Genomic DNA, 144,179 nt, shown 5'->3' with positions numbered 1-144,179 from the left:
GGTGGAGAGGTAGGAGAGGAAGAGGAGGGATGGGCTGGGAAGAAAGGGTGGAGAGGTAGGAGAGGAAGAGGAGGGATGGGCTGGGAAGAAAGGGTGGAGAGGTAGGAGAGGAAGAAGAGGGATGGGCTGGGAAGAAAGGGTGGAGAGGTAGGAGAGGAAGAGGAGGGATGGGCTGGGAAGAAAGGGTGGAGAGGTAGGAGAGGAAGAGGAGGGATGGGCTGGGAAGAAAGGGTGGAGAGGTAGGAGAGGAAGAGGAGGGATGGGCTGGGAAGAAAGGGTGGAGAGGTAGGAGAGGAAGAAGAGGGATGGGCTGGGAAGAAAGGGTGGAGAGGTAGGAGAGGAAGAGGAGGGATGGGCTGGGAAGAAAGGGTGGAGAGGTAGGAGAGGGAGAGGAGGAGAGGAGGGATGGGCTGGGAAGAAAGGGTGGAGAGGTAGGAGAGGAAGAGGAGGGAGTGGGGAGGGGGGCTGTTTTTAAAATATCACCACAATAACAGATCCAGACATGGATCGGGGTGTGGCAGACTGCTGCTGGTTTGATGACTCAGAAAGCTGACGTGCGTGTGTGCAGATTTGTGCACTTGAGAGCATATATATGTGTGTGTGAGTGTGTGTGTGTGTGTGTGTGTGTGTGTGTGTGTGTGTGTGTGTGTGTGTGTGTGTGTGTGTGTGTGTGTGTGTGTGTGTGTATTCATCTGTCTGTCCATTTCTGTCTGATTTCATGTGTGTAAGTTTTCCTCTTTCCTGGTGTGTTGTCACATGTGCATGCAGACACACACACACACACACACACACACACACACACACACACACACACACACACACACACACACAATCACAGCTACACACACACATACACACAATCACTGCTACACACATACAGCTACACACACACAGGCAGGTGTCCATAGTCTAATGAGCTCTATATTCAGTATGGTCTAACCCTGGCATTTTCAACACTATCACATTTCTGACCATCGTTGACTCTGCTCCAGAACAACGCCTCCACAACCTCACACTGTGTTAAAGGAGAGAGGGAGAGATGGAGAGATGGGGGATGGAGAGAGGGAGAGATGGGGGGATGGGGGATGGAGATATGGAGAGAGGGAGAGATGGGGGATGGAGAGAGGGAGAGATGGGGGGAATGGAGAGAGGGAGATATGGGGGGATGGAGAGAGGGAGAGATGGAGAGAGAGAGAGAGATGGTGAACTGTAAAGAACAAAGCACCTCCCACAGTGTGCTGTGATCTCTGCGTACCGAGGCCATTAGTCAGGCAGAAACTTTAACCCATGAATATCATTACAGAGCGAAACGGGTAGAATACACTGAACTGTATGTCCTAAGATGTGTAAAAATACACACTTTTGCTTGTTATCCAAAGTCTGAGATGTTATCAACCGTATGTATGCGTAACCTAAGTCTGACAGTTCTGACCAAGTGAACCAAGTGCCCTTTAATAACTAATATATTAGGAGTCTTTATCTAGAATGCTATTAAGCAACAGTATTTGATAGAACAACACACCTCAAAGTTTAGGGAGATGTTCCTAGCCACCGTGCTTCTACATCTGTATTGCTGTTTAGGGTTTCTGAATATGCACTTTGTGACATCTGCTGATGTAAAAAAGAAGGGCTTTATAGATACACTACCGGTCAATAGTTTTAGAACACCTACTCATTCAAGGGTTTTTATTTATTTCTACATTGTAGAATAATAGTGAAGACATCAAAACTATGAAATAACACATGTAGTAACCAAAAAAGTGTTAAACAAATCAAAACATATTTTATATTGGAGATTCTTCAAGGTAGCCTCCCTTTGCCTTGATGACAGCATTGCACACTCTTGGCATTTTCTCAACCAGCTTCACCTGGAATGTTTTTCCAACGGTCTTGAAGGAGTTCCCACATATGCTGAGCACTTGTTGGCTGCTTTTCCTTCACTCTGTGATCTGACTCATCCCAAACCATCTCAATTTGGTTGAGGTCGGGGGATTGTGGAGACCAAGTCATAAATCAATCAAATGTATTTATAAAGCCCTTCTACATGAGCTGATGTCACAAAGTGCTGTACAGAAACCCAGCAAAAAAAACAAATAGCAAGCAATGCAGGTGTAGGAGCACGGTGGCTTGGAAAAACTCCCTAGAAAGGCATGAACCTAGGAAGAAACCTAGAGAGGAACCAGGCAATGAAGGGTGGCCAGTCCTCTTCTGGCTGTGCCGGGTGGAGATTATAACAGAACATGGCCAAGATGTTCAAATGTTCATAGATAACCAGCAGGGTCAAATAATAATAATCACAGTGGTTTTAGAGGGTACAACAGGTCAGCACCTCAGGAGTAAATGTCAGTTGGCTTTTCATAGCCGATCATTAACAGTATCTCTACCACTCCTGCTGTCTCTAGAGAGTTGAAAACAGCAGGTCTGGGACAGGTAGCACGTCCGGTGAACAGGTCGGGGTTCCATAGCCGCAGGCAGAGCCACAGTCATCTGATGCAGCACACCATCACTCTCCTTCTTGGTCAAATAGCCCTTACACAGCCTGGATGTGTTGGGTCATTGTCCTGTTGAAAAACAAATGATAGTCCCATTAAGCCAAAACCAGATGGGATGGCTTATCGCTGCAGAATTCTGTGGTAGCCATGCTGGTTAAATGAGCCTTGAATTCTAAATAAATAACAGACAGTGTCACCAGCAAAGCACCGTCACACGTCCTCCTACATGCTTTACGGTTGGAACCACACATGCAGAGATCATCCGTTCACCTACTCTGCGTCTCACAAAGACACAGCGGTTGGAACCAAAAATGTCAAATTTGGACTCCAGACCAAAGGACAGATTTCCACCGGTCTAATGTCCATTGCTCGTGTTTCTTGGCCCAAGCAAATCTCTTCTTATTATTGGTGTCCTTTAGTAGTGGTTTCTTTGCAGCAAATCGACCCTGAAGGCCTGATTCACGTAGTCTCATCTGAACAGTTGATGTTGAAATGTGTCTGTTACTTGAACTCTGTGAAGCATTTATTTGGGCTGCAATTTCTGAGGCTGTTAACTCTAATGAACTTATCCTCTGCAGCAGAGGTAACTCTGGGTCTTCCTTTCCTGTGGCGGTCCCCATGAGAGCCAGTTTCATCATAGCGCTTGATGGTTTTTGCGACTGCACTTGAAGAAACTTTTAAAGTTCTTGAAATGTTCCGCATTGACTGAACTTCATGTCTTAAAGTAATGATGGACTGTTGTTTCTCTTTGTTTCTCTTTGCTGATTTTAGCTGTTCTTGCCATAATATGGACTTGGTATTTTACCATATTGGGCTAACTTCTGTACACCACCTGTACCTTGTCACAACACAACTGATTAAGAGGGAAAGAAATTCTACACATTAACTTTTAAGAAGGCACACCTGTTAATTGAAATGCATTCCATTCATGAAACTGGTTGAGAGAATGCCAAGAGTGTGCAAAGCTGTCATCAAGGCAAAGGGTGGCTACTTTGAAGAATCACAAACATAAAATACATTTTGATTTGTTTAACACTTTTTTGGTTACTACATGATTCCATATGTGTTATTTCATAGTTTTGATGTCTTCACTATTATTCTACAATGTAGAAAATAGTAAAAATAAAGAAAAAACTTTGAATGAGTAGGTGTTCTAAAACCTTTGACCGGTAGTGTACATTTGATAGACTGAATAGATACACAACAATGGACTTCACTTATAGATACAGAACAATGGACTTCACTTATAGATACAGAACAATGGACTTCACTTACAGATACAGAACAATGGACTTCACTTATAGATACAGAACAATGGACTTCACTTACAGATACAGAACAATGGACTTCACTTACAGATACAGAACAATGGACTTCACTTATAGATACAGAACAATGGACTTCACTTATAGATACAGAACAATGGACTTCACTTATAGATACAGAACAATGAACTTCACTTATAGATACAGAACAATGGACTTCACTTATAGATACAGAACAATGGACTTCACTTACAGATACAGAACAATGGACTTCACTTATAGATACAGAACAATGGACTTCACTTACAGATACAGAACAATGGACTTCACTTATAGATACAGAACAATGGACTTCACTTACAGATACAGAACAATGGACTTCACTTACAGATACAGAACAATGGACTTCACTTATAGATACAGAACAATGGACTTCACTTATAGATACAGAACAATGGACTTCACTTACAGATACAGAACAATGGACTTCACTTACAGATACAGAACAATGGACTTCACTTATAGATACAGAACAATGGACTTCACTTACAGATACAGAACAATGGACTTCACTTACAGATACAGAACAATGGACTTCACTTATAGATACAGAACAATGGACTTCACTTACAGATACAGAACAATGGACTTCACTTATCGATACAGAACAATGGACTTCACTTATAGATACAGAACAATGGACTTCACTTATAGATACAGAACAATGGACTTCACTTATAGATACAGAACAATGGACTTCACTTATAGATACAGAACAATGGACTTCACTTATAGATACAGAACAATGGACTTCACTTATAGATACAGAACAATGGACTTTACTTATAGATACAGAACAATGGACTTCACTTATAGATACAGAACAATGGACTTCACTTATAGATACAGAACAATGGACTTCACTTATAGATACAGAACAATGGACTTCACTTATAGATACAGAACAATGGACTTAACTTATAGATACAGAACAATGGACTTCACTTATAGATACAGAACAATGGACTTCACTTATAGATACAGAACAATGGACTTCAAACCCCTGAGGTGCCTTATTGATATTATAAACTGGGCCCCACAAACCCCCGAGGTGCCTTGTTGATATGATAAACTGGGCCCCACAAACCCCTGAGGTGCCTTGTTGATATGATAAACTGATTACCAACGTCATTAGAGCAGTAAAACGTTTTTCTTTTGTCATACCCGTGGTATACGGTCTGTTACAAACTGGGTGGTTAGAGCCCTGAATGCTGATTGGCTGACACCTGTGGTATATCAGACCATGTACCAGGGGTATGACAAAACAGTTATTTTTACTGCTCCAACTACGTTGGTAACCAGTTTATAATAGCAATAAGGCACCTCGGGGGTTTGTGGTATATGGTCAGTATACCACGGCTAAGGTCTGTATCCAGGCACTCCGCGTTGTGTCGTGCGGAAGAACAGCCCTTAGCCGTGTTATATTGGCCATATACCACACCCCCCTCAGGCTTTATTGCTTAAATATACCACGGCTTTCAGCCAATCAGCATTCAGGGCTGAAACCACTCGGTTTATATATATATATATTTTATTAGGGTCCCCTATGAAGGGAGAAGTTGAACATCTTTTTTGTTATAGCACCCTTTCTTTTAGAAATGATGAGAGGCGTTCCTTTCCCCCAGACAATCGGTCTCTATTAGGAGGTCTTCTTCATTCCTTTAAGTGGTGAAACAGTCTCTAAAGCTCAGCTCGATGCCTCCCCCTCTCACTACCCCTACGTCAGAGACTGCGTCACACTGCGTCCCTCACATACACACACACACACACACACACACACAAAGCCCACTGTCGTACACACGCAGCACCTCTAACAGCGATGAGTCAGAGAGAGCCAAGGTGACACACACTCAAACACTCACACACACACACACATACAGAGAGGGAGAGGTGGGGGGGGCGGACAGGAGGAGAGAAAGATAAACAGAGAGAGACAGACAGAGAGAGGGAGGTAAAGGGGGGATGTATAGAAGGGATAGACAGGTGGAGAGGTATAGAGGTAGAGACAGGTGGAGAGGTAGACAGGTAGAGAGGTAGAGACAGGTAGAGAGGTAGAGACAGGTGGAAAGGTAGACAGGTAAAGAGGTAGAGACAGTTAGAGAGGTATAGACAGGTAGACAGGTAGAGACAGTTAGAGAGGTAGAGACAGGTGGAGTGGTAGAGACAGGTAGAGACAGGTGGAGAGGTAGAGAGGTAGAGACAGGTGGAGAGGTAGAGACAGTTAGAGAGGTAGAGACAGGTAGAGAGGTAGAGACAGGTAGAGAGGTAGAGACAGGTGGAGAAGTAGAGAGGTAGAGACAGGTGGAGAGGTAGAGACAGGTGGAGAGGTAGAGAGGTAGAGAGGTAGATACAGGTAGAGAGGTAGACAGGTAAAGATGTAGAGACAGTTAGAGAAGTAGAGACAGGTAGAGAGGTAGAGACAGGTAGAGAGGTAGAGACAGGTGGAGTGGTAGAGACAGGTAGAGACAGGTGGAGAGGTAGAGAGGTAGAGACAGGTGGAGAGGTAGAGACAGTTAGAGAGGTAGAGACAGGTAGAGAGGTAGAGACAGGTAGAGAGGTTGAGACAGGTGGAGAAGTAGAGAGGTAGAGACAGGTGGAGAGGTAGAGACAGGTGGAGAGGTAGAGAGGTAGAGAGGTAGATACAGGTAGAGAGGTAGACAGGTAAAGAGGTAGAGACAGTTAGAGAGGTATAGACAGGTAGACAGGTAGACAGGTAGACAGGTAGAGACAGTTAGAGAGGTAGAGACAGGTAGAGGTAGAGACAGGTAGAGAGGTAGAGACAGGTGGAGCGGTAGAGACAGGTAGAGAGGTAGAGAGGTAGAGACAGGTGGAGAGTTAGAGAGGTAGAGACAGGTGGAGAGGTAGAGACAGATGGAGAGGTAGAGAGGTAGAGATGTATAGACAGGTAGAGAGGTAGAGACAGAAACAAAGAGATCTTCTGTTGAATCTGACAATTCATCTTAATGGTTGTACAGTCGTCTCAAATAAAACTGTGAAGGACCTCGGCGTTACTCTGGACCCTGATCTCTCTTTTGAAGAACATATCAAGACCATTCCAAGGACAGCTTTTTTCCATCTACGTAACATTGCAAAAATCAGAAACTTTCTGTCCAAAAATTATGCAGAAAAATTAATCCATGCTTTTGTCACTTCTAGGTTAGACTACTGCAATGCTCTACTTTCCGGCTACCCGGATAAAGCACTAAATAAACTTCAGTTAGTGCTAAATACGGCTGCTAGAATCCTGACTAGAACCAAAACATTTGATCATATTACTCCAGTGCTAGCCTCTCTACACTGGCTTCCTGTCAAAGCAAGGGCTGATTTCAAGGTTTTACTGCTAACCTACAAAGCATTACATGGACTTGCTCCTACCTATCTCTCTGATTTGGTCCTGCCGTACATACCTACACGTACGCTATGGTCACAAGACGCAGGCCTCCTAATTGTCCCTAGAATTTCTAAGCAAACAGCTGGAGGCAGGGCTTTCTCCTATAGAGCTCCATTTTTATGGAACGGTCTGCCTACCCATGTCAGAGACGCAATCTCGGTCTCAACCTTTAAGTCTTTACTGAAGACTCATCTCTTCAGTGGGTCATATGATTGAGTGTAGTCTGGCCCAGGAGTGGGAAGATGAACGGAAAGGCTCTGGAGCAACGAACCGCCCTTGCTGTCTCTGCCTGGCCGGTTCCCATCTTTCCACTGGGATTCTCTGCCTCTAACCCTATTACAGGGGCTGAGTCACTGGCTTACAGGGGCTCTCTCATGCCGTCCCTGGAGGGGGTGCATCACCTGAGTGGGTTGATTCACTGTTGTGGTCATCCTGTCTGGGTTGGCGACCCCCCCCCCCCCCTTGGGTTGTGCCGTGGCGGAGGTCTTTGTGGGCTATACTCAGCCTTGTCTCAGGATGGTAAGTTGGTGGTTGAAGATATCCCTCTAGTGGTGTGGGGGCTGTGCTTTGGCAAAGTGGGTGGGGTTATATCCTTCCTGTTTGGCCCTGTCCGGGGGTGTCCTCGGATGGGGCCACAGTGTCTCCTGACCCCTCCTGTCTCAGCCTCCAGTATTTATGCTGCAGTAGTTTATGTGTCGGGGGGCTAGGGTCAGTTTGTTATATCTGGAGTACTTCTCCTGTCCTATTCGGTGTCCTGTGTGAATCTAAGTGTGCGTTCTCTAATTCTCTCCTTCTCTCTTTCTTTCTCTCTCTCGGAGGACCTGAGCCCTAGCACCATGCCCCAGGACTACCTGACATGATGACTCCTTGCTGTCCCCAGTCCACCTGGCCGTGCTGCTGCTCCAGTTTCAACTGACCTGAGCCCTAGGACCATGCCCCAGGACTACCTGACATGATGACTCCTTGCTGTCCCCAGTCCACCTGGCCGTGCTGCTGCTCCAGTTTCAACTGTTCTGCCTTATTATTATTCGACCATGCTGGTCATTTATGAACATTTGAACATCTTGGCCATGTTCTGTTATAATCTCCACCCGGCACAGCCAGAGGAGGACTAGCCACCCCACATAGCCTTGTTCCTCTCTAGGTTTCTTCCTACGTTTTGGCCTTTCTAGGGAGTTTTTCCTAGCCACCGTGCTTCTACACCTGCGTTGCTTGCTGTTTGGGGTTTTAGGCTGGGTTTCTGTACAGCAGTTTGAGATATCAGCTGATGTACGAAGGGCTATATAAATACATTTGAATTGATTTGATTTGATTTGATGGAGAGGTAGAGACAGGTGGAGAGGTAGAGACAGGTGGAGAGGTAGAGACAGGTAGAGAGGTAGAGACAGACCGAGAGGTAGAGAGGTATAGACAGGTGGAGAGGTGGAGAGGTAGAGAAGTAGAGACAGGTGGAGAGGTAGAGAGGCATAGACAGGTAGAGAGGTAGAGACAGATGGAGAGGTAGAGACAGGTGGAGAGGTAGAGACAGGTAGAGAGGTAGAGACAGGTAGAGAGGTAGAGAGGTAGAGAAGTAGAGACAGGTGGAGAGGTAGAGACAGGTAGAGAGGTAGAGACAGGTAGAGAGGTTGAGACAGGTAGAGAGGTAGAGAAAGGTAGAGAGGTAGAGACAGGTAGAGAGGTAGAGACAGGTAGAGAGGTTGAGACAGGTAGAGAGGTATAGACAGGTAGAGAGGTAGAGACAAGTAGAGAAGTAGAGACAGGTAGAGACAGGTGGAGAGGTAGAGAGGTAGAGAAAGGTAGAGAGGTAGAGACAGGTAGAGAGGTAGAGACAGGTGGAGAGGTAGAGAGGTAGAGAGGTAGAGACAGGTAGAGAGGTTGAGACAGGTAGAGAGGTATAGACAGGTAGAGCGGTAGAGACAGGTGGAGAATTAGAGACAGGTAGAGACAGGTGGAGAGGTAGAGAGGTAGAGAAAGGTAAAGACGTAGAGACAGGTGGAGAGGTAGAGAGGTAGAGACAGGTTAGAGGTAGATACAGGTGGAGAGGTAGAGACAGGTAGAGAGGTAGAGACAGGTAGAGAGGTAGAGACAGGTAGAGAGGTAGAGACAGGTGGAGAGGTAGAGAGGTAGAGAGGTAGAGACAGGTAGAGAGGTTGAGACAGGTAGAGAGGTAGAGACAGGTTAGAGGTAGATACAGGTGGAGAGGTAGAGACAGGTAGAGAGGTAGAGACAGGTAGAGAGGTAGAGACAGGTAGAGAGTTAGAGACAGGCAGAGAGGTAGAGACAGGTGTAGAGGTAGAGACAGGTCGACAGGTAGAAACAGGTGGAGAGGTAGAGACAGGTGGAGAGGTAGAGAGGTAGAGAAAGGTAGAGAGGTAGAGACAGGTAGAGAGGTAGAGACAGGTGGAGAGGTAGAGAGGTAGAGAGGTAGAGACAGGTAGAGAGGTTGAGACAGGTAGAGAGGTATAGACAGGTAGAGAGGTAGAGACAGGTGGAGAATTAGAGACAGGTAGAGACAGGTGGAGAGGTAGAGAGGTAGAGAAAGGTAGAGAGGTAGAGACAGGTGGAGAGGTAGAGAGGTAGAGACAGGTTAGAGGTAGATACAGGTGGAGAGGTAGAGACAGGTAGAGAGGTAGAGACAGGTAGAGAGGTAGAGACAGGCAGAGAGGTAGAGACAGGTGGAGAGGTGGAGACAGGTGGAGAGGTAGAGACAGGTCGACAGGTAGAAACAGGTGGAGAGGTAGAGACAGATGGAGAGGTAGAGACAGGTAGAGAGGTAGAGGCAGGTGGAGAGGTAGAGGCAGGTAGAGAGGTAGAGACCGGTAGAGAGGTAGAGACAGGTAGAGAGGTTGAGACAGGTAGAGAGGTAGAGACAGGTGGAGAGGTAGAGACAGGTAGAGAGGTAGAGATAGGTAGAGAGGTTGAAACTGGTAGAGACAGGTGGAGAGGTAGAGACAGGTAGAGAGGTAGAGACAGGTAGAGCGGTAGAGAAAGGTAGAGGTAGAGACAGGTAGAGAGGTAGAGACAGGTAGAGAGGTTGAGACAGGTAGAGAGATATAGACAGGTAGAGAGGTAGAGACAGGTGGAGAAGCAGAGACAGGTAGAGAGGTAGAGACAGGTAGAGAGGTAGAGACAGATGGACAGGTAGAGAGGTAGAGACAGGTAGAGGCAGGTAGAGACAGGTGGAGAGGTAGAGAAAGGTAGAGAGGTAGAGAGGTAGAGAGGTAGAGAGGTAGAGACAGTTAGAGAGGTAGAGACAGGTAGAGGAGTAGAGACAGTTAGAGAGGTAGAGACAGGTAGAGAGGTAGAGACAGGTAGAGACAGTTAGAGAGGTAGAGACAGGTAGAGAGGTAGAGACAGGTAGAGAGGTATAGACAGGTAGAGAGGTAGAGACAGATGGACAGGTAGAGAGGTAGAGACAGGTAGAGAGGTAGAGACAGATAGAGGCAGGTAGAGACAGGTGGAGAGGTAGAGAAAGGTAGAGAGGTAGAGACAGGTGGAGAAGTAGAGAGGTAGAGACAGGTGGAGAGGTAGAGACAGGTAGAGAGGTAGAGACAGACCGAGCGGTAGAGAGGTATAGACAGGTGGAGAGGTGGAGAGGTAGAGAAGTAGAGACAGGTGGAGAGGTAGAGAGGCATAGACAGGTAGAGAGGTAGAGACAGATGGAGAGGTAGAGACAGGTGGAGAGGTAGAGACAGGTAGAGAGGTAGAGACAGGTAAAGAGGTAGAGAGGTAGAGAAGTAGAGACAGGTGGAGAGGTAGAGACAGGTAGAGAGGTAGAGACAGGTAGAGAGGTTGAGACAGGTAGAGAGGTAGAGAAAGGTAGAGAGGTAGAGACAGGTAGAGAGGTAGAGACAGGTAGAGAGGTTGAGACAGGTAGAGAGGTATAGACAGGTAGAGAGGTAGAGACAAGTAGAGAAGTAGAGACAGGTAGAGACAGGTGGAGAGGTAGAGAGGTAGAGAAAGGTAGAGAGGTAGAGACAGGTAGAGAGGTAGAGACAGGTGGAGAGGTAGAGAGGTAGAGAGGTAGAGACAGGTAGAGAGGTTGAGACAGGTAGAGAGGTATAGACAGGTAGAGCGGTAGAGACAGGTGGAGAATTAGAGACAGGTAGAGACAGGTGGAGAGGTAGAGAGGTAGAGAAAGGTAAAGACGTAGAGACAGGTGGAGAGGTAGAGAGGTAGAGACAGGTTAGAGGTAGATACAGGTGGAGAGGTAGAGACAGGTAGAGAGGTAGAGACAGGTAGAGAGGTAGAGACAGGTAGAGAGGTAGAGACAGGTGGAGAGGTAGAGAGGTAGAGAGGTAGAGACAGGTAGAGAGGTTGAGACAGGTAGAGAGGTAGAGACAGGTTAGAGGTAGATACAGGTGGAGAGGTAGAGACAGGTAGAGAGGTAGAGACAGGTAGAGAGGTAGAGACAGGTAGAGAGTTAGAGACAGGCAGAGAGGTAGAGACAGGTGTAGAGGTAGAGACAGGTCGACAGGTAGAAACAGGTGGAGAGGTAGAGACAGGTAGAGAGGTAGAGATAGGTAGAGAGGTTGAAACTGGTAGAGACAGGTGGAGAGGTAGAGACAGGTAGAGAGGTAGAGACAGGTAGAGCGGTAGAGAAAGGTAGAGGTAGAGACAGGTAGAGAGGTAGAGACAGGTAGAGAGGTTGAGACAGGTAGAGAGATATAGACAGGTAGAGAGGTAGAGACAGGTGGAGAAGCAGAGACAGGTAGAGAGGTAGAGACAGGTAGAGAGGTAGAGACAGATGGACAGGTAGAGAGGTAGAGACAGGTAGAGGCAGGTAGAGACAGGTGGAGAGGTAGAGAAAGGTAGAGAGGTAGAGAGGTAGAGAGGTAGAGAGGTAGAGACAGTTAGAGAGGTAGAGACAGGTAGAGGAGTAGAGACAGTTAGAGAGGTAGAGACAGGTAGAGAGGTAGAGACAGGTAGAGACAGTTAGAGAGGTAGAGACAGGTAGAGAGGTAGAGACAGGTAGAGAGGTATAGACAGGTAGAGAGGTAGAGACAGATGGACAGGTAGAGAGGTAGAGACAGGTAGAGAGGTAGAGACAGATAGAGGCAGGTAGAGACAGGTGGAGAGGTAGAGAAAGGTAGAGAGGTAGAGACAGGTGGAGAAGTAGAGAGGTAGAGACAGGTGGAGAGGTAGAGACAGGTAGAGAGGTAGAGACAGACCGAGAGGTAGAGAGGTATAGACAGGTGGAGAGGTGGAGAGGTAGAGAAGTAGAGACAGGTGGAGAGGTAGAGAGGCATAGACAGGTAGAGAGGTAGAGACAGATGGAGAGGTAGAGACAGGTGGAGAGGTAGAGACAGGTAGAGAGGTAGAGACAGGTAAAGAGGTAGAGAGGTAGAGAGGTAGAGACAGGTGGAGAGGTAGAGACAGGTAGAGAGGTAGAGACAGGTAGAGAGGTTGAGACAGGTAGAGAGGTAGAGAAAGGTAGAGAGGTAGAGACAGGTAGAGAGGTAGAGACAGGTAGAGAGGTTGAGACAGGTAGAGAGGTATAGACAGGTAGAGAGGTAGAGACAAGTAGAGAAGTAGAGACAGGTAGAGACAGGTGGAGAGGTAGAGAGGTAGAGAAAGGTAGAGAGGTAGAGACAGGTAGAGAGGTAGAGACAGGTGGAGAGGTAGAGAGGTAGAGAGGTAGAGACAGGTAGAGAGGTTGAGACAGGTAGAGAGGTATAGACAGGTAGAGCGGTAGAGACAGGTGGAGAATTAGAGACAGGTAGAGACAGGTGGAGAGGTAGAGAGGTAGAGAAAGGTAAAGACGTAGAGACAGGTGGAGAGGTAGAGAGGTAGAGACAGGTTAGAGGTAGATACAGGTGGAGAGGTAGAGACAGGTAGAGAGGTAGAGACAGGTAGAGAGGTAGAGACAGGTAGAGAGGTAGAGACAGGTGGAGAGGTAGAGAGGTAGAGAGGTAGAGACAGGTAGAGAGGTTGAGACAGGTAGAGAGGTAGAGACAGGTTAGAGGTAGATACAGGTGGAGAGGTAGAGACAGGTAGAGAGGTAGAGACAGGTAGAGAGGTAGAGACAGGTAGAGAGTTAGAGACAGGCAGAGAGGTAGAGACAGGTGTAGAGGTAGAGACAGGTCGACAGGTAGAAACAGGTGGAGAGGTAGAGACAGGTGGAGAGGTAGAGAGGTAGAGAAAGGTAGAGAGGTAGAGACAGGTAGAGAGGTAGAGACAGGTGGAGAGGTAGAGAGGTAGAGAGGTAGAGACAGGTAGAGAGGTTGAGACAGGTAGAGAGGTATAGACAGGTAGAGAGGTAGAGACAGGTGGAGAATTAGAGACAGGTAGAGACAGGTGGAGAGGTAGAGAGGTAGAGAAAGGTAGAGAGGTAGAGACAGGTGGAGAGGTAGAGAGGTAGAGACAGGTAGAGAGGTAGAGACAGGCAGAGAGGTAGAGACAGGTGGAGAGGTGGAGACAGGTGGAGAGGTAGAGACAGGTCGACAGGTAGAAACAGGTGGAGAGGTAGAGACAGATGGAGAGGTAGAGACAGGTAGAGAGGTAGAGGCAGGTGGAGAGGTAGAGGCAGGTAGAGAGGTAGAGACCGGTAGAGAGGTAGAGACAGGCAGAGAGGTAGAGACAGGTGGAGAATTAGAGACAGGTAGAGACAGGTGGAGAGGTAGAGAGGTAGAGAAAGGTAGAGAGGTAGAGACAGGTGGAGAGGTAGAGAGGTAGAGACAGGTCGACAGGTAGAAACAGGTGGAGAGGTAGAGACAGGTGGAGAGGTAGAGAGGTAGAGAAAGGTAGAGAGGTAGAGACAGGTAGAGAGGTAGAGACAGGTGGAGAGGTAGAGAGGTAGAGAGGTAGAGACAGGTAGAGAGGTTGAGACAGGTAGAGAGGTATAGACAGGTAGAGAGGTAGAGACAGGTGGAGAATTAGAGACAGGTAGAGACAGGTGGAGAGGTAGAGAGGTAGAGAAAGGTAGAGAGGTAGAGACAGGTGGAGAGGTAGAGAGGTAGAGACAGGTAGAGAGGTAGAGACAGGCAGAGAGGTAGAGACAGGTGGAGAGGTGGAGACAGGTGGAGAGGTAGAGACAGGTCGACAGGTAGAAACAGGTGGAGAGGTAGAGACAGATGGAGAGGTAGAGACAGGTAGAGAGGTAGAGGCAGGTGGAGAGGTAGAGGCAGGTAGAGAGGTAGAGACCGGTAGAGAGGTAGAGACAGGCAGAGAGGTAGAGACAGGTGGAGAGGTGGAGACAGGTGGAGAGGTAGAGACAGGTCGACAGGTAGAAACAGGTGGAGAGGTAGAGACAGATGGAGAGGTAGAGACAGGTAGAGAGGTAGAGGCAGGTGGAGAGGTAGAGGCAGGTAGAGAGGTAGAGACCGGTAGAGAGGTAGAGACAGGTAGAGAGGTTGAGACAGGTAGAGAGGTAGAGACAGGTGGAGAGGTAGAGACAGGTAGAGAGGTAGAGATAGGTAGAGAGGTTGAAACTGGTAGAGACAGGTGGAGAGGTAGAGACAGGTAGAGAGGTAGAGACAGGTAGAGCGGTAGAGAAAGGTAGAGGTAGAGACAGGTAGAGAGGTAGAGACAGGTAGAGAGGTTGAGACAGGTAGAGAGATATAGACAGGTAGAGAGGTAGAGACAGGTGGAGAAGCAGAGACAGGTAGAGAGGTAGAGACAGGTAGAGAGGTAGAGACAGATGGACAGGTAGAGAGGTAGAGACAGGTAGAGGCAGGTAGAGACAGGTGGAGAGGTAGAGAAAGGTAGAGAGGTAGAGAGGTAGAGAGGTAGAGAGGTAGAGACAGTTAGAGAGGTAGAGACAGGTAGAGGAGTAGAGACAGTTAGAGAGGTAGAGACAGGTAGAGAGGTAGAGACAGGTAGAGACAGGTAGAGAGGTAGAGACAGGTAGAGAGGTATAGACAGGTAGAGAGGTAGAGACAGATGGACAGGTAGAGAGGTAGAGACAGGTAGAGAGGTAGAGACAGATAGAGGCAGGTAGAGACAGGTGGAGAGGTAGAGAAAGGTAGAGAGGTAGAGAGTAGAGAGGTAGAGACAGTTAGAGAGGTAGAGACAGGTAGAGGAGTAGAGACAGTTAGAGAGGTAGAGACAGGTAGAGAGGTAGAGACAGGTAGAGACAGTTAGAGAGGTGGAGACAGGTAGAGAGGTAGAGACAGGTAGAAAGGTAGAGACAGGTGGAGAGGTAGAGAGGTAGAGAGGTTAGAGGTAGATACAGGTGGAGAGGTAGAGACAGGTAGAGAGGTAGAGACAGGTAGAGAGGTAGAGACAGGCAGAGAGGTAGAGACAGGTGGAGAGGTAGAGACAGGTCGACAGGTAGAAACAGGTGGAGAGGTAGAGACAGGTGGAGAGGTAGAGACAGGTCGACAGGTAGAAACAGGTGGAGAGGTAGAGACAGATGGAGAGGTAGAGACAGGTAGAGAGGTAGAGACAGTTGGAGAAGTAGAGACAGGTGGAGAGGTAGAGACAGGTGGAGAGGTAGAGGCAGGTAGAGAGGTAGAGACCGGTAGAGAGGTAGAGACAGGTAGAGAGGTTGAGACAGTTAGAGAGGTAGAGACAGGTGGAGAGGTAGAGACAGGTAGAGAGGTAGAGACAGGTGGAGAGGTAGAGACAGGTAGAGAGGTAGAGACAGGTGGAGAGGTAGAGACAGGTAGAGAGGTAGAGACAGGTAGAGAGGTAGACAGGTAGAGAGGTAGAGACAGATGGAAATGTAGAGAGGTAGAGACAGGTAGAGAGGTAGACAGGTAGAGAGGTAGAGACAGGTAGAGAGGTAGAGACAGGTAGAGAGGTAGAGACACATGGACAGGTAGAGAGGTAGAGACAGGTAGAGAGGTAGAGACAGGTAGAGAGGTAGAGACAGGTAGAGAGGTAGAGACAGATGGACAGGTAGAGAGGTAGAGACAGGTAGAGAGGTAGACAGGTAGAGAGGTAGAGACCGGTATAGACAGGTAGAGAGGAATAGCCTGAAGCACACTGTGGAATGAGTGAATGTGATAAAGTTATGTGGAGGAGGAGAGGAGGAGGAGAGTAGAGGTGGAGGAGAGGAGAGGAGGGGTGGAGGAGGAGTAGGGAGGAGAGGAGAGGAGAGGAGAGGAGAGGAGAGGAGACTTGGATGAATAGACGAGGAATAGATAGGATTATTAAGAACACATAGAGACTGTCTGGAGACTGCACAGACGAACAGATAACACGAAAAGGGCAGCATCATATGGACATGGTCAACAAGGAGAGAAAAAACAGGGTTTCCATTATAATTGACATCATAACGCTCACTGACTGGAAAGATAAGGGGAATATATAGGAAATCTATTCCCAGATCTGCCATAGCATTTTGCAGGCATTAAACCAGCTGGGATGTTCTTTAGTGAAAGGGTAAGTGTGCATAGGTGACTCACTGCAGGTAATGAGGTACAGAATGAGCATGTCTGTGTGGCACTGTGAAAAGACATCAAGTCAGTCGACTGAAACACACCCCTCATCTCCTCCTCCCATCAAACAGCACATGAAAAGTTCTCTCCCCTCCCCTGCTCCCTCTCCTCTCCTTCCCCTCTGTAGTGGTGTGTCTTTACCATAGCCACTGCCCAAGCCTGAAGCGGGGTTGTTTGGTACACACACAGTCCAAACGACCAAACATTCAATGACATCCAGGGATATGGGGCAACAAAAATGTTTATTCTTCTTATATCTAACAAATAAATGAAGAATAGAATACTTGATATGGAAAATACATAATATGACATGTCTGTATGTATGTCTGTATGTCTGTCTGGTCAAAAAACTACACCGCTCCCGCATCTAGCAAGGACCCCCCCCCCCCCCCCCCCCCCCGAAGGCCCAACTTCCTGCCTTTATCACTAACAACAAACAAATATCTCTCAATCAGGTAAATACATCATAAAGGTACGTACCTAATATTTCATCATTTACATTAATATTTAATATATTTACACAAATATACATGGAGCTCCGTATGTTCAGTCTTTTATACAAATATGTCCAAATCGGTTCTAACACCCTCCCTTCTCCTCTTATATCCTTTTTATTTCTCCCCCTTTCCTCTTCTTTCGTTCCTTCTACTCTCCTTTCCTTTCCTTTCCTCCTCCTCTCCTTTCCCTTCTCGTCTCCCCCCTCTTCTCATTTCCTCTCCTCTCTTATCCTCTCTCTCCTCTCCTCTCTTCTCTCCCTGCTCTCTCCTCCTTTCCCCTCCGCTCTCCTCCCCTTGCCTTTCCTCCTCCTCTCCTTTCCTCTACATCTTTCTTTTCTCTCCTCTCTCCCCTCTTCTCATTCTCTGTCCTCTCATCTTATCCTCTCCACTTTTCTCTCCCCTCTCCCCTCTTCTCATTCTCTGTCCTCTCATCTTATCCTCTCCACTTTTCTCTCCTCTCTCCCCTCTTCTCATTCTCTGTCCTCTCATCTTATCCTCTCCATTTTTCTCTCCTCTCTCCCCTCTTCTCATTCTCTGTCCTCTCATCTTATCCTCTCCACTTTTCTCTCCTCTCTCCCCTCTTCTCATTCTCTGTCCTCTCATCTTATCCTCTCCACTTTTCTCTCCTCTCTCCCCTCTTCTCATTCTCTGTCCTCTCATCTTATCCTCTCCACTTTTCTCTCCTCTCTCCCCTCTTCTCATTCTCTGTCCTCCCATCTTATCCTCTCCACTTTTCTCTCCTCTTCAGCATGTTTCTGTGCTAATCACCTCATCAATGCAGCTCGTTAGGAACCACCTGCAACATAACAGACAGGAACACCTTTTCACCACGGAATGAGAGGCCGAAGAGGGGGAGGAAGATGAGGATGAGAGAGGGAGGAGGAGGAGAGAGAGAGAGGAGGGGCCGGAGAGTATGAGGAAGATGTGAGAGGGAGGAAGAGGAGGAGAGGGGGTGGTCAGGAGGATACAGGGCAATTAAGAGAAAAATAATATACGTGAAAGAAAGGGACGAATGATGTAGATATAGAGAGGATATAGGGAGAGGATGAAGATACAGAGAGGATATAGGGAGAGGATGAAGATATAGAGAGGATATAGGGAGAGGATGAAGATATAGAGAGGATATAGGGAGAGGATGAAGATATAGAGAGGATATAGGGAGAGGATGAAGATACAGAGAGGATATAGGGAGAGGATGAAGATATAGAGAGGATATAGAGAGAGGATGAAGATATAGAGAGGATATAGGGAGAGGATGAAGATATAGAGAGGATATAGGGAGAGGATGAAGATACAGAGAGGATATAGGGAGAGGATGAATATATAGAGAGGATATAGGGAGAGGATGAAGATATAGAGAGGATATAGGGAGAGGATGAAGATAAAGAGAGGATATAAGGAGAGGATGAAGATATAGAGAGGATATAGAGAGAGGATGAAGATATAGAGAGGATATAGGGAGAGGATGAAGATATAGAGAGGATATAGGGAGAGGATGAAGATACAGAGAGGATATAGGGAGAGGATGAAGATATAGAGAGGATATAGGGAGAGGATGAAGATATAGAGAGGATATAGGGAGAGGATGAAAATAAAGAGAGGATATAGAGAGAGGATGAAGATATAGAGAGGATATAGGGAGAGGATGAAGATATAGAGAGGATATAGGGAGAGGATGAAGATATAGAGAGGATATAGGGAGAGGATGAAGATATAGAGAGGATATAGGGAGAGGATGAAGATACAGAGAGGATATAGGGAGAGGATGAATATATAGAGAGGATATAGGGAGAGGATGAAGATATAGAGAGGATATAGGGAGAGGATGAAGATAAAGAGAGGATATAAGGAGAGGATGAAGATATAGAGAGGATATAGAGAGAGGATGAAGATATAGAGAGGATATAGGGAGAGGATGAAGATATAGAGAGGATATAGGGAGAGGATGAAGATACAGAGAGGATATAGGGAGAGGATGAAGATATAGAGAGGATATAGGGAGAGGATGAAGATATAGAGAGGATATAGGGAGAGGATGAAAATAAAGAGAGGATATAGAGAGAGGATGAAGATATAGAGAGGATATAGGGAGAGGATGAAGATATAGAGAGGATATAGGGAGAGGATGAAGATACAGAGAGGATATAGGGAGAGGATGAAGATATAGAGAGGATATAGGGAGAGGATGAAGATATAGAGAGGATATAGGGAGAGGATGAAGATACAGAGAGAATATAGGGAGAGGATGAAGATATAGAGAGGATATAGGGAGAGGATGAAGATACAGAGAGAATATAGGGAGAGGATGAAGATACAGAGAGAATATAGGGAGAGGATGAAGATATAGAGAGGATATAGGGAGAGGATGAAGATACAGAGAGAATATAGGGAGAGGATGAAGATATAGAGAGGATATAGGGAGAGGATGAAGATATAGAGAGGATATAGGGAGAGGATGAAGATACAGAGAGAATATAGGGAGAGGATGAAGATATAGAGAGAATATAGGGAGAGGATGAAGATATAGAGAGGATATAGGGAGAGGATGAAGATATAGAGAGGATATAGGGAGAGGATGAAGATATAGAGAGAATATGGGGAGAGGATGAAGATATAGAGAGGATATAGGGAGAGGATGTAGATATAGAGAGGATATAGGGAGAGGATGTAGGTATAGAGAGGATATAGGGAGAGGATGAAGATATAGAGAGAATATAGGGAGAGGATGAAGATATAGAGAGGATATAGGGAGAGGATGTAGATATAGAGAGGATATAGGGAGAGGATGAAGATATAGAGAGAATATAGGGAGAGGATGAAGATATAGAGAGGATATAGGGAGAGGATGAAGATATAGAGAGGATATAGGGAGAGGATGAAGATATAGAGAGGATATAGGGAGAGGATGAAGATACAGAGAGGATATAGGGAGAGGATGAAGAAATAGAGAGAGGATGAAGATATAGAGAGGATATAGGGAGAGGATGAAGATACAGAGAGGATATAGGGAGAGGATGAAGATATAGAGAGGATATAGGGAGAGGATGAAGATATAGAGAGGATATAGGGAGAGGATGAAGAAATAGAGAGAGGATGAAGATATAGAGAGGATATAGGGAGAAGATGAAGATACAGAGAGGATATAGGGAGAGGATGAAGATATAGAGAGGATATAGGGAGAGGATGAAGATACAGAGATGATATAGGGAGAGGATGAAAATATAGAGAGGATATAGGGAGAGGGTGAAGAAATAGAGAGAGGATGAATATATAGAGAGAGGATGAAGAAATAGAGAGAGGATGAAGATATAGAGAGAGGATATATTATGAGAGGATGAAGAAATAGAGAGGATGAAGATATAGAGAGAGGATGAAGATATAGAGAAAAATAGTCAAGAGAGAGGTGTTGCAAGAAGGAATCACCATGGATACCTTTGTTTAAAGGAAGGTGAACCATGACAACTGTGTGCCATTCCTCCCCCCTTAGTTGCTGGGCCCCCGTGCCTCAGTGGCTATAGAAGGTTGTTGGGGGGGTGGGTGTGTGTGTGTGGGGGGGGGGGGGGGGGGGGGGGGATTAGACACGTGAGCAAAGCCACAACAATCCTCCATCAACTTGTGTACTTTCATCTATCTCTCACCTTTCTATATGTCTACCATATGTCTCTCTCTCTCCTCAATTCAAAGGGCTTCATTATCATGGGAAACATATGTTAACATTGCTAAAGCAAGTGAAATAAACAAAAGTGAAATAACTATAAAAATTTACAGTAAACATTACACTCACAGAAATTCTAAAAGAATAAAGACATTTCAAATGTCATATTATGTATATATACAGTGTTGTAATGATGTGCAAATAGTTATAGTACCAAAGGGAAAATAAATATGGGTTGTATTTACAATGATGTTTGTTCTTCACTGGTGTCCCTATTCTTGTGGCAACAGGTCACAAATCTTGCTGCTGTGATGGCACACTGTGGTATTTCACTCATCTCTCTCTCTCTCATTCTCTCTCTCTCTCTCTCTCTCTCTCTCTCTCTGTCTCTCTCTCTCTCTCTGCATGCTGGGAGTGTTTGTGTGTTGTGTAGAGTTAGATATTCACAACTTTCTTTCGGTTTTCTATTTCTTGGTGGCATTTTTTTGTTTTCTTCTGTGCATGATTTTAAAATCAAGTATGACAAGTATGACAATAGATTGTATATGGCTCATGCTAGTACGGGTAGTCAACGGTGTTTTGAGTGTGGGGATGTTGGTCATAAGCGACATGTTTGCCCGAAAAGGGAGAAAGCCGAGAGAGGGGCGCAGGTGGTCCTCTTAACGCCTGGGCCCACTGATGTAGGGAGAGGTGGGCCGACAGCGGTAGAGCAGCCACAAGCACCTGGTGCTGAGGAACAAGTTATCCGTGTTGAGGGCACGGGGTTGCAACTTGTATTAGAGGGAAATGTTATGCAGCAGAAAAGTATTGTTGTAGAAGGTAAGGATGTATCTGAAGAGCCAGTTCCTCAGACTGGTGAGCAGGTGCCCAGTACGAGTGCTGGGGTACAGGATGTGGAGCTAGGCTCCCAGGTAGTGGAGGAGGTGCCCAGTACGAGTGCTGGGGTAAAGGAGGGGCTTCATGTGGAGTTAGGCTCCCAGGTAGTGGAGGAGGTGCCCAGGACGAGTGCTGGGGTGAAGGAGGGGCTTCATGTGGAGTTAGGCTCCCAGGTAGTGGAGGAGGTGCCCAGTATGAGTGCTGGGGTACAGGAGGGGGTTCATGTGGAGCTAGGCTCCCAGGTAGTGGAGGAGGTGCCCAGTACGAGTAATGGGGTATAGGAGGGGGTTCATGTGGAGCTAGGCTCCCAGGTAGTGGAGGAGGTGCCCAGTACGAGTAATGGGGTACAGGAGGGGGTTCATGTGGAGCTAGGCTCCCAGGGAGTGGAGGAGATGCCCACTACGAATAATGGGGTACAGGAGGGGGTTCATGTGGAGCTAGGCTCCCAGGTAGTGGAGGAGATGCCCACTATGAGTAATGAGGTTCAGGTGGGGTTAGTCTCCCAGGTAGTGGAGGAGATGCCCACTACGTGTAATGAGGTTCAGGTGGGTTTAGTCTCCCAGGTAGTGGAGGAGATGCCCACTACGAGTAATGGGGTTCAGGTGGGGTTAGTCTCCCAGGTAGTGGAGGAGATGCCCACTACGAGTAATGGGGTTCAGGTAGGGTTAGTCTCCCAGGTAGTGGAGGAGATGCCCACTACGAGTAATGAGGTTCAGGTGGGGTTAGTCTCCCGGGTAGTGGAGGAGATGCCCACTACGAGTAGTGGGGTTCAGGTGGGGTTAGTCTCCCAGGTAGTGGAGGAGATGCCTGGTACGAGTGATGAGGTGCAAGTGGGGAGTGTTGAAAGGGATGTGGTAGAGGGGAGTCAGGGGTCTGTGGTCTCAGTTGAGGATCAGGAGAAGGATATGGATACCTCTTTTGATATGACAGCAGCTGGTGACGACTCAATTTACAATCTACAGGAGGTAAATGGATTTCTGGATCAGACCTTTGGGAAATCTTTCAAATTGTCAGATTATTTTGATGTTGATAAATTTGTGAGGTCAGCTGTGATGTTACAGAAGACGGTGGGGTTAGACCAGCTGAGATGTTACAGAAGACGGTGGGGTTAGACCAGCTGTGATGTTACAGAAGACGGTGGGGTTAGACCAGCTGTGATGTTACAGAAGACGGTGGGGTTAGACCAGCTGTGATGTTACAGAAGACGGTGGGGTTAGACCAGCTGTGATGTTACAGAAGACGGTGGGGTTAGACCAGCTGTGATGTTACAGAAGACGGTGGGGTTAGACCAGCTGTGATGTTACAGAAGACGGTGGGGTTAGACCAGCTGTGATGTTACAGAAGACGGTGGGGTTAGACCAGCTGTGATGTTACAGAAGACGGTGGGGTTAGACCAGCTGTGATGTTACAGAAGACGGTGGGGTTAGACCAGCTGTGATGTTACAGAAGACGGTGGGGTTAGACCAGCTGTGATGTTACAGAAGACGGTGGGGTTAGACCAGCTGTGATGTTACAGAAGACGGTGGGGTTAGACCAGCTGTGATGTTACAGAAGACGGTGGGGTTAGACCAGCTGTGATGTTACAGAAGACGGTGGGGTTAGACCAGCTGAGATGTTACAGAAGACGGTGGGGTTAGACCAGCTGTGATGTTACAGAAGACGGTGGGGTTAGACCAGCTGAGATGTTACAGAAGACGGTGGGGTTAGACCAGCTGTGATGTTACAGAAGACGGTGGGGTTAGACCAGCTGTGATGTTACAGAAGACCGTGGGGTTAGACCAGCTGTGATGTTACAGAAGACGGTGGGGTTAGACCAGCTGTGATGTTACAGAAGACGGTGGGGTTAGACCAGCTGTGATGTTACAGAAGACGGTGGGGTTAGACCAGCTGTGATGTTACAGAAGACGGTGGGGTTAGACCAGCTGTGATGTTACAGAAGACGGTGGGGTTAGACCAGCTGTGATGTTACAGAAGACGGTGGGGTTAGACCAGCTGTGATGTTACAGAAGACGGTGGGGTTAGACCAGCTGTGATGTTACAGAAGACGGTGGGGTTAGACCAGCTGAGATGTTACAGAAGACGGTGGGGTTAGACCAGCTGTGATGTTACAGAAGACGGTGGGGTTAGACCAGCTGTGATGTTACAGAAGACGGTGGGGTTAGACCAGCTGTGATGTTACAGAAGACGGTGGGGTTAGACCAGCTGAGATGTTACAGAAGACGGTGGGGTTAGACCAGCTGTGATGTTACAGAAGACGGTGGGGTTAGACCAGCTGTGATGTTACAGAAGACCGTGGGGTTAGACCAGCTGTGATGTTACAGAAGACGGTGGGGTTAGACCAGCTGTGATGTTACAGAAGACGGTGGGGTTAGACCAGCTGTGATGTTACAGAAGACGGTGGGGTTAGACCAGCTGAGATGTTACAGAAGACGGTGGGGTTAGACCAGCTGTGATGTTACAGAAGACGGTGGGGTTAGACCAGCTGAGTGAGAAGAAGCGGTTTTGTTCGAGGAAATGTATTACTGCTGTTTCAGCAGCAAAAGGTGGTGGGAAACGTAGTCAGGTTAAGAGAAGATTAAAATAATGATGATGATCATGCTACATAGGATGTATTTTTTCTCCTTGGTTTCTCTGTGGTTTCTTCTGCTTTTCTTTTCTCTTTTCTATATGGAGGTACTAAGGGTAGGTTCTCTCAATATTAATGGGGGAAGGGACAGGAATAAGAGGGCTTGGGTATTAGAAGTAATAAAACAGAAAAGGCTGAATGTAGTTTTCCTACAGGAGACACATAGTGATGAGGAAAATGAGGTTGACTTCTACAGGAGACACATAGTGATGAGGCTATTGAGGTTGACTGGGGTATGTGGTGGGAGGGGCAGCATATACTCAGTCATGATACTAATTTCAGTGCTGGGGTGGCAATCCTGTTTTCCTCAGGCTTAGGGGTGACTGTGGTATCTACAACAGAGATTGTCAAGGGTTGGGTTTTATTGGTCAAGGTGGATGTTATGTTTTTATTTTTTTTATTTGTTATGTTTCTGCTCCTAATGAGGATACAGAACGTGTTGCTGTATTTGATCAAATAAAGGAAACCTTAAGACAGTGTGACCAAGAGGGGTGTATGGTTTTAGGGGGGGACTGGAACTGTACAGTGGATTTTACTGTTGATCGCAGCGCTGAAGAACCTCACCTGCGGTCAGCCACTTGCCTGTCTGGCCTATTAACTGAGTTTGAGCTTTCTGATGTGTGGAGAGGAAGGAATGCAAAAGATAGGCAACACACATGGCTAAAAGTTAATGAAGGTCTTGTCAGTGCAGCAGGTTGTATGTATCTGAGCAATACTGTAGTAGGGTTGGAAAGTGTGCCATTACTCCTGTGGGTTTCTCTGATCATCATATTGTTACTGTTGATATTCACTTGTCCTGTCCACGAAGGTCATCACCTTACTGGTATTTTAATGTTAAATTGTTACATGTTTTGTGACAGGTTTTTGTTGTTTTGGGAAAAATGGAGGGTTACAAAAGGTAATTTTGAGTCCTTGAGACAATGGTGGGAGGTTGGGAAGACCCAAATACGATTATTTTGTCAACAGTATAGTGCTCTGTCTCATATTGAAGTTAAAGAGACTATCAAGGCTCTTGAACAAAACATCAAGTCTGTTGAATTGAAGCTGCTCACTCAGAACGACCCTGGACTAGTCATGAACTTACAGGACAAGAGACACGAACTGAGGTCGTTTCTGCATGAAAGAGTGAAGGGTGCCTTGATTAAGTCTCGTTTCGCTTCCCTCAAGGATATGGATGCTCCTAGCACTTAAAAAGAAAACCTAGGACAGTTGACATTGCAACATAAACAGATGGTCTGCCTTCGTCTCCCTGATGGGAAGGTGACCACGGATGACAGTGAAATGCGTCAACATGCCGTGGATTTTTACTCGGCCCTCTATAAGGCGGAGGAATGTGACTCTCTGTGTACTGAACAGTTGTTACACGGTCTTCCTCAATTGGGACCTGAGCAGAGAGTCGCATTGGACTCTGACATTACACTGCAAGAGCTGTCCACAGCAGATATGCAGCTCTCAACAGGCCGAGCCCCTGGCATCAATGGTTTACCATCTGAGTTTTATAAGCACTTTTGGGGGTCTTTTGGGAGGATTTTTATGAAGTGGTTTGTGAATCCTTTCATGAGGGTTCTCTTCCTGTATCCTGTCAACGTGCGGTGCTTTCACTGTTGCCAAAAAATGGGGGATTTGGCTCTCGTAAAAAAATGGAGACCTGTTGCTTTGCTGTGCGCTGAATACAAAATTGTTTCTAAATGTCTCTCAAACAGGTTGAAAGAGTATCTGGGATTGTTGGTGCACAAAGTCCTACTGTGTACCTGATCGCTCTATTGTTGATAACTTGTTTCTAATAAGAGATGTTTTGGACATTGTAAACTGTCTGATGTAAATGTGGGTTTACTTTCTTTGGATCAGGAGAAGGCTTTTGATCGTGTGGACCACCAGTACTTGTTTAAATGAAAGCCTTTGGGTTTGGGGATGTTTTTATTCTCTTGGATGAATTTACTGTATGCTGGGGCCTCATGTATGGTGAAGGTGGGGGGTGGTTTGAGTTGCCCCATCCCTGTCCAAAGGGGCATCAGGCAGGGATGCCCAATTTCAGGGCAGTTATATAGTCTGGCGATTGAACCAATGCGTTGTTTTTTAAGAGCGAAGCTTACTGGTTTCTCTGTGCCAGGTGTAATGAAGGGTCCGACGATAGCACTGTCTGCATATGCAGATGACCTGACCGTTTTTATTACAGGAGGTGAGGATGTTAAGGTTCTCTCCAACACTCTAAAGGTGTATGAGGGGGCCTCCTCGGCTAGAGTCAATTGGGGAAAGAGTGAAGCGCTGTGGGCAGGTCAGCTTCAGATGGGGTCCGTTCCACGGTTACCAGGGGGGCTTCAGATGGGGTCCTCTCCACGGTTACCAGGGGGGCTTCAGATGGGGTCCTCTCCACGGTTACCAGGGGGGCTTCAGATGGGGTCCTCTCCACTGTTACCAGGGGGGCTTCAGATGGGGTCCTCTCCACAGTTACCAGGGGGCTTCAGATGGGGTCCTCTCCACGGTTACCAGGGGGGCTTCAGATGGGGTCCTCTCCATTGTTACCAGGGGGGCTTCAGATGGGGTCCTCTCCACGGTTACCAGGGGGCTTCAGATGGGGTCCTCTCCACGGTTACCAGGGGGGCTTCAGATGGGGTCCTCTCCACTGTTACCAGGGGGGCTTCAGATGGGGTCCTCTCCACGGATACCAGGGGGGCTTCAGATGGGGTCATCTCCACGGTTACCAGGGGGGCTTCAGATGGGGTCCTCTCCACTGTTACCAGGGGGGTTTCAGATGGGGTCCTCTCCACGGTTACCAGGGGGGCTTCAGATGGGGTCCGCTCAACTGTTACCAGGGGGGCTTCAGATGGGGTCCTCTCCACTGTTACCAGGGGGGTTTCAGATGGGGTCCTCTCCACTGTTACCAGGGGGGCTTCAGATGGGGTCTGCTCCATGGTTACCAGGGGGGCTTCAGATGGGGTCCTCTCCACTGTTACCAGGGGGGTTTCAGATGGGGTCCTCTCCACTGTTACCAGGGGGGTTTCAGATGGGGTCTGCTCCATGGTTACCAAGGGGGCTTCAGATGGGGTCCTCTCCACGGTTACCAGGGGGGCTTCAGATGGGGTCCTCTCCACTGTTACCAGGGGGGCTTCAGATGGGGTCCTCTCCACGGTTACCAGGGGGGCTTCAGATGGGGTCCTCTCCACTGTTACCAGGGGGGCTTCAGATGGGGTCCTCTCCACGGTTACCAGGGGGGCTTCAGATGGGGTCCTCTCCACTGTTACCAGGGGGGCTTCAGATGGGGTCCTCTCCACGGTTACCAGGGGGGCTTCAGATGGGGTCCTCTCCACGGTTACCAGGGGGGCTTCAGATGGGGTCCTCTCCACTGTTACCAGGGGGGCTTCAGATGGGGACCACTCCACGGTTACCAGGGGGGCTTCAGATGGGGTCCGTTCCACGGTTACCAGGGGGGCTTCAGATGGGGTCCGCTCCACGGATACCAGGGGGGCTTCAGATGGGGTCCTCTCCACTGTTACCAGGGGGGCTTCAGATGGGGTCCTCTCCACGGATACCAGGGGGGCTTCAGATGGGGTCCTCTCCACGGATACCAGGGGGGCTTCAGATGGGGTCCTCTCCACTCTTACCAGGGGGGCTTCAGATGGGGTCCTCTCCACGGATACCAGGGGGGCTTCAGATGGGGTCCTCTCCACGGTTACCAGGGGGGCTTCAGATGGGGTCCTCTCCACGGTTACCAGGGGGGCTTCAGATGGGGTCCTCTCCACTGTTACCAGGGGGGCTTCAGATGGGGTCCGCTCCACGGTTACCAGGGGGCTTCAGATGGGGACCACTCCACGGTTACCAGGGGGGCTTCAGATGGGGTCCTCTCCACTGTTACCAGGGGGGCTTCAGATGGGGTCCTCTCCACGGTTACCAGGGGGGCTTCAGATGGGGTCCGCTCCACGGTTACCAGGGGGGCTTCAGATGGGGTCCTCTCCACGGTTACCAGGGGGGCTTCAGATGGGGTCCTCTCCACTGTTACCAGGGGGGCTTCAGATGGGGTCCTCTCCACGGTTACCAGGGGGGCTTCAGATGGGGTCTTCTCCACGGTTACCAGGGGGGCTTCAGATGGGGTCCTCTCCACGGTTACCAAGGGGGCTTCAGATGGGGTCCGCTCCACGGTTACCAGGGGGGCTTCAGGTGGGGTCCGCTCCACGGTTACCAGGGGGGCTTCAGATGGGGACCACTCCACGGTTACCAGGGGGGCTTCAGATGGGGTCCGCTCCACGGTTACCAGGGCGAATTCAGATGGGGACCTCTCCACGGTTACCAGGGGGCTTCAGTGGGGCAGAGATGGGATGAATACTTTTTTTTTTCTTTCTAGGCTCCGATGTCTTTCATAAAAAGAACTGGGAGGGTGTAGTGGAGAAAGCGTGTGCCAGACTGTCAAGATGGAAATGGGTGCTGCCCCAGCTGTCTTATACGGGTAGGGTCCTGGTAGCTAATAATCTTGCTGCCTCTACCCTGTGGCACAGACTAATGATTTTGCAGCCACCAAAGGGTCTGATACAAGAGCTTCAGAGGACCCTTGTCAATTTCTTCTGGTCTGGACAACACTGGATTAAAGCTGCAGCCCTGTACCTGCCACTGCACGAGGGTGGGCAAGGCCTGGTGGACATTTCCTCTAGAATCATGGCTTTCCGGCTCCAAGCAGCCCAGAGATTGTTGTACAGAGAAGGCCAAAACCTATATTCACATCTTCTCCCTTGTGGTTTTAGTGGGCTCTGCTCCCTTGTGGTTTTAGTGGGCTCTTCTCCCTTGTGGTTTTACTAGGCTCTTCTCCCTTGTGGTTTTACTAGGCTCTGCTCCCTTGTGGTTTTACTAGGCTCTTCTCCCTTGCGGTTTTACTAGGCTCTTCTCCCTTGCGGTTTTACTAGGCTCTGCTCCCTTGTGGTTTTACTAGGCTCTTCTCCCTTGCGGTTTTACTAGGCTCTGCTCCCTTGTGGTTTTAGTGGGCTCTGCTCCCTTGTGGTTTTGGTGGGCTCTGCTCCCTTGTGGTTTTACTAGGCTCTGCTCCCTTGTGGTTTTAGTGGGCTCTGCTCCCTTGTGGTTTAACTCGGCTCTGCTCCCTTGTGGTTTTAGTGGGCTCTGCTCCCTTGTGGTTTTACTAGGCTCTGCTCCCTTGTGGTTTTAATGGGCTCTGCTCCCTTGTGGTTTTACTAGCCTCTGCTCCCTTGTGGTTTTAGTGGGCTCTGCTCCCTTGTGGTTTTACTAGGCTCTACTCCCTTGTGGTTTTACTAGGCTCTTGCTCCCTTGTGGTTTTAGTGGGCCCGTCTCCCTTGTTGTTTTAGTGGGCTCTGCTCCCTTGTGGTTGTAGTGGGCTCTGCTCCCTTGTGGTTTTAATGGGCTCTGCTCCCTTGTGGTTTTACTAGCCTCTGCTCCCTTGTGGTTTTAGTGGGCTCTGCTCCCTTGTGGTTTTACTAGGCTCTACTCCCTTGTGGTTTTAGTGGGCTCTGCTCCCTTGTGGTTTTACTAGGCTCTACTCCCTTGTGGTTTTACTAGGCTCTTGCTCCCTTGTGGTTTTAGTGGGCCCGTCTCCCTTGTTGTTTTAGTGGGCTCTGCTCCCTTGTGGTTGTAGTGGGCTCTGCTCACTTGTGGTTTTAGTGGGCTCTGCTCCCTTATGGTTTTAGTGGGCTCTTCTCCCTTGTGGTTTTACTAGGCTCTTCTCCCTTGTGGTTTTACTAGGCTCTGCTCCCTTGTGGTTTTACTAGGCTCTGCTCCCTTGTGGTTTTAGTGGGCTCTGCTCCCTTGTGGTTTTAGTGGGCTCTCTCCCCTGTGGTTTTAATGGGCTGACTGTGAATGCTCTGAAAGACACTGGATCTAAGTCTGTGATGACATCTACAGTACTACTGCAAAGAGGTTGGCTGCATGTATACCTCCCAAAATAGACCCCTCGTAGCCTTCCACGGACTATGTACAGACCTAGTGTTCCAGTCCCCTCGTAGCCTTCCACTGACTATGTACAGATCCAGTGTTCGACAGAGCAGCAATAGTTGTTCCCCATTTCTGTTTTTAATAAAAGTTATTCTTCACAGTTATGTCAAATTGGCTGGATGTCGTTTGACATTTGACAGTGGCGTTTATTCATGGAGGCCAAGCGAAGCCAGGCTTCCCCAAATATTTGACCATTAAAAAAAACACAATAAAGAAATGATTTATCTTTTGTCCCTCTGTGTTTTCAAAAATAAATTCCGGCAAAGTGATCCAAACGAGGGAAACAGTGCCCCTCTGTCTCAGTATGTGTAGCCCAAGAGTGTAACATGTTGCCACCGTAGCATTTGATTGATTGATGCCAGCAAGCAAAATTAATAATTAGCCAATCAGCGTTGATCTGAGCTCAACTGTGGGTTGTCCTGGTGCAGCAAAATGCCCCCCAAGGGAAGCCGGTTAGAATTTGGCTTCAGACCAATCAAATCACTTCCTTTGCTAAACGTAATTTTCAGAAAAACGTGTCTGTTTCTGTTCTGCTTGTGTCCTGCAGTAGCTAGTTTGCTAAATAGACCCTTTCCTAAGCCTTGGATGGGGATTATCATTTGGATTTATGGTTTTGACTTAATTCTCTGTGGAATAGTGGAGGCTCCTGTTGTCTTTGTGCTGACTTGAGGTAACTCTGTGGTTCTAAATCAGTAGATGTTTAGTAAACTGTCAAACATGAACATACTTGACCATGCTGTTTGTATGCAATATTTGCTTTGTGGACTTCACCGGACAGATGTGGCTCTCCAGTTTTGTGATGAAACAAAGGTGTGTGTCGTCGAACTTATTCCGCCACTGTGTGACTGTTGTCTTTTTGTTGTCATGCCTTGTTGTACATCACGGTGTCGTATGAACTAAAGGGTTATAGAGCGAACAACACAATGATGACAGTATCGGTTGAAATATGGCTTTTTCTACTGGCTTGGCTTCCTCAGGGATTTTACACATGCACTACTCCTGTTTGGGTGATGAACAATTCTTGATACAGACGGGAAACTGTTGAGCGTGAATAACCCAGCAGCGTTGCAGTTCTTGACACAAACCGGTGTGTCTGGAACCTACTACCAGACCCCGTTCAAAAGCACTTAAATATTTTGTCTTGCCCATTCACCCTCTGAATGGCACACATACACAATCCATGTCTCAAGGCTTAAAACTCCTTCTTTAACCTGTCTCCTCCCCTTCATCTACACTGATTTGAAGTGGATTTAACATCAGTGACATCAATAAGGGATCATAGCTTTCACCTGATTGGTTCTATTGAGTGTGTTACCTGTGTGTTGAACAAAATCATAATTCCCCCTGCATGACTCCCCTGGGTGACTCAATCATCTCCCTGTATTCTAGTGGACATCCCCATCTCCTCTACTCCATGTCTCCTGTACACTAGTGGACATCTCCATCTCCTCTACTCCATCATCTCCCTGTATTCTAGTGGACATCCCAATCTCCTCTACTCCATGTCTCCTGTACCCTAGTGGATATCCCCATCTCCTCTACTCCATGTCTCCTGTACCCTAGTGGACATCTCCATCTCCTCTACTCCATAATCTCCCTGTATTCTAGTGGACATCTCCATCTCCTCTACTCCATGTCTCCTGTACCCTAGTGGACATCTCCATCTCCACTACTCCATGTCTCCTGTACCCTAGTGGACATCTCCTCTACTCCATGTCTCCTGTACCCTAGTGGACATCTCCTCTACTCCATGTCTCCTGTACCCTCTCTCTCTCTCTCGCTCTCTCTCAATTTCATACAGGCATTCAGTTTGATACAATAAAAGATACTGAAATGTTAAATGTCAATTATCTTTCTCTCTCTTTCTCAATTTCATACACATTCAATTTGATACCAATAAAGGCAGGATAACTTGATAAAACATAATGAAATGGAAGATGGGAACCAAGGTCATAACCATTCATGACGATTTTGCTCGACAAAGAGCTTTTCCTCCTACCTCCTAGTCAGAAAGCTTATCCTCCTACCTCCTAGTCAGAAAGCTTATCCTCTCTAACTCCAAGTCAGAAAGCTTATCCTCTCTAACTCCTAGTCAGAAAGCTTATCCTCCTACCTCCTAGCCAGAAAGCTTATCCTCCTACCTTCTAGCCAGAAAGCTTATCCTCCTACCTCCTAGTCAGAAAGCTTATCCTCCTACCTCCTAGCCAGAAAGCTTATCCTCCTACCTCCTAGCCAGAAAGCTACCCCCATCTCCTCTACTCCATGTCTCCTGTACCCAAGTGGACATCTCCATCGCCTCTACTCCATCATCTCCCTGTATTCTAGTGGACATCTCCATCTCCTCTACTCCATGTCTCCTGTACCCTAGTGGACATCTCCATCTCCTCTACTCCATCATCTCACTGTATTCTAGTGGACATCTCCATCTCCTCTACTCCATGTCTCCTGTACACTAGTGGACATCTCCATCTCCTCTACTCCATCATCTCCCTGTATTCTAGTGGACATCTCCATCTCCTCTACTCCATGTCTCCTGTACCCTAGTGGACATCTCCATCTCCTCTACTCCATCATCTCCCTGTATTCTAGTGGACATCTCCATCTCCTCTACTCCATGTCTCCTGTACCCTAGTGGACATCTCCATCTCCTCTACTCCATGTCTCCTTTACCCTAGTGGACATCCCCATCTCCTCTACTCCATGTCTCCTGTACCCTAGTGGACATCTCCATCTCCTCTACTCCATCATCTCACTGTATTCTAGTGGACATCTCCATCTCCTCTACTCCATGTCTCCTGTACCCTAGTGGACATCTCCATCTCCTCTACTCCATGTCTCCTTTACCCTAGTGGACATCTCCATCTCCTCTACTCCATGTCTCCTGTACCCTAGTGGACATCCCAATCTCCTCTACTCCATGTCTCCTGTACCCTAGTGGACATCTCCATCTCCTCTACTCCATGTCTCATGTACCCTAGTGGACATCTCCATCTCCTCTACTCCATGTCTCCTGTACCCTAGTGGACATCTCCATCTCCTCTACTCCATAATCTCCCTGTATTCTAGTGGACATCTCCATTCCCTCTACTCCATGTCTCCTGTACCCTAGTGGACATACCCATCTCCTCTACTCCATGTCTCCTGTACCCTACTGGACATCTCCATCTCCTCTACTCCATGTCCCCTTTACCCTAGTGGACATCTCCATCTCCTCTACTCCATGTCTCCTGTACCCTAGTGGACATCTCCATCTCCTCTACTCCATGTCTCTTGTACCCTAATGGACATCTCCTCTACTCCATCATCTCCCTGAACCCTAGTGGACATCTCCATCTCCTCTACTCCATGTCTCCTGTACCCTAGTGGACATCTCCATCTCCTCTACTCCATGTCTCCTGTACCCTAGTGGACATCTCCATCTCCTCTACTCCATGTCTCCTGTACCCTAGTGGACATCTCCTCTACTCCATGTCTCCTGTACCCTAGTGGACATCTCCTCTACTCCATGTCTCCTGTACCCTAATGGACATCTCCTCTACTCCATGTCTCCTGTATTCTAGTGGACATCTCCATCTCCTCTACTCCATGTCTCCTGTATTCTAGTGGACATCTCCATCTCCTCTACTCCATGTCTCCTTTACCCTAGTGGACATCCCCATCTCCTCTACTCCATGTCTCCTGTACCCTAGTGGACATCTCCATCTCCTCTACTCCATCATCTCACTGTATTCTAGTGGACATCTCCATCTCCTCTACTCCATGTCTCCTGTACCCTAGTGGACATCTCCATCTCCTCTACTCCATCATCTCACTGTATTCTAGTGGACATCTCCATCTCCTCTACTCCATGTCTCCTGTACCCTAGTGGACATCTCCATCTCCTCTACTCCATGTCTCCTTTACCCTAGTGGACATCTCCATCTCCTCTACTCCATGTCTCCTGTACCCTAGTGGACATCTCCATCTCCTCTACTCCATGTCTCCTGTACCCTAGTGGACATCCCAATCTCCTCTACTCCATGTCTCCTGTACCCTAGTGGACATCTCCATCTCCTCTAATCCATGTCTCCTGTACCCTAGTGGACATCTCCATCTCCTCTACTCCATGTCTCCTGTACCCTAGTGGACATCTCCATCTCCTCTACTCCATGTCTCCTGTACCCTAGTGGACATCCCCATCTCCTCTAATCCATGTCTCCTGTACCCTAGTGGACATCTCCATCTCCTCTACTCCATGTCTCCTGTACCCTAGTGGACATCCCAATCTCCTCTACTCCATGTCTCCTGTACCCTAGTGGACATCTCCATCTCCTCTACTCCATGTCTCCTGTACCCTAGTGGACATCCCCATGTCCTCTACTCCATGTCTCCTGTACCCAAGTGGACATCCCCATCTCCTCTACTCCATGTCTCCTGTACCCTAGTGGACATCTCCATCTCCTCTACTCCATGTCTCCTGTACCCTAGTGGACATCCCAATCTCCTCTACTCCATGTCTCCTGTACCCTAGTGGACATCTCCATCTCCTCTACTCCATGTCTCCTGTACCCTAGTGGACATCCCCATCTCCTCTACTCCATGTCTCCTGTACCATAGTGGACATCTCCATCTCCTCTACTCCATGTCTCCTGTACCCTAGTGGACATCCCCATCTCCTCTACTCCATGTCTCCTGTACCATAGTGGACATCTCCATCTCCTCTACTCCATGTCTCCTGTACCCTAGTGGACATCCCCATCTCCTCTACTCCATGTCTCCTGTACCATAGTGGACATCTCCATCTCCTCTACTCCATCATCTCCCTGTATTCTAGTGGACATCCCAATCTCCTCTACTCCATGTCTCCTGTACCCTAGTGGACATCTCCATCTCATCTACTCCATGTCTCCTGTACCCTAGTGGACATCTCCATTGCCTCTACTCCATCATCTCCCTATATTCTAGTGGACATCCCCATCTCCTCTACTCCAAGCATATCCTCTCTACCTCCTAGTCAGAAAGCTTATCCTCCTACCTCCTAGTCAGAAAGCTTATCCTCCTACCTCCTAGCCAGAAAGCTTATCCTCCTACCTCCTAGCCAGAAAGCTTATCCTCCTACCTCCTAGTCAGAAAGTGATGAATCCCAGGAGCTGTGACGTACAGAGGGGAAGAAACACACACACACACACACACACACACACACACACACACGGTATAAGAGGCCTTGAGCTCTTGAGCAGGAGCTTCATTATGTGTGTGTTGTATGTGTGCCGACGTTGAGATAACTAATACTCTGCAGGCTGTGATTGACATCCCAGTAAACACTACTGGTGAACCAATTTGCTGCAGAGGCTTTGGAGAGAATGAGGAGTAGAGGCAGATAGAGAGATGACAGTGAGAGAGAGAGAGAGAGAGAAAGAGAGAGAGAGAGAGATGGAGAGATGACGGGGAGAGTGAGAGTGGGAGAGGAGGGAGAGAAAAACATAGTGAGGGAGACAGCGAGAGAGATGGAGAGATGACAAGAAGAGAGGGAGAGAGACAGAGAGAGAGAGAGATGTGAGGAGGTGGATGAGGTAACTGTGAACACGACACAACAAGCACTTTTCATAATGACACTCATTTGTGCTCACTCCGCTGCCAGGGATACAACAGCCCATCTTCCCCCTGTCCAGCCACCCACATACACACACACACACACACACACTTTCAGTGAGTCAATGTCAGCCTAATCTGCAAGCCACGAGAAATGTTGCAAAATGGTGGCAACTTTTCACACAGCACAGGCTTGGGTGGCTCTAGAGAGGCATCTCAGACTCAGTCATTGGATCTTCTGTCATCAAGAGGCTTTAAGGGGAACTGAGATGCCAGCTCTATGTTGCACTGGGGACACAGCATATCACACACACGAAACATTTATGTTGCTAATTAAAATCATGGACAAACACAGAGCTAGGAGTTAATTCAGAATCCTGACCAAACTGAGACCCAGCTAGGAGTTAATTCAGAATCCTTACCAAACTGAGACCCAGCTAGGAGTTAAATCAGAATCCTGACCAAACTGAGACCCAGCTAGGAGTTAAATCAGAATCCTGACCAAAATGTGACCCAGCTAGGAGTTAATTCAGAATCCTTACCAAACTGAGACCCAGCTAGGAGTTAAATCAGAATCCTGACCAAACTGAGACCCAGCTAGGAGTTAATTCAGAATCCTTACCAAACTGAGACCCAGCTAGGAGTTAAATCAGAATCCTGACCAAACTGAGACGCAGCTAGGAGTTAAATCAGAATCCTGACCAAAATGTGACCCAGCTAGGATTTAAATCAGAATCGTTACCAAACTGAGACCCAGCTAGGAGTTAAATCAGAATCCTGACCAAACTGAGACCCAGCTAGGAGTTAAATCAGAATCCTGACCAAACTGACTGAGACCCAGCTAGGAGAGACCCTGTCATCCCAGAGTCCTCCCAGAATCCCCGAGCTGACAAGGTAAAAACATGTTGTTCTGCCCCTGAGCAAGTTAACCCACTGTTCCCCAGACGATGTTGATTAAGGCAGCCCCCCACACCTCTCTGATTCAGAGGGGTTGGGTTAAATGCAGAAGACACATTTCAGTTGGATAACTTTCCTTGTATTAAACTGCTCCCCTACAATAACAACAGAGTGGCTAGACAGATTTCCCCTGCTCTTTAACACATCATCATTCAGCTCCCCTTTTCAAGATTTTAACGCCTTTTATAAGACACAATGACTGTGTCCAGAAAATCCCCAAACAGAGCATTCCCTCCCACACACACTCAGTCAGCTGCATCTGTTACGATGCACAAACACACACAACACATCACAGCAACCGTCTGACTGTTTTATTTTTAGTGGTCCGCTGATGACAAGCTAGCCATGTCAGAGACAGTCATAGTGGGCCTGTGCTTTGTCAAGGTTTTTCTAAGGTTTTGATCAGTAACCATGGTCAAATACTTAGTCACGGTGTACTGTCGATGTTGGGCCAGATAGCACTGCATTTAGCTTTGTGCTTGTGTTTGTGTTTCACAATAAGCAATATAGTTTTGTTTTGACTGTGTTGTAATTTGGTTTATCCTGATTGATTGGATGTTCTGGTCCTGAGGCTTCAGTGTGTTAGTAGAACAGGTTTGTGAAGTCAGCCCCAGGACCAGCTGGATGAGGGGACTGAGGCTTCAGTGTGTTAGTAGAACAGGTTTGTGAAGTCAGCCCCAGGACCAGCTGGATGAGGGGACTGAGGCTTCAGTGTGTTAGTAGAACAGGTTTGTGAAGTCAGCCCCAGGACCAGCTGGATGAGGGGACTGAGGCTTCAGTGTGTTAGTAGAACAGGTTTGTGAAGTCAGCCCCAGGACCAGCTGGATGAGGGGACTGAGGCTTCAGTGTGTTAGTAGAACAGGTTTGTGAAGTCAGCCCCAGGACCAGCTGGATGAGGGGACTGAGGCTTCAGTGTGTTAGTAGAACAGGTTTGTGAACTCAATCCCCAGGACCAGCTGGATGAGGGGACTGAGGCTTCAGTGTGTTAGTAGAACAGGTTTGTGAACTCAATCCCCAGGACCAGCTGGATGAGGGGACTGAGGCTTCAGTGTGTTAGTAGAACAGGTTTGTGAACTCAATCCCCAGGACCAGCTGGATGAGGGGACTGAGGCTTCAGTGTGTTAGTAGAACAGGTTTGTGAACTCAGCCCCAGGACCAGCTGGATGAGGGGACTGAGGCTTCAGTGTGTTAGTAGAACAGGTTAGTGAACTCAGCCCCAGGACCAGCTGGATGAGGGGACTCTTTTCTTTGCTCAGCTCTTGGCATTGCAGGGCTTGGTAATGATATGAGAGGGGGTCACTCTACTGTAGATGTTTCCAAAACTTAATTGCACTTTTTTGAGTTTTTATTATTAGTGGATATTGGCCTAATTCTGCCCTGCATGCATTGTTTGTAGTTTTCCTCTGGACATGTAGGAGAATCTTACAGAACTCTGCATGCAGAGTTTCAATGGGGTTTGTCCCATTTGGTGAAATCTTGTTTTGTGTGGACCCCACACCTCGCTGGCATCTCTCTGTCTCTCTCTCTGTCTCTCTCTCTCTCTCTCTCTCTCTGTCTCTGTCTCTCTCTCTCTGTCTCTCTCTCTGTCTCTCGTTCTCTCTCTCTTTCTGTCTCTCTCTCTGTCTCTCTCTCTCTGTGTCTCTCTCTCTCTCTCTGTGTATCTCTGTGTGTGTCTCTCTCTCTGTCCCTCTCTCTCTCTCTGTCTCTCTCTCTGTGTCTCTCTGTCTCTCTCTCTTGCAGTGCATGCTGGGAGTTTTTTGGAATGTGTTCAGTGTGTTTGGTGTGAATCAACTAATTTTCTTGATTCTGTCCTTGATATTTTCATGAAATGTTATTTTTCTATGGTGGAGGGTTAATGTAATATTTGTTTTAGCGGTATCCACAGTTTTTTCAAAGTTAGGGTGGAAGAGGACAGAGTAAGTTTCCTGGGGTTTGGAAGATGTGGTGTGCGCGATGGCTTCTCAGCCTAGCGCGGAGGAAACGCTGTCGATACGGCATGGATTCAGGTGTGTTCCTGAGAATGGAGTTAAGGTGGAGGAGGTTCTGCTCACGGTCGGTCGGTGAACAGGTAGGAGCTGAATTTATACATTCTGCTTCTAGAATGAACAAAGCTGTTGTCGTGTTCATGAAAAGAGCAAATTTGGTTGGTAGGCTAATTGTTAGTGGAATATTTGTAAGGGGTGTGTTGATGCCAATTTCACCATGACTATGCCCAGCATTAAAAAAAATGAAAAAGGGGGAGAAGAAAGGAGGTGGGAGGGGAGAGGCTGGTGTGGTTAAAGGCCCCAAGGAACCTTTACCTGGTGCTGGGGGGGGGGGGGGGGGGGGGGGGGGGGGGCTGACCAGAGAGGAAGGGCAGGTGGTCAGGATGGGAGATAGAGATGAGGAGGAGGAAAGTGAGTCTGAGGAAGAGGATGATGAGGAGGCCTTTTCTTCAGACTCCTCTTCAATGGGCCCGGAGCTGACAACCAGTGGAAAAGGTGGAAAAAGTTCATCTTGAGGCTTTTTTTTCTGATCCGAGAAAGTTTGTAAGATCAGTACAACATGCTACGAAAAATCACCCAGGAAACGGTTTAGGTTGAGGAAGTGGGTCACAACAGTGCGTAAGGGTCTACCTACAGATGCTGTTTAGATGAATAATTTCTTTCTGGCACTGGGGCTTTTTGAGCTTTGCTATTGGTCTCTTTCTTTGCTGGCTTTTCTTCCACTTCTTATGGAGACTCTTCGGGTAGGATCGCTCAATATAAATGGCACCAGAGATGCGGGAAAGAGGAGTGTGTTGGGTGAATATGTAAAACAAAAAAAGTACAGATGTTGTTTCTGCAGGAGACGCATAGTGATGTGGTGAATGAAGTCGATTGGGAGCTCTGGTGGAAAGGGGCAAGTGTGTTGAGCCATGGGACAAATCTTAGTGCAGGAGTGGCAGTCCTTTTTGTACCGGGGCTGTCTGTAAAAATGTGCTCCTCAAAATAGGTGTGTAGGGTTGGCTGCTTGTTGTAAAAGCAGAAATTAACAACATGGGTTTTGTCTTTATAAATGTGTATGCCCCTAACACAGGGAGAGAGAGGGGGCATCTGTTTGGGTGTCTTAGACAGGAACTCTCACAGGTAGTGCCTGAGAAGACTCTGGTGGTCGGTGGGGACTGGAACTGTACAATGGATTTTTACTAAAGACAGAAGACAGCCTCATTCTGGGTCAGGGGGAGTGCTAAGGGACATCATTAATCATTAATCAGTTTGACCTAGTGGATGTTTGGAGAACTAGACTTCCCAACACAAGACAGTATACATTTATTTTTATTTTTATTTCACCTTTATTTAAACAGGTAGGCAAATTGAGAACAAGTTCTCATTTACAACGGCAACCTGGCCAAGATAAAGCATAGCAATTCAACACATACAACAACACGGAGTATCACATGGAATAAACAAAACATAGTCAATAATACAGTAGAAAAATAAAACAAAAAGTATATATACAGTGAGTGTAAATGAGGTAAGATAATGGAGTTAAGGCAATAAATAGGCCATGGTGGCGAAGTAATTACAATATAGCAATTAAACACTGGAATGGTAGGATCTGCTTTTCTGATGTATCAAATACTTATGTCATGCAATAAAATGCAATAAAATTACTTAAAAATCATACAATGTGATTTTCTGGATTTTTGTTTTAGATTCCGTCTCTCACAGTTGAAGTGTACCTATGATAAAAAATTACAGACCTCTACATGCTTTGTAAGTAGGAAAACCTGCAAAATCGGCAGTGTATCAAATACCTGTTCTCCCCACTGTACCTGCTGGAGCGCGTGCTACGAGTGGGTGCTGAGATAAGGCAAGCTTTACCTAGCAGAGACTTGTAGATAACCTGTAGCCAGTGGGTTTGGCGATGAGTATGAAGCGAGGGCCAACCAACGAGAGCGTAAAGGTCGCAGTGGTGGGTAGTGTATGGGGCTTTGGTGACTAAATGGATGGCACTGTGATAGACTGCATCCAATTTGTTGAGTAGAGTGTTGGAGGCTATTTTATAGATGACATCGCCGAAGTCGAGGATCGGTAGGATGGTCAGTTTTACGAGGGTATGTTTGGCAGCATGAGTGAATGATGCTTTGTTGCGATATAGGAATCCGATTCTAGATTTAATTTTGGATTGGAGATGCTTAATGTGAGTCTGGAAGGAGAGTTTACAGTCTAACCACGTTCACGTATTCTAAGTCAGAGCCGTCCAGAGTAGTGATGCTGGACCGGCGGGCAGGTGCGGGCAATGATCGATTGAATAGCATGCATTTAGTTTTACTTGCATTTAAGAGCAGTTGGAGGCCACGGAAGGAGAGTTGTATTTCATTGAAGCTTGTCTGGAGGTTAGTTAACACAGTGTCCAAAGAGAGGCCAGAAGTACACAGAATGGTGTCATCTGCGTAGAGGTGGATCAGAGAATCACCAGCAGCAAGAGCGGCATCATTGATGTATACAGAGAAGAGAGTCGGCCCGAGAATTGAACCCTGTAGCACCCCCATAAAGACTGCCAGAATTCCGGACAACAGGCCCTCCGATTTGACACACTGAACTCTATCAGAGTAGTTGGTAAACCAGGTGAGGCAATCATTTGAAAAACCAATGCTGTCGAGTCTGCCAATAAGAATGTGGTGATTGACAGAGTCGAAAGCCTTGGCCAGGTTGATGAATTCGGCTGAACAGTAATGTCTCTTATCGATGCCGGTTATGATATCGTTTAGGACCTTGAGCGTGGCTGAGGTGCACCCATGACCAGCTCTGAAACCAGATTTCATAGCGGAGAAGGTACGGTGGGATTCGAAATGGTTGATAATCTGTTTGTTAACTTGGCTTTTGAAGACCTTAGAAAGACAGGGTAAGATAGATATAGGTCTGTAGCAGTTTGGGTCTAGAGTGTCACCCCCTTTGAAGAGGGGGATAACTGTGGCAGCTTTCCAATCTTTGGGAATCTCAGACGAGACGAAAGAGAGGTTGAACAGGCTAGTAATAGGGGTTGCTACAATTTCGGCAGATCATTTTAGAAAGAAAGGGTCCAGATTGTCTAGCCCGGCTGATTTGTAGGGGTCCAGATTTTGCAGCTCTTTCAGAACAACAGCTATCTGGATTTGGGTGAAGGAGAAATGGTGGGGGCTGGGTGGGTTGCTGTGGAGGGTGCCGGGCAGTTGACCGGGGTAGGGGTAGCCAGGTGGAAAGCATGGCCAGCCGTAGAGAAATGCTTATTGAAATTCTCAATTATAGTGGATTTATCGGTGGTAACAGTGTTTCCTAGCCTCAGAGCAGTGGGCAGCTGGGAGGAGGTGCGCTTATTCTGCATGGACTTTACAGTGTCCCAGAACTATTTTGAGTTTGTACTACAGGATGCAATTTTCCATTTGAAAAAGCTAGTCTTAGCTTTCCTAACCGCCTGTGTATATTTGTTCCTAACTTCCCTGAAAAGTTGCATATCACGGGGGCTATTTGATGCTAATGCAGAACATGGGTGAAGGTATTTGGGGCTAGAGTGAGTTCAGCCCGACTTGATCGGTTTTACATGTCCAGAAATCAGAGCAATAGGCTGTTGGGTGCTACCATTCTCCCAGTGGGGTTTTCAGATCACCACATAACCATGGCCCGGCTGTCTATTTCACCAGGGCCTCGGCAGGCATCCTATTGGAAGTTTAATGTAAAGCTCTTACAAGTTGCCACTTTTTTCTCAGGTTTCCAGATTTTTTGGGAAAGGGGGAGGCAGCAAAGAGAGGAGTATGAGGCTCTGGGTTAATGGTGGGATGTGGGAAAGTCAACAGTATACAGCTCTCTCATCCTCAGAGGCTAGGAGAGTGTTGTGGGAACTAGAGCGTAGATGAGATGGAGGTAGAGATGGTGGGGCAAGGCAATGTAGGCCTCCAGGAAAATTTAGCTGAATTACGTAGTGACCTGGGCAGTTTTTTCCAGGTTAAAACAAAGGGAGCACTTGTAAGAGCTAGGTTCTCAATGCCTCAAGGAGATGGATGCTCCCAGCTCCTTCTTCTTTGGTTTGGAAAGACAGAGTGGTGAAGCCAAGGGTATGCATTGTCTACGGCTGTCTGATGGGCGGGTGATCTCTGTGGTTGGTGAGATGCGGGAGTGAACTGTGGAGTTTTATACTGAGTTGTACAGGGCAGAACTGTGTGATCCTATGTGTGCTCAGGTCTTGTTTGCAGAACTCCCTAAGCTCTCTCTGGCACAGAGGGATGAAATTCACATTCCTCTGTTGTCCCATGAACTGGCAGAGGCCGTAACCCAGATGTCCCCCGGCAGTGCACCAGGGATCGATGGACTCCCAGTGGAGTTTAATAAAATATTCTGGGGAATAATTGGACTGGACTTCTTTTGCGTGTTGCGTGAGTGCATCGGGGTAGGAGAGTTGCCGATGAGCTGCCGTCGGGCGGCTCTGACTCTCCTGCCCAAAAAAGGGGACTTAAGTACTGGGAGCCTGTGGCGTTGCTCTGTGCGGACTACAATATATTTGCCAAGGTCCTCTCTAACATACTGAAATCCCAAATGGGACTTCAAGAACAAAACATATTATGTACCGGGAAGGTCAATCCCGGACAACTTGTTCTTAATCAGGGACATGTTGGACTTGTCGAGAGATTCTAATGTGACGTTTGGACTGGTCTCTTTAGATCAAGAGATGGCATGGACCATGAGTATCTGTTTAATGTGATGTCTGTTTTGGGGATTGGGATTTGTTTTTGACCTGTGTGAAGATGTTGTATGCTGGGGCGTCATGTATGGTCAAGATGGGAGGGGGGCTCAGAAGGCCAGTCTGGGTGAGATGGGGCATGCCTTCTATCGGGGCAGATATACACTAGTCATTGAGTCTTTTTTGGGCCTGATACGCAGGAGACTGCAGGAAGTGTGCTGGACAGACATGGGTGTGGTGACAGGCATAGCAGTGTCAGCGTATGCAGATGACGTTTCTGTGATGGTCAGGGATGATCAGGATATGCAGGCACTAGAGACTAGTCTGAAAGGGCAAGAGCAAATCTCTGAACCCCGGAAGTCCTGGCACAACAAACAGGAATAACGTCTCTTAGGCTGCTGGAGAGATTCCTGGAGGAGGTCCAGGAGGGGGGTGTTTGAGCGGCCAAAGGGGGAGGGGCCACCAATGTTTCTGCCACTGCAGGTGACGGCAGAGACAGTGGACTGGCAAGGGGGTCTGGATGACTTGTTAGATTTTAACACTGCGAGCCTGGGGGAGTTTGAGGGGTGTGGGAGGTAAAACCCTAAACAACCTCTGCATTAAGTAGAGGAACATGACATTGATCTCTGTTACCTCATCCACCTAACCCTGATCTCTGTTACCTCATCCTCATAACCCTGATCTCTGGTCCTCATCCACATGACCCTGATCTCTGTTACCTCATCCACATAACCCTGATCTCTGTTACCTCATCCACAGGAACCTGATCTGTTACCTCATCCACATGACCCTGATCTCTGCTACCTCATCCTCATAACCCTGATCTCTGGTTCTCATCTACATCACCCTGATCCCTGTTACCTCATCCTCATGACCCTGATCTCTGTTACCTCATCCTCATAATCCTTATCTGTTACCTCATCCTCATAACCCTGATCTCTATTACCTCATCCTCATAACCCTGATCTCTGGTCCTCATCCACATGACCCTGATCTCTGTTACCTCATCCACATAACCCTGATCTCTGTTACCTCATCCACAGGAACCTGATCTGTTACCAGATCCACATGACCCTGATCTCTGCTACCTCATCCTCATAACCCTGATCTGTTCACTCATCCACATGACCCTGGTCCCTGTTACCTAATCCTCAAAACCCTGATCTCTGCTACCTCATCCTCATAACCCTGATCTCTGTTACCTCATCCTAATAACCCTGATCTATGTTACCTGATCCACAGGACCCTGATTTATGTTACCTGATCATCATAACCCTGATCTCGGGTACCTCATCCTCATAACCCTGTACTCTGTTACCTCATCCTCATCACCCTAATCTCGGTTTCCTCATCCTCATAACCCTGATCTCTGTTACCTCATCCTCATCACGCTGATCTCGGTTTCCTCATCCTCATAACCCTGATCTCTCTGTTACCACATTCTCATGACCCTGATCTCTGTTACCTCATCCACAGGAACCTGATCTGTTACCTCATCCACATGACCCTGATCTCTGCTACCTCATCCTCATAACCCTGTACTCTGTTACCTCATCCTCATCACCCTAATCTCGGTTTCCTCATCCTCATAACCCTGATCTCTGTTACCTCATCCTCATCACGCTGATCTCGGTTTCCTCATCCTCATGACCCTGATCTCTGTTACCTCATCCACAGGAACCTGATCTGTTACCTCATCCACATGACCCTGATCTCTGCTACCTCATCCTCATAACCCTGATCTCTGGTCCTCATCCACATGACACTGATCCCTGTTACCTCATCCTCATAACCCTGATCTGTTCACTCATCCACATGACCCTGATCCCTGTTACCTAATCCTCATAGCCCTGATCTCTGCTACCTCATCCTCATAACCCTGATCTCTGTTACCTCATCCTCATAACCCTGATCTATGTTACCTGATCCACAGGACCCTGATTTCTGTTACCTGATCATCATAACCCCGATCTCGGGTACCTCATCCTCATAACCCTGTACTCTGTTACCTCATCCTCATAACCCTGTACTCTGTTACCACATTCTCATGACCCTGATCTCTGTTACCTCATCCTCATAACCCTGATCTGTTACCTCATCCTCATAACCCTGATCTCTGTTTTTTCATCCTCATAACCCTGATCTGTTACATCATCCTCGTAACACTGATCTCTGTTACCTCATCCTCATAACCCTGATCTCTGGTCCTCATCCACATGACCCTGATCTCTGTTACCTCATCCTCATAACCCCGATCTCTGTTCCCTCATCTTCATGACCCTGATCTGTTACCTCATCCTCATAACCCTGATCTATGTTACCTCATCCTCATAACCCTGATCTCTGTTACCTCATCCTCATAACCCTGATATCTGGTCCTCATCCACATGACCCTGATCCCTGTTACCTCATCCTCATAACCCTGATCTCTGTTACCTCATCCTCATAACCCTGATCTGTTACATCATCCTCATAGCTCTGATCTGTTACCACATCCAAAGGACCCTGATCTCTGTTACCTCATCCTCATAACCCTGATATCTGGTCCTCATCCACATGACCCTGATCCCTGTTACCTCATCCTCATAACCCTGATCTCTGTTCCCTCATCTTCATAACCCTGATCTGTTACCTCATCCTCATAACCCTGATCTGTTACCTCATCCACATGACCCTGATCTCTGCTACCTCATCCTCATAACCCCGATCTCTGTTCCCTCATCTTCATGACCCTGATCTGTTACATCATCCTCATAACCCTGATCTGTTACCTCATCCTCATAACCCTGATCTGTTACCTCATCCACATGACCCTGATCTATGTTACCTCATCCTCATAACCCTGATCTCTGTTACCTCATCCTCATAACCCTGATCTATGTTACCTGATCCAAAGCACCCTGATCTCTACTACCTCATCCTCATAACCCTGATCTCTGTTACCTCATCCTCATAACCCTGATCTCTGTTCCCTCATCTTCATAACCCTGATCTGTTACCTCATCCTCATAACCCTGATCTGTTACCTCATCCACATGACCCTGATCTCTGCTACCTCATCCTCATAACCTCAATCTCTGTTCCCTCATCAGCATGACCCTGATCTGTTACCTCATCCTCATAAACCTTATCTGTTACCTCATCCTCATAACCCTGATCTCTGTTACCTCATCCTCATAACCCTGATCTATGTTACCTCATCCTCATAACCCTGATCTCTGTTACCTCATCCTCATAACCCTGATCTATGTTACCTGATCCAAAGCACCCTGATTTCTGTTACCTCATCCACATGACCCTGATCTCTACTACCTCATCCTCATAACCCTGATCTCTGTTACCTCATCCTCATAACCCTGATCTCTGTTACCTCATCCTCATAACCCTGATATCTGGTCCTCATCCACATGACCCTGATCCCTGTTACCTCATCCTCATAACCCCGATCTCTGTTCCCTCATCCTCATAACCCTGATCTCTATTACCTCATCCTCATTACCCTGATCTGTTACCTCATCCTCATAACCCTGATCTGTTACCTCATCCTCATAACCCTGATATCTGGTCCTCATCCACATGACCCTGATCCCTGTTACCTCATCCTCATAACCCTGATCTCTGTTCCCTCATCCTCATAACCCTGATCTCTGTTACCTCATCCTCATAACTCTGATCTATGTTACCTGATCCAAAGCACCCTGATTTCTGTTACCTCATCCTCATAGCCCTGATCTGTTACCACATCCAAAGGACCCTGATCTCTGTTACCTCATCCTCATACTCATGATCTCTGTTACCTCATCCTCATAACCCTGATCTCTCTGTTTCCTCATCCTCATAACCCTGATCTCTGTTACCTCATCCTTCGTAACCCTGATATCTGTTACCTCATCCTCATAACCCTGATCTCTGTTACCTCAGCCTCATAACCCTGATCTCTGGTCCTCATCCACATGACCCTGATCTCTGTTACCTCATCCTCATAGCCCTGATCTGTTACCTCATCCTCATAACCCTGATCTCTGTTACCTCATCCTCATAACCCTGATCTGTTACCTCATCCTAATAACTCTGATCTCTGTTACCGCATCCTCATAACCTTGATCTTAGGTCCTCATCCACATGACCCTGATCCCTGTTACCTCATCCTCATAACCCTGATCTGTTACCTCATCCTAAAAACCCTGATCTCTGTTACCTCATCCTCATAACCCTAATCTGTTACCTCATCCTAATAACCCTGATCTCTGTTACCTCATCCTCATAACCCTGATCTCTGTTACCTCATCCTCATAACCCTGATCTCTGTTACCTCATCCTCATACTCATGATCTCTGGTCCTCATCCACATGACCCTGATCTCTGGTCCTAATACACATGACCCCGATCTCTGTTCCCTCATCCTCATAACCCTGATCTCTATTACCTCATCCTCATTACCCTGATCTGTTACCTCATCCTCATAACCCTGATCTGTTACCTCATCCTCATAACCCTGATCTCTGTTACCTCATCCTCATAACCCTCATCTCTAGTCCTTATCCACATGACCCTGATCTCTGTTACCTGATCCTCATAACCCTGATCTGTTACCTCATCCTCATAACCCTGATCTCTGTTACCTCATACTCATAACCCTGATCTGTTACCTCATCCTCATAACCCTGATCTGTTATCACATCCACAGGACCCTGATCTCTGGTCCTGATCCACATGACCCTGATCTCTGGTCCTCATCCTCATAACCCTGATCTCTGTTCCTCATCCTCATAACCCTGATCTGTTACCTCATCCACATGACACTGATCTCTGTTACCTCATCCACACAACCCTGATCTCTGGTCCTCATCCACATAACCCTAATCTGTTACCTCATCCACAGGACCCTGATCTCTGGTCCTCATCCACATGACCCTGATCTCTGGTCCTCATCCTCATAACCCTGATCTGTTACCTCTTCCACATGACCCTGATCTCTGGTCCTCATCCACATAACCCTAATCTGTTACCTCATCCACAGGACCCTGATCTCTGGTCCTCATCCACATGACCCTGATCTCTGGTCCTCATCCTCATAACCCTGATCTGTTACCTCTTCCACATGACCCTGATCTCTGGTCCTCATCCACATAACCCTAATCTGTTACCTCATCCACAGGACCCTGATCTCTTGTCCTCATCCACATGACCCTGATCTCTGGTCCTCATCCTCATAACCCTGATCTCTGGTCCTCATCCTCATAACCCTGATCTGTTACCTCATCCACATGATCCTGATCTCTGGTCCTCATCCACATAAACCCTAATCTGTTACCTCATCCACATGACCCTGATCTCTGTTCCTCATCCACCTGACCCTGATCTCTGGTCCTCATCCACATGACCCTGATCTATGTTCCTCATGCACATGACCCTGATCTCTGGTCCTCATCCACATGACCCAGATCTCTGGTCCTCATCCTCATAACCCTGATCTACGAACAGATATAGCCCTTGGTTCTCCCCAGACCTGACTGCCCTTAACCAAGACAAAAACATCCTATGGCGTTCTGCATTAGCATCGAACAGCCCCCGTGATATGCAGCTTTTCAGGGAAGCTAGAAACCATTATACACAGGCAGTTAGAAAATATCCAAGGCTAGCTTTTTCAAGCAGAAATTTGCTTCCTGCAAAACTAACTCAAAAAAGTTCTGGGACACTGTAAAGTCCATGGAGAATAAGAACACCTCCTCCTAGCTGCCCAATGCACTGAAGATAGAAAACACTGTCCCCACTGATAAATCCACTATAATTGAGAATTTCAATAAGCATTTTTCTACGGCTGGCCATGCTTTCCACCTGGCTACCCCTACCCCGGTCAACAGCACTGCACCCCCCACAGCAACTCGCCCAAGCCTTCCCTATTTCTCCTTCTCCCAAATCCAGTCAGCTGATGTTCTGAAAGAGCTGCAAAATCTGGACCCCTACAAATCAGCCGGGCTGTTGATTGGAAAGCAGCTGCGGTCATCCCCCTCTTCAAAGGGGGAGACACTCTTGACCCAAACTTCTACAGACCTATATCTATCCTACCCTGCCTTTCTAAGGTCTTTGAAAGCCAAGTCAACAAACAGATTACCGACCATTTCGAATCTCACCATACCCTCTCTGCAATGCAATCTGGTTTCAGAGCTGGTCATGGGTGCACCTCAGCCATGCTCAAGGTCCTAAATGATATCTTAACCGCCATCGATAAGAGACATTACTGTTCAGCCGTATTCATCAACCTGGCCAAGGCTTTCGACTCTGTCAATCACCACATTCTTATTGGCAGACTCGACAGCATTGGTTTTTCAAATGATTGCCTCATTGCCTGCACCTCCACTGCAAATCTACCATTCCAGTGTTTTATTTGCTATATTGTATTTACTTAGCCACCGTGGCCTTTCTTTGCCGTTAAACCCCTTATCTCACCTCATTTGCTCACATCGTATATAGACTTGTTTCTACTGTATTATTGACTGTATGTTTGTTTTGCTCCATTTGTAACTCTGTGTCGTTGGATGTGTCGAACTGCTTTGCTTTATCTTGGCCAGGTCGCAATTGTAAATGAGAACTTGTTCTCAACTTGCCTACCTGCTAAATAAAGGTGTAATAAAAAATACAAATGTTCCTCATCCACAGGATCCTGATCTATGTTCCTCATCCACAGGACCCTGATCTATGTTCCTCATCCACAGGACCCTGATCTATGTTCCTCATCCACAGGACCCTGATCTATGTTCCTCATCCACATGACCCTGATCTATGTTCCTCATCCACATGACCCTGATCTATGTTTCTCATCCACATGACCCTGATCTATGTTCCTCATCCACATGACCCTGATCTATGTTCCTCATCCACATGACCCTGATCTATGTTCCTCATCCACATGACCCTGATCTATGTTCCTCATCCACATGACCCTGATCTATGTTCTTCATCCACATGACCCCGATCTATGTTCCTCATCCACATGACCCTGATCTATGTTCCTTATCCACATGACCCTGATCTATGTTCCTCATCCACATGACCCTGATCTATGTTCCTCATCCACATGACCCTGATCTATGTTCCTCATCCACATGACCCTGATCTATGTTCTTCATCCACATGACCCCGATCTATGTTCCTCCGGCTAAAATGTATATTTATTCAATAGAGGTTGTGATGATGATGCAGAAGGATTATACTAACGCAGCCCATCACATACACACACAGCAAAACACACACACACACACACACACACACACACACACACACACACACACACACACACACACACACACACACACACACACACACACACACACACACACACACACACACACACACACACACGCGCACACACACACACACACACACACACACACACACAGAGTAAAACACAAGCACATCTTCATGTGAGACTCTTGCAAATGAATCTGTGTGCTCACGTCAGAGAGGCTCTTCAGGCCCTCTCTCCCTCGAGAACAGTCAGCTGACGGAATGTTAAAGCAAAACACCTCCAATAGCAGCCAAGTGAAACGTGGAGCACCTCAGGACGTGTGGAGGGAGGAATTAGTGGGTACTTGAATGGCTACAACCTTGGTGGGTATGTAAAAAGCTCAAGTTATTGTACACGATGACAGCAAGTCATGTGATGTGATGGTTATGTGAAGTGTGGAGGGCATTTCAAGGGTGAATTGTAAGAGCACTTCTGAGTGAATGCTGTGAGTTTATTGAGCTCTGAGGGAATAGTTTGAAGCACTTTAGAAGGTAGAAGGACAACGAGAAGTACTGTAGTTTGGGCATCAATGCAGGTTATATAATTGAAATGACTCAATTTGCTGAGTTTAATGAGGATCCTTAAGGTTTCAATTAATAAAAGTGTGAATACCATTAAATCATACATTACATGACCAAAAGTATGTGGACACGTGCTCGAACATCTCATTACAAAATCATGGGCGTTAACATGGAGTTGGTCCCCTCTTTGCTGCTTTAACAGCCTCCACTCTTCTGGGAAGGCTTTCCACTAGATGTTACATTGCTGAAGAGACTTGCTTCCATTCAGCCACAAGAGCATTAGTGAGGTTGGGCACTGATGTTGGGCGATTAGGCCTGGCTCGCAGTTGGCGTTCCAACTCATCCCAAAGTTGTTAGACGAGTTTGATGTCAGTCCTCTGTGCAGGTCAATCAAATTCTTCCAAACCATTTCTGTATGGACCTCGCTTTGTGCACGGGGGAATTCTCATGCTGAAACAGGAAAGGGCCTTCCCTAAACTGTTGCCACAAGCTGTAAACACAGAATCGTCATTCTATGCGGTAGCAATAATATTTCCCTACACTAGTACTATGGGGCCAAGCCTGAACCATGAAAAACAGCCCAAGACCATTATTCTTCCTCCACCAAACTTTACAGTTGGCACTATGCATTTGGGTAGGTAGCGTTTTCCTGGCCTACGTCAAACCCAGATTTGTCTGTTGGACTTTCAAATGGTGAAGCGTGATTCATCACTCCAGAGAAAGCTTTTTCTGCTCCAGAGTCCAATAGCGGCGAGCTTTACACGACTCCAGCCGTCGTTTGGCATTGCAAATGGTGATCTTAGGGTTGTGTGTGGCTGCTCTGCCATGGAAACCCATTTCATGAAGCTCCCGACGAACAGTTATTGTGCTGACGTTGCTTCCAGAGGCTGTTTGGAACTCGGTAGTGAGTGTTGCAACCGAGGACAGACGATTTTCACGCGCTAAGCGCTTCAGCACTCGGTGGTCCCGTTCTGTGAGCTTGTGTGGCCTACCACTTTGCGGATGAGCAGTTGTTGCTCCTAGACTTTTCCACTTCACAATAACAGCACTTACAGTTGACCAGGGCAGCTCTAGCAGGGAAGAAATTTGATGAACTGACTTGTTGGATGGTGCTACATTGAAAGTCATTGAGCTCTTCAGTAAGGCCATTCTGCTGCCAATGTTTGTCTATGGGGATTGCATGGCTGTTTACTCGATTTTATACACCTGTCAGCAATGGGTGTGGCTGAAATATAATCCACTAATTTAAAGGGGTGTCAACATACTAATGTATATACAGTGTAGCTGAAATAGCGGTATTAAATTCCCTGTATAAATTCCCACCAATACATTTTATTAAATGTCTGTAACTGGGTAGGCCTGTTGACATGTTGTTGATACGCAGCGTTATTATTTAACGCCTGCCACTGCTTTGGCGTTGACATTGCGTGCCACCAGGTCCCTGACCTGCCCGTGACGTGTTGTGATGGGCGTCCTGATCAATGGCCCGATTTTAAATCAATCACTATGCCAGGAGGAGCGCGAGCCATGCCAGTAGATGCATTTACCACCGGCGGCGTCTCTTCTCTGCAGATCATAAGCGAGACAGAGAACTGCGACTGCTACTAAGATTCTGCGGCTCCTCAGTGGTGGGTTCAGGGCGTGAGTCATCACCGGTGGTTTTAACCTCTTATCTTCCGCGAGAGACGGATGTAGTAGGATAACTCCCTGTTACGCCTTATTGTTCTGATAATTCCATTAGGCTAATGCAAATCACTGCAATGGATGTCAACAGACATAGGTGATTTCTATGGGTGTAGTTTTTATGGTTAAGCTATTGCTTACTGCTTGAGTAAATCTGTGCCTCATTAGCAAATTAATATTTACAAGAACTGCAATCTGAATAGGGTGGTAAATGAAGCTATACAATTAAATGCTGTAAGAATTGATGCCACAGTGATAACTATTGGCCTTCACAAAGCTAATTGGGACAAGCCCAAAAATAACCCACCACTTTTCCAAAGGGAGTTATGAATAGCGCTTGAATAATAATTGATACAGCTAGAAACAGACAATATCCATCTCTATTTTAAGCACACTGCCTTTTCTTAGCATGCTATATCATAAGCCTAAATCATGTATTATGGATTTCCAAAGGCTGGGTATTGCGTGCGTACTGCTGTGATGACGCGCGAGTCAGGTGTTGCCATATATCACCCGGAGCTGTCCTGGTGCTGAAAACAGAATCGCTCGTGCTACGACTGGGAGGAGATGCTATACACGTTTACTACTGTCGTCTGAGCTACTTACCAAAAGGTACAAACTCATGCATGTCTTTTATTTCTCAAACAAAGATTACGATGTTTGTAAGTTATTTGTGGGCTTTCCAGCATTCCGTGTTTAGATTTTCTCTCTCAAGTTCTCATCTCTTATCAGATCTCGGCAATGGCTTGGAATTGATTTGAATAACTGATAGCCTGATAGCTGCGTGCATGTTGTTGTGATGCATGTCAAGTAGTCTGATGCATTTTGACATTGGGCAACATTGAGATGAATGAATTATTATTATATCCTTCAGAAAAGTGTTTCATCGAGATGGTTTGGAGAAAGGCAGCCACAAGCAAAAAAGGTTGCCCTGACAACGGGCAGTGACTCATCCTGTGATGTAGTCTAGTCATTTAAAAACAGTGATTCACAAATATAGCCCACTTTCCCTTGGTGGGTGATTATATCCTGCTCTCGCTATAACCTACTTTTTATCATTTGTGCATTGAGTCATAGCATTCATCACTTATAAGGGTTGTCAATGAACTCGGCATGAATTGAAACGCAGATTTTTCATTAAAATAATCATTTGCATTGGAGTGTGGTGGTAACCTCCTTAAAGAGTTAGAAGATTCTAAGAATTTGGAAGATAGAATCTCAGATCAAAATGTAAAAAATGTGCAGGCATATTATTGTGTTAAACTCAGCTCTCTCTCTCTCTCTCTCTCTGCTATATGTAGATGCTGTCACTCCCCAAGCTATCCACGGGGAAAACTGTTGTTCTCGCCTGCCTCCTCCATGCGTGCGCGTCCCTCCCCCGCCATCACAGGCTCAGAGGCGGGGAGTCCGAGGACCGGCAACCCGCTGCATACCCGCCCAGCTCAGACATGATCAAAGCCCTGGAGTACATCGAGAGCCTGAAGCAGCGGACAGATGGGGGCAGAGAGAGAGAGGAGCCAACAAGAGACTATGATGAGGTCGAAAAGTTCCACATCCTCCTCCAGCTCGCCTCTCTCCAGGACGAAGGTGCACCTGAAAGGCAGTCTCCCTCGCCGACCCAGAGGCAGCAAGACATCCCGGCTGAGCAGCTGGTGAGAGCCTTGCTCAGGACCCTCCAGGAGCAGCCCGCTAGTCCCCTCAGACCCGTTCCCGTGGTGTCGGGGAACGAACGTCACACGCACAGGTACCAATCGGTGAACACAGGCAGCCCCGTAAACGCACCTGCCTACGGTGGCTTCCCGAGGCCACACAAGAAGTACCCGCTGATGTTCGAGGACGAGGAGAATAGGGACAGTGCCAAGCGCGCTACGGAGGACCTGGACGAACAATACACCCCTCAGAGCCTTGCCAACCTGCGCTCCATCTTCGAAGAGCTGGAGAAACTATCCACATCCAACGGCCAGAAGCGCGGAATCTTTGATGATGATGATGATTTATTCAGTCTGAGGAACCTGGCCTACGAGGATGTGGCGGGCGGGGAGGAGTGGATTCCTTTAGAGGAGCAGGTCGAGACGGAGGAAGTGGTAAACGGGAGCCACGAGGAGTTCGACAGGGCACTGGAGCAGAACTATGACGAGGATGAAGAGGAGGAAGGCAATGGAATGCAGGTGCAGCGCAGAGCCAGCCAGGACAAAGAGGACCCAGAGGACGATACTAAACTAGTGGATTATTACCTGTTGAAGATACTGGAGATGAGTGAACATGAGACAGCCAAGAGGCAAGCTGGAGAGCAAAAACATAGAGTGATTCGCCACCCCCTGGTCGACCCCCAGGCTCTGAACGAGCTGTTAGAGATCTCCCTCAAGCTCCACACCCCCCCGGAGGACCTCATCGATATGCTGATCACCGAGGAAATCAGAAAACTAGAACGTCACCCGCAAGCCTCTTCCCGCTACAGGACCAAACCGAAAATCAGATACTACAGCCGGAGACTGCCAGTCAAAAACGCTCCTGAGGACATGGACGAGGAAGACTTCTTGAAAATCATTGAAATGGAAACCATCAGCAACGACTATCCTGTGAGTCGGAGGCCGCTCAAAAGTGTCTCTGTCCCGGCCAGGGTTTCAGCACCAGCCGCCCCGGCGAGAGTTTCAGCAGCAGCACCAGCGCCTCCTCCAAAAATCCCAGCTCAGTCCGGCCGAAGGGAAAACTTATTTATGTCGGAGCTCAACAAGATGCCTTTTAGGAGAGAAGCCGATGACGATGACGAGGCGGACGAAGACGAGATAACAACCTTTCTGGCCGCCAAAATATTAACGGAGTACCCTAGCACGATCAGCAAACGCGACACCCAATCACAGGCGAACGGACAGTTTCCTTATGAGCTATACGAACAAGCCATGAAAGATTACTTTGACCAAGCGGACAGTGAGAAAGCAGGCATGCTGACAAAGAGAGATTCAGTAGCTAACGAGGAGGTAGTGGAGTCCGCTGAGACGCAGGTGAAAGATGAGGTAACAACGCCAGAGTCCGAGAAAGAGGAGAAAAAGGAGCATGGCGGAAAACCGTTTGCTGGAATGTAAAGCTAAGATCGGAGGTCACGCACGACATCCTCTACTGAAATATTAATAAGTCATGTTTATACTATCTCAAAATGACCCGTCTGCCGGACGTACTCTGGTTTACATAAAATGTGTATATACATGAAGTAACATATATGAATTATATCAGTGTGCTGGGCATGGAGGCAAAGTGTGTTGTGTAAACATCTGGGTTTGTGACTTTCCAATCTTGTAACATTGTGAAAATGTAATTCCCTGATATAGGCTAGAGAGTAAGACCGTCACCGTCCTGCCTTTCAACCCTGTAACGCTGCAAGCTCCGTAATCGCTCAACTCTCTCTATTGATGTGGTATATATATATGCTCATTTTGAAACCATTTTGTACGTGTTTAATAATGTGTGATGAGTTGGAGATGAATAAAGCGTTAGCGCCAGTTTTCTTCATGCTGCGCTGTGTGTTTTTTAATAAACACTGATCACTACAACAGTGATCAGAAATGCCTTCTGAATGATCATACATTGACTCACAGTGATGATCAGATATTGATGATCAGATATGCCTTCTGAATGATCATACATTGACTCACAGTGATGATCAGATATTGATGATCAGAAATGCCTTCTGAATCATCATACATTGACTCACAGTGATGATTAGATATTGATGATCAGAAATGCCTTCTGAATGATCATACACTGACTCACAGTGATGATTAGATATTGATGATCAGAAATGCCTTCTGAATCATCATACACTGACTCACAGTGATGATTAGATATTGATGATCAGAAATGCCTTCTGAATGATCATACACTGACTAACAGTGATGATTAGATATTGATGATCAGAAATGCCTTCTGAATGATCATACACTGACTCACAGTGATGATTAGATATTGATGATCAGAAATGCCTTCTGAATGATCATACACTGACTCACAGTGATGATTAGATATTGATTATCAGATATGCCTTCTGAATGATCATACATTGACTCACAGTGATGATTAGATATTGATGATCAGAAATGCCTTCTGAATGAAGATTCCACAGTGAAAGTGTGAGAAGTTCCTTTTTCACATCCTTCTTGAGCAAGCTTGAACCTGTGGACAATTCCCGAGGCAGAATCAACAGACTCGAGGTAAGATTATAAAGACAGTAAAAGTGTCGGTCTATAAATTCACAATTCTACCGATTGTGCTTGTTTTAATGTTTATCGTCTAGTTTATTTTTCAAACTTCAGCACCATGGACAGCTCCCGCAGATAAAACCATCAGAGGCTTCTGTATCAAAATACACATTTTAATTCCAAAGTCTTCAACATTCAAGATCCATAATTAGTTATATATAAAAAAAACTGTGACATTCACCCAGATAAATAATCACTCCCTTTCCAAGATATAATCCTACAACAAGTCACACAGAAAAAGGCTAGTCTACAAGATGCATTTAAAACACAACTTCAAATACATATTTCTAAAAAGGCACTTCTTAAAATGTCAATAGAGCGTACATATTTGGGGGAAAAAAAATGTGAGTATTGATTTTAATGATTGTCATAACCACAGTTTTCAGTAACCTCAATGTACATCGACGAGCAAGAGGGATGGGTGATCATACAGTATCAATATACATTTGATAATAGCTCAATCATTGAGTGCCTCCTACCAATTTATTGGTCATCATGTTATTGTCCTATTTGCAGAAACAAGATACATTTCACAGCACTTCCCTATTTAAAAACACTCCCTGCCTGCCTCAGGACACAGATTCAGACATATAATTCTAGAACTCATAACTCCATGGTTCTGTACAGTAGTAAGACTTCCAGGTCTGTAATCGTCCAGATTCCTTCTGGTGTGTGTAGATCCATTTCCCCCAGTGTTAGAATGCAGGCTTGCTCATGTATTCCTCCATGGTCTAGAGTGGAGAGACAGATGAAACGTGAGATCTCCAGATCAACAAGCCTTGTCCTAATGTGATGAATATTCATAGCCACACCTACATAACATCTAACCATAGAGGTAGAATGATTGCATTCAATTAGAATGACATCTTACATCCGTGGAGACATAGGAGCGTAAACCGCCAACACAATGTAGACTACTCTGCTACGAACACAATCACAATCATTCACTTCTAACCTTTCGGTCCACATTCAAGGCCATCCAAGCTCCAGACCAAAATCACTGTTGTCAATCTCAGCCTATAGCAATGATGATGAAGGGTGGTGATGAAGATTAAAATGAGTGTGATGATGCAACAACGTCAGATAGCATGCACGTGCATCAGACTAGATCAAACAAGTTTGTTTTATTCCCCCGAAGCAAGAAGATGGTGTGAAACCAGGGCCACGCAGAGTGGGACTCTGGCTTGGTGCGTCTATAGCGCCACCGAGAGCTGAGGATAGACGGACAACACAGAAAACAGACATACTGCCAACGCTCAGACTTACAGCAACTGAAGAATAAAGGAAATAGAAGTATAATCTCCATCAGTCTCTGTTTCTGAGATAGGAGAGAAAAGAGAAAAGAGGAGAGAAAAGAGAAAAGAGGAGAGAAAAGAGAAAAGAGGAGAGAAAAGAGAAGAGGAGAGAAAAGAGAAGGAGAGAAAAGAGAGAAAAGAAAAGAGAGGAGAGAGAGAGAAGAGAGAAGAGAGAAAAGAGAGGAGGGGGGAGAGAGGAGAGACAAGAGAGGAGAGAAAAGAGAGGAGAGAAGAGAGAGGAGAGAAAAGAAAGAGAAGAGAGAGAGAAGAGAGGAGAGAAAAGAAAGAGAGAAGAGGAGAGAAGAGAGGAGAGAGAGGAGAGAGAGAAAAGAGAAGAGAGAAGAGAAGAGAGAGAGAATAGACAGACAGGTCCATGAGTATTGGCACCAGTTAATATGGTTCATGAAGGGAAGCCTGTTAGCGGAGATTGACAGGAGAGCTCACCAGGAAGTCAGTTAGCTGCTGCACTACACATTATAAACCCATGCTGAAACAGTAACACTTTTTCAACAGTCCACTTTCACCTGGTATTACTAAGGAATAATAGGGGAAAATGGCTACTTTAGAGTACCTACTATAAATCATTCATTAAAATTGGTAACTACTTGTTACAAAATGGTATAGCTATGCGTGTGTGTTCAATCTCCAATAAACAAGAGGTTAATTATAGCTAATTATTATGTAATTACATATGTAAATACAAGATAAATATCACATAGTCTCAGCTAAGATCGGAGGCAGAAATACTGATCCTAGATCAGATCGGAGGCAGAAATACTGATCCTAGATCAGATCGGAGGCAGAAATTCTGATCCTAGATCAGATCGGAGGCAGAAATTCTGATCCTAGATCAGATCGGAGGCAGAAATTCTGATCCTAGATAAGATCGAAGGCAGAAATACTGATCCTAGATAAGATCGAAGGCAGAAATACTGATCCTAGATCAGATCGGAGGCAGAAATACTGATCCTAGATCAGATCGGAGGCAGAAATACTGATCCTAGATCAGATCGGAGGCAGAAATACTGATCCTAGATCAGATTGGAGGCAGAAATACTGATCCTAGATCAGATCGGAGACAGAATTCTGATCCTAGATCAGTCCCTACGAGGCAGGTTCTATCCTGAGCGTGGCGTTTCTCTCACCTCCTGTAGCATGTCCGAGGCCTCGACGGAGCGGGCCACCACTAGTTTGGAAGTCTCCTGTACCTCTCCCCCTAATAGAAACTCATCCAGGATGAAGTAGGCCTTTTCAAAGTTAAAGATAATGTCCAGCTCACACACCTGCATGGGTAAAGGAAGAGGAAATCACCCAATGTTCAAGAGGTACTGTCCAGTCTAGCAGGAATCATTTTACATAGTGAGAGAGAATGAGAGACTGAAATAAAGAGAGTGCTAGGTGAAAGAAAAGAAATGTCGTCCCTTACGCACGTTGCCAAAGTACTTGTCCAACAGCTCCACATAGCGATGCAGCATCTCCAAGGCCAGAAGTTCATTCTCCTCAGCATCCAGACCACAGCAGAAATACAGACTGGCATACCTACAATGACAGAGTAGTAGGGGGTAACAGGGCAATACAGCATTACAGTTAGAGAGTGGTGGTGGTGGTGGGGGGGTAACAGGGCAATACAGCATTACAGTTAGAGAGTGGTGGTGGTGGTGGTGGTGGTGGGGGGGGTAACAGGGCAATACAGCATTACAGTTAGAGAGTGGTGGTGGTGGTGGGGGGGGGGGGGGTGGGGGGGGGTAACAGGGCAATACAGCATTACAGTTAGAGAGTGGTGGTGGTGGTGGGGGGGGGGGGGGGGGTAACAGGGCAATACAGCATTACAGTTAGAGAGTGGTGGTGGTGGTGGGGGGGGGGGGGGGGGTAACAGGGCAATACAGCATTACAGTTAGAGAGTGGTGGTGGTGGGGGGGGGGGGTAACAGGGCAATACAGCATTACAGTTAGAGAGTGGTGGTGGTGGTGGGGGGGGGGGTAACAGGGCAATACAACATTACAGTTAGAGAGTGGTGGGGGGGGGGGGTAACAGGGCAATACAGCATTACAGTTAGAGAGTGGTGGTGGGGGGGGGGGGGGGGGTAACAGGGCAATACAACATTACAGTTAGAGAGTGGTGGGGGGGGAGGGTAACAGGGCAATACAACATTACAGTTAGAGAGAGGTGGGGGGGGGGGTAACAGGGCAATACAGCATTACAGTTAGAGAGTGGTGGGGGGGGGGGTAACAGGGCAATACAACATTACAGTTAGAGAGTGGTGGTGGTGGTGGGGGGGTAACAGGGCAATACAACATTACAGTTAGAGAGTGGTGGGGGGGGGGGTAACAGGGCAATACAACATTACAGTTAGAGAGAGGTGGGGGGGGGGTAACAGGGCAATACAGCATTACAGTTAGAGAGTGGTGGGGGGGGGGGTAACAGGGCAATACAACATTACAGTTAGAGAGTGGTGGTGGTGGTGGGGGGGTAACAGGGCAATACAACATTACAGTTAGAGAGTGGTGGGGGGGTAACAGGGCAATACAACATTACAGTTAGAGAGTGGTGGGGGGGGGTAACAGGGCAATACAACATTACAGTTAGAGAGTGGTGGTGGGGGGGGGTAACAGGGCAATACAACATTACAGTTAGAGAGTGGTGGGGGGGGGGGTAACAGGGCAATACAACATTACAGTTAGAGAGTGGTGGGGGGGGGGGTAACAGGGCAATACAACATTACAGTTAGAGAGTGGTGGGGGGGGGGTAACAGGGCAATACAACATTACAGTTAGAGAGTGGTGGTGGGGGGGGGGTAACAGGGCAATACAACATTACAGTTAGAGAGAGGTGGGGGGGGGGGGGTAACAGGGCAATACAGCATTACAGTTAGAGAGTGGTGGGGGGGGGGTAACAGGGCAATACAACATTACAGTTAGAGAGTGGTGGTGGGGGGGGGGGTAACTGGGCAATACAACATTACAGTTAGAGAGTGGTGGTGGGGGGGGGGTAACTGGGCAATACAACATTACAGTTAGAGAGTGGTGGGGGGGGTAGCAGGGCAATACAACATTACAGTTAGAGAGTGGAGGGGGGGGGGGGGTAACAGGGCAATACAGCATTACAGTTAGAGAGTGGTGGGGGGGTAACAGGGCAATACAACATTACAGTTAGAGAGTGGTGGGGGGGGGGGGGGTAACAGGGCAATACAACATTACAGTTAGAGAGTGGAGGGGGGGGAGGGTAACAGGGCAATACAACATTACAGTTAGAGAGTGGTGGGGGGGGGGGGTAACAGGGCAATACAACATTACAGTTAGAGAGTGGTGGGGGGGGGGGGGTAACAGGGCAATACAACATTACAGTTAGAGAGAGGTGGGGGGGGTAACAGGGCAATACAGCATTACAGTTAGAGAGTGGTGGGGGGGGGGGTAACAGGGCAATACAGCATTACAGTTAGAGAGTGGTGGGGGGGTAACAGGGCAATACAGCATTACAGTTAGAGAGTGGTGGGGGGGGGGGGGTAACAGGGCAATACAGCATTACAGTTAGAGAGTGGTGGGGGGGTAACAGGGCAATACAGCATTACAGTTAGAGAGTGGTGGGGGGGGGGGGTAACAGGGCAATACAGCATTACAGTTAGAGAGTGGTAACAGGGCAATACAGCATTACAGTTAGAGAGTGGTGGGGGGGTAACAGGGCAATACAACATTACAGTTAGAGAGTGGTGGGGGGTGGGGGGGAGGTAACAGGGCAATACAACATTACAGTTAGAGAGTGGTGGGGGGGGGGGGGGTAACAGGGCAATACAACATTACAGTTAGAGAGTGGTGGGGGGGGGGTAACAGGGCAATACAGCATTACAGTTAGAGAGTGGTGGGGGGGGGGGGGGTAACAGGGCAATACAACATTACAGTTAGAGAGTGGTGGTGGTGGTGGGGGGGGGGGGTAACAGGGCAATACAGCATTACAGTTAGAGAGTGGTGGTGGGGGGGGTAACAGGGCAATACAACATTACAGTTAGAGAGTGGTGGGGGGGTAACAGGGCAATACAGCATTACAGTTAGAGAGTGGTGGGGGGGGGGGGGTAACAGGGCAATACAACATTACAGTTAGAGAGTGGTGGGGGGGGGGGTAATAGGGCAATACAACATTACAGTTAGAGAGAGGTGGGGGGGGGGGGTAACAGGGCAATACAGCATTACAGTTAGAGAGTGGTGGGGGGGGGGGGGTAACAGGGCAATACAACATTACAGTTAGAGAGTGGTGGTGGTGGTGGGGGGGTAACAGGGCAATACAACATTACAGTTAGAGAGTGGTGGGGGGGTAACAGGGCAATACAACATTACAGTTAGAGAGTGGTGGGGGGGGGGGGTAACAGGGCAATACAACATTACAGTTAGAGAGTGGTGGGGGGGGGGTAACAGGGCAATACAACATTACAGTTAGAGAGTGGTGGTGGGGGGGGGGTAACAGGGCAATACAACATTACAGTTAGAGAGAGGTGGGGGGGGGGGGGGTAACAGGGCAATACAGCATTACAGTTAGAGAGTGGTGGGGGGGGGGGGTAACAGGGCAATACAACATTACAGTTAGAGAGTGGTGGTGGGGGGGGGGGGTAACTGGGCAATACAACATTACAGTTAGAGAGTGGTGGTGGGGGGGGGGTAACTGGGCAATACAACATTACAGTTAGAGAGTGGTGGGGGGGGTAGCAGGGCAATACAACATTACAGTTAGAGAGTGGAGGGGGGGGGGGGTAACAGGGCAATACAGCATTACAGTTAGAGAGTGGTGGGGGGGTAACAGGGCAATACAACATTACAGTTAGAGAGTGGTGGGGGGGGGGGGTAACAGGGCAATACAACATTACAGTTAGAGAGTGGAGGGGGGGGAGGGTAACAGGGCAATACAACATTACAGTTAGAGAGTGGAGGGGGGGGGGTAACAGGGCAATACAGCATTACAGTTAGAGAGTGGTGGGGGGGTAACAGGGCAATACAACATTACAGTTAGAGAGTGGTGGGGGGGGGGGGGTAACAGGGCAATACAACATTACAGTTAGAGAGTGGAGGGGGGGGAGGGTAACAGGGCAATACAACATTACAGTTAGAGAGTGGAGGGGGGGGAGGGTAACAGGGCAATACAACATTACAGTTAGAGAGAGGTGGGGGGGGGTAACAGGGCAATACAGCATTACAGTTAGAGAGTGGTGGGGGGGGGGGGTAACAGGGCAATACAACATTACAGTTAGAGAGTGGTGGTGGTGGTGGGGGGGTAACAGGGCAATACAACATTACAGTTAGAGAGTGGTGGGGGGGTAACAGGGCAATACAACATTACAGTTAGAGAGTGGTGGGGGGGGGGTAACAGGGCAATACAACATTACAGTTAGAGAGTGGTGGTGGGGGGGTAACAGGGCAATACAACATTACAGTTAGAGAGTGGTGGGGGGGGGGTAACAGGGCAATACAACATTACAGTTAGAGAGTGGTGGGGGGGGGGTAACAGGGCAATACAACATTACAGTTAGAGAGTGGTGGGGGGGGGGGTAACAGGGCAATACAACATTACAGTTAGAGAGTGGTGGTGGGGGGGGGGTAACAGGGCAATACAACATTACAGTTAGAGAGAGGTGGGGGGGGGGGGGTAACAGGGCAATACAGCATTACAGTTAGAGAGTGGTGGGGGGGGGGGGTAACAGGGCAATACAACATTACAGTTAGAGAGTGGTGGTGGGGGGGGGGGTAACTGGGCAATACAACATTACAGTTAGAGAGTGGTGGTGGGGGGGGGGTAACTGGGCAATACAACATTACAGTTAGAGAGTGGTGGGGGGGGTAGCAGGGCAATACAACATTACAGTTAGAGAGTGGAGGGGGGGGGGTAACAGGGCAATACAGCATTACAGTTAGAGAGTGGTGGGGGGGTAACAGGGCAATACAACATTACAGTTAGAGAGTGGTGGGGGGGGGGGGGGTAACAGGGCAATACAACATTACAGTTAGAGAGTGGAGGGGGGGGAGGGTAACAGGGCAATACAACATTACAGTTAGAGAGTGGTGGGGGGGGGGGGTAACAGGGCAATACAACATTACAGTTAGAGAGTGGTGGGGGGGGGGGGGGTAACAGGGCAATACAACATTACAGTTAGAGAGAGGTGGGGGGGGTAACAGGGCAATACAGCATTACAGTTAGAGAGTGGTGGGGGGGGGGGGGTAACAGGGCAATACAGCATTACAGTTAGAGAGTGGTGGGGGGGTAACAGGGCAATACAGCATTACAGTTAGAGAGTGGTGGGGGGGGGGGGGTAACAGGGCAATACAGCATTACAGTTAGAGAGTGGTGGGGGGGTAACAGGGCAATACAGCATTACAGTTAGAGAGTGGTGGGGGGGGGGGGGTAACAGGGCAATACAGCATTACAGTTAGAGAGTGGTAACAGGGCAATACAGCATTACAGTTAGAGAGTGGTGGGGGGGTAACAGGGCAATACAACATTACAGTTAGAGAGTGGTGGGGGGTGGGGGGGAGGTAACAGGGCAATACAACATTACAGTTAGAGAGTGGTGGGGGGGGGGGGTAACAGGGCAATACAACATTACAGTTAGAGAGTGGTGGGGGGGGGGTAACAGGGCAATACAGCATTACAGTTAGAGAGTGGTGGGGGGGGGGGGGGGTAACAGGGCAATACAACATTACAGTTAGAGAGTGGTGGTGGTGGTGGGGGGGGGGGGGTAACAGGGCAATACAGCATTACAGTTAGAGAGTGGTGGTGGGGGGGGGTAACAGGGCAATACAACATTACAGTTAGAGAGTGGTGGGGGGGTAACAGGGCAATACAGCATTACAGTTAGAGAGTGGTGGGGGGGGGGGGTAACAGGGCAATACAACATTACAGTTAGAGAGTGGTGGGGGGGGGGGTAATAGGGCAATACAACATTACAGTTAGAGAGAGGTGGGGGGGGGGGTAACAGGGCAATACAGCATTACAGTTAGAGAGTGGTGGGGGGGGGGGGGTAACAGGGCAATACAACATTACAGTTAGAGAGTGGTGGTGGTGGTGGGGGGGTAACAGGGCAATACAACATTACAGTTAGAGAGTGGTGGGGGGGGGGTAACAGGGCAATACAACATTACAGTTAGAGAGTGGTGGGGGGGGGGGGGTAACAGGGCAATACAACATTACAGTTAGAGAGTGGTGGGGGGGGGGTAACAGGGCAATACAACATTACAGTTAGAGAGTGGTGGTGGGGGGGGGGTAACAGGGCAATACAACATTACAGTTAGAGAGAGGTGGGGGGGGGGGGGGTAACAGGGCAATACAGCATTACAGTTAGAGAGTGGTGGGGGGGGGGGTAACAGGGCAATACAACATTACAGTTAGAGAGTGGTGGTGGGGGGGGGGGGTAACTGGGCAATACAACATTACAGTTAGAGAGTGGTGGTGGGGGGGGGGGTAACTGGGCAATACAACATTACAGTTAGAGAGTGGTGGGGGGGGTAGCAGGGCAATACAACATTACAGTTAGAGAGTGGAGGGGGGGGGGGTAACAGGGCAATACAGCATTACAGTTAGAGAGTGGTGGGGGGGTAACAGGGCAATACAACATTACAGTTAGAGAGTGGTGGGGGGGGGGGGTAACAGGGCAATACAACATTACAGTTAGAGAGTGGAGGGGGGGAGGGTAACAGGGCAATACAACATTACAGTTAGAGAGTGGAGGGGGGGGGGGGTAACAGGGCAATACAGCATTACAGTTAGAGAGTGGTGGGGGGGTAACAGGGCAATACAACATTACAGTTAGAGAGTGGTGGGGGGGGGGGGTAACAGGGCAATACAACATTACAGTTAGAGAGTGGAGGGGGGGGAGGGTAACAGGGCAATACAACATTACAGTTAGAGAGTGGAGGGGGGGGAGGGTAACAGGGCAATACAACATTACAGTTAGAGAGTGGTGGGGGGGGGGGTAACAGGGCAATACAGCATTACAGTTAGAGAGTGGTGGGGGGGGGGGGGTAACAGGGCAATACAGCATTACAGTTAGAGAGTGGTGGGGGGGTAACAGGGCAATACAGCATTACAGTTAGAGAGTGGTGGGGGGGGGGGTAACAGGGCAATACAGCATTACAGTTAGAGAGTGGTGGGGGGGTAACAGGGCAATACAGCATTACAGTTAGAGAGTGGTGGGGGGGGGGGGGGTAACAGGGCAATACAGCATTACAGTTAGAGAGTGGTGGGGGGGGGGGGGTAACAGGGCAATACAGCATTACAGTTAGAGAGTGGTGGGGGGGTAACAGGGCAATACAACATTAAAGTTAGAGAGTGGTGGGGGGTGGGGGGGAGGTAACAGGGCAATACAACATTACAGTTAGAGAGTGGTGGGGGGGGGGGGGTAACAGGGCAATACAACATTACAGTTAGAGAGTGGTGGGGGGGGGGTAACAGGGCAATACAGCATTACAGTTAGAGAGTGGTGGGGGGGGGGGGGTAACAGGGCAATACAGCATTACAGTTAGAGAGTGGTGGTGGGGGGGGGTAACAGGGCAATACAACATTACAGTTAGAGAGTGGTGGGGGGGTAACAGGGCAATACAGCATTACAGTTAGAGAGCGGTGGGGGGGGGGTAACAGGGCAATACAACATTACAGTTAGAGAGTGGTGGGGGGGGGGGTAATAGGGCAATACAACATTACAGTTAGAGAGAGGTGGGGGGGGGGGTAACAGGGCAATACAGCATTACAGTTAGAGAGTGGTGGGGGGGGGGGGTAACAGGGCAATACAACATTACAGTTAGAGAGAGGTGGGGGGGGGTAACAGGGCAATACAACATTACAGTTAGAGAGTGGTGGGGGGGGGGTAACAGGGCAATACAACATTACAGTTAGAGAGTGGTGGGGTGGTAACAGGGCAATACAGCATTACAGTTAGAGAGTGGTGGGGGGGGGGGTAACAGGGCAATACAGCATTACAGTTAGAGAGTGGTGGGGGGGTAACAGGGCAATACAACATTACAGTTAGAGAGTGGTGGGGGGTGGGGGGGGGGGTAACAGGGCAATACAACATTACAGTTAGAGAGTGGTGGGGGGTGGGGGGTAACAGGGCAATACAACATTACAGTTAGAGAGTGGTGGGGGGGGGGGTAACAGGGCAATACAGCATTACAGTTAGAGAGTGGTGGGGGGGGGGGGGGGTAACAGGGCAATACAACATTACAGTTAGAGAGTGGTGGTGGTGGTGGGGGGGGGTAACAGGGCAATACAGCATTACAGTTAGAGAGTGGTGGTGGGGGGGGGGTAACAGGGCAATACAACATTACAGTTAGAGAGTGGTGGGGGGGTAACAGGGCAATACAACATTACAGTTAGAGAGTGGTGGGGGGGTAACAGGGCAATACAGCATTACAGTTAGAGAGTGGTGGGGGGGGGTAACAGGGCAATACAACATTACAGTTAGAGAGTGGTGGGGGGGGGGGTAACAGGGCAATACAACATTACAGTTAGAGAGAGGTGGGGGGGGGGGGTAACAGGGCAATACAGCATTACAGTTAGAGAGTGGTGGGGGGGGTAACAGGGCAATACAACATTACAGTTAGAGAGAGGTGGGGGGGGGGTAACAGGGCAATACAACATTACAGTTAGAGAGTGGTGGGGGGGGGGGGTAACAGGGCAATACAACATTACAGTTAGAGAGTGGTGGGGGGGGGGGGGGGTAACAGGGCAATACAACATTACAGTTAGAGAGTGGGGGGGGGGGGTAACAGGGCAATACAACATTACAGTTAGAGAGAGGTGGGGGGGGTGTAACAGGGCAATACAACATTACAGTTAGAGAGTGGTGGGGGGGGGGGTAACAGGGCAATACAACATTACAGTTAGAGAGTGGTGGGGGGGGTAACAGGGCAATACAACATTACAGTTAGAGAGTGGGGGGGGGAGGGGGGGTAACAGGGCAATACAACATTACAGTTAGAGAGTGGTGGGGGGGTAACAGGGCAATACAGCATTACAGTTAGAGAGTGGGGGGGGGGGGGTAACAGGGCAATACAACATTACAGTTAGAGAGAGGTGGGGGGGGGTAACAGGGCAATACAGCATTACAGTTAGAGAGTGGTGGGGGGGGGGGGGGTAACAGGGCAATACAACATTACAGTTAGAGAGTGGTGGGGGGGGGTAACAGGGCAATACAGCATTACAGTTAGAGAGTGGTGGGGGGGGGGGGTAACAGGGCAATACAACATTACAGTTAGAGAGAGGTGGGGGGGGGGGGGGTAACAGGGCAATACAGCATTACAGTTAGAGAGTGGTGGGGGGGGGGGGTAACAGGGCAATACAACATTACAGTTAGAGAGTGGGGGGGGGAGGGGGGGTAACAGGGCAATACAACATTACAGTTAGAGAGAGGTGGGGGGGGGTAACAGGGCAATACAGCATTACAGTTAGAGAGTGGTGGGGGGGGGGGTAACAGGGCAATACAACATTACAGTTAGAGAGTGGTGGGGGGGGGGTAACAGGGCAATACAACATTACAGTTAGAGAGTGGAGGGGGGGGGGTAACAGGGAAATACAACATTACAGTTAGAGAGAGGTGGGGGAGGGGTAACAGAGCAATACAGCATTACAGTTAGAGAGTGGTGGGGGGGGGTAACAGGGCAATACAACATTACAGTTAGAGAGTGGTGGGGGGGTAGCAGGGCAATACAACATTACAGTTAGAGAGTGGTGGGGGGGGTAACAGGGCAATACAACATTACAGTTAGAGAGTGGTGGGGGGTGGGGGGGGTAACAGGGCAATACAGCATTACAGTTAGAGAGTGGTGGGGGGGAAGGGGGTAATAGGGCAATACAACATTACAGTTAGAGAGTGGTGGGGGGGAGGGTAGCAGGGCAATACAACATTACAGTTAGAGAGTGGTGGTGGGGGGGGGGGTAACAGGGCAATACAACATTACAGTTAGAGAGTGGTGGGGGGGGGGGTAACAGGGCAATACAACATTACAGTTAGAGAGTGGAGGGGGGGGAGGGTAACAGGGCAATACAACATTACAGTTAGAGAGAGGTGGTGGGGGGGGTAACAGGGCAATACAGCATTACAGTTAGAGAGTGGTGGGGGGGTAACAGGGCAATACAACATTACAGTTAGAGAGTGGTGGGGGGGGGGGGTAACAGGGCAATACAGCATTACAGTTAGAGAGTGGTGGGGGGGTAACAGGGCAATACAACATTACAGTTAGAGAGTGGTGGGGGGGGGGGGGGGTAGCAGGGCAATACAACATTACAGTTAGAGAGTGGTGGGGGGGGTAACAGGGCAATACAACATTACAGTTAGAGAGTGGTGGGGGGTGGGTAACAGGGCAATACAACATTACAGTTAGAGAGTGGTGGGGGGGGGGTAACAGGGCAATACAGCATTACAGTTAGAGAGTGGTGGGGGGGGGGTAACAGGGCAATACAGCATTACAGTTAGAGAGTGGTGGGGGGGGGGGTAACAGGGCAATACAACATTACAGTTAGAGAGTGGTGGGGGGGGTAACAGGGCAATACAACATTACAGTTAGAGAGTGGGGGGGGGAGGGGGGGTAACAGGGCAATACAACATTACAGTTAGAGAGTGGTGGGGGGGTAACAGGGCAATACAGCATTACAGTTAGAGAGTGGGGGGGGGGGGGTAACAGGGCAATACAACATTACAGTTAGAGAGAGGTGGGGGGGGGTAACAGGGCAATACAGCATTACAGTTAGAGAGTGGTGGGGGGGGGGGGGTAACAGGGCAATACAACATTACAGTTAGAGAGTGGTGGGGGGGGGTAACAGGGCAATACAGCATTACAGTTAGAGAGTGGTGGGGGGGGGGGGTAACAGGGCAATACAACATTACAGTTAGAGAGAGGTGGGGGGGGGGGGGGGGTAACAGGGCAATACAGCATTACAGTTAGAGAGTGGTGGGGGGGGGGGGTAACAGGGCAATACAACATTACAGTTAGAGAGTGGGGGGGGGAGGGGGGGTAACAGGGCAATACAACATTACAGTTAGAGAGAGGTGGGGGGGGGTAACAGGGCAATACAGCATTACAGTTAGAGAGTGGTGGGGGGGGGGGTAACAGGGCAATACAACATTACAGTTAGAGAGTGGTGGGGGGGGGGTAACAGGGCAATACAACATTACAGTTAGAGAGTGGAGGGGGGGGGTAACAGGGAAATACAACATTACAGTTAGAGAGAGGTGGGGGAGGGGTAACAGAGCAATACAGCATTACAGTTAGAGAGTGGTGGGGGGGGGTAACAGGGCAATACAACATTACAGTTAGAGAGTGGTGGGGGGGTAGCAGGGCAATACAACATTACAGTTAGAGAGTGGTGGGGGGGGTAACAGGGCAATACAACATTACAGTTAGAGAGTGGTGGGGGGTGGGGGGGGTAACAGGGCAATACAGCATTACAGTTAGAGAGTGGTGGGGGGGAAGGGGGTAATAGGGCAATACAACATTACAGTTAGAGAGTGGTGGGGGGGAGGGTAGCAGGGCAATACAACATTACAGTTAGAGAGTGGTGGTGGGGGGGGGGGTAACAGGGCAATACAACATTACAGTTAGAGAGTGGTGGGGGGGGGGGTAACAGGGCAATACAACATTACAGTTAGAGAGTGGAGGGGGGGGAGGGTAACAGGGCAATACAACATTACAGTTAGAGAGAGGTGGTGGGGGGGGTAACAGGGCAATACAGCATTACAGTTAGAGAGTGGTGGGGGGGTAACAGGGCAATACAACATTACAGTTAGAGAGTGGTGGGGGGGGGGGGTAACAGGGCAATACAGCATTACAGTTAGAGAGTGGTGGGGGGGTAACAGGGCAATACAACATTACAGTTAGAGAGTGGTGGGGGGGGGGGGGGGTAGCAGGGCAATACAACATTACAGTTAGAGAGTGGTGGGGGGGGTAACAGGGCAATACAACATTACAGTTAGAGAGTGGTGGGGGGTGGGTAACAGGGCAATACAACATTACAGTTAGAGAGTGGTGGGGGGGGGGTAACAGGGCAATACAGCATTACAGTTAGAGAGTGGTGGGGGGGGGGTAACAGGGCAATACAGCATTACAGTTAGAGAGTGGTGGGTGGTGGTGGGGGGTGGGGGGGGGGGGTAACAGTGCAATACAGCATTACAGTTAGAGAGTGGTGGTGGTGGTGGGGGGTGGGGGGGGGGTAACAGGGCAATACAGCATTACAGTTAGAGAGTGGTGGGTGGGTGGGGGGGGGGGGGTAACAGGGCAATACAACATTACAGTTAGAGAGTGGTGGGGGGGTAACCGGGCAATACAACATTACAGTTAGAGAGTGGTGGGGGGGGGTAACAGGGCAATACAACATTACAGTTAGAGAGTGGTGGGGGGTGGGGGGGGGGGTAACAGGGCAATACAGCATTACAGTTAGAGAGTGGTGGGTGGGTGGGGGGGGGGGGGGGGTAACAGGGCAATACAACATTACAGTTAGAGAGTGGTGGGGGGGTAACCGGGCAATACAACATTACAGTTAGAGAGTGGGGGGGAAGGGGGTAACAGGGCAATACAACATTACAGTTAGAGAGTGGTGGGGGGGAAGGGGGTAATAGGGCAATACAACATTACAGTTAGAGAGTGGTGGGTGGGTGGGTGGGTGGGGGGGGGGGGGTAACAGGGCAATACAACATTACAGTTAGAGAGTGGTGGGGGGGTAACCGGGCAATACAACATTACAGTTAGAGAGTGGGGGGGAAGGGGGTAACAGGGCAATACAACATTACAGTTAGAGAGTGGTGGGGGGGGGGGGTAACAGGGCAATACAACATTACAGTTAGAGAGTGGTGGGGGGGTAACCGGGCAATACAACATTACAGTTAGAGAGTGGGGGGGAAGGGGGTAACAGGGCAATACAACATTACAGTTAGAGAGTGGTGGGGGGGAAGGGGGTAATAGGGCAATACAACATTACAGTTAGAGAGTGGTGGGTGGGTGGGTGGGTGGGTGGGTAATAGGGCAATACAACATTACAGTTAGAGATTGTGGGGGGGGAAGGGGGTAATAGGGCAATACAACATTACAGTTAGAGAGTGGTGGGGGGGTAACCGGGCAATACAACATTACAGTTAGAGATTGGGGGGGAAGGGGGTAATAGGGCAATACAACATTACAGTTAGAGAGTGGTGGGGGGGAAGGGGGTAATAGGGCTGGGGTCATTTAATATGAAGAAGAGGAAACCAATTGAATACTTAGGTTTTGACATGCAACCTGAGATAAATAGTAAGCAAATAGAGTTCTCCTCTTCACTTCCTCTCCTCCCCACTTCCTGTAGATGATTTTCAGGTCTTTCCTCCCTCTCCTCCCCTCCTCACCTCTTGTAGACGATCTTTAGGTCTTACGTCCCCCTCCTCCCTTCCTCACCTCTTGTAGACGATCTTTAGGTCTTTCCAGTGCAGGAAGTTGCAGGAGCGTGGTTTCCGTGCCAACACCATGGTGGTCATGTCCCTGGTGATCTTCTTCTTCTCTCGCTCGGGGATGGGCGTGAACCACTTCTGGAGACGGAGCTTGCCCTGGCGACTGAAGAGGAGCAGGAAACGCATCTAAAAGGGCGAGATGGGTTAGGAGAGGACATGCAGAGAGGAGAGAAAAATACAGGGCAGAACGCTGGGTTCCAATATTTATCTTTCAAACCTTCATTCAGGTAGTTGGGTGAAAACCCTGGAATGAGTAGGTGTGTCCAAACTGTTGACTGGTTCTGTACACAGTTGAAGTCGGACGTTTACATACACCTTAGCCAAATACATTTAAACTCAGTTTTTCACTATTTCTGACATTTAATCCTAGTAGAAATTGTATGTCTTAGGTCAGTTAGGATCCCCACTTTACTTGTGAAAGATTGTGAAATGTCAGAATAATAGTAGAGAGAATGATTTATTTCAGCTTTTATTTGTTTCATCACATTTCCAGTGGGTCAGAAGATAACATACACTCAATTAGTATTTGGTAGCCTTCCACAATAAGTTGGGTGAATTTTGGCCCATTCCTCCTGACAGAGCTGGTGTAACTGAGTCAGGTTTGTAGGCCTCCTTGCTCGCACACGCGTTTTCAGTTCTGCCAACAGACTTTCTATAAGATTGAGGTCAGGGCTTTGTGATGGCCATTTCAATACCTTAACTTTGTTGTCCTTAAGCAATTTTGCCACAACTTTGGAAGTATGCTTGGGGTCATTGTCCATTTGGAAGACCCATTTGTGACCAAGCTTTAATTTCCTGACTGATGTCTTGAGATGTTGCTTCAATATATCCACATAATTTTCCTTCCTCATGTTGCCATCTATTTTGTGACGTGCACCAGTCCCTCCTGCAGCAAAGCACCCCCACAACATGATGCTACCACCCCTGTGCTTCACGGTTGGGATGGTGTTCTTCGGCTTGCAAGCCTCCCCCTTTTTCCTTCAAACATAACAATGGTCATTATGGCCAAACAGTTCTAGTTATGTTTCATCGGACCAGAGGACATTTCTCCAAAAACTACGATCTTTGTCCCCATGTGCAGTTGCAAACCGTATAGTCTGGCGTTTTTATGGCGGTTTTGGAGCAGTTGCTTCTTCCTTGCTGAGCGGCCTTTCAGGTTATGTCGATATAGGACTCGTTTTACTGTGGATATAGATACTTTGTACCTGTTTCCTCCAGCAAGGTCGCCTTTCTGAGCTGTATGACGGCTGTGTGGTCCCATGGTGTTTATACTTGCGTACTATTGTTTGTACAGATGAATGTGGTACCTTCAGGCGCTTGGAAATTGCTCCCAAGGATGAACCAGACTTGTTTTTTAACTGAGGTCTTGGCTGATTTCTTTTGATTTTCCCATGATGTCAAGCAAAGAGGAACTGAGTTTGAAGGTAGGCCTTGAAATACATCCACAGGTACACCTCCAATTGACTCAAATGATGTCAATTAGCCCATCAGAAGCTTCTAAAGCCATAACATCATTTTCTGGAATGTTCCAAGCTGTTTAAAGGCACAGTCAACATAATGTATGTAAACTTCTGACCCACTGGAATTGTGATAGAGTGAATTATAAGTGAAATAATCTGTCTGTAAACAATTGTTGGAAAAATGACTTGTAGATGCACAAAGTAGATGTCCTAACCGACTTACCAAAACTATAGTTTGTTAACAAGAAATGTGTGGAGTGGTTGAAAAACAAGTTTTAATGACTCCAACCTAAGTGTATGTAAACTTCTGACTTCAACTGTATAGCACTGTATATAGTACCAGCTTGGACACACCTACTCATTCAAAGGTTTTTCTTTATTTTGATTCTGATTACAGTGACAGTGTTTTTGTAATCGGATTACATGTAAACTGATGAGATGTAATCATTACTCCCCTGTACCCAACCTCTTTCATTTAGTAATGCTGTTTTGCTTCCAAGAGAACTCAAGAGACGTGCTAGTGCTGTTTAGAGAGTGTGTTTCCTTGCTTTGTTCAGCTGGATGTCCAATTTGATATTCATTAGAACTAAGCCAATGGGGCCAAGGGATCTCTGGTTTCATCTTCCTGCTATTGTTGACTTCAGAGGACCACAGCTGGCTGGAATATCTGGACAAGCTTTCTCTGAGGACATGTATTGTTGTCAACTGTTAAACTGAGCCGGCGACGCCAGCAAAGCCATACAGAATACACAAAATAGAAATGAATTAACTTAACATAAATGTGTTTCCTTCTTAACCTTGCACTGCAGATGTGTATAGTTGTTAATGAATGGCAGCAAAGCCAATGATATTTCAGGGACTTGAGGCATCGTTGGTCTGACAGTAGGACAGAGATTAGGATATATAAATAACATAGGATTAGAAGTTCTGCAATTAAAACGTTATACCTTTCTAAATTTAGGGAGATGTACAGTGCATTCAGAAAGTATCTACACCCCTTGATTTTTTTCCACATCTTGTTGTGTTACAGCCTGAAATTAAAATGGATCAAATTGAGACTGTGTGTCACTGGACTAGACAATATACCCCAACATGTCAAAATGAAATGTCTTTGAATCAATAAGTATTGAACCCATTTGTTATGGCATGCCTAAATATGCTGAACAAGTTACATAATAAGTTGCGTGGACTCTATAATAGTGTAACATGTTTTTTGAATGCCTACCTCATCTCTGTACCCAACACATGTATCTGTAAGGGCCCTCTGTTGAGCAGTGAATTTACAACACAGATTCAACCACAAAGACCAGGGAGGTTTTCCAATGCCTCACAAAGATGGGCACCTATTGGTAGATGGGTCAAAATAAATCCAACATTGAATATGGCTTTGTGCATGGTGAAGTTATTAATTACACTTTGGATGGTGTATCAATACACCCAGTCCCCACAAAGATAAAGATCAAATAAAATTGTATTTGTACCAGATCAAAGTGGAGCTATATACAGGGTGTACCAGATCACTGTGGCGCTATATACAGGGAATACCAGATCGATATGGAACTATATACAGGGAGTATCAGTACCAGATAAATGTGGAACTATATACAGGGAGTATCAGTACCAGATCAAAGTGGAACTATATACAGGGAGTATCAGTACCAGATCAATGTGGAGCTATATACAGGGAGTACCAGATCACTGTGGAGCTATATACAGGGAATACCAGATCGATATGGAACTATATACAGGGAGTATCAGTACCAGATCAAAGTGGAGCTATATAAAGGGAATACCAGATCGATATGGAACTATATACAGGGAGTATCAGTACCAGATCAAAGTGGAGCTATAAACAGGGAGTACCAGATCACTGTGGAGCTATATACATGGAGTACCAGTACCAGATCAATGTGGAGCTATATACAGGGAGTATCAGTACCAGATCAAAGTGGAGCTATATAAAGGGAATACCAGATCGATATGGAACTATATACAGGGAGTACCAGTACCAGATCAATGTGGAGCTATATACAGGGAGTACCAGTACCAGATCAAAGTGGAGCTACAGTGCCTTGCGAAAGTATTCGGCCCCCTTGAACTTTGCGACCTTTTGCCACATTTCAGGCTTCAAACATAAAGATATAAAACTGTATTTTTTTGTGAAGAATCAACAACAAGTGGGACACAATCATGAAGTGGAACGACATTTATTGGATATTTCAAATTTTTTTAACAAATCAAAAACTGAAAAATTGGCTGTGCAAAATTATTCAGCCCCCTTAAGTTAATACTTTGTAGCGCTACCTTTTGCAGCGATTACAGCTGTAAGTCGCTTGGGGTATGTCTCTATCAGTTTTGCACATCGAGAGACTGAAATTTTTTCCCATTCCTCCTTGCAAAACAGCTCGAGCTCAGTGAGGTTGGATGGAGAGCATTTGTGAACAGCAGTTTTCAGTTCTTTCCACAGATTCTCGATTGGATTCAGGTCTGGACTTTGACTTGGCCATTCTAACACCTGGATATGTTTATTTTTGAACCATTCCATTGTAGATTTTGCTTTATGTTTTGGATCATTGTCTTGTTGGAAGACAAATCTCCGTCCCAGTCTCAGGTCTTTTGCAGACACCATCAGGTTTTCTTCCAGAATGGTCCTGTATTTGGCTCCATCCATCTTCCCATCAATTGTAACCATCTTCCCTGTCCCTGCTGAAGAAAAGCAGGCCCAAACCATGATGCTGCCACCACCATGTTTGACAGTGGGGATGGTGTGTTCAGCTGTGTTGCTTTTACGCCAAACATAACGGTTTGCATTGTTGCCAAAAAGTTCAATTTTGGTTTCATCTGACCAGAGCACCTTCTTCCACATGTTTGGTGTGTCTCCCATGTGGCTTGTGGCAAACTTTAAACAACACTTTTTATGGATATCTTTAAGAAATGGCTTTCTTCTTGCCACTCTTCCATAAAGGCCAGATTTGTGCAATATACGACTGATTGTTGTCCTATGGACAGAGTCTCCCACCTCAGCTGTAGATCTCTGCAGTTCATCCAGAGTGATCATGGGCCTCTTGGCTGCATCTCTGATCAGTCTTCTCCTTGTATGAGCTGAAAGTTTAGAGGGACGGCCAGGTCTTGGTAGATTTGCAGTGGTCTGATACTCCTTCCATTTCAATATTATCGCTTGCACAGTGCTCCTTGGGATGTTTAAAGCTTGGGAAATCTTTTTGTATCCAAATCCGGCTTTAAACTTCTTCACAACAGTATCTCGGACCTGCCTGGTGTGTTCCTTGTTCTTCATGATGCTCTCTGCGCTTTTAAAGGACCTCTGAGACTATCACAGTGCAGGTGCATTTATACAGAGACTTGATTACACACAGGTGGATTGTATTTATCATCATTAGTCATTTAGGTCAACATTGGATCATTCAGAGATCCTCACTGAACTTCTGGAGAGAGTTTGCTGCACTGAGAGTAAAGGGGCTGAATAATTTTGCACGCCCAATTTTTCAGTTTTTGATTTGTTAAAAAAGTTTGAAATATCCAATAAATGTCGTTCCACTTCATGATTGTGTCCCACTTGTTGTTGATTCTTCACAAAAAAATACAGTTATATATCTTTATGTTTGAAGCCTGAAATGTGGCAAAAGGTCGCAAAGTTCAAGGGGGCCGAATACTTTCGCAAGGCACTGTATGAACAGGGAGTACCAGATCACTGTGGAGCTATAAACAGGGAGTACCAGATCAATGTGGAGCTATATACAGGGTGTACCAGTACCAGATCAATGTGGAGCTATATACAGGGAGAACCAGTACCAGATCAATGTGGAGCTATAAACAGGGAGTACCAGATCAAAGTGGAGCTATAAACATGGAGTACCAGATCACTGTGGAGCTATATACAGGGAGTACCAGTACCAGATCAAAGTGGAGCTATATACAGGGAGTACCAGATCACTGTGGAGCTATATACAGGGAGTACTAGTACCAGATCAAAGTGGATCTATATACAGGGAGTACCAGATCACTGTGGAGCTATATACAGGGAGTACCAGTACCAGATCAAAGTGGAGCTATAAACAGGGAGTACCAGATCACTGTGGAGCTATATACAGGGAGTACCAGTACCAGATCAAAGTGGAGCTATAAACAGGGAGTACCAGATCACTGTGGAGCTATATACAGGGAGTACCAGTACCAGATCAAAGTGGAGCTATAAACAGGGAGTACCAAATCACTGTGGAGCTATATACAGGGTGTACCAGTACCAGATCAAAGTGGAGCTATATACAGGGAGTACCAGATCACTGTGGAGCTATATACAGGGAGTAACAGATCACTGTGGAGCTATATACAGGGAGTACCAGTACCAGATCAAAGTGGAGCTATATACAGGGAGTACCAGATCACTGTGGAGCTATATACAGGGAGTACCAGTACCAGATCAAAGTGGAGCTATATAAAGGGAATACCAGATCGATATGGAACTATATACAGGGAGTATCAGTACAAGATCAATGTGGAGCTATATACAGGGAGTACCAGTACCAGATCACTGTGGAGCTATATACAGGGAGTACCAGTACCAGATCAATGTAGAGCTATATACAGGGAGTACCAGATCAATGTGGAGCTATATACAGGGAGTACCAGGACCAGATCAATGTGGAGCTATATACAGGGAGAACCAGATCAATGTGGAGCTATATACAGGGAGTACCAGATCAATGTGGAGCTATATACAGGGAGTACCAGATCAATGTGGAGCTACAGTGGGGCAAAAAAGTATTTAGTCACCCACCAATTGTGCAAGTTCTCCCACATAAAAATTTTCATCATAGGTACACTTCAACTATGACAGACAAAATGAGAATAAAAATCCAGAAAATCACATTGTAGGATATTTAATGAATTTATTTTCAAATTATGGTGGAAAATAAGTATTTGGTCACCCACAAACAAGCAAGATTTCTGGCTCTCACAGACCTGTAACTTCTTCTTTAAGAGGCTCCTCTGTCCTCCACTTGTTACCTGTATTAATGGCACCTGTTTGAACGTGTTATCAGTATAAAAGACACCTGTCCACAACCTCAAACAGCCACACTCCAAACTCCACTGTGGCCAAGACCAAAGAGCTGTCAAAAGACGCCAGAAACAAAATTGTAGACCTGCACCAGGCTGGGAAGACTGAATCTGCAATAGGTAAGCAGCTTGGTTTGAAGAAATCAACTGTGGGAGCAATTATTAGGAAATGGAAGACATACAAGACCACTGATAATCTCCCTCGATCTGGGGCTCCACGCAAGATCTCACCCCATGGGGTCAAAATGATCACAAGAACGGTGAGCAAAAATCCCAGAACCAAACGGGGGGACCTAGTGAATGACCTGCAGAGAGCTGGGACCAAAGTAACAAAGCCTACCATCAGCAAGGGCATTGAAGATGAAACATGGCTGGGTCTTTCCGCATGACAATGATTCCAAACACACCACCCGGGCAACGAAGGAGTGGCTTCGTAAGAAGCATTTCAAGGTCCTGGAGTGGCCTAGCCAGTCTCCAGATCTCAACCCCATAGAAAATCTTTGGAGGGAGTTGAAAGTCTGTGTTGCCCAGCAACAGCCCCAAAACATCACTGCTCTAGAGGAGATCTGCATGGAGGAATGGGCCAAAATGTTCTGGATTTTTTTTTCTCATTTTGTCTGTCATAGTTGAAGTGTACCTATGATGAATTACAGGCCTCTTTCATCTTTTTAAGTGGGAGAACTTGCATAATTGGTGGCTGACTAAATTCATTTTTGCCCAAAAAATCCAGAAAATCACATTGTAGGATTTTTTATGAATTTATTTTCAAATTATGGTGGAAAATAAGTATTTGGTCAATAACAAAAATGTCTCAATACTTTGTTATATACCCTTTGTTGGCAATGACAGAGGTCAAACGTTTTCTGTAAGTCTTCACAAGGTTTTCACACACTGTTGCTGGTATTTTGGCCCATTCCTCCATGCAGATCTCCTCTAGAGCAGTGATGTCATGCTGAAAGACCCAGACACGTTTCATCTTCAATGCCCTTGCTGATGGAAGGAGGTTTTCACTCAAAATCTCACGATACATGGTCCCATTCATTCTTTCCTTTACACGGATCAGTCGTCCTGGTCCCTTTGCAGAAAAACAGCCCCAAAGCATGATGTTTCCACCCCCATGCTTCACAGTAGGTATGGTGTTCTTTGGATGCAACTCAGCATTCTTTGTCCTCCAAACACGACGAGTTGAGTTTTTACCAAAAAAGTTATATTTTGGTTTCATCTGACCATATGACATTCTCCCAATCTTCTTCTGGATCATCCAAATGCTCTCTAGCAAACTTCAGACAGGCCGGGACATGTACTGGCTTAAGCAGGGGGACACGTCTGGCACTGCAGGATTTGAGTCCCTGGCGGCGTAGTGTGTTACTGATGGTAGGCTTTGTTACTTTGGTCCCAGCTTTCTGCAGGTCATTCACTAGGTCCCCCCGTGTGGTTCGGGGATTTTTGCCCACCGTTCTTGTGATCATTTTGACCCCACGGGGTGAGATCTTGCGTGGAACCCCAGATCGAGGGAGATTATCAGTGGTCTTGTATGTCTTCCATTTCCTAATAATTGCTCCCACAGTTGATTTCTTCAAACCAAGCTGCTTACCTATTGCAGATTCAGTCTTCCCAGCCTGGTGCAGGTCTATAATTGTGTTTCTGGTGTCCTTTGACAGCTCTTTGGTCTTGGCCATAGCGGAGTTTGGAGTGTGACTGTTTGAGGTTGTGGACAGGTGTCTTTTATACTGATAATAAGTTCAAACAGGTGCCATTAATACAGGTAACAAGTGGAGGACAGAGGAGCCTCTTAAAGAAGAAGTTACAGGTCTGTGAGAGCCAGAAATCTTGCTTGTCTGTAGGTGACCAAATACTTATTTTCCACCATAATTTGCAAATAAATTAATTAAAAATCCTACAATGTGATTTTCTGGATTTTTTTTTTCTCATTTTGTCTGTCATAGTTGAAGTGTCCCTATGATGGAAATTACAGGCCTCTCTCATCTTTTTAAGTGGGAGAACGTGCACAATTGGTGGCTGACTAAATACTTTTTTGCCCCACTGTATACTGTTTCCTATACTATTCTACTGTATCTTAGTCCATTCTGCTCTGACATCGCTCATCCAAATGTATATATTCTTAATTCATTCCTACTTAGATTTGTGTGTGTTGGGTATATGTTGGGCAATTTGTTAGATATTACTTGTTAGATTTTACTGCTCTGTCAGAGCTAGAAGCACAAGCATTTAGCTACACCGGCAATAACATCTGCAAATCACGTGTATGTGACCAATAAAATTAGATTTGGATTAATGGCTGTGATAGGAAAAAACTGGGGATGAATCAACAACATTGTAGTTACTCCACAATACTAACCTAAATGACAGAGTGACAAGAAGGAAGCCTGTACAGAATACACATATTCCAAAACATGAATCCTGTTTACAATAAGGAACTAAAAAAAGTTCAACTGCAAAAAAAATTGCCAAGAAATTAACTTTATGCCCTGAATACAATGCGTTATGTTATTCAACACAACACACCACTGAGTACCAATTCATATTTCAAGCATGGTGGTGGCTGCATCATGCTTGTCAGCGGCAAGGACTAGGGAGTTTTTTTTGTTTGTTGATAAAAATAAAACAGAATATAGCACAAGCAAAATCCCAGCAGAAAACTTGGTTCAGTCTGCTTTTCACCAGACACTGGGAGACACATTCATCATTCAGCAGGACAATAACCTAAAAAACAAGGACAAATATACATTGGAGTTGCTTACCGAAATAACATTGGCCTAGTTATGACTTAAATCGGCTTGAAAATCTATGGCAAGACTTGAAAATGGCTGTCTGGCAATGATCAACAACCAATGTGATTTTTTTTTGTACAATCCAGGTGTGCAAAGCTCTCAGAGAGTTATCCAGAAAGAACCACAGCTGTAATCACTGCAAAATGTGATTCTAACATGTATTGACTCAGGGGTGTGTTACTTATGTAAATGGGTTTTTTCCATATTTAATTATCAATACATTTACTAAAATGTCTAAAAACATGTTTTCACTTTGTCATTATGGAGTATCGTGTGTAGATGGGTGAGATTTTTTATTTATTTAATCCATTTTGAATTCAGGCTGTAACGCAACAAATGTGGAATAAGTCAAGGGGTATAAATACTTTATGAAAACACTACTTACAGTTATTGAAAGGGCAAGGCAGTCCCAAATAGGCTATGACGCCTAAACTGTATAAACATATCCCAGGTTGCCACTGTCACCGGGGCTGTGCAGAGTCACCTGCCAAGCGACAAGTGACGGAATATGTTCCACAGGAGGGAAATAACCCTTACTTCCGACTGTCCCTTCCGCAGAAATACTGTAGCATACCCATTCAAAGCCCATCAAACATTTAGAATAAACGATGTATTTATAATCAATATATTTATAGTGTATAGAGAGGGCAAACGATAAATGACAAATATACAGTTGAAACTGACTCAGAAATCCTAAACAAACACCTGGCAGCTAATGTACAGGTACAGTCTAGTGACTGTCAGAATAGTCTGACTCAATACTAAATTAGAACAGCGCGTCATGCACCGGAAAAAAAACGAAAACCAACACTAACTCACCACTTTGAGGATTTTTGGGGGATCGTTTTTAGTAAATAAAAGTTAGTAAAATAGTTTCACCTCGCACAGCGTGTCTGACAACTGAAAGCGCGCATATCTGTCGTTGTTCCTCCAGAACGCTCGCTGACCTCGGAGCTGAACGGGTACAACTCCTCCCTTCTGGAGCCCGTGGGGATTAGCCCCTACGTCACCAGCCCTCTTTTTCTGGATTGGATGTGAGCTTTACACCTGTTCAATGCTGTACCGGAGGTGGTTACTGTACCAGGCTAGGCCTATTAGCATACTGATACAAAATTAGCTCAATTAAAAGTGTTTAAAAAAAAACATTACCAGTGTGGCTACTGAGTGGGAGGCTAAAGGTTATTAAGCAGTTTTTCTTCGTTGTTTTAGCGTTCATAAACTGTTCATGTGCAGGCGTTCCCCAAGACATTAAAAAATTAGCCTAAAGAATCAATGAATGAACGTGTCACCTGACATGGTGTTTCAGAGGCCTGTGCACCTCTTGTTCTTGGAAAAGACTTGAGGGGGCAGCACTACACAAAACAAATGAACTAGTAGGCACGCTGCTTTTTTTCCTGTCGCGTTTTGCCTGGCCACAATTTAGCTGGCCTTAGAGAGCAGAAGCCAGTGTTGCCAACTCCTCAGTAAGGAAAGTAGCTATTGGCTGTCCTAGAAGTCGCTAAATGACGTCATCACCTAATGTCGCTAAATTGGCAACACTGAGCAGAACACTTGAACATGAGAAGCCGTGTCTTTCTATTGCAATATCGTCTGGTTTCTCATAGGAATTCACAAGGTCAGTTATTTGCAAAATGTTGACATACATACTGTAAATGTGTTGTATTTTGTTTTGTGGGGAAATTAGAAGGTTATTGAGGGTCAAAGCGTTAACACTAACCTATGCGTGAGAGTATTATATGCTGGTCCTCGTTTCAAGATCATGATAAAATATTTGTCTGTTTAGGATCATCTGTAATTGTCAGGCTACTACTCTCACTGTAGGCTATATATTCATTTAGATCACCATATGGCACTACCAGACATACACAACCCCTGTTTTAACTCACATTACAATAGTCCCATTGACAGATGAAGTGCCTTGTCATGTGAGGTTGGTTTCTCCTTCAGTCACACAGCAGCTGACCCATTTTATAAAGGTGTCACACAACAGCTGACCCATTCTATAAAGGTGTCACACAACAGCTGACCCATTCTATAAAGGTGTCACACAGCAGCTGACCCATTCTATAAAGGTGTCACACAGCAGCTGACCCATTCTATAAAGGTGTCACACAACAGCTGACCCATTCTATAAAGGTGTCACACAACAGCTGACCCATTCTATAAAGGTGTCACACAGTTATGGGACCAGAGACTGGTCAAGAAGAAAAACCCACTCTGCCTCTCTATGCTGCTGTCTTAAGCTACACAAATTAAACCCTCTCTCTCTATGCTGCTGTCATAGGCTACACAAATTAAACCCTCCCCCTCTCTCTCTATGCTGCTGTCTTAAGCTACACAAATTAAACCCTCCCCCTCTCTCTCTATGCTGCTGTCTTAAGCTACACAAATTAAACCCTCCCCCTCTCTCTCTATGCTGCTGTTTTAAGCTACACAAATTAAACCCTCCCCCTGCCTCTCTATGCTGCTGTCTTAAGGTACACAAATTAAACCCTCCCCCTGCCTCTCTATGCTGCTGTCTTAAGGTACACAAATTAAACCCTCCCCCTGCCTCTCTATGCTGCTGTCATAGGCTACACAAGTTAAACCCTCCCCCTCTCTCTCTATGCTGCTGTCTTAAGCTACACAAATTAAACCCTCCCCCCCTCTCTCTATGCTGCTGTCTTAAGCTACACAAATTAAACCCTCCCCCTCTCTCTCTATGCTGCTGTCTTAAGCTACACAAATTAAACCCTCCCCCTCTCTCTCTATGCTGCTGTCTTAAGATACACAAATTAAACCCTCCCCCTCTCTCTCTATGCTGCTGTCTTAAGCTACACAAATTAAACCCTCCCCCTCTCTCTCTATGCTGCTGTTTTAAGCTACACAAATTAAACCCTCCCCCTCTCTCTCTATGCTGCTGTCTTAAGGTACACAAATTAAACCCTCCCCCTCTCTCTCTATGCTGCTGTTTTAAGCTACACAAATTAAACCCTCCCCCTGCCTCTCTATGCTGCTGTCTTAAGGTACACAAATTAAACCCTCCCCCTGCCTCTCTATGCTGCTGTCTTAAGGTACACAAATTAAACCCTCCCCCTCTCTCTCTATGCTGCTGTTTTAAGCTACACAAATGAAACCCTCCCCCTGCCTCTCTATGCTGCTGTTTTAAGCTACACAAATGAAACCCTCCCCCTCTCTCTCTATGCTGCTGTTTTAAGCTACACAAATGAAACCCTCCCCCTGCCTCTCTATGCTGCTGTTTTAAGCTACACAAATGAAACCCTCCCCCTGCCTCTCTATGCTGCTGTTTTAAGCTACACAAATGAAACCCTCCCCCTGCCTCTCTATGCTGCTGTTTTAAGCTACACAAATGAAACTCTCCCCCTGCCTCTCTATGCTGCTGTTTTAAGCTACACAAATGAAACCCTCCCCCTCTCTCTCTATGCTGCTGTTTTAAGCTACACAAATGAAACCCTCCCCCTGCCTCTCTATGCTGCTGTTTTAAGCTACACAAATTAAACCCTCCCCCTGCCTCTCTATGCTGCTGTCTTAAGCTACACAAATTAAACCCTCCCCCTCTCTCTCTATGCTGCTGTCATAGGCTACACAAATGAAACCCTCCCCCTGCCTCTCTATGCTGCTGTCTTAAGCTACACAAATTAAACCCTCCCCCTGCCTCTCTATGCTGCTGTCTTAAGCTACACAAATTAAACCCTCCCCCTCTCTCTCTATGCTGCTGTTTTAAGCTACACAAATGAAACCCTCCCCCTGCCTCTCTATGCTGCTGTCTTAAGGTACACAAATTAAACCCTCCCCCTCTCTCTCTATGCTGCTGTCATAGGCTACACAAATTAAACCCTCCCCCTCTCTCTATGCTGCTGTCATAGGCTACACAAATTAAACCCTCCCCCTGCCTCTACGCTGCTGTCATAGGCTACACAAATTAAACCCTCCCCCTGCCTCTCTATGCTGCTGTCATAGGCTACACAAATTAAACCCTCCCCCTGCCTCTACGCTGCTGTCATAGGCTACACAAGTTAAACCCTCCCCCTGCCTCTCTATGCTGCTGTCATAGGCTACACAAATTAAACCCTCCCCCTGCCTCTCTACGCTGCTGTCATAGGCTACACAAATGAAACCCTCCCCCTGCCTCTCTATGCTGCTGTCATAGGCTACACAAATTAAACCCTCCCCCTGCCTCTACGCTGCTGTCATAGGCTACACAAGTTAAACCCTCCCCCTGCCTCTCTATGCTGCTGTCTTAAGCTACACAAATTAAACCCTCCCCCTGCCTCTACGCTGCTGTCATAGGCTACACAAGTTAAACCCTCCCCCTGCCTCTCTATGCTGCTGCCTTAAACTACACAAATGAAACCCTCCCCCTCTCTCTCTATGCTGCTGTCATAGGCTACACAAGTTAAACCCTCCCCCTGCCTCTCTACGCTGCTGTCATAGGCTACACAAATTAAACCCTCCCCCTCTCTCTCTATGCTGCTGTCATAGGCTACACAAATTAAACCCTCCCCCTGCCTCTCTATGCTGCTGTCATAGGCTACACAAGTTAAACCCTCCCCCTGCCTCTCTACGCTGCTGTCATAGGCTACACAAGTTAAACCCTCCCCCTCTCTCTCTATGCTGCTGTCATAGGCTACACAAATTAAACCCTCCCCCTGCCTCTCTATGCTGCTGTCATAGGCTACACAAGTTAAACCCTCCCCCTGCCTCTCTACGCTGCTGTCATAGGCTACACAAGTTAAACCCTCCCCCTGCCTCTCTATGCTGCTGTCATAGGCTACACAAATTAAACCCTCCCCCTGCCTCTCTATGCTGCTGTCATAGGCTACACAAATTAAACCCTCCCCCTCTCTCTCTATGCTGCTGTCATAGGCTACACAAATTAAACCCTCCCCCTGCCTCTCTATGCTGCTGTCATAGGCTACACAAGTTAAACCCTCCCCCTGCCTCTCTACGCTGCTGTCATAGGCTACACAAGTTAAACCCTCCCCCTCTCTCTCTATGCTGCTGTCATAGGCTACACAAATTAAACCCTCCCCCTGCCTCTCTATGCTGCTGTCATAGGCTACACAAGTTAAACCCTCCCCCTGCCTCTCTACGCTGCTGTCATAGGCTACACAAGTTAAACCCTCCCCCTGCCTCTCTATGCTGCTGTCATAGGCTACACAAATTAAACCCTCCCCCTGCCTCTCTACGCTGCTGTCATAGGCTACACAAATTAAACCCTCCCCCTGCCTCTCTATGCTGCTGTCATAGGCTACACAAGTTAAACCCTCCCCCTGCCTCTCTACGCTGCTGTCATAGGCTACACAAGTTAAACCCTCCCCCTGCCTCTCTACGCTGCTGTCATAGGCTACACAAATTAAACCCTCCCCCTGCCTCTCTACGCTGCTGTCATAGGCTACACAAGTTAAACCCTCCCCCTGCCTCTCTACGCTGCTGTCATAGGCTACACAAATTAAACCCTCCCCCTGCCTCTCTACACTGCTGTCATAGGCTACACAAGTTAAACCCTCCCCCATCCTCTCTACGCTGCTGTCATAGGCTACACAAATTAAACCCTCCCCCTGCCTCTCTACGCTGCTGTCATAGGCTACACAAGTTAAACCCTCCCCCTGCCTCTCTACGCTGCTGTCATAGGCTACACAAATTAAACCCTCCCCCTGCCTCTCTACGCTGCTGTCATAGGCTACACAAGTTAAACCCTCCCCCTGCCTCTCTACGCTGCTGTCATAGGCTACACAAGTTAAACCCTCCCCCTGCCTCTCTATGCTGCTGTCATAGGCTACACAAATTAAACCCTCCCCCTGCCTCTCTATGCTGCTGTCATAGGCTACACAAATTAAACCCTCCCCCTGCCTCTCTACGCTGCTGTCATAGGCTACACAAGTTAAACCCTCCCCCTGCCTCTCTACGCTGCTGTCATAGGCTACACAAATTGAACCATCCCCCTGCCTCTCTATGCTGCTGTCATAGGCTACACAAGTTAAACCCTCCCCCTGCCTCTCTACGCTGCTGTCATAGGCTACACAAATTAAACCCTCCCCCTGCCTCTCTACGCTGCTGTCATAGGCTACACAAATTAAACCCTCCCCCTGCCTCTCTATGCTGCTGTCATAGGCTACACAAATTAAACCCTCCCCCTGCCTCTACGCTGCTGTCATAGGCTACACAAGTTAAACCCTCCCCCTGCCTCTCTATGCTGCTGTCATAGGCTACACAAATTAAACCCTCCCCCTGCCTCTCTACGCTGCTGTCATAGGCTACACAAATGAAACCCTCCCCCTGCCTCTCTATGCTGCTGTCATAGGCTACACAAATTAAACCCTCCCCCTGCCTCTACGCTGCTGTCATAGGCTACACAAGTTAAACCCTCCCCCTGCCTCTCTATGCTGCTGTCTTAAGCTACACAAATTAAACCCTCCCCCTGCCTCTACGCTGCTGTCATAGGCTACAAAAGTTAAACCCTCCCCCTGCCTCTCTATGCTGCTGTCTTAAACTACACAAATGAAACCCTCCCCCTCTCTCTCTATGCTGCTGTCATAGGCTACACAAGTTAAACCCTCCCCCTGCCTCTCTACGCTGCTGTCATAGGCTACACAAATTATACCCTCCCCCTCTCTCTCTATGCTGCTGTCATAGGCTACACAAATTAAACCCTCCCCCTGCCTCTCTATGCTGCTGTCATAGGCTACACAAGTTAAACCCTCCCCCTGCCTCTCTACGCTGCTGTCATAGGCTACACAAGTTAAACCCTCCCCCTCTCTCTCTATGCTGCTGTCATAGGCTACACAAATTAAACCCTCCCCCTGCCTCTCTATGCTGCTGTCATAGGCTACACAAGTTAAACCCTCCCCCTCTCTCTCTATGCTGCTGTCATAGGCTACACAAATTAAACCCTCCCCCTGCCTCTCTATGCTGCTGTCATAGGCTACACAAGTTAAACCCTCCCCCTGCCTCTCTACGCTGCTGTCATAGGCTACACAAGTTAAACCCTCCCCCTCTCTCTCTATGCTGCTGTCATAGGCTACACAAGTTAAACCCTCCCCCTGCCTCTCTACGCTGCTGTCATAGGCTACACAAGTTAAACCCTCCCCCTCTCTCTCTATGCTGCTGTCATAGGCTACACAAATTAAACCCTCCCCCTGCCTCTCTATGCTGCTGTCATAGGCTACACAAGTTAAACCCTCCCCCTGCCTCTCTACGCTGCTGTCATAGGCTACACAAGTTAAACCCTCCCCCTGCCTCTCTATGCTGCTGTCATAGGCTACACAAATTAAACCCTCCCCCTGCCTCTCTATGCTGCTGTCATAGGCTACACAAATTAAACCCTCCCCCTCTCTCTCTATGCTGCTGTCATAGGCTACACAAATTAAACCCTCCCCCTGCCTCTCTATGCTGCTGTCATAGGCTACACAAGTTAAACCCTCCCCCTGCCTCTCTACGCTGCTGTCATAGGCTACACAAGTTAAACCCTCCCCCTCTCTCTCTATGCTGCTGTCATAGGCTACACAAATTAAACCCTCCCCCTGCCTCTCTATGCTGCTGTCATAGGCTACACAAGTTAAACCCTCCCCCTGCCTCTCTACGCTGCTGTCATAGGCTACACAAGTTAAACCCTCCCCCTGCCTCTCTATGCTGCTGTCATAGGCTACACAAATTAAACCCTCCCCCTGCCTCTCTACGCTGCTGTCATAGGCTACACAAATTAAACCCTCCCCCTGCCTCTCTATGCTGCTGTCATAGGCTACACAAGTTAAACCCTCCCCCTGCCTCTCTACGCTGCTGTCATAGGCTACACAAGTTAAACCCTCCCCCTGCCTCTCTACGCTGCTGTCATAGGCTACACAAATTAAACCCTCCCCCTGCCTCTCTACGCTGCTGTCATAGGCTACACAAGTTAAACCCTCCCCCTGCCTCTCTACGCTGCTGTCATAGGCTACACAAATTAAACCCTCCCCCTGCCTCTCTACACTGCTGTCATAGGCTACACAAGTTAAACCCTCCCCCATCCTCTCTACGCTGCTGTCATAGGCTACACAAATTAAACCCTCCCCCTGCCTCTCTACGCTGCTGTCATAGGCTACACAAGTTAAACCCTCCCCCTGCCTCTCTACGCTGCTGTCATAGGCTACACAAATTAAACCCTCCCCCTGCCTCTCTACGCTGCTGTCATAGGCTACACAAGTTAAACCCTCCCCCTGCCTCTCTACGCTGCTGTCATAGGCTACACAAGTTAAACCCTCCCCCTGCCTCTCTATGCTGCTGTCATAGGCTACACAAATTAAACCCTCCCCCTGCCTTTCTATGCTGCTGTCATAGGCTACACAAATTAAACCCTCCCCCTGCCTCTCTACGCTGCTGTCATAGGCTACACAAGTTAAACCCTCCCCCTGCCTCTCTACGCTGCTGTCATAGGCTACACAAATTGAACCATCCCCCTGCCTCTCTATGCTGCTGTCATAGGCTACACAAGTTAAACCCTCCCCCTGCCTCTCTACGCTGCTGTCATAGGCTACACAAATTAAACCCTCCCCCTGCCTCTCTACGCTGCTGTCATAGGCTACACAAATTAAACCCTCCCCCTGCCTCTCTATGCTGCTGTCATAGGCTACACAAATTAAACCCTCCCCCTGCCTCTACGCTGCTGTCATAGGCTACACAAGTTAAACCCTCCCCCTGCCTCTCTATGCTGCTGTCATAGGCTACACAAATTAAACCCTCCCCCTGCCTCTCTACGCTGCTGTCATAGGCTACACAAATGAAACCCTCCCCCTGCCTCTCTATGCTGCTGTCATAGGCTACACAAATTAAACCCTCCCCCTGCCTCTACGCTGCTGTCATAGGCTACACAAGTTAAACCCTCCCCCTGCCTCTCTATGCTGCTGTCTTAAGCTACACAAATTAAACCCTCCCCCTGCCTCTACGCTGCTGTCATAGGCTACAAAAGTTAAACCCTCCCCCTGCCTCTCTATGCTGCTGTCTTAAACTACACAAATGAAACCCTCCCCCTCTCTCTCTATGCTGCTGTCATAGGCTACACAAGTTAAACCCTCCCCCTGCCTCTCTACGCTGCTGTCATAGGCTACACAAATTATACCCTCCCCCTCTCTCTCTATGCTGCTGTCATAGGCTACACAAATTAAACCCTCCCCCTGCCTCTCTATGCTGCTGTCATAGGCTACACAAGTTAAACCCTCCCCCTGCCTCTCTACGCTGCTGTCATAGGCTACACAAGTTAAACCCTCCCCCTCTCTCTCTATGCTGCTGTCATAGGCTACACAAATTAAACCCTCCCCCTGCCTCTCTATGCTGCTGTCATAGGCTACACAAGTTAAACCCTCCCCCTGCCTCTCTACGCTGCTGTCATAGGCTACACAAGTTAAACCCTCCCCCTGCCTCTCTATGCTGCTGTCATAGGCTACACAAATTAAACCCTCCCCCTGCCTCTCTATGCTGCTGTCATAGGCTACACAAATTAAACCCTCCCCCTCTCTCTCTATGCTGCTGTCATAGGCTACACAAATTAAACCCTCCCCCTGCCTCTCTATGCTGCTGTCATAGGCTACACAAGTTAAACCCTCCCCCTGCCTCTCTACGCTGCTGTCATAGGCTACACAAGTTAAACCCTCCCCCTCTCTCTCTATGCTGCTGTCATAGGCTACACAAATTAAACCCTCCCCCTGCCTCTCTATGCTGCTGTCATAGGCTACACAAGTTAAACCCTCCCCCTGCCTCTCTACGCTGCTGTCATAGGCTACACAAGTTAAACCCTCCCCCTGCCTCTCTATGCTGCTGTCATAGGCTACACAAATTAAACCCTCCCCCTGCCTCTCTACGCTGCTGTCATAGGCTACACAAATTAAACCCTCCCCCTGCCTCTCTATGCTGCTGTCATAGGCTACACAAGTTAAACCCTCCCCCTGCCTCTCTACGCTGCTGTCATAGGCTACACAAGTTAAACCCTCCCCCTGCCTCTCTACGCTGCTGTCATAGGCTACACAAATTAAACCCTCCCCCTGCCTCTCTACGCTGCTGTCATAGGCTACACAAGTTAAACCCTCCCCCTGCCTCTCTACGCTGCTGTCATAGGCTACACAAATTAAACCCTCCCCCTGCCTCTCTACACTGCTGTCATAGGCTACACAAGTTAAACCCTCCCCCATCCTCTCTACGCTGCTGTCATAGGCTACACAAATTAAACCCTCCCCCTGCCTCTCTACGCTGCTGTCATAGGCTACACAAGTTAAACCCTCCCCCTGCCTCTCTACGCTGCTGTCATAGGCTACACAAATTAAACCCTCCCCCTGCCTCTCTACGCTGCTGTCATAGGCTACACAAGTTAAACCCTCCCCCTGCCTCTCTACGCTGCTGTCATAGGCTACACAAGTTAAACCCTCCCCCTGCCTCTCTATGCTGCTGTCATAGGCTACACAAATTAAACCCTCCCCCTGCCTCTCTATGCTGCTGTCATAGGCTACACAAATTAAACCCTCCCCCTGCCTCTCTACGCTGCTGTCATAGGCTACACAAGTTAAACCCTCCCCCTGCCTCTCTACGCTGCTGTCATAGGCTACACAAATTGAACCATCCCCCTGCCTCTCTATGCTGCTGTCATAGGCTACACAAGTTAAACCCTCCCCCTGCCTCTCTACGCTGCTGTCATAGGCTACACAAATTAAACCCTCCCCCTGCCTCTCTACGCTGCTGTCATAGGCTACACAAATTAAACCCTCCCCCTGCCTCTCTATGCTGCTGTCATAGGCTACACAAATTAAACCCTCCCCCTGCCTCTCTACGCTGCTGTCATAGGCTACACAAGTTAAACCCTCCCCCTGCCTCTCTACGCTGCTGTCATAGGCTACACAAATTAAACCCTCCCCCTGCCTCTCTATGCTGCTGTCATAGGCTACACAAATTAAACCCTCCCCCTGCCTCTCTATGCTGCTGTCATAGGCTACACAAATTAAACCCTCCCCCTGCCTCTACGCTGCTGTCATAGGCTACACAAATTAAACCCTCCCCCTGCCTCTACGCTGCTGTCATAGGCTACACAAGTTATCTGGTTTAAAAAAGGTACTACATTACCAAAACGTTGGTTAATAGGTTTACCCATTGAATTGTTGGGTGTGACTTTCTTTGTATAGGCTACAGAACTACCAGGATTCTGTTTTACCAACATCCCATCTGTTTGTCCAGGTGGTACAGTCCACATGGTACACAGGAACAAGGAGAGAGCTGAGAGAGAGAGAGAGATTGCTCAGGTGTGTTTGTGAACTCAGCTTCCGCATAAAGATCAACATCTGACCATACTGGTTTATTGTATTACTTTAAATTACTTTTCAATCTAGGAAGTTTACGGTCACCATCTGGATATATCTGAGACACAACGTCTGGGATCCTTTCAGATGCAATATATACTAACCTGTAATACCCCACCATCAATGTGTTGGTAGGCTCCACACAGTCTGTATACTAACCTGTAATACCCCACCATCAATGTGTTGGTAGGCTCCACACAGTCTGTATACTAACCTGTAATACCCCACCATCAATGTGTTGGTAGGCTCCACACAGTCTGTATACTAACCTGTAATACCCCACCATCAATGTGTTGGTAGGCTCCACACAGTCTGTATACTAACCTGTAATACCCCACCATCAATGTGTTGGTAGGCTCCACACAGTCTGTATACTAACCTGTAATACCCCACCATCAATGTGTTGGTAGGCTCCACACAGTCTGTATACTAACCTGTAATACCCCACCATCAATGTGTTGGTAGGCTCCACACAGTCTGTATACTAACCTGTAATACCCCACCATCAATGTGTTGGTAGGCTCCACACAGTCTGTATACTAACCTGTAATACCCCACCATCAATGTGTTGGTAGGCTCCACACAGTCTGTATACTAACCTGTAATACCCCACCATCAATGTGTTGGTAGGCTCCACACAGTCTGTATACTAACCTGCAATACCCCACCATCAATGTGTTGGTAGGCTCCACACAGTCTGTATACTAACCTGTAATACCCCACCATCAATGTGTTGGTAGGCTCCACACAGTCTGTATACTAACCTGCAATACCCCACCATCAATGTGTTGGTAGGCTCCACACAGTCTGTATACTAACCTGCAATACCCCACCATCAACGTGTTGGTAGGCTCCACACTAGAGGTCGATTAATTAGGGCCGATTTCAAGTTTTCATAATCTAGCGTGTCCTGCGTTGCATATAATCTGACTGAGCGGTGGTAGGCAGAAGCAGGCGCGTAAACATTCATTCAAACAGCACTTTCAGACGTTTTGCCAGCAGCTCTTCGTTGTGCGTCAAGCATTGCACTGTTTATGACTTCAAGCCTATCTGTTTATGACTTCAAGCCTATCAACTCCTGAGATGAGGCTGGTGTAACCGAAGTGAAATGGCTAGCTAGTTAGCGCGCGCTAATAGCGTTTCAAACGTCACTCGCTCTGAGCCTTCTAGTAGTTGTTCCCCTTGCTCTGCATGGGTAATGCTGCTTCAATGGTGGCTGTTGGCGTTGTGTTGCTGGTTCGAGCCCAGGGAGGAGCGAGGAGAGGGACGGAAACTATACTGTTACACTGGCAATACTAAAGTGCCTATAAGAACGTCCAATAGTCAAAGGTTAATGAAATACAATTGGTATAGAAGGAAATAGTCTTATAATTCCTATAATAACTACAACCTAAAACTTCTTACCTGGGAATATTGAAGACTCATGTTAAAAGGAACCACCAGCTTTCATATGTTCTCATGTTCTGAGTAAGGAACTGAAACATTAGCTTTTTTACATGGCACATATTGCACTTTTACTTTCTTCTCCAACACTTAGTTTTTGCATTATTTAAACCAAATTAAACATGTTTCATTATTTATTGAGGCTAAATAGATTTTATTGATGTATTATATTAAGTTAAAATAAGTGTTCATTCAGTATTGTTGTAATTGTCATTATTACAAATAAAAAAATAAAAAAATCTGCCGATTAATCGGTATCGGCTTTTTTGGTCCTCCAATAATCGGTATCGGCTTTTTTGGTCCTCCAATAATCGGTATCGGCGTTGAAAAAACATAATCGGTCGACCTCTAATATAGACTTTCTTTTTTTCTATTGTGTTATTGACTGTACGCTTGTTTATTCCATGGGTAACTCTGTGTTGTTGTTTCCTTCGCACTGCTTTGCTTTATCTTGGCCAGGTCGCAGTTGTAAATGAGAACTTACCTGGTTAAATAAAGGTGAAATTAAAAAAAGTAATGCAAAATTCCACTGCAGAAGAGTTAGGACCCAAGGGTGGTGGACACCTGCACAGTAGACATAAACCAATGGTCTGGATATTCCTTGGGGCTATGCCATGGTAGTTTCTGCAATAAAAAAATATCTGTCAACATCAACTCTTTTGTCCATTCATTCCATGTACTGACTACCCTGTTCTCATCCTCTTTCCCCCCAGATTAGTTACATCAGGGGGCATGCTGGTCCAGAAGCTCCGACCTGATGACCTCCAGTCTGCAAAAGGTCACTTTGATGGACCCATGGTCTAGGTAGAAGTAGAGAACAGGGTTCACATGGTGGGGATACCTTGCTTGGAGGTGCTTGGCTACAGTAGTTATGTACAACACACTATAAGATTGTATTCATCGCATACGAATGTCAAAAGTTGCTTAAGACTGTTATTGTGTGACCCAGCCGCACCATATCAACATAAGCTAGTATTTTCCAGTCTCAAGCTGTGACCCCAATGGAACCAAACACACACAACCATTTGATCAACTCTTTCTTACCTAAAGAACCAATTCTAATACTAGCTGAAATGATTCGGCTCTAAGGCTGAACAAAAATATAAAGGCAACATGCAAAAATGTAAAAGATTTTACTGAGTTATAGTTCATATAAGGAAATCAGTCAATTGAAAAATTAATTCGGCTCTAATCTTTGGATTTCACATGACTGGGAATACAGATATGCATCTGTTGGTCACAGGTACCTTAAAAAAAGGAAGGAGCATGGATCAGAAAACCAGTCAGTATCTGGTGTGACCACCATTTGCCTCGTGCAGCGTGACATCTCCTTCACATCGAGTTGATCAGGCTGTTGCCTGTGGAACGTTGTCCCACTCCTCAATGGCTGTGCGATGTTGCTGGATATTGGCAGGAACTCGACACCACGTCGGTCCGGAGCATCCCAAACATGCTCAACATGTCTGAGTATGCAGGCCATGGAAGAACTAGGACATTTTTAGCTTCCAGGAAGTGTGTACAGATCCTTGTGACATGGAGGCGTGCATTATCATGCTGAAACATGACATGATGACGGCTGATGAATGGCACGACAATGGGCCTCAAGATCTGGTCACGGTATCTCCGCATTAAAATTGCCTTGATAAAATGCAATTGTGTTCGTTGTCTGTAGCTTATGCCTGCTCATACCATAACCCCACCGCCACCGTGTTCACAACGTTGACATCATCATACCACTTGCCCACACGGCGCCATAAACGCTGTCTGCCATCTGCCTGGTACAGTTGAAACTGGGATTCATCCGTGAAGAGCACACTTCTCCAGCATGCCAGTGGCCATCGAAGGTGAGCATTTGCCCACTGAAGTCGGTTACGACACCAAACTGCAGTCAGGTCAATACCCTGGTGATGACGAGCACGTAGGTGAGCTGCCCTGGGACGGCTTCTGACAGTTTATACAGAAATTCTTCAGTTGTGCAAACCCAGTGTTATCAGCTGTCCGGGTGGCTGGTCTCAGATAATCCCGCAGGTGAAGAAGCCAGATGTGGAGGTCCTGGGCTGGCGTGGTTACACCTGGTCTGCCGAATGTTAGGCCGGTTGGACTTACTGTCAAATTCTCTAAAACAACATTGGAGGTGGCTTATGGGAGGGAAACATTCGCTGGTTGACATCCCTGCAGTCAGTATGAAAATGGTATGCTCCCTCAAAACATCTGTAGCATTGTGTTGTGATAAAACTGCACATTTTAGAGTGGGATTTTGTCCCCAGCACAAGGTGCACCTATGTAACGATCATGCTGTTTAATCAGCTTCTTGATATGCCACACGTAGATGGATTATCTTGGCAAAGGAAAAATGCTCACTAACAGGCATGTGAACATTTGTTCACAATTTCAGAGAAATAAGCTTTTCGTGCATATGAAACATTTCTGGAATCTTTTATTTCAGCTCATGAAACCAACACTTCACATGTTGCGTTTGCATTTTTGTTCAGTGTAGAATCCCATATTCCACTAAAGTTAAATGTTCACTTCAGTCATTGATGAACATGGAATTCTCCCCTTTGTACTTTTCACTGTGTTAAGGAAATGCAAAGCTTCAGTATGTGACCAACAGCCATGAGGTGGTAGATAGCTCATCCTGACACAGTCATGGTCGCTCATTTGTCTCTTAAACTAGAATCCCAGCTGAGGGACGGGCCTGAAAAAAAATGTAGCCACTCATTCAGACAGAGCTCATGGATGCAAGGACTGACCATCCAGGATAGCAACATTTTTAACCATGTTTTTGTTTACAAAACGGGACACAACAGCTGAACTGAGCTCATGAGGAATTTGAAACTTGTTCTTTAAGATTGAATGGGTAAAAATAAGTGAAAAAAAAATAGATATAGCAACTAAGCTTTAAGTATCTCTAACCAGCCCTCATTGTCTTTCATTGGTAATAAAGAACTTGGCCTTAAACACAGATCGAGTATATCCCTGTCTGAAACTCATGACACACACACACACACACTTGAATTCAACGATTTTGCAGCTAGTGTTAGCCTGAAGGATCAGCATTAAATAATTGTTGGTTAAGAAATAAAACCTCAATATTCAATATTTTTTTATTTATTTTTGTTAGCAATCCACATTTGCTGTTTTGTTTTTAATAATTCATTCTCATTTTTATACAGTATTGAAAACCAAAACAAAAAAGTGGTGCATTCACATCTTTCCCAAGGGATTCTTTTAAGGTCGATCTCTACAAGGGTAAAACGGTGAAAAGCTGGAATCCATCCATGTTGAAATTCTCACAGGGAGCAAGAGTAATAGTAGTTGGCCTGATAAAAAAAAATCTACAACACTTCATGGATTTTTTTTTTTTGTATAATTTTTTTGCCATTTACTTCTGGTTTTTGTCATTTTTGTAAAGGGAGGAGTCAGCTTCCCAGCATTTATCTTTTAAAAAGGAACTTCCCAGTCCATGCGCACAACACTCCCCCTCCAAAAAAGCCTCCCCTCAATCCATTTCTCCTCTCCCACAATGCTCCTCTCCTCTCCTCTCCTCTTATGCAACGTAGGTGTAGACTTTGCGGTCCTCAGGCGTCCGTGCCAAATATTCTCTCTCTATGAGTCCTTCAATGCGTTTCTTAATGACCACGGGGCTGGGGAGGAACCGGGCCCTCAGCTGCTGGGTGACCTGGGGAGAAAGGCAATACAATAACACTATTAGACACTATCGTTTCTCTGGTTCAAGAGACTGTGCTGAAAATGTCCTTGAAATATCATGTGTTAATGTCCTGTACTGAAATGTTATGTCCCGAAATATCCAAGTTCTGAGGAAGTGTATTTTCATTAAAAACCATAACATGATAGGTGAAAGAATAGCACTGAGATGATTGCCGGTACTCATGTTGCAAAATTTACCTCAAAGCACTCACTGAAATACTGTAGGGATAAACATTTCCATGTAAAAGTTGAAAACAAAATCTTATATTCAACCAAATTGACTCAGAAATGATCTAGGGATGCAGATTATAATAATAAAAACTCCCTTCCAAACCTGGCTGCACACCAACCCTACACATGCTGTGACGAGGGACTGAATGGACAACAGATGGAAATCTACCAGCTTTGCTCAGAGACAATTTATGCTTTTGATCCGAAAATGTGGTCGGTGTTTCCATACTCCACGTTGCGGAGCCTCCGGAAGCATGCAGAGGCCAAATTGAGCTCCATACCGCATCGCCGTGCACCTTGCACATTTCGTAACAACGCAGAGTGCTCCGTAAAACTACGCATTGACATGATTGGTTGATGGAAGGTGAGGGCGGTCCTGTATAAACACAAACTCACTTCCTTGACAACAGCTCTGCACTGCTTTGAGAAGTAGGAATGCCCTGACTTCTGCAGTGGCCCGATCACCCTTACTGCTGCACGGCCAATGCAGACAACAGATTGGCCACACAGCTCCTTTTAGTCTGAAATATTGAACAAAGTGTGTTGTCCCTGTGAAATAAACCAAGTCCAGGGCAGTACAGCTAGTGGAGATCAAGGCAGAGAGTTCTCTCCAGACCCCAAACAGATTCAATGGAAATTCTCCCATTGAGCTAGTTATTCTTTAGTCTAGGGCAAAGGTCCGTCCTCCACCCTTTCTCCTCTGTCCACAGTAACCCCAGAAACTGATAAGTGGTCTAGTAGATGAATGTCAATTGGTTAGTAGGAGAAAGGAAGAGGCTCCTCCCCTCCTCTACAGCCACCTTTCATCGAGAAGAGTCACGTGAATAATACGAGTCTTTATTGGAAGAGGTTTGAAATCTTTGAATCAGTGTTTGTTTTGTCTGAAGGAGAAAAGCACACAGACCTGTTAAAACAATATGCCTCAAGGTTTTACCTAGAAAACGTCTTGCACAACCAACTTGTTTTTGTCACTTCACAGATGTATTTTTGGAATCCACCCCTGTAAACGTCATTTAACTGATGACGCACGAGAGAAGGAGCTTCTCATTTCATAAAAGCGCTTTTTTCTCTACTTTCCCCCCTCTCCTCAATTACCTTAGAACATCTTCAAAAGGAGGGGAGAGGAAGTCTCCATTTGATTTGCTCAACTGCTGAAAGGCCATCTCCATGGTAACACTACCACTTACCGTTAGAATCTCTATGGATGCCATATGGGCCTAAGCTTACTCTGTGTCCAGGAAACAACGCCTCCTCTACCCACCGGGACGTCGAGGCCTCCCCTACCAGGACGTCGAGGCCTCCCCTACCAGGACGTCGAGGCCTCCCCTACCAGGACGTCGAGGCCTCCCCTACCAGGACGTCGAGGCCTCCCCTACCAGGACGTCGAGGCCTCCCCTACCAGGACGTCGAGGCCTCCCCTACCAGGACGTCGAGGCCTCCCCTACCAGGACGTCGAGGCCTCCCCTACCAGGACGTCGAGGCCTCCCCTACCAGGACGTTAAGGCCTCCTCTACCAGGACGTTAAGGCCGCACCCACCTCTGCTACCAGGACGTTGTGCTGCATCCTCTTTCTGGACTTCATGATGCGGACGATGGCCGCCTCGATCTCATGCTTCCTGTCGTCATCCACCTTCTGCCGCGTCTCCTTCCTCTCTGGGTCCGACTCGCCCTGCTTAGCAGCGACTGGAGGGAGGGAGAGAGAGAGACAGCAACCTTAGCACGGCGGAGGGAGGGCTGGCAACCTCGGCGGAGGGGGCTGGGGGGGGCCGCAACCTCAGCACAAGGCCACGTTCAGTAGCCGAACGTTGCAGATAGAAATACCACAAATAGAGCCAATTATTTTGCAAAACACGACATGTCAGAGAAGCATGTTTGTTCTAAATAGCATATCTCTATCTGCGCGTCCTGCTGAACACATCTCAGGTCATCAGGGCAAAGTCAAAGGTCAACATGCCCAGATGTTAAATGAGCAATAGTTGGAAGATGACCCCCTAAGCCTGTAGCTCCCCAGACCAGAAGACCACTGTGATATGGGTCCTTTTATCATTTAGAATAACAGACAGACACACTCACCCGTCTGTATTTTGACTCTGTGCAGCTTGGAGGTAAACTGATCGTTGACTGTAAACACGTGGCCGTTCTCGATCTCCTTGGACTTGGGCTCCTTGGTGAGGACGCGCTGGGTGGGCTTCCCGCAGGCCAGCGACTGCAGCGCTCGCACCAGCTCCCTCTCCGGTATATCCGTCTCCTGCTGAATCTCCTACAGTGGGGACGGGAGTGGAAGAGAGCGTAAAGGAGGAGCAGAGGGAGTGGAGGAGGAAGGGGAGCAGAAAATGGGAGGAGGAGGAAAGAAGATTTTTTTTTTTTTCTTTTCAGCTTGCCATCTTTATCTGTGAATTCTAACACTTTGATGTGATGGAGACTGACCTGTGTCTGGCTCTTACCTCAAACGTGGACTTTTCTCTGTTGTTGAAGAGTATGAGGATGGTCATCTGGAAGGTGGAGACCTGCAGTATGTGCTTCCTGGTGTTAGAGCCCGTCACCTGGGCTCCTCCCACTCCCACCTCCGAACCATCCTCCTGGAGAGACGGAGAGAGACTGTGACTGACCCAAACTTTAAGGAAAGCTTTGACTATGTACAGACTCAGTGAGCATAGCCTTGCTATTGAGAAAGGCCGCCGAAGGCAGACTTGGCTCTCAAGAGAAGACAGGCTATGTGCTCACTGCCCACAAAATGATGGAAATGGAAACTGAGCTGCACTTCCTAACCTCCTGCCCAATGTATGACCATATTAGACACATATTTCCCTCAGATTACACAGATCCACAAAGAATAAAAAATAAAAAAACAATTTTGATAAACTCCCATATCTACTGGGTGAAATACCACAGTGTGCCATCACAGCAGCAAGATTTGTGACCTGTTGCCACAAGAAAAGAAGTGAAGAACAAACCCCATTGTAAATACAACCTGTATTATTGTTGATTTATTTTCCCTTTGGTACTATAACTATTTGCACATCATTACAACACTGTATATATACATAATGTGACATTTGAAATGTCTTTATTCTTTTGGAACTTCTGTGAGTGTAATGTTTACTGGTCATTTTAGTTTTTCACTTTTGTTAATGATCTATTTCACTTAATTTGGCAATGTTAACATATGTTTCCCATGCCAATGAAGCCCCTTGAATTGAGACAGAGTGACCAGAGGTACAGGTAGAAAGAGATGGAGAAGGGTTAAGAGAAGGGAGAGAGAAATGTAAAACAGTATTGACATTAACATTACAACAGGAAAGCTACAGTTCACGTCATTCTGAGTAGACCCCCCCCCCCCCCCCATGCCTTATTGTCGACAGGAAACCTTTACCTTCTTGATGGGGCCGTGGAAGGTAGCGTTGAGGTCGGCTGAGCCCATGTGGTGCTGGAGGGTCAACTGTCTGCCACTGTGTTTGGCCAAGTAGAACCTAACAGAGGAATATATATTAAATTGACTGCACTGTGGAAGACACATGTAATAGATAACAGATCCATCGATGAGGCTCAGAGGATGGCTGGTACCTTCTGAAGACCTCGAAGGCGTGTCTTGGGGAGGGGGGGATGGTGCATTTGGGCGTGGCCGACTGTGTGGGCCAATAGCCAGTGGTGAGTACTCTTACTGTGAGGTCGACGCCCCCTAGAGACAGCTGGGAGAAACGGCAGTCACATGAAAAGGAGAACCAAGACACACAGGAGTCCAGGGTTTAGAACACAGAAACAAGACATGTTAGGGCAATGCCAGTTTTTCATTTGATGGAAATAGGTGGTGACAATGTGGACTGTTAGGGGGGGGTGGTGACAATGTGGACTGTTAGAGGTGTGTGTGTGTGTGTTGACAATGTGGACTGTTAGATATGTGTGTGTTGACAATGTGGACTGTTAGGGGTGTGTGTGTGTGTGTGTGTGTGTGTGTGTGTGTGTGTGTTGACAATGTGGACTGTTAAGGGTGTGTGTGTGTGTGTAATGTGGACTGTTAGTAGGGTGTGTGTGTGTGTAATGTGGACTGTTAGGAGGGTGTGTGTGTGTGTAATGTGGACTGTTAGGAGGGTGTGTGTGTGTGTAATGTGGACTGTTAGGAGGGTGTGTGTGTGTGTAATGTGGACTGTTAGGAGGGGGGGTGACAATGTGGACTGTTAAGGGGGGGGTGACAATGTGGACTGTTAAGGGGGGGGTGACAATGTGGACTGTTAAGGGGGGGGTGACAATGTGGACTGTTAAGGGGGGGGTGACAATGTGGACTGTTAAGGGGGGGGTGACAATGTGGACTGTTAAGGGGGGGTGACAATGTGGACTGTTAAGGGGGGGTGACAATGTGGACTGTTAAGGGGGGGTGACAATGTGGACTGTTAAGGGGGGTGACAATGTGGACTGTTAAGGGGGGGTGACAATGTGGACTGTTAAGGGGGGGTGACATTTGTGGAATGTGGGGGGTTGACATTTGTGGACTGTGGGGGGGGGGGGGTGACAATGTGGACTGTTAAGGGGGGGTGACAATGTGGACTGTTAAGGGGGGTGACAATGTGGACTGTTAAGGGGGGGTGACAATGTGGACTGTTAAGGGGGGGTGACATTTGTGGACTGTGGGGGGGTGACAATGTGGACTGTTAAGGGGGGGGGGGGACAATGTGGACTGTAGGGGGGGGGGGGGGGGGGGGGGGGTGACAATGTGGACTGTAGGGGGGGGGGGGGTGACAATGTGGACTGTTAAGGGGGGGGTGACATTTGTGGACTGTTAAGGGGGGGTGACAATGTGGACTGTGACAATGTGGGCTGTAGGGGGGGGGGGGGGGTGACAATGTGGACTGTAGGGGGGGTGACAATGTGGACTGTTAAGGGGGGGGGGGGGGTGACAATGTGGACTGTTAAGGGGGTGTGTTTGTTTATTTTTATTGATCTGTTATTTTACCAGGTAAGTTGACTGAGAACACATTTTCATTTACAGCAACGACCTGGGGGGAATAGTTACAGGGGAGAGGAGGGGGATGAATGAGCCCATTGTAAACTGGGGATTATTAGGTGGCCATGATGGTTTGAGGGCCAGATTGGGAATTTAGCCAGGACACTGGGGTTAACACCCCATCTCTTACGATAAGTGCCATGGGAGCTTTAAATGACCTCAGAGAGTCAGGACACCCGTTTAATGTCCCATCCGAAAGACGGCACCCTACACAGGGCAGCCCTGGGGCATTGGGATTTTTTTTTTAGACCAGAGGAAAGAGTGCCTCCTACTGACCATCCAACACCACTTCCAGCAGCATCTGGTCTCCCATCCAGGGACCAACCAGGATCAACCCTGCTTAGCTTCAGAAGCAAGCCAGCAGTGGTATGCAGGGTGGTATGCTGCTGGCAGGGTGGACTGTTAGGGGTGTGTGTGTTGACAATGTGGACTGTTAGGGGTGTGTGTGTTGACAATGTGGACTGTTAGGGGTGTGTGTGTTGACAATGTGGACTGTTAGGGGTGTGTGTGTTGACAATGTGGACTGTTAGGGGTGTGTGTGTTGACAATGTGGACTGTTAGGGGTGTGTGTGTTGACAATGTGGACTGTTAGGGGTGTGTGTGCTGACAATGTGGACTGTTAGGGGTGTGTGTGTTGACAATGTGGACTGTTAGGGGTGTGTGTGTTGACAATGTGGACTGTTAGGGGTGTGTGTGTTGACAATGTGGATTGTTAGGGGTGTGTGTGTTGACAATGTGGATTGTTAGGGGTGTGTGTGTGTGTTGAAAATGTGGACTGTTAGGTGTGTGTGGACTGTTAGGGTGCGTGTGTTGACAATGTGGACTGTTAGGTGTGTGTGTGTGAAGACAACGTGGACTGTTAGGAGTGTGTGTGTGTGGAGACAATGTGGACTGTTAGGGGTGTGTGTGTGTGTGGAGGTATAACAGTCTTACCCCCGTGGACTGTAGGTGTTGTCTGAACTCGTCCATGGTGGTGTTGGAGATGCTCATGTCTCTGAACATCCCTTCCAGTTTAGAGGTGAACTGACAGCCACACTCAGTCTACACAGAGAAGACAACACAGCGATTCACACAGCACATCGAGTCACACAGCACAGCGAGTCACATGTTCAGGGTTGAGACCAGCACAATATGGAAAACCAGGTCAAACAACTACCAGTCCATTCTAATGCTTAGAGATGTAAGATAGTCAAGAACATCCTGAATTCCTGATTATTAATGATAATAAAGTAATAATCTAATTAAAATCAAATGAATTAGTAATATATTGGGTATGAAATGTCAATGTGTAATTGACAGCAGACTCGTTCATCTCCTCACCTTTAGCTTAGAGATCATGTTCTTTTCAGAGTCGTCAGAGACACTCTTGTTGGTGAGCAGCCTCCGGGCCAAGTGCTGTTTGTAGTACCTCTCAAACACATCCTTCTCCTGCATGAACCGGAAAAGAACCATGGCCTTGTCCAGGATGGACTCCACCTCCTGTTCTGTCAGCTGGAGACCCAAACAGACAGAGTTAGGATATTGGTTTGAATAGTTTTCCTTTAATAAAAGCATATTTTTATGTTGTGGTCCTGTCCAGAACTAGTGCACTATGGAAGGTATGGAAGGTAGGGTAGGTATGGAAGGAAGGTAGGGTAGGTATGGAAGGAAGGTAGGGTAGGTATGGAAGGTAGGGAAGGTATGGTATGGAAGGTAGGGTAGGTATGGAAGGAAGGGAAGGTATGGAAGATATGGTATGGAAGGTAGGGTAGTTATGGAAGGTAGGGAGGGTATGGAAGGTAGGGAAGGTATGGAAGATATGGTATGGAAGGTAGGGTAGTTATGGAAGGTAGGGTAGTTATGGAAGGTAGGGAAGGTATGGAAGGTAGGGAAGGTATGGAAGGCAGGGTAGTTATGGAAGGTAGGGAAGGTATGGAAGGAAGGGTAGTTATGGAAGGTAGGGTAGGTATGGAAGGAAGGTAGGGTAGTTATGGAAGGTAGGGTAGGTATGGAAGATATGGAAGGTAGGGTAGTTATGGAAGGTAGGGTAGTTATGGAAGGTAGGGTAGTTATGGAAGGTAGGGAAGGTATGGAAGGTGTGGAAGGTAGGGTAGGTATGGAAGGTAGGGTAGGTATGGAAGGTAGGGTAGGTATGGAAGGTAGGGAAGGTAGGGTAGGTATGGAAGGTAGGGTAGTTATGGAAGGTAGGGAAGGTAGGGTAGGTAGGGAAGGTATGGAAGGTGTGGAAGGTAGGGTAAGTAGGGTAGGTATGGAAGGTAGGGAAGGTGTGGAAGGTAGGGTAGGTATGGAAGGTAGGGTAGGTATGGAAGGTAGGGTAGTTATGGAAGGTAGGGTAGTTATGGAAGGTAGGGTAGTTATGGAAGGTAGGGTATTTATGGAAGGTATAGAAGGTAGGGTAGGTATGGAAGGTAGGGTAGGTATGGAAGGTATGGAAGGTGTGGAAGGTAGGGTAGGTATGGAAGGTAGGGTAGGTAGGGTAAGTATGGAAGGTAGGGAAGGTAGGGTAGGTATGGAAGGTAGGGTAGGAATAGAAGGTAGGGAAGGTAGAGTAGGTATGGAAGGTAGAGTAGGTATAGAAGGTATGGAAGGTAGGGTAGGAATAGGAGGTAGGGAAGGTAGAGTAGGTATGGAAGGTAGAGTAGGTATAGAAGGTATGGAAGGTAGGTTAGGTATGGAAGGTAGGGAAGGTATAGAAGGTATGGAAGGTAGGGAAGGTATGGAAGGTAGGGTAGGAATAGAAGGTAGGGAAGGTAGAGTAGGTATGGAAGGTAGAGTAGGTATGGAAGGTAGAGTAGGTAGGGTAGGTATGGAAGGTAGGGAAGGTAGGGTAGGAATAGAAGGTAGGGAAGGTAGAGTAGGTATGGAAGGTAGAGTAGGTATAGAAGGTATGGAAGGTAGGGTAGGTATAGAAGGTAGGGAAGGTATAGAAGGTATGGAAGGTAGGGTAGGTATGGAAGGTAGGGTAGGAATAGAAGGTAGGGAAGGTAGAGTAGGTATGGAAGGTAGAGTAGGTATAGAAGGTATGGAAGGTAGGGTAGGTAGGGTAGGAATAGAAGGTAGGGAAGGTAGAGTAGGTATGGAAGGTAGAGTAGGTATGGAAGGTATGGAAGGTAGGGTAGGAATAGAAGGTAGGGAAGGTAGGGTAGGAATAGAAGGTAGGGAAGGTAGAGTAGGTATGGAAGGTAGAGTAGGTATGGAAGGTAGGGTAGGAATAGAAGGTAGGGAAGGTAGAGTAGGTATGGAAGGTGGGGAAGGTAGAGTAGGTAGGGTACAACATGAGATTAGTCCATTGAGTGTAACATTTAGCAGGTTGAACACTGACATACCCCTTTGACTCCCTTCTTGAGCTTGTCGTCGATGAAGAGGGAGAGGTACTCTGGGGAGCGGGAGTTGAGGTTGAGGAAGTACTCAAAGTCTCCGGCGATGGTCTGCTTGAAGAGCCGGTCGTTGTTGAACGACTCCAGGAGGAAACGGTCAAACCGCGTCTTCAGGTCCAACAGGCCCTATAGGACAGAGAATCAAATCCAACTTTATTTAAAGGGAATTTAAAATCACAGCACACTTTACAATATGTAATAACACACAAACACTATAGAGATTGCAAGAGGTTTACGTGTTAGTGGGGCAAAAAAGTATTTAGTCAGCCACCAATTGTGCAAGTTCTCCCACTTAAAAAGATGAGGCCTGTAATGTTCATCATTGGTACACTTCAACTATGACAGACAAAATGAGAGAAAATCCAGAAAATCACATTGTAGGATTTTTTTATGAATTTATTTGCAAATTATGGTGGAAAATAAGTATTTGGTCAATAACAAAAGATTCTCAATACTTTAATTTAATAATAATACTCTATTTTTCTGTAAGTCTTCACAAGGTTCACACACTGTTGCTGGTATTTTGGCCCATTCCTCCATGCAGATCTCCTCTAGAGCAGTCATGTTTTGGAGCTGTTGCTGGGCAACACGTACTTTCAACTCCCTCCAAAGATTTTCTATGTGGTTGAGATCTGGAGACTGGCTAGGCCACTTCAGGACCTTGAAATGCTTCTTACGAAGCCACTCCTTCGTTGCCTGGGCGGTGTGTTTGGGATCATTGTCATGCTGAAAGACCCAGCCACGTTTCATCTTCAATGCCCTTACTGACGGAAGGAGGTTTTCACTCAAAATCTCACGATACATTGCCCCATTCATTCTTTCTTTACACGGATCAGTCGTCCTGGTCCCTTTGCCGAAAAACAGCTCCAAAGCATGATGTTTCCACCCCCATGCTTCACAGTAGGTATGGTGTTCTTTGGATGCAACTCAGCATTCTTTGTCCTCCAAACACGACGAGTTGAGTTTTTACCAAAAAGTTATATTTTGGTTTCATCTGACATTCTCCCAATCTTCTTCTGGATCATCCAAATGCTCTCTAGCAAACTTCAGACGGGCCTGGACATGTACTGGCTTAAGCAGGGGGACACGTCTGGCACTGCAGGATTTGAGTCCCTGGCGGCGTAGTGTGTTACTGATGGTAGGCTTTGTTACTTTGGTCCCAGCTCTCTGCAGGTCATTCACTAGGTCCCCCCGTGTGGTTCTGGGATTTTTGCTCACCGTTCTTGTGATCATTTTGACCCCACGGGGTGAGTTTGCGTGGAGCCCCAGATCGAGGGAGATTATCAGTGGTCTTGTATGTCTTCCATTTCCTAATAATTGCTCCCACAGTTGATTTCTTCAAACCAAGCTGCTTACCTATTGCAGATTCAGTCTTCCCAGCCTGGTGCAGGTCTACAATTTTGTTTCTGGTGTCCTTTGACAGCTCTTTGGTCTTGGCCACAGTGGAGTTTGGAGTGTGGCTGTTTGAGGTTGTGGACAGGTGTCTTTTATACTGATAAAAAGTTCAAACAGGTGCCATTAATACAGGTAACGAGTGGAGGACAGAGTAGCCTCTTAAAGAAGAAGTTACAGGTCTTTGAGAGCCAGAAATCTTGCTTGTTTGTAGGTGACCAAATACTTATTTTCCACCATAATTTGCAAATAAATTCATAAAATATCCTACAATGTAATTCCCTGGATTTTTTAAAATCATTTTGTCTGTCATAGTTGAAGTGTACCAATGATGAAAATGACAGGCCTCTCATCTTTTTAAGTGGGAGAACTTGCACAATTGGTGACTGACTAAATACTTTTTTGCCCCACTGTAACTCTTGGTGATGCCCTAAAAAGATAATTGGTATTGTGGTCAACAATTATTTTTCTTCTGTACTGAAATTCTAAATACTGTAGCACTTGGCAGTTATGTACATAGTTTTTTATTCCTTTTGCTTATTTTCTGAATAACTGTAAGTTGTACATATTGTGTCGTTCCTGGAAGCTGTTGCCGTAGTGATAACCAAAAGATACTCCCTAAAAAGAGTGGGCCACCTTAGCTTCAATGCTTATTGGGGTAGTTACCAATGTTACTATTTTAAACACGCTTCAGATTTGAGTTCTTTCTGGTCAGGAAATAGTATGTGCCCTGATTGTTATGGACATGTTCTGAGAATTAAAATGCCAGACATTCTTTGATTTGAGGTTAGGCCCAGCATACCTGGATGTAGTCGACAGGGTTCTTGCCCTCTCCCTCCTCTGACACCAGAGCCTTGCCCTGCTCCCTCAGGTAGGAGCTCATACACTCACACATGGTCTTCAGGCCGTTAGGCACACGGCTGAACAGCTTGTACATACAGCCCAGGTCTGGAGCGCAAGAGAAAGAGAGAAGGAGAGGAAGAGATGGGGGAGAGGAAGAGGGGGGGAGAGGAAAATGGAGAATAGATAAGTTTATGAAGGAAGTTCAAACCAATACACAGATCTACAGTCAGAACTTGACATTGGTTTAGATGTCAAAGATTCACTGGCTCTGTCTTGTCAGTATTTCTGCGTGTCTGGTTTCAGAGTTAATCTGTGAGGTAAATGCAGAGCTCAGGAAATGCGCTTGAAGCAAATTCCGGTAAAAGAAAGAGAACTGACGTGAACCAGTAAATACATGAGTGACAGTTAACTTATTTGTCTCTCCGATTTGAAAATCATCAACACGAGGGTTTGATTCAGTCAACTCATCTATAATAGGTCTTGTACTATCTAGTATTTGTATCCCTGTCTGATAGTATGACATCTAGTGGCCCTTTTGGGTACTTCAGACTAACAAGTGTTTAATTATCTCTGGCTCTCAGTGTGGCCTTCTACCCCACTATTGTTTGTGGAGATGTGCTCTGATTGGTCGACTGACCAAAAGCTCAGCTATAATTAAAATAAATGTGGATCTGACTGGAAGTGTGCAGAGAATTTATTTCTCCCCGTTGCACTTTTGTCTCCAGTAGCTTCACTAATCAGCTTTGGGTGTCCGGTAGGTTGTGCCTAATTGGCTACGGTTACATAGGCAACCCATTCAGATCCCAATCTGATATTTTTCCTAATGTATGAACAGCAACAACAAGTCATATATTGAATATGATCTTTTGCCTGAAGATTCATACCATGTCCATACGTGTGGACCTCAATCCTAACGCAATTCTGATGCTTCAATATGTGGCCTCATTTGTATGATCTAAAAGTTATTTTTGTTTGTGTGCACATGACTTGCCGTTATCAACCACCCCGAAAATGTTATGTAACAGTGACAGGAAATGAGCGTTACATCTGTGTGCTACTTCAGAGGCTACATCAGTGGGAATGTGCAAATCTGATATGAGTGTGGACAGTCAAAAAAATAAGACTGGATAGAAGACAATCGCTAGGTCTGGAGAATCATTGATTAACCCTGGATAACATGCCTATGTCCGGGCAAGAACGGGAACGCTGATCTAGGATTACGTTTTCCTCTTTTAGACCACAGTGAAAAAGATTCTATGGACAGGATGATGTGTTCAGCACTCATACTCGGATGCTTTTTGAGAGAGAGAGAAAAAGAGAAAAAAGAGCCCAGGTCTCCAGACATAATTAAACACACAAGTTCTCATTAGTCTTGATTATAACTCAATTCAGTCTTAATCCGTTGCCTGTAAAACAAGCCGGTTTTCCACGTTCACCTTCTGTCTTGCCGTTCTTGAGCATGTGAACCAGGCCGGAATTCTCCATCTCCACGATGGTCTTCATGTGTTTGGAGATGAGCTCCCGTTCCACCACCTTGACGATGGGCTCCTCTGTGGACTTGTCCAGGCAGTGCAGCACCCGCTCTATCTCCTCGTTGATCCTGGCCTCCACCTTCTTGATGTACACACTGGCACTGTTCTCCGCTAGGAACTTCTGGCTCTCCATCTGAGGGGTAGGACAGGGTGCGGTTTGAGGAGGAGGGGGGTAGGACAGGGTACGGTTTGAGGAGGAGGGAGGTAGGACAGGGTACGGTTTGAGGAGGAGGTGGGTAGGACAGGGTACGGTTTGAGGAGGGGGGTAGGACAGGGTGCGGTTTGAGGAGGAGGGGGTTAGGACAGGGTACGGTTTGAGGAGGAGGTGGGTAGGACAGGGTACGGTTTGAGGAGGAGGTGGGTAGGACAGGGTACGGTTTGAGGAGGAGGTGGGTAGGACAGGGTACGGTTTGAGGAGTAGGGGGGTAGGACAGGGTACGGTTTGAGGAGGAGGGGGGTAGGACAGGGTACGGTTTGAGGAGGAGGGGGGTAGGACAGGGTACGGTTTGAGGAGGAGGGGGGTAGGACAGGGTACGGTTTGAGGAGGAGGGGGTAGGACAGGGTACGGTTTGAGGAGGAGGTGGGTAGGACAGGGTACGGTTTGAGGAGGAGGGGGGTAGGACAGGGTACGGTTTGAGGAGGAGGGGGGTAGGACAGGGTACGGTTTGAGGAGGAGGGGGGTAGGACAGGGTACGGTTTGAGGAGGAGGTGGGTAGGACAGGGTACGGTTTGAGGAGGAGGTGGGTAGGACAGGGTACGGTTTGAGGAGGAGGCGGGTAGGACAGGGTACGGTTTGAGGAGGAGGTGGGTAGGACAGGGTACGGTTTGAGGAGGAGGGGGGTAGGACAGGGTACGGTTTGAGGAGGAGGGGGGTAGGACAGGGTACGGTTTGAGGAGGAGGGGGGTAGGACAGGGTACGGTTTGAGGAGGAGAGGGGGAAGGACAGGGTACGGTTTGAGGAGGAGGGGGGTAGGACAGGGTACGGTTTGAGGAGGAGGGGGGTAGGACAGGGTACGGTTTGAGGAGGAGGTGGGTAGGACAGGGTACGGTTTGAGGAGGAGGGGGGTAGGACAGGGTGCGGTTTGAGGAGGAGGGGGGTAGGACAGGGTACGGTTTGAGGAGGGGGGTAGGACAGGGTACGGTTTGAGGAAGAGGTGGGTAGGACAGGGTACGGTTTGAGGAGGAGGGGGGTAGGACAGGGTGCGGTTTGAGGAGGAGGGGGGTAGGACAGGGTACGGTTTGAGGAGGGGGGTAGGACAGGGTACGGTTTGAGGAGGAGGGGGGTAGGACAGGGTACGGTTTGAGGAGGAGGGGGTAGGACAGGGTACGGTTTGAGGAGGAGGGGGTAGGACAGGGTACGGTTTGAGGAGGAGGGAGGTAGGACAGGGTACGGTTTGAGGAGGAGGCGGGTAGGACAGGGTACGGTTTGAGGAAGAGGGGGGTAGGACAGGGTACGGTTTGAGGAAGAGGGGGTAGGACAGGGTACGGTTTGAGGAGGAGGGGGTAGGACAGGGTACGGTTTGAGGAGGGGGGTAGGACAGGGTACGGTTTGAGGAGGAGGGGGGTAGGACAGGGTACGGTTTGAGGAGGAGGGGGGTAGGACAGGGTACGGTTTGAGGAGGAGGGGGGTAGGACAGGGTACGGTTTGAGGAGGAGGGGGGTAGGACAGGGTACGGTTTGAGGAGGAGGGGGGTAGGACAGGGTACGGTTTGAGGAGGAGGGGGGTAGGACAGGGTGCGGTTTGAGGAGGAGGGGGGTAGGACAGGGTACGGTTTGAGGAGGAGGGGGGTAGGACAGGGTACGGTTTGAGGAGGAGGGGGGTAGGACAGGGTGCGGTTTGAGGAGGAGGGGGGTAGGACAGGGTACGGTTTGAGGAGGAGGGGGGTAGGACAGGGTACGGTTTGAGGAGGAGGGGGGTAGGACAGGGTACGTTTGAGGAGGAGGGGGTAGGACAGGGTACGGTTTGAGGAGGAGGGGGTAGGACAGGGTACAGTTTGAGGAGGAGGGAGGTAGGACAGGGTACGGTTTGAGGAGGAGGCGGGTAGGACAGGGTACGGTTTGAGGAAGAGGGGGGTAGAACAGGGTACGGTTTGAGGAGGAGGGGGGTAGGACAGGGTACGGTTTGAGGAGGAGGGAGGTAGGACAGGGTACGGTGTGAGGAGGAGGGGGGTAGGACAGGGTACGGTTTGAGGAAGAGGGGGTAGGACAGGGTACGGTTTGAGGAGGAGGGGGGTAGGACAGGGTACGGTTTGAGGAGGAGGGGGGTAGGACAGGGTACGGTTTGAGGAGGAGGGGGGTAGGACAGGGTACGGTTTGAGGAGGAGGGGGGTAGGACAGGGTACGGTTTGAGGAGGAGGGGGTAGGACAGGGTACGGTTTGAGGAGGAGGGGGTAGGACAGGGTACGGTTTGAGGAGGAGGGGGGTAGGACAGGGTACGGTTTGAGGAGGAGGGGGGTAGGACAGGGTACGGTTTGAGGAGGAGGGGGGTAGGACAGGGTACGGTTTGAGGAGGAGGGGGTAGGACAGGGTACGGTTTGAGGAGGAGGGGGTAGGACAGGGTAGGGTTTGAGGAGGAGGGGGGTAGGACAGGGTACGGTTTGAGGAGGAGGGGGGTAGGACAGGGTACGTTTGAGGAGGAGGGAGGTAGGACAGGGTACGGTTTGAGGAGGAGGGAGGTAGGACAGGGTACGGTTTGAGGAGGGGGGGTAGGACAGGGTACGGTTTGAGGAGGGGGATAGGACATGGTACGGTTTGAGGAGGGGGGGTAGAACAGGGTACGGATTGAGGAGGAGGGGGTAGAACAGGGTACGGATTGAGGAGGAGGGGGTAGAACAGGGTACGGATTGAGGAGGAGGGGGTAGAACAGGGTACGGATTGAGGAGGAGGGGGGTAGAACAGGGTACGGATTGAGGAGGAGGGGGTAGAACAGGGTACGGATTGAGGAGGAGGGGGGTAGGACAGGGTACGGTTTGAGGAGGAGGGGGTAGGACAGGGTACGGTTTGAGGAGGAGGGGGGTAGAACAGGGTACGGTTTGAGGAGGAGGGGGGTAGGACAGGGTACGGATTGAGGAGGAGGGGGTAGAACAGGGTACGGTTTGAGGAGGAGGGGGGTAGGACAGGGTACGGATTGAGGAGGAGGGGGGTAGAACAGGGTACGGATTGAGGAGGAGGGGGGTAGAACAGGGTACGGATTGAGGAGGAGGGGGGTAGAACAGGGTACGGATTGAGGAGGAGGGGGGTAGAACAGGGTACGGATTGAGGAGGAGGGGGGTAGAACAGGGTACGGATTGAGGAGGAGGGGGTAGAACAGGGTACGGATTGAGGAGGAGGAGGTAGAACAGGGTACGGATTGAGGAGGAGGTGGGTAGGACAGGGTACGGATTGAGGAGGAGGAGGTAGAACAGGGTACGGATTGAGGAGGAGGTGGGTAGGACAGGGTACGGATTGAGGAGGAGGTGGGTAGGACAGGGTACGGATTGAGGAGGAGGAGGTAGAACAGGGTACGGTTTGAGGAGGAGGTGGGTAGGACAGGGTACGGATTGAGGAGGAGGGGGGTAGGACAGGGTACGGTTTGAGGAGGAGGGGGGTAGGACAGGGTACGGTTTGAGGAGGAGGGGGGTAGGACAGGGTACGGATTGAGGAGGAGGTGGGTAGGACAGGGTACGGATTGAGGAGGAGGATGTAGAACAGGGTACGGTTTGAGGAGGAGGGGGGTAGGACAGGGTACGGATTGAGGAGGAGGGGGGTAGGACAGGGTACGGTTTGAGGAGGAGGGGGTAGAACAGGGTACGGATTGATGTGAGATAGAGGTATTTCAGATACAGAACAAAGTGGAAGTTGGAAGAGGTTTATAGGGCAATACAAATGTATGTAAAACTGAAAAATAAAAAGCATTTTATTAGTGTGGACAATTGTTGAGGAGCACAAAATGGCGAACTGATGGGCATCGACTCATGAACAGGATTTGGATGACCACAAACCAAGAGGTCACCTATGTTGGAATGTTGCTATATGGGGTTAGATAAGGATAGAGAGAAGCTCCACTGACTAAATGTAGCTTAACGTTTTGTAATAGCTTGGTTAGGTATTTTTGTGGTTTTAGCATACATGCCAACATTATAAAACAAATCTCAGCAGTCACAATGACTGGACAAAAAAACAAAAGAGCGTGTAAAATGTTGCCCAACCCACCTGGAAGAATTCTGCAGACATTTCTAAGAAGGGGGACTCAAAGTCTTCCTCGTACACAGACCTACCCTCCAGACCCAGAATCATCAGCATCTGACAGGCGTTCCTGATCGCTCCCCTGTGCACGCACGCGCACACACACACACACACACACACACACACGGAATAAACATATGATCTAGATTTTTGGGAGGGGATTTCGCTCTTTGAAGAGATAACAACCATATGATAGGATTTATAGTTTTATGACTCCTTAAAACAAACATTTTTTTTTTAAAGAAGTAACATTGAGTAAAACCTATTTGCCAGAGTGGTAATGAGTTGGGTATTAATGTAGTAGTTAATCTCCCAAGTTGAAAGGTCAGTTCTCTGTGAATAGGATGTGCCCTTATCATAGGCAAACTTTTTTTTAAAACAGCCAAAGAGAAAGATGGAGTGGTTTCAGGGGCTTAAGCCTCACATCACAGATCGCCATTGTCCCCTAGGATATGACTTATGCACCAGCCTCACCAAATAACCACTATCTGATCAACAGTAGCAGGGACTGTATACACAAAGCAAGTCAGTCAGTCATGATCGGAAAGGCAAAACTGATCCCAGATCAGCACTAATACTCAAGTGACTGAATAGATACAGGTATTTATTTTGTTAGACAGATCCCAGAACAGTCCTTACCTGTCCACCACCTCTCCTTTCCTCTCCCGTGCGATCATGTCCAGCAGGGTCTGTCGCAGGTGGTCTCGGATGCAGCCGTAGCGCACCACCTGGTCTCTGAAGATGATCAGGCCCAGGTTGTAGACGTTCTCCACGTTGTTCTGCTGCACGTACACCCGGTCCTGGAGCCAAGGGGAGTACAGCGCATTAGAGCGGCCGCTAAGTTAGAATAAAACCCATCTCAATACTTTGTCCTCCGAAGAGGAAATTCTTTGCACAGTTAAGAGTTTACTCAAATTAAAAATTCAGAAACGGGTAAGGGGGAGGACTCCAAAAAGTCATATTTTTTGCACTGAAAAGCTATATGATACCTGATAGGCTGGTGTCCTTGGTACTTGGTTACACTCACCAATACTAATCTATAGCCTACTAGGCAGACACAAAAGAAATATGTCTGACATCTCAGTTCTGGGATTAGATGTATACCAAAATAACACTACATCATCTTCCCATTTCTGCACCTAACACTGAGCAAGCCAGGCAACTAACTGGAGACCCAGGATGCAGGGAAAGGTCAAATTTCCTTCCTTTTGTGAGCGTGCTCTTTACTGTTCGTTTTATATTGTTTATTTCACTTCAGTTTATTATCCTTGTCACTTGCTTTGGCAATGTTAACATATGCCACTAAAGCCCTTTGAATTGAGGAGAGAGATCGAGCCCTTTAAAATTGAGAAGGGGGGGAGAAGGAGAGAGAAAAACAAAAGAACCCCGAGAGAATTCTGCAGTCTCCATAGCGGCTGTGTCACTGGATTGTCCCCCACCTCATACAGCACACAGACAGTTGGTCTTACTGTTACAGTAAATCAAGCAGAGTTACCACTAGTTGCCCAAAAAAAACTGGAGAAATAAAACACAAGTTCTTTGTTCTGCCCAGGGAAAACAGGGCAAACAGCAACTAGAAGGCTGGCCCGCCCAACACCCGCCATGACATGTCGTTGAGGAGAGTCTTCCCAGGGAAAACAGGGCAAACAGCAACTAGAAGGCTGGCCCGCCCAACACCCGCCATGACACGTTGTTGAGGAGAGTCTGCCCAGGGTAAACAGCAACTAGAAGGCTGGCACGCCCAACCCCCACCATGACGTGTCGTTGAGGAGAGTCTTCCCAGAAAAAACAGCAACTAGAAGGCTGGCCCGCCCAATCCCCACCATGACGTGTCGTTGAGGAGAGTCTGCCCAGGGTAAACAGGGCAAACAGCAACTAGAAGGCTGGCACGCCCAACCCCCGCCATGACACGTTGTTGAGGAGAGTCTGCCAGGGCCATTCTTTCATACGAGGAAACTATTATTTACACTTTAGGGAAACCACTGGAGACAAAACTCCACAACTTTCTGGAGAAGCAATACTACTGATTAGGCCTGTCTGGGGTTAAAAAGACATCTGGAGAATCCTTCAGGACCGGGGTTTGGGAATTCTGCAGATCCATGTAAATTCGGCATATTTTCCAGCATATCCCTGGTATACAGACAGTAGTTGTGCTTCTTGACATGGTCGACATGAACTGGACACTTCCAATTCAGTGTAACAACAAAACTGTTGTTCTTCCCTCAATAACCACAGAACACACTAGAACAGGAGTGTCAAAATTTCAATTAAGACCCAGGTGAGGGGAGTTCTTTACTAGTTAGTGACCTTAATTCATCAATCAAATACACGGGTGGGGCGAAAACCTGCAGACATTCGGCCCGCCGTGGATTGAGTTTGACACGTGAACTAGACCTAAAGCAGTCCACCTACCATGTACATCAGGATGTCTCTGATCATGACCATGGCTGTCTGGTGGTCGTTCCACGCTTGATTCAAAGTCTGCAGAAAGTTATTGTTTAACGAGTTTAGGACATCTTCCCGTACCTGCGGAAAGACATAAGATAAGTACTGAGAGTCTTAGTAAAGATATAAGATAAGTACTGAGAGTCTTAGTAAAGACATAAGATAAGTACTGAGAGTCTTAGTAAAGATATAAGATAAGTACTGAGAGTCTTAGTAAAGATATAAGATAAGTACTGAGAGTCTTAGTAAAGATATAAGATAAGTACTGAGAGTCTTAGTAAAGATATAGCTTCTGTCTATGTTGAAGTTGCCTGTAGACACTGATCCAAGGTAAAGACATTTGAGATCAGTGTCTCCATTTTTTTGGAGTTTCCAAACTAATGGTGTAAGTTAGGAATGAGATTGAATGAACTGATCCTAGATCTGTACCTATGGGCAACGTCTACCCAGGGCTATGTGTTAGAACAGCTGGAGACGGACAACATGTGGACATACAGGTTATGTATGACCCCAGCTATCTGGCCTGCTGTATGCTAAATGTTATATTCATGAGAGAAGGCGATGCCAAATACTAAAATCCAGTGCAGACCAGCTGGTGGTTCATATGAATCAGCCTAGTCCCCAGACAGAATAGACTGCTACAGCTCCCATACTCATCAATCACAAAAGTTTAATCAAGTCTGTCTGTCTGGTTCTGTTTTGAGTGTGGCGAGTTTTCATGTAGGCTATATAGCTCTATCATCAGCTCTATCATCCGTATATCTATATTTTAGCTGAACGGGGGATTGTTTCATTGCGTGCGTACTTAATTTGCAAAGTGGATTGCACTGTGTTGTGTGTGTACAGGTTCTCTGCTGATTTTGCATATCAAATTGTGTCCGTTACAAAAGGTAAACGTTACAGCGAAGGCCAGGAGTTTCTCTTGACCACATGGTCACGTGACCAGGAGAAACTCCTGGGCCTAATTCGCTGTGTAAGTCAACACCTATTCACAATTTTTTTTTATTTGATTAAAAAAAAATATTAAAAAAAAATTCCCCAATTTCGTGGTATCCAATTTGTTAGTAGTTACTATCTTGTCTCATCGCTACAACTCCCGTACGGGCTCGGGAGAGACGAAGGTCACAAGCCATGCGTCCTCCAATACACAACCCAACCAAGCCGCACTGCTTCTTAACACAGCGCGCATCCAACCCGGAAGCCAGCCGCACCAATGTCTCGGAGTAAACACTGTGTACCTGGTTAGCGTGCACTGCGCCAGGCCCGCCACAAGAGTCACTGGTGCGCGATGAGACAAGGACATCCCTACCGCCAAACCCTCCCTAACCCGGACGACGCTAGGCCAATTGTGAGTCGCCCCATGGACCTCCCGGTCGAGCCTGGGCTCGAACCCAGAGTCTCTGGTGGCACAGCCTTAGACCACTGTGCCACCCGGGAGGCCAGTCAAACTATTTTGAATGGGATTCAAGATTATATCCTCAAATTCATGAAGGTACGGTCATTTACGATATATAAAATGACATTGTGATTACGGATTAAATTGACTTCGAACAGATGCCTCTTATTAAGATTTTCATATACATACACATGCTTTTGCTCTTGAAGAAGATAAAAACCAAACTACAAGGCGTGAGGGATGGTCACCTTCACAGCGTATTATGGGAAATTATTTATAGAAGATAAACAGTGGTGCATTGTGGGAGGCGTAGTCCTTTACTTTGTTGACGAGGTGCTCGGTGACAACCTCGCGCAGGCCCGTGTAGAGCTTCTCGCCGTGTTTGTGCAGCACCATTGTGTAGGCGTTCCTGTAGAGCTCCTCGAAGCTCAGCCCGCTGTTGTTCTTCCTCTGGATCTCCTGGATAGCGTTCTTCAGAAGGTCCCAGATATTGTTGACATACTTCTCATCCATTGTCATCTAGGGACAGAGAAATCGGACACAATGACAACGGAAGTGTTGTTCAAGCCTTTTCACCCTGTGTCCGTTCATTCTTAGTAAGGATTGTTTCCTCATTCTGCAAACCTGAACAGATGACACATCTTTGTCAATTGATATACGACAGCAGTGCACAGACGTTGGTAATTCATGTAGAGGTTGCTAATCGGGTTAGAACAATGATGCAAGTTTATAAGTATCTTACAGTGTTTCATACAGTCTGAAAAGTTGTTTAGGTATGGCTATGACTCCCCGACAAGCCCTGCACCTAGTATGCATGTTTGTGATTTGCGTGAGGATTTGAAGCCTTCACTTAAACATGTTCTAAGGGCTTTCTTCGATAAACCACAGGTGCAGCTAGGACCTAAAAACTTGAGTGATAATAACATGAAAAACAAAACAGTCAATTATGACTTCACAGTGACTCAATCATGGCGGTTGAAACACACCTCGTCTCGACACATTTGAAACAAAGAGACAACGCCATTTGCCTATTATTAGGGATGTCCGTGTTTCTCATTGGTAGAGAGAAGGAAATCAAGCGACTAGGCTTATTGTAGTCAGAACATCTGTATTAGGACTATTGTGTAGGTTGTGATGGTACGACACACGATAAGTCAAATACAAAACAATAATATATTTATTCCAGTTAGGGATTTTTGTTATACAGGTCATCCCAAAGACGCTTAAAAACAAAAGTACATGTAGTTCTTGGGCTGGACGATGGTCATCAACAGAGGCTGACGTGTCCAGGTCACATCACCTCCGGTGGGTTAGAACTAGCATGACATCGGTCTAAGCCTAGGTGTTTTTATATTTGAAGTTTTGGTAATTATCAATAGTAGAACGAGTAGGGTGTACATAGCAGTAAATGATATATTTGAAGTTTTGGTAATTATCAATAGTAGAACGAGTAGGGTGTACATAGCAGTAAATGATATATTTGAAGTTTTGGTAATTATCAATAGTAGAACGAGTAGGGTGTACATAGCAGTAAATTATATATTTGAAGTTTTGGTAATTATCAATAGTAGAACGAGTAGGGTGTACATAGCAGTAAATGATATATTTGAAGTGTTGGTAATTATCAATAGTAGAACGAGTAGGGTGTACATAGCAGTAAATGATATATTTGAAGTTTTGGTAATTATCAATAGTAGAACGAGTAGGGTGTACATAGCAGTAAATTATATATTTGAAGTTTTGGTAATTATCAATAGTAGAACGAGTAGGGTGTACATAGCAGTAAATGATATATTTGAAGTGTTGGTAATTATCAATAGTAGAACGAGTAGGGTGTACATAGCAGTAAATGATATATTTGAAGTTTTGGTCATTATCAATAGTAGAACGAGTAGGGTGTACATAGCAGTAAATGATATATTTGAAGTTTTGGTAATTATCAATAGTAGAACGAGTAGGGTGTACATAGCAGTAAATTATATATTTGAAGTTTTGGTAATTATCAATAGTAGAACGAGTAGGGTGTACATAGCAGTAAATGATATATTTGAAGTGTTGGTAATTATCAATAGTAGAACGAGTAGGGTGTACATAGCAGTAAATGATATATTTGAAGTTTTGGTAATTATCAATAGTAGAACGAGTAGGGTGTACATAGCAGTAAATGATATATTTGAAGTTTTGGTAATTATCAATAGTAGAACGAGTAGGGTGTACATAGCAGTAAATGATATATTTGAAGTTTTGGTAATTATCAATAGTAGAACGAGTAGGGTGTACATAGCAGTAAATGATATATTTGAAGTGTTGGTAATTATCAATAGTAGAACGAGTAGGGTGTACATAGCAGTAAATGATATATTTGAAGTTTTGGTAATTATCAATAGTAGAACGAGTAGGGTGTACATAGCAGTAAATGATATATTTGAAGTTTTGGTAATTATCAATAGTAGAACGAGTAGGGTGTACATAGCAGTAAATGATATATTTGAAGTTTTGGTAATTATCAATAGTAGAACGAGTAGGGTGTACATAGCAGTAAATGATATATTTGAAGTTTTGGTAATTATCAATAGTAGAACGAGTAGGGTGTACATAGCAGTAAATGATATATTTGAAGTTTTGGTAATTATCAATAGTAGAACGAGTAGGGTGTACATAGCAGTAAATGATATATTTGAAGTGTTGGTAATTATCAATAGTAGAACGAGTAGGGTGTACATAGCAGTAAATTATATATTTGAAGTGTTGGTAATTATCAATAGTAGAACGAGTAGGGTGTACATAGCAGTAAATGATATATTTGAAGTTTTGGTAATTATCAATAGTAGAACGAGTAGGGTGTACATAGCAGTAAATTATATATTTGAAGTTTTGGTAATTATCAATAGTAGAACGAGTAGGGTGTACATAGCAGTAAATGATATATTTGAAGTGTTGGTAATTATCAATAGTAGAACGAGTAGGGTGTACATAGCAGTAAATGATATATTTGAAGTTTTGGTAATTATCAATAGTAGAACGAGTAGGGTGTACATAGCAGTAAATGATATATTTGAAGTGTTGGTAATTATCAATAGTAGAACGAGTAGGGTGTACATAGCAGTAAATTATATATTTGCTTGCGTTAGCCTATATGATCATAATCTGACATTATTAATGCAGATAGGGTCTAGAAATGTCTGTATAAACACATTAATGAAGGAGAGAATTTGTTGTGGGAAAGTATCTTGTCTTTCCCTAGGCAGGTGCAGAAGAATGGAAAATTCCAAGATGAGGTGAGGGAGGAAAAAATATGCAGACAATAACATTTGTTTTAATCAACTACAGATATGATTCTGATTCAAATTAATGTGGGCACAGCAGAGGCACCAAGAGGAGTCAAGTATTTTTGCCCCGTAGCTTATTTGTATTACAACAGCTTAGCTAGCTATCTAACCCTGTCAAGATGTCCATTATTTTGGCCATTCAAACCTCAGGGATCCAGTCACCTGACCAGAGAGCATATTAACACTCCAGCCACAAGCATACACCTATTAGACAGGCAAGGAGAGGGCTGGAACCTGTAACTTTGATTGACTTCATTGCCGTTTGTCCGCCAAAGATGGACGTTCAACTCACACATTGACATGAGGAGTAATTGAGGGAGATTGACTCAGCCTAAGAGTTTAGAATGAGAGAGAGAGGGGGCCATGCCATCAAGTCATTATTCTACACCGAGTGCCTCCCCTCCACAAAGTATTTACATAATGTGTTTTATTATATTAGGGCCAACAACTGAACTGAGGGGTACAGGATGCACCAACATGTGCAAAGGGGAAAACTGCCTAAAATAGAATCCAGTTATTCATGGCAGTCTAAATGAAAGCCTGCCCAAGCATGCAGAGATGCAAGCAAACACATAGGCCCTAAACACACACACTACACTGAAAGTCACTTTGGTGGGCCTAAATTTGGAACATGGGCCAAATAAACTGGGTGGCAAGTAGTTGTGTAAAATGAAAAGCTTATCCCTTCTCAGTTATTATTAGGTGGGGCTGCTGCAGGTATGCAGGCAACAAAACTGCATATCCCATACCCTGGCTACTGTCCAGGTGCACAGACTGAGTGCGTGGTCACAGAAGCACTCGCACGGCCATTCCGCTGCTATTATTCCTGCACCATTCAAGCAGTCAGTGTAACACTGTGCGTGTGTGCGAGATATTCAGGGGATGAGAGAGTATATTTCTGTCTGAGCCCAGGGCCCTGACTGCAATGTCATTCCTTCACACATACAGCCAATGTCTGACATCCAACAGTGTAGGGCTGCTCTCATAAAAATACTAACGTTAACTAACTAACGTACAGCAATCGGTATACATGTTTAGCTAGTTCTGCAACATAGTCAGGCTAAATATTGCCATGCTAAATATCTACAAATCATGACACCGATTTTTTAAAAACAACAACAAAAAAACACTGACAAATTAGTTTAGAAACTCTGGTTATACCCTTTCTGAGTTAGTAAATTAGGCCTGCGCTACAGGCAGTTTTTACGGGTGGGCAGTTGGCTACATAGCTAAGGAACTAGATAACGTTAGTACGTTAGCCGGTAGCTTACTAGCTAACGACAGATAGTTGACTTAAACGTGTAGTTAACCAGGTAGGTAGTTAGTTACCAAGCTAGGTTTCTGCTAACTAGCTAATAAGGTTAGCTGGCTGCCAATGTATATAGCTAGCCAACGACCTAGCTAGAAACTAGTTTGTCAGCAACACCGCAAGTTAGCTAACGAACAGTTATCTAGTGGATATTTTCCAATGTGCACTGTACAAATAACAGACACTTATCGAATCAAAGCTAGCTAGCAAACTAGCTAGCTAGTTGTTGTTGTTAGCTGACAGTGACATTTTCAAAGTATATAGTTTAGCTAACTAGCCAGGCCCGTCTTTAGCAAATGACATCCCCGGTGCTCGCGTCTCAGCGTACCCGGCCAATACTTACAGGAAAGGCTCTTATCCTCATCTTGGTGTCCTTCTTGACGCCGCCTTTGAGGTTGGACATGATTAGTTAGTACGTCCGTCTTCTCTACGTTATCATGAAATACTATTTTAGGCTGCAACAGGGATGCCTGCAAATGGAAAGTGGTAAAGATCCCCCTCGACCTTCCCCTTGGGCTTGGGTCCGTCTCTCTGCGCTGTTGTTGTCACTCCTCTTCTCCCAATTTTTGCCTAGCTTCTCCTTGCAGTGATGGCGGACAAGCTTCTACAGGGCAGTGGTAACTGCGAACCGAAATCACGCGAGATGAACCATGGAAAACATAACGTTGCAAAAAGATATAGCACGTTCATCCTCATTCTACCAGTTGGATATATATCCAATTAACTTTAACCCAGTATCAAGTATGGACAATGTATGTGTATATAGTCTATTCAGTTCATATCATATTGCATTTTATCAGGTGGCCAAAATTGGAAGTGACATGGATTTTTTAAAAATATTACACAAACGTGCACAGTTCAAAATCTAGCATTCTTTCTTTGTGCTCACTAGATACTTACCTAGCTACATTATTGAGTAGTCAGTACCCATGCACTAGGCCTGTCAACTATGATGAGTTGGCCAATACAGTCTCAATCACATGATATCCATGCTATTTTGTTATTTAAATACCAGTGTGCATGTACACACACAGCCTTGACACAGTGCTATTGTAAACTGAGGGATATGTGATGCCACTAGGCCTAATAGTGTGACAGGGTAGGAACCATGGCATCTGTTCCTTAAGGAGACCCTTAGTTACCATGTGAAATGTATAAAAGCAACCTTTTTTCTCAGGTAGGCCTAAAATATTTTGTCCTGAAGGTCCTGAGAGGCCATTGTGATTTGTTGTTTCTGAACCCTCCAGGTGACTGTTAAAGTAAATATAGGCCTATGTGTGTTATTTACTCTTATTGCCAAGTCTAACTGTTATTTTATTGTTCTCTTACTGCCTAGTCTAACTGTTATTTTATTGTTCTCTTATTGCCAAGTCTAACTGTTATTTTATTGTTCTCTTACTGCCTAGTCTAACTGTTATTTTATTGTTCTCTTACTGCCAAGTCTAACTGTTATTTTATTGTTCTCTTACTGCCTAGTCTAACTGTTATTTTATTGTTCTCTTAATGCCAAGTCTAACTGTTATTTTATTGTTCTCTTACTGCCTAGTCTAACTGTTATTTTATTGTTCTCTTACTGCCAAGTCTAACTGTTATTTTATTGTTCTCTTACTGCCAAGTCTAACTGTTATTTTATTGTTCTCTTACTGCCTAGTCAAACTGTTATTTTATTGTTCTCTTATTGCCAAGTCTAACTGTTATTTTATTGTTCTCTTACTGCCAAGTCTAACTGTTATTTTATTGTTCTCTTACTGCCAAGTCTAACTGTTATTTTATTGTTCTCTTACTGCCAAGTCTAACTGTTATTTTATTGTTCTCTTATTGCCAAGTCTAACTGTTATTTTATTGTTCTCTTATTGCCAAGTCTAACTGTTATTTTATTGTTCTCTTACTGCCAAGTCTAACTGTTATTTTATTGTTCTCTTACTGCCTAGTCTAACTGTTATTTTATTGTTCTCTTACTGCCAAGTCTAACTGTTATTTTATTGTTCTCTTACTGCCTAGTCTAACTGTTATTTTATTGTTCTCTTATTGCCAAGTCTAACTGTTATTTTATTGTTCTCTTAATGCCAAGTCTAACTGTTATTTTATTGTTCTCTTACTGCCAAGTCTAACTGTTATTTTATTGTTCTCTTACTGCCAAGTCTAACTGTTATTTTATTGTTCTCTTACTGCCAAGTCTAACTGTTATTTTATTGTTCTCTTATTGCCAAGTCTAACTGTTATTTTATTGTTCTCTTATTGCCAAGTCTAACTGTTATTTTATTGTTCTCTTACTGCCAAGTCTAACTGTTTAGAGGTAGGTTATGTTTGTCACTGTTGTTGATCTGTTTGTTGTTTTGTAACCTGTAGTCCTGTGAAAGCACTATCGCACTTCAGGAAGGCACTTCGATCTAAAAAGCCTTTTGTGTAGGTGTTTTGTACATTATTACAAGGAAATCTCAACCTTGAACCTTTAATAAATTACTTGTCTCCCCCCCCCCCCCCATATTTGCCTCAGATCGTTTCCCTAAAAATGGGCCTGGAACCTGTTGTTACCGTAGGCCTAAATATTAGGCTATGAGAGAGAGAGGGGGCCATGTTGTTACACTAGGTCTTATACAAAATCAGATGATGAAATGAAAATGGAGACGGGTGATATTTTAAAGAATTACTTTAATTATTTTGGCTATGCACAAAAATAATTGTGTTACAATTACTGTTGGAATTTGCTCAGAGAATTAAAGAAGCCGGTGATGGCTACATGCGTGATAATGAGCCTCCACTGCAATACAGTAAACACCCACAAGAGGGTAACGTTGCGCTCTTATCAATCCAAGGCTATAGTTATTTATTTAACCTTTATTTAACTAGGCAAGTCAGTTAAGAACAAATTCTTATTTACAATGGCGGCCTACCAAAAGGCAAAAGGCAAAAGGCCTCAAGCGGGAACAGAGGCTGGGATTAAAAATAAAAATAAATATAAATATAGGACAAAACACACATCACGAGAAGATGAGGGTCAGGCGAGGGTCAGGTGACGAACGGATCAACTAAGTAAATGTCACCCTTCACATGTCACATTATGCTGTCCAGTGTCCACCATGCCTCCGTCAGAGGGCTATTCCATCTCTCTCTCTCTCTGCACCCTGGTCACATTAAAATCTCCTGGGTCGATGATCGACCAAGGACTGGAAGATGGAATATCTTCTCACAGTCATGACGATGCTCTCTGAATAAGGCAATAGACAGATTGTAAAATAATGTTGTGTAGCCAAATGCATTGCATTATCCCATGTATTCTTCACATGAGGATACAAACAAAAAATATAACTGCAAGCAGCAATGAACAGTGTTCACAGGATAACAGAAAGAACACAAGATCAGTTGGATAACAAAGCAAGCACATCGTGTAGGAACTAACTACCTTTATGTGAAAGCATTACCATGTTTATTTTTCAATACCACAAGGATGACACAAGTGAAGTTTTGTGTAGTGCTGTAGGATGCAGCAGGTAATCCTTCTTAAAGTCATTATTTAATGTATCGAGGTTATATATGAATATTTATATATATATATATATATACTGCATATATATATGCTGACTGTGCAAGCAGCAAGACTCACAATTTCACATTTTCCAGAATAAAATATACTAATTTCACTAAATTCAGACCAATAATAGGGCTAGTATTAATATACATATACATGTATACTAATAACAATAATTCACATAGTTTTTATGCATAATTTAAATCGAACATTAATTTGCACGAGACAAAGTCCACTTGATCACTAGTTATTGCCCTAGTATCCTATGGTGCCACTGGTGCCAATGACATTTTTAGTGCCACCAATTGGTCTGGTGCAGTGACTTTATAGTCACAAAGCTTCTAAGGATATATACATAAGGTTTACATACCAAATTTCATGGCCCCATGTCCATTGGTTCAGTTCTTGTAGCCCTGTTGTGATTTGGTGCCATCTAGTAGTGTAAGGTGGCTGACTTTGAATGCAGCAACTAATCAATCTCAAATTCATTAGAGGCTAATTCATTGAGTCTCTATACCCATTCTGGAGTCAATATGGTTCACGAGAAGAAGAATTTGAATAAGTATTTTAATCATTGGTATACGTGCTTTAAAAATATCTATATTTTGAATTGAACCTTTATTTAACTAGGCATGCTAACGTGCATCTAGATGTACAGTGTAGCTATATTTTAATGGAGCAACTATTCTGATGTAATGAGTCTAAATGCAGAATCTGGAGTGAATCTGACGTACGGTTCATGAGGAAAAGATGATTGCATATGATTTTGAACATTAACGTTACACATATAAAGAATGAGTTAGTTAACTTTTTTATTTTGTATATATCAATAACAAATTCAGTGTGGTTTATCTTAGGGATATCCCTGACAGCGATGACAAGTTCAAGTTGATAGGCCACTGTGGAGTGGATTTACAGTGGTTTAAATTGACATATATTTTGGGGGTATTATCTCAAACTCAGTTAAGACATGTCCATGTGCCTACATTCCAAATTTGATCTTCCATGAGAAGATTTTTATAGCATTTTTAGCATATTTGAGCATATTAGCGTATGTGCTAAGTTAAGAGATGTGCCATGGGCCTACATTCTAAATTGGGTGTTATTTGGTCTTATGTTTCATGAGAATATGTTTTTAAAATGTTTTCCGAAATTTCCAAGATGGAGGAAAATCTATCCTGATGGAACTTGAGGCAGATTGGTCCAGCATAAGGAAAGACACCTACATACAACGTTTCAAGTCTCTAGGTCAAACGGGCCTATAGATATGAGAGTTTAAGTGATGAGAGTTTAAGTGTGCTTATAACAACTCCACCTATAGGCCAATCGGTGCCATTCTTTTTGACCAAGTTAATCATGGCCTCTTGTTTCTGTGTGCCAAAATTAGAAAACAAGTTACCAATCCCTGCTTTAGTTATTTGACCATGTCAAGGGAAACAAATGATAAGAATACAGAAAATAACAATATAACAATAACAACCCCTAAAAACAGTGAGAAAAAAGGAAAACGTGAAGGTTTGACTCACTTTTGTATTCGGCCACTAATGTAGGGGAGGTAGTACTCCTTCTTAACTTGTTTCCAACTCTTCTCAGCCCCATGTTCTCTAACTCCAATTTCCGGATTTCCGACCGCATTTCTATGATTACCTGCGTGAGTCTCCGTTCGCTATCCATGGTGCTGAAACGACTGACTAATGTCCGCGCGTAAAGTGCCATAGGGACAGAATATCTTACCCTTGGCCACTTGCCTCATCTGACCTGGTAAATAGATATCATGCTCTCCTAAACTGTTTTCCTCTGTACATACACTATTTCAGTCACATGGTAGGCCTAGTTTTTCCTCCCCTCATCTCGGTTGTCAATGTGATTGTCGCGCGCGGAACCGGTTAGTGAACCATGTGGAGCAACGTTTTTTTCCTCTCACTTTTTTTTAAATGAACAAAATAAACAATTACCCTGTCATCGCACCATTGATAACACAGCCACATGACGTAGGCCAACTAGTGTCATTTTCTTCTCTGAGACCCGATGCCACCCACTTTCTCTGCGACAGTTAAATATTTATCCATTCTGTCAACGTAAAGCAGCAATAGGCAATCTAGTACGGGTCAGTGACACGTAGGACGACACGGCAACGTTGTGGTGATTTCATTAAATCACTTTCATTTTATGTCTCTTGTTTACTGTCGTCTGCCATTCACCTGCATCTGTATGCTCTCCATCCGTTCCAGTCACTAAAAGTAATTTGAAAATAAAATAAAATGTTATTGTCACATACACGTGTTTAGCAGATGTTATTGCGGGTGTAACGAAACGCTTGTGTTTCTAGCTCCAACAGTGCAGTAATACCTAACAAGTAATATCTAACAATACACACAATCTAAAGTAAAGGAATTGGATTAAGAATATATAAATAGCTAGATCTATAGGTGATTCCTATAATAGAAAATGTGTATACTTTTATAGACTTTTGTAGACAATTTTCTTGCAGGCCTAGAAAGTCTCTATCAATTTTTGAAAGTTGTGAAAAATAGGGACCTTTAAGTTAGATCTAGGTCAAAATGGATCCTTGAGAAATCCAAAACATATTTTCCAGTTCCCACACTGCAATCATTATCTGCTGTTACATACACTGAGTGTACAAAATATTAGGAACACCTGCTCTTTCCATGACATAGACTGACCAGGTGAATCCAGGTGAAAGCTATGCTCCCCCTCATCTGTTTAATCAAATCAAATCAAATGTATTTATATAGCCCTTTGTACATCAGCTGATATCTCAAACTGCTGTACAGAAACCCAGCCTAAAACCCCAAACAGCAAGCAATGCAGGTGTAGAAGCACGGTGGCTAGGAAAAACTCCCTAGAAAGGCCAAAACCGAGGAAGAAACCTAGAGAGGAACCAGGCTATGAGGGGTGGCCAGTCCTCTTCTGGCTGTGCCAGGTGGAGATTATAACAGAACATGACCAAGATGTTCAAATGTTCATAAATGTCCAGCATGGTCGAATAATAATAATCACAGTAGTTGTCGAGGGTGCAGCAAGTCAGCACCTCAGGAGTAAATGTCAGTTGGCTTTTCATAGCCGATCATTAAGAGTATCTCTACCGCTCCTGCTGTCTCTAAAGAGTTGAAAACAGCAGGTCTGGGACAGGTAGCACGTCCGGTGAACAGGTCAGGGTTCCATAGCCGCAGGCAGAACAGTTGAAACTGGAGCAGCAGCACGGCCAGGTGGACTGGGGACAGCAAGGAGTCATCATGCCAGGTAGTTCTGAGGCATGGTCCTAGGGCTCAGGTCCTCCGAGAGAGAGAAAGAAAGAGAGAAAGAGAGAATTAGAGAGAGCATACTTAAATTCATACAGGACACCAGATAGGACAGGAGAAGTACTCCAGATATAACAAACTGACCCTAGCCCCCACCTCCCCGACACGTAAACTACTGCAGCATAAATACTGGAGGCTGAGACAGGAGGGGTCAGGAGACACTGTGGCCCCATCCGATGATACCCCCGGACAGAGCCAAACAGGCAGGATATAACCCCACCCACTTTGCCAAAGCACAGCCCCCACACCACTAGAGGGATATCTTCTATAATCCAATTCAATCAGTGTAGATGAAGGAGAGATTAGGTTAAGGTTAATTAAGTCTTTTTTAGCCTTGAGACAATTGAAACATGGATTGTATATGTGTACCATTCAGAGGGTAAATGGGCAATACAAAATATTTAACCGGTTTGAGTGTGTCAAGAACCTCAACGCTGCTGGGTTTTTCACACTCCACAGTTTCCCTTGTGTATCAAGAATGGTCCACCACCCAAAGGACATCCAGCCAACTTGACACAACTGTGGGAAGCATTGGAGTCAACATGGGCCAGCATCCCTGTGGAACACTTTTGACACCTTGCAGAGTGCACGACCCAATGAATTGAGGCTGTTCTGGGTGTGCAACTCAGTATTAGGAAGGTGTTCCTAATGTTTTGTACACTCAGTGTATACAGTGTAACACTTTATAAATGGCTTTCTTGGCTGTCATGTTGACACTTACATTGTATCGATGGCAATTTGAATGCACAGATATACCGTGATGAGATCCTGAGGCCCATTGTCGTGCCATTCATCTGCCTCCATCACCTCATGTTTCAGCATGATAATGCACGGCCCCATGTCACAAGGATCTGTACAACATTCCTGGAAGCTGAAAATGTCCCAGTTCTCCCATGGCCTGCATACTCGCCAGACATGTAGCCCATTGAGCATGTTTGGGATGCTCTGGATCGACGTGTATGACAGCGTGTTCCAGTTCCCGACAATATCCAACAACTTCGCACAGCCATTGAAGAGGAGTGGGACAACATTCCACAGGCCACAATCAACAGCCTGATCAACTATATGTGAAGGAGATGTGTCAAGCTACATGAGTCAAATGGTAATCACAGCAGATACTGACTGGTTTTCTGATACATGCCCCTACCTTTTAAGGTATCTGTGACCAACAGAATCATATCTCTATTCCCATTCATGTGAAATCCATAAAAAAAATGTTTTTAAATGTGTCATTCAACATAAAAACAACAATACATCTGGATTCAAAATGTTTCACAATTAAATTCAACCTAATCCTAAACCCCTTTCATCATAACCCTAACCCACAACAACATCCAGAGGTTTTCTACCTACGACATGGACCAAGACAGCATGTGAACTGTGCTGAGAGTTACCTGGGAGGTTTCTGGTACTACAGGTGCTACAGCGTTAACCCCAACGGTGTGTACAGCCAGAAGAGACCGTCCAGGAGGGACATCGGATTCCTCTGGTCGAGAAGAAGCTCTCTGAAGGCGTCGGGCGATTGACATGAATATACAACCTGTAAGTCAAACAGAGTCTTTCACATTATAGTCATAGACATTACTGTGTCATATTCCTCAAAGTAAGCAGTGATAATGTACTACAATGTAGGCCAGAGGTGTCACATGTATTTTGCCCCAGGGGCTGCATTTGGTCTTCACAGAGGTCCAGAGGGCCACACCTGAAATGCATTATATTTCCTTGAAGTAAAAATTTGCCAAAAGTAGTCTTCTGTTCATCACTTTTAGAATTTGTGATGCTCCCTGACTGTCTAGCTTTGTTCAATGACTATTAGCTAGCTGGATATAGTGAAGAGACTATAGATGACTGTTAGCTAGCTGGATATAGTGAAGAGACTATAGATGACTGTTATCTAGCTGGACAGAGTGAAGAGACTATAGATGACTGTTATCTAGATGGACAGAGTGAAGAGACTATAGATGACTGTTATCGAGCTGGACAGAGTGAAGAGACTATAGATGACTGTTATCAAGCTGAACAGAGTGAAGAGACTATAGATGACTGTTATCAAGCTGAACAGAGTGGAGGAGACTATAGATGACTGTTATCTAGATGGACAGAGTGAAGAGACTATAGATGACTGTTATCAAGCTGGACAGAGTGAAGAGACTATAGATGACTGTTATCTAGCTGGACAGAGTGAAGAGACTACAGATGACTGTTATCTAGCTGGACAGAGTGAAGAGACTACAGATGACTGTTATCAAGCTGGACAGAGTGAAGAGACTATAGATGACTGTTATCTAGCTGGACAGAGGGAAGAGACTATAGATGACTGTTAGGACAGGGTGAAGAGACTACAGATGACTGTTAGCTAGCTGGACATAGTGAAGGAGACTATAGATGACTGTTATCAAGCTGAACAGAGTGGAGGAGACTATAGATGACTGTTATCTAGCTGGACAGAGTGAAGAGACTATAGATGACTGTTATCAAGCTGGACAGAGTGAAGAGACTATAGATGACTGTTATCAAGCTGGACAGAGTGAAGAGACTATAGATGACTGTTATCTAGCTGGACAGAGTGAAGAGACTACAGATGACTGTTATCAAGCTGGACAGAGTGAAGAGACTATAGATGACTGTTATCTAGCTGGACAGAGGGAAGAGACTATAGATGACTGTTGTCTAGCTGGACAGAGTGAAGAGACTGTAAATGTACAGTAGGTCCATTATCATTCCTACATATTTTCAAATTTGGTTTTAGTCCTTTCAATGTCAATTGGGCCACATGAGCACATAGATATGTGTGTACATGGTGTTTAAGCATGTGTGTGTGCTGCCTGTGGCCCCGTTCCAAATGCTACACAATTCTCTATTGAGTGCACTACTTTTGACCAGGGTCCATACGTTTCTGGTCAAAAGTAATGTACTAAATAGTGAATAGGGTGTGTGTACATAGTGGCATGTTTCAACACTGTGGCCCAGTGGTTCCCAATCAGGGGGACTAGGATCCCCGGTGGGTACTTGTCCTAACCACAGGGGTTACTGGAGAAGACTCACAGACCATAGGTCTACTCAGGGCCGGTTCCAGGCAGAAGCGACATAAGCTTTTTATTTATCACATCTTTGGGGGAACTCAGTGGGGTCTCAATTTACTATTGTGAGTTAGAATAGCAGAATACATCAGGGGCAATTTAGAAATGTGCTTGTACATCAGCAGTTTCTCTCTTGTTATGTCAGTCCCTGACAGTCACTCAATGAGCAATGTCAGCTAAATGTTTTTAGATTGGTAGTTAGTCTAGCCAGCCCTGATGTCCAGGGGACCCCCATTGATTTTGTTAGTAATTCTCACTCAGAAATCTTATTAACATGAAACAAGTCATTATAAAATGGTAGAATTGCAGGAAATTAGCTGTAAATGGGTCCCCCAAAACAAATCTAGCTTCGGGCCCCCAAAAGGCTAGTTGGCCCTGGGCCTACTGGTAAAATGCACATGGGGTGCTTCAGGGGTACTCCTGGCAGAGCAAAATTCAGTTGGTGGTACAGTCATCGAAAAATGTTGGGAACCACCACTGTAGCCTGTACTCTGCATTCCTCCCATTCCACAAAACAGTGTCTCAGCTGCTGTTTGCTTGCTGATAACAACCCTTACAGCAACTGACAGATAGACTGACCTCCTTCCTCTTTCTGTGTCATGGTGTTGAGTAAACACAGGAAGTTAACCTCTGAAGTCTGAAAGCATCTGTAGATAAAGGCTATATCGTTCTGCTATTACAGGACTAGTAAAGGCCCAGTGCACTCCTTTTTGGGATTTTTTAAATATAGATATATTTTTTATTTCCTGACATTTTTCTTCTTCGATTTTTTAGGGGGTTCTGCAGCACCCTCGACAGCCCTACTTCCCGCGGTTCTGTACATAATTTAAAATGTTGAGTCCTTAATTTATAAACTGAAGTACCAAAATCAACCTACAGATGTCAGTGTTGTGTGCTATTCTTTGGCTGCAGGCCTAGCTGGCAATCTGAATCTGCTGTCTTTCGTTGCGGAAGCATACAAATGTCGAACTCAGGACAGGTAAGAGGCACATGAAAAGTATGTGCAAAGATTATAGAACAAACGTTTTCCCCTGTTAAAGTTAACGTTAACCGGCAGATGCACGTTGTGCTACCTGTCGTTTTTTTCCCCAGTAATGCTGATAGGTGCACTGCTGCTGCGGTTGATTTATGCTACGTTGGCCCAACGTTATTCACGGTGCATGGGCGCTGATGCCAAAAGCGCTGACATTAAGGAAGGTCAAGAAAACAAACGCTGCTGACAACCGTATCCCTGTTTCATCATTTTAGCAAGTCACTTTTGTCTATGTGCCAACAGCACAATATTGGAGGAAATTAATCCCATAATGGTGTTGACCTTGAAACAGTTTATTGTCCACATTGGCTACTGAGAAAATATATCCAGGGATATATTCTGTGAAACAGGGATGAGATGTACGGTCAGCTTGTCCTCTGTTTAATGGCCATGAGTTTCTCCCTGAACCTGGCCTTCTGTGTTGTCAATTCTAGGGAGCTACTGTGAAAGTAAAATACATATCTTTGCTTACTTTCATTCACAGGGGTTAATACAAAGAAAACATCCTTAGTTCTTATATAACTTAAGTAGACCTAGTACATCAATAGCAGTGGAGGTCAATACATTTTTTCATGAGCATGGCCTTCTTTCTATTACAGCATATGTGATGACTGTCATTCATTTTCCATTCACCCAGCTCAATGTAACAATGATAGGTTTAGGCTACTACATGATACTTGAATTTGCCCTATAGTTGAAGTCAGAAGTTTACATACACCTTAGCCAAATACATTTAAACTCAGATTTTCACCATTCCTGACATTTAATCCTAGTAAAAATTCCCTGTCTTGGGTCAGGTTAGGATCCCCACTTTATTTTAAGAATGTGAAATGTCAGAATAATAGCAGAGAGAATGATTTATTTCAGCTTTTATTTCTTTCATCACAATCCCAGTGGGTCAGAAGTTTACATACACTCAATTAGTATTTGGTAGCATTGCCTTTAAATAGTTGAACTTGGGTCAAATGTTTCGGTTAGCCTTCCACAAGCTTCCCACAATAAGTTGGGTGAATTTTGGCCCATTCCTCCTGACAGAGCTGGTGTAAGGTTTGGAGACCTCCTTGCTTGCACACGCTTTTTCAGTTCTGCCCACACATTTTCTACGGATTGAGGTCAGGGCTTTGTGATGGCCACTCCAATACCTTGTCTTTGTTGTCCTTAAGCCATTTTGCCACAACTTTGGAAGTATGCTTGGGGTCATTGTCCATTTGGAAGACCATTTGCGACCAAGCTTTAACTACCTGACTGATGTCTTGAGATGTTTCTTCAATATATCCACATCATTTTCCTCTCTCATGTTGCCATCTATTTTGTGATGTGCACCAGTCCCTCCTGCAGCAAAGCACCCCCACACATGATGCTGCCACTCCCGTGCTTCACGGTTGGGATGGTGTTCTTCGGCTTGCAAGCCTCCCCCTTTATCCTCCAAACATAATGATGGTCATTATGGCCAAACAGTTCTATTTTTGTTTCATCAGACCAGAGGACTTTTCTCCAAAAACTACGATCTTTGTCCCCATGTGCAATTGAAAACCCTAGTCTGGCTATTTTTTATGGCGGTTTTGGAGCAGTGGCTTCTTCCTTGCTGAGTGGCCTTTCAGGTTATGTCGATATAGGACTTGTTTTACTGTGGATATAGATACTTTTGTACCTGTTTCCTCCAGCATCTTCACAAGGTCCTTTGCTGTTGTTCTGGGATTGATTTGCACTTTTCGCACCAAAGTACGTTCATCTCTAAGAAACAGAACGCATCTCCTTCCTGAGTGGTATGACGGCTGCGTGGTCCCATGGTGTTTATACTTGCGTACTATTGTTTGTGCAGATGAACGTGGTACCTTCAGGCGTTTGGAAATTGCTCCCAAGGATGAACCAGACTTGTGGAGGTCTACAATTTTGTTTCTGAGGTCTTGGCTGATTTCTTTTGATATTCAAGCGAAGAGGCACTTGAAATACATCCACAGGTAAAACTCCAATTGACTAAAATGGTGTCAATTCGTCTATCAGAAGCTTCTAAAGCCATGACATAATTTTATGGAATTTTCCCAGCTGTTTAAAGGCACAGTCAACATAGTGTATGTAAACTTCTGACCCACTGGAATTGTGATACAGTGGATTATAAATGAAATAATCTGTCTGTAAACAATTGTTGGAAAAATTACTTGTGTCATGCACAAAGTAGATGTCCTAACCGACTTGCCAAAACTATAGTTAATTAACAATACATTTGTGAAGTGGTTGAAAAACAAGTTTTAATGACTCCAACCTAAGTGTATGTAAACTTCTGACTTCAACTGTACGTAAAGTAGGGGTGCTGAGGGAGCTGCAGCACCCCCTGAAAAATCGGAATAAAAAAATACATAAAAATAATAATATATATAGATGTATTTTTCGCACAAAAGTAATGCACTGGGACTTACTAGTACTAGTCCTGTATTAGTGGACTTATACAGTGGGACAAAAAAAGTATTTAGTCAGCCTCCAATTGTGCAAGTTCTCCCACTTAAAAAGATGAGAGAGGCCTGTAATTTTCATCATAGGTACACTTCAACTAAGACAGACAAAATGAGAGAAAAAATCCAGAAAATCACATTGTAGGATTTTTAATGAATTTATTAGCAAATTATGGTGGAAAATAAGTATTTGGTCAATAACAAAAGTTTATCTCAATACTTTGTTATATACCCTTTGTTGGCAATGACAGAGGTCAAACGTTTTCTGTCAGTCTTCACAAGGTTTTCACACACTGTTGCTGGTATTTTGGCCCATTCCTCCATGCAGATCTCCTCTAGAGCAGTCATGTTTTGGGGCTGTTGCTGGGCAACACGTACTTTCAACTCCCTCCAAATATTTTCTCTGGGGTTGAGATCTGGAGACTGGCTAGGCCACTCCAGGACCTTGAAATGCTTCTTACGATTTTACTGAGTAGGATGGTCCTCCCCTTCCTTCTCCGAGGAGCCTCCACTGATCAATAGAGTTGAGAACACCAACTATCAGTCACAGGATCATTTAAATTGATGCCTTCTATAGCAACAGGCCGGTCCATTACCATTCCTTCTATAGCAACGGGCCGAGCCATTACCATGCCTTCTATAGCAACGGGCCGATCCATTACCATGCCTTCTATAGCAACGGGCCGGTCCATTACCATTCCTTCTATAGCAACGGGCCGAGCCATTACCATGCCTTCTATAGCAACGGGCCGATCCATTACCATGCCTTCTATAGCAATGGGCCGGTCCATTACCATGCCTTCTATAGCAACGGGCCGAGCCATTACCATGCCTTCTATAGCAACGGGCCGATCCATTACCATTCCTTCTATAGCAACGGGCCGATCCATTACCATGCCTTCTATAGCAACGGGCCAATCCATTACCATGCCTTCTATAGCAACGGGTTGGGACTCAGAACAGAATAACATCAACAGAACAAAGTGACAGGCGTGGTTTGAGTCAGATAAACATCACATTGGGGTCAAAGTAGCAGAGATAGGTAGGACAAGTGGCGGGTAGGAGCATTGGGCCAGTAACCGAAAGGTTGCTAGATCTAATCCTTGAGCATTCAGTTGTACAAATGACTAGGTATCCCCCTTTCCCCTTTATTATCTGATAACTGCATTTCGGTGCACTGATCACACCAGTCACCATCCCTCCTCATGATCACTGATCACACCAGTCACCATCCCTCCTCGTGATCACTGATCACACCAGTCACCATCCCTCCTCGTGATCACTGATCACACCAGTCACCATCCCTCCTCGTGATCACTGATCACACCAGTCACCATCCCTCCTCATGATCACTGATCACACCAGTCACCATACCTCCTCCTGATCACTGATCACACCAGTCACCATCCCTCTTCATGATCACTGATCACACCAGTCACCATCCCTCCTCCCGATCACTCACAGGGTATTTCAGTGTGGCTGCTGTAGCTCCAGGATCATGTGACATCACTGTCACATGTGTACTGTAACGTAATGTTATGGCTGCATCAAGAATGCAATGACCCTAGTGCCTAGACCAGTGAACTTATTTCCTGGTAGGCCTGCAGGTTTTTGCTCCAACCCAACACTAATCAATCAGATTGAACTAATCAGATTGAACTAATCAAGAGCTTTATGATTAATTGATTTGAGGGATGTTAGTGTAATGTTGGAACAAAAGCCTGCACGCCCAATGGCTCTCCAGGTTCAGTACTGAAGAACATTGCGGCCTAGACTGTAGCCTAAAAATGGATTCACTCTGGAAATGTGCACAGGAAAAACAGTGGTCATTGCCAAAACAGGTTAAGTATTGAGATGCCAACGCCCTGAAACGATAAGCTGGGCTTTGGAATCTTTGGAAAGGCATTATTACACTTTAAGGGTCTTCATATTCATACACCTCACCAACTCTTATCTTTCAGCACCCAGACAACATCTTTAGCTAAATATTTCTCCAGAAATAAATATATCTCCAGCAACCCAAGCTTTAACCCATGTGATGTTGTGAAGTGATAGTAATTGTGGCCGTAACTTCTTGCCCCGTCAACAGTGACACCTTAGATCACTCTGATGAAAATGTCTTGGGGTGGAAATTCAATATTGATCGTAAAATCTAAAGATAGTTCCCAAAGGGTCAAGGGATCATTTCTCCGAACATTTGATACATAGAAGATCTGGCATATAAGGCAATTCTACTGCCATTGAATACCATTAACTTTAACTATAAAGCATTGTTGTCATGGTTTTAAGGCCTCATAAGCTGTTTTCTAATCGCCGCCAGTGTGTCACATCTGCTCCTGCCACGCCCTTTAGTGCTCATCCGGTGTCTCCTTGACCTGCCACCACTCCCCCAGTGCTCTCTCCCTCTCCCCCTCTCTGTGTGTGCGTGTGATTGTGTGAGTGGAGACTGGTGTGCTGGAGGCAGAGCAGATCCCCACCATCTGCAACCTGTTCCATAATCAAGACCTCTACAAATAGTCAGCCCTGCCACTTCCACGCTGCCAGATCATAACTTCTTCTCAGTCAGTCCATGTTTCTAGCCGTTTGTTCCTGTTGTGCCTGGTTTCCCTTGCCTGATGCTGTTTTCCTCTCCGCTACAGTTCTGCCCGCTCTGACTCTGGTCCCTGTCTCCAGTCCGACTTCTCATCAGTCCTGCTTCTCTGTCCTGGATTCCCCACTCTACACTCTCTTGGATTCCCCTCTGGACCTGCTTACCCTGTCCCAACCCCTCTCGCTCCAGCCTCAGCCTCCGCACCTGGTTTCCTGCAACCCACCCGAACTTCCCCTTGCCTGCACTCAATCTTCCCCCTGTGTTTCAATAAATATCTTGGTTACCTCATCCCAGTGTCCTCATCTGCTCTTGGGTTCACTTGTTCCGCTCCGCGTTAGTTCCTTAGTTCCTTTTTTATGTCTCTGTTTTATTTTGGTCAGGGGCGTGAGTTGGGGTGGGCATTCTATGTTTTGTGTTCTATGTTTTCTATCTCTATGTGTTTTGCCTGGTATGGTTCCCAATCAGGCAGCTGGCAATCGTTGTCTCTGATTGAGAACCATACTTAGGCAGCCTGTTTTCCCATTTTGAGTTGTGGGTGATTGTTTTCTGTTTTGTGTGAGTACCTGACAGAACTGTTGCGTTTTGTTCTACTTTTGTTTTTGTTTCAGTTTTCCGGTTATAATAAACAACATGGACACTTGCCACGCTGCGCATTGGTCCGATATTTCCTACTCCTCCTCAGAAGAGGAGAATTGTTACAGTTTTGAAACCCTGAAAACGTATGTTGGCTTATCTTTATGCATTTGTGTTTTTAAATAATGACTTACAGTATAAGGCCATTATGCTAGCATGGACTTTAGTTTCTACTGCCAATGTTTTTCAGGCCTCACCCCTACTTATCATCGCCTCTGCATCATTATGATGCAGTAATCATAGGCTATCTGTTTTTCTTGTCTCTCTCTTTCTCTCCTCTCTTCCTTCTCCTCCTCTTCTCTCTGTTGACTGGAGAAAGTGTTTGTTGACGTTTGGGCTCAGTAGAGGAGTCGTGTGTTATTTATGGAGCACAGCGCAACATGATTGGCTAAAGAGAGAGATATAATTATGCCTGGCGGGACTAGCTAGTCCGGGAAATGCAGTAGGTACTGTGTGGAGTTCGCTGGTTGCTAGGCGACGGTGGTGGGTCCTGGGGTGTATGGAGAGAATGTTTTTAGACCTAAGTGGTGCTGTGGCTGTTGCCTGGTCCCCCTTCCCTGGTTAGCTCCCCTGATAGATCCATTCACCCGTGATCCCCTATCTATTATAGCTGTGGTGCTAGCTGTCGTCATGATGCATTGGAGGGATAGTTCAAGTCTGAATCTATTTTCATGGAATTATATGGTGCAGATCTTTCCCATTTATTCTGGATTGAGGCTTGCAGATTTGTACTAATGGATTTAGGATTTACAGAAAAGATGGGCTTGGAATATGGACACAACTCCGGCTCAGCTTCCGGTTCTTGGCTCATATTCCATCACACTCAGAATTTAAACCGGCAACCCTCCGGTTGCTGGCCAGTCTATCTAACCTTCAGGCTACCAAGCTGCCACCTCAAAACATTTTACAGACTTTGATTTTGGATTAAACTATCCAATTAAATCAGTTGTATTTTTGGGTGTTTAAATAACTATTACAATGCCATAGAGTTTTATAATGGATATGATTAAAGACATGGCATTGAAATGTATCAGGATGCTCTGTCACTCCAACCTACCTGACAAGATAGTATAGAATAGAGTATCATTCTATTCTATTCTATACTATCATTCTATTCTATCATTCTATTCTATACTAACATTCTATCTATTCTATACTATCATTCTATTCTATCATTCTATTCTATTCTATACTATCATTCTATTCTATCATTCTATTCTATACTAACATTCTATCTATTCTATACTATCATTCTATTCTATCATTCTATTCGATCTATTCTATCATTCTATTCTACACTATCATGCTATTCTATACTATCATTCTATTCTATCTATTCTATCGTTCTATTCTATACTATCATTCTATCTATTCTATACTATTCTATCCTATACTATCTATTCTATACTATTCTATCCTATACTATCTATTCTATCTATTCTATGCTACCTATTCTATGCTACCTATTCTATCATTATATTCTATACTATCATTCTATTCTATCATTCTATACTATCTATTCTATACTATAATTCTATCTATTCTAAAGTATCTATTCTATTATACCTATTCTATACTATATATGCTATTTATTCTATACTATCTATTCTATTTATTCTATAGTATCTATTCTATTATACCTATTCTATACTATATATGCTATTTATTCTATACTATCTATTCTATTCTATCATTCTATCTATTGCATCTTAGTCTATGCTGCTCTGACATTGCTCATCCATATATTTCTATATTATTATTCCATACGTAGATTTGTGTGTTTCAGGTAGTTGTTGTGGAATTATTAAATATTACCTGTTAGATATGATTGGACTGTCGGGAACTAGAAGCACAAGCATTTCGCTGCACTCGCACTAAATCAAATCAAATCAAATGTATTTATATAGCCCTTAGGTGACCAATAACATCTGCTACCCGTGTGTAGGAGACCAATAACATCTGCTAACCATGTGTAGCTGACCAATAACATTTTCTACCCATGTGTAGGTGACCAATAACATCTGCTAACCATGTGTAGGTGACCAATAACATCTGCTACCCATGTGTAGCTGACCAATAACATCTGCTAACCATGTGTAGGTGACCAATAACATCTGCTACCCATGTGTAGCTGACCAATAACATCTGCTAACCATGTGTAGGTGACCATTAACATCTGCTACCCATGTGTAGGTGACCAATAACATCTGCTACCCATGTGTAGCTGACCAATAACATCTGCTAACCATGTGTAGGTGACCAATAACATCTGCTACCCATGTGTAGGTGACCAATAACATCTGCTAACCATGTGTAGGTGACCAATAACATCTGCTACCCATGTGTAGCTGACCAATAACATTTTCTACCCATGTGTAGGTGACCAATAACATCTGCTACCCATGTGTAGGTGACCAATAACATCTGCTACCCATGTGTAGGTGACCAATAACATCTGCTACCCATGTGTAGCTGACCAATAACATTTTCTACCCATGTGTAGGTGACCAATAACATCTGCTACCCATGTGTAGGTGACCATTAACATCTGCTACCCATGTGTAGGTGACCAATAACATCTGCTACCCATGTGTAGCTGACCAATAACATTTTCTACCCATGTGTAGGTGACCAATAACATCTGCTACCCATGTGTAGGTGACCAATAACATCTGCTACCCATGTGTAGGTGACCAATAACATCTGCTACCCATGTGTAGGTGACCAATAACATCTGCTACCCATGTGTAGGTGACCAATAACATCTGCTACCCATGTGTAGGAGACCAATAACATTTGTTTTGAAGATTATGGGAAGGATGTCAATGTGTACCTCCTCACCCCTGTTAACTCTCCTGTTACCCTTATTCCCTATCCCCTATCCAATTACATCACCTTTACCCCTGCCCGCCTGCCCCACACCCCTCTTGACTCTGATTGGTGCTCTAAAAAGTGACCGTGTTGTAGCCCGGAATGACCTGCGCTGGTTGGCAAGTCACTCGTCTGCACCATGCCATTAGTAATGTATCTACAGCATGGAGGATGATGCATTACGTTTAATCAACGTTAGGCTGAATTAAGCACGGGGGCTTCCCCAAACCCAACACTACAGGATTAGTGTTAAGCGCGGGGGCTTCCCCAAACCCAACACTACAGGATTAGTGTTAAGCGCGGGGGCTTCCCCAAACCCAACACTACAGGATTAGTGGAGATACGGCTGTAATGTCAAGTATTATTGATGTTGACCTCTTCCTACCCTGGGACACTTAGGGGTTGTTGTTATGTTATTGCAGGGTCTGCACGGTCGATAACTGTTGTTGTTGAGTTGATGGACTCCCACAGCTGGCTTACTGTAACGTCTCTTCTCTTCAAGGCCTAATTCTGATGGATGGATGTGTATGGATTATAAATGACAATGTACCGAGATAAATCCCGGAACGGGGGATTTTAGGATTCTGAGAATAGCTGTATAGCTGAATAGTGTATAATGCACTTACAACACCTGAAAAGTCAGCATCTCCAGGCGAGTTATTTTAAAAAGTTAGAATGAATTATAATTTTTGGAAAGTGCTGCTGGAATGTGGAGATAGATTATAGAAACATAATAGTGTACATTGCAGTAAATGTCCCTCCTTTATCTGAATAAACTCATTACAGGGTGGTCTTGTAGAGAAGTGACAGAGCGTGGTTTCAGTAATGGGATTATGGCTGGTGTGAATAGGGCTTTCCCAGGGTTTTCCCAGGGCTTTCCTATATTATCGGGTCTGGTGACACGGCGCCG

General features: G+C 46.2%; 3 protein-coding genes and 1 long non-coding RNA gene across 11 annotated transcripts; 2 read left to right on the top strand and 2 right to left on the bottom strand.

Annotated features, from left to right (window-relative positions):
• Nucleotides 1-53,383: 53,383 nt before the first annotated feature.
• Nucleotides 53,384-56,399, top strand: LOC110530802 (secretogranin-2). The gene is made up of 2 exons (XM_021614068.2): nt 53,384-53,504; nt 54,194-56,399. The coding sequence occupies exon 2, from the start codon at nt 54,194-54,196 to the stop codon at nt 55,973-55,975; it is 1,782 nt and encodes a 593-aa protein (XP_021469743.1). The 5' UTR covers nt 53,384-53,504; the 3' UTR covers nt 55,976-56,399.
• An 843-nt stretch (nt 56,400-57,242) lies between these two features.
• LOC110530803 (AP-1 complex subunit sigma-3) lies at nt 57,243-84,210 on the bottom strand. Of its 8 annotated transcripts, XM_021614071.2 has the most exons (7): nt 83,034-83,456; nt 82,600-82,698; nt 72,834-73,012; nt 59,871-59,979; nt 59,586-59,723; nt 58,412-58,463; nt 57,243-57,876 (listed from the first exon to the last, which is right to left on the bottom strand). In XM_021614071.2, exons 3-7 carry the CDS (start codon nt 73,010-73,012, stop codon nt 57,749-57,751), a joined length of 606 nt encoding a protein of 201 aa, XP_021469746.1. In that variant the 5' UTR covers nt 82,600-82,698; nt 83,034-83,456; the 3' UTR covers nt 57,243-57,748. The 8 variants fall into 8 exon arrangements, with proteins under 8 accessions (XP_021469746.1, XP_036842349.1, XP_021469748.1 ...); XM_036986454.1 differs by lacking the exons at nt 82,600-82,698; nt 83,034-83,456 and adding an exon at nt 84,101-84,210; XM_021614073.2 differs by lacking the exons at nt 82,600-82,698; nt 83,034-83,456 and adding an exon at nt 83,504-83,654.
• On the top strand, nt 83,727-96,124 carry LOC118965562. Its single transcript, XR_005052970.1, has 3 exons — nt 83,727-83,829; nt 93,356-93,472; nt 95,686-96,124. It is a non-coding gene; the product is annotated as an uncharacterized LOC118965562 (long non-coding RNA).
• Nucleotides 96,125-98,065: 1,941 nt separating this feature from the next.
• On the bottom strand, nt 98,066-124,397 carry LOC110530801 (cullin-3). Its single transcript, XM_036986452.1, has 16 exons — nt 124,104-124,397; nt 119,444-119,641; nt 117,694-117,807; nt 115,921-116,081; nt 115,249-115,363; nt 110,962-111,190; nt 109,485-109,630; nt 107,240-107,416; nt 105,234-105,404; nt 104,847-104,954; nt 102,479-102,603; nt 102,288-102,384; nt 101,359-101,493; nt 100,988-101,174; nt 100,452-100,597; nt 98,066-98,654 (listed from the first exon to the last, which is right to left on the bottom strand). The coding sequence occupies exons 1-16, from the start codon at nt 124,161-124,163 to the stop codon at nt 98,523-98,525; spliced, it is 2,301 nt and encodes a 766-aa protein (XP_036842347.1). The 5' UTR covers nt 124,164-124,397; the 3' UTR covers nt 98,066-98,522.
• Nucleotides 124,398-144,179: the final 19,782 nt, after the last annotated feature.

This window comes from Oncorhynchus mykiss, chromosome 8, assembly GCF_013265735.2.
Source record: "Oncorhynchus mykiss isolate Arlee chromosome 8, USDA_OmykA_1.1, whole genome shotgun sequence".
In the NCBI taxonomy this organism is placed as follows: Eukaryota; Metazoa; Chordata; class Actinopteri; order Salmoniformes; family Salmonidae; genus Oncorhynchus; species Oncorhynchus mykiss.
Note: the sequence above shows the minus strand (reverse complement) of the source record. Positions and strands in the feature narration are given on the sequence as shown.

Coding starts and splice junctions, on each gene's coding strand:
- LOC110530803 (XM_036986454.1), bottom strand. CDS start 84,139: ATGACAAGGCACTTCATCTGTCAATGGGACTATTGTAAT. Junction 73,013..84,100: donor GTCAATGGGACTATTGTAAT/GTGAGTTAAAAC, acceptor TCGCCCTTTTAG/ATGCGTTTCCTGCTCCTCTT. Junction 57,877..58,411: donor TCCTTTATTCTTCAGTTGCT/GTAAGTCTGAGC, acceptor TCTCCACTCTAG/ACCATGGAGGAATACATGAG.
- LOC110530802 (XM_021614068.2), top strand. CDS start 54,194: ATGCTGTCACTCCCCAAGCTATCCACGGGGAAAACTGTTGTTCTCGCC.
- LOC110530801 (XM_036986452.1), bottom strand. CDS start 124,163: ATGTCCAACCTCAAAGGCGGCGTCAAGAAGGACACCAAGATGAGGATA. Junction 117,808..119,443: donor CCGAGCACCTCGTCAACAAA/GTAAAGGACTAC, acceptor GTCTTTCCGCAG/GTACGGGAAGATGTCCTAAA. Junction 111,191..115,248: donor TGTCTGCAGAATTCTTCCAG/GTGGGTTGGGCA, acceptor CCTACCCCTCAG/ATGGAGAGCCAGAAGTTCCT.